Source organism: Myripristis murdjan, chromosome 22 (assembly GCF_902150065.1).
Source record: "Myripristis murdjan chromosome 22, fMyrMur1.1, whole genome shotgun sequence".
Classification (NCBI taxonomy): Eukaryota; Metazoa; Chordata; class Actinopteri; order Holocentriformes; family Holocentridae; genus Myripristis; species Myripristis murdjan.
Window position 1 is genome coordinate 11,635,534 of NC_044001.1, and position 144,179 is coordinate 11,779,712.

The window sequence follows — 144,179 nt, forward strand, 5'->3', positions numbered from 1 at the left end:
CATTTGCATAGAATAAAAAGAAGAAAAAAAAGTAAATGTGCTAAATTTGGCTATCTGGACGAATTTTCATCTGTCTTTCCTGAATAGGTTGATAGTGTTAAATAATATAAAATGTTAGATAGCACATGCAAGAAAAGCGAAAAGCCAACAGTGTCAAAAGATCAGAATAAAGATAAATTAAAAGACAATAATGGCAGATACAATACAAAAGGACTAAGCAACATTAAACACAAAACAGCACTTTTGCTTATTAGTAGTCATTGTTTTAATTGTTTTTTTAGATGTATTTTCATAGTTCATATTTTAGTTTCAGATTTTAGTTTGCGACTTAGTTTATTAAGTAGAGACAACCTCGCTAAGATGTTCAAGAAAGTTCAAAGTATGTCAACAAATTAGCAGTAGCTAATTGAGTAAGATTCAGGCAGGAGCAAAACAGTACAAACATCACCTCCGTCACTTGAGAGGCGTGTATAAAAAAGCATCATTCTCAATCTCAGAAGGTGACAGAAAAACAGCATCTGAAATTACTGTTCTGGTTGAAAGAAAATAACATCTGTAGACTGTCTGTGCAGCCAATTATACCACCACACACTCATGTTTGTGTCTCTGATACAAAAAAAAGGTCTTGTAACTGTTCAAACGTTTTTCAAGAGGACACACAATCTGGATCCAATTTCACATCCAAGTCAACATATGTTTCTGTTGCAGGCTCTCAGGTCAAATGTAAATAAAAAATTTTTTAAAAAAAATCTCGGAGCACTTAATGTTGCAAATTCTTCACACAAAAGCACAAAAAATGACTGAGTAACTGAATCCATTCCAAATGTATAACTTGAGTTTTTATGATTGATTGAGAGCAGTTTTGCCTCCAGATGTAGTCAAAAAACTCAATTTACTTGGGTATTCTACTTTTCCATGGACTTCATTTTTTTTATACTTTCAGTTTTATTGGTTGACATGGACTGTCATAGGTTGGAAAGGGGAGTTTCAGCTTACTGACTTCGGTGTAACTTGCCTTAAAATTGTCAGAATGGCACAGGGAAAAGACTGCTTAGTTAGAAACAGTGTTTTTATCCTCGGAAATGTTCAGAAATTCTGCATTTCAAATACAATAGAGCTTATGTTTAAACACACAAGGAATGGCATTCTGGCCATAAGAAACTTGCATCAACCTAAGAAGTCTTAGGTTGATGCATGTAAATGTCATAACTCAGAATAATCCAGTAATCTTCAAATTTCCATTTTGAGAAACCTGTTTATGATGTCTGGTTTATTCCAGTATTAAACAACATGCTGTCACATGTAAACATCTCATTCCATTCATTTTGGTTTGTGTTGTCTGAACAAACTCAGACTCTTTCAGCATTATGAATACATTTTTACCACTTTTGCACTACAGGGAACAGTCCCTGGAACCAGGAACCAGGAACCCATTCCCATGCTTCCACAGGATGTAATCAGTCCCTCTTTTTGCCCCGTGGGGTGAATCCCTGACTCCAAAAATGGCCTTTGGAACTGAAGTTATCCTCTTCAAGTTCCTGAGGGCTGTTGGAGTGGAGGTTTAGTGCTGGACGTCCATGATTGGTTCAACATACAATGCAAGCAACATGAAAGCAGCGCCCCCTCCACTAAAAAATAAACTAAAGGAGCAAGCATATAAATACATAAAAATAAAAAAATAAAAATTCTATGTTGAGACCAGGTACTAATGAGAGAAAAACATATAGTTCGTCTCCATGTCACAACAGACCTCTGTTACTCTCCTTGAAAGTATTTTCCTCTTTCTAACTCTTGCTACCTAATTGCATTTTCAATCCCAGTGCACCTCTTCTCCAAAACCAAATGCAACATCACCGTAGTAAATGATCGGGAACATAACAATGGCTTTGACAACTTCCACGTTCAACATTTTTCTGATTTCTGTTGCACACAGAGTGGCTAGACGCCTCCTACTTATTTGCTGTAAGTTTGCTGTTGTTGGGGTTCAGTGGAAACACAAACATACCAGAATTTAGGATGCTCGGTTTGGCAGGGGTGGGACCCTCTTCCACAAAGAGCAAGACCCATGAACTTCTGGAAAGACTTTTTTGTAGAAGGGCATTTGATGTCCATAAAAATATGGCAACAAGTAATATTTACTATCATTATTAGAGTAATTTCTTTCCCTCTATTCAAAGGGGTTATACGCATTAGCCGCACACTTTCTTACTTTTGTGCAGGCAGACGTTTCCATATGTGGATGGGACACAACAGGTGGACAGTAATGTTCTGCTAACCGGTTTATTCATAGCAACAGGGAGACTCAGTCACAGAGTATTAAAGATGCATGAAAACAGCTTCATCCATATAAGACTTTAAAGGAAAATGCTGGAGTTTTTCCAGTTAGTGCCAATGATCCTGGTTGCCCCTCTCTTTTGTATCATTCATTTTGGTGTGTGAAAATGAAAATAAAAGTTAATATTGTTGGAGATATCAGACACTGTTTCCCTACCTTCAATGGAAGCCATCTGCTGCCAGTCTTTTTTTTTTTTTTTGGTGGTACAGTATGACTAGAAAATGGGCAAGCTAATCCATCATGGTGAACATAAAGCATTAATTTTGCCTTGTCATGAATTTTCTTTCTGCTTGATTGTTAGTTCATTGTGTGAGTTGATTGAACAGTTCATCAGTGGGCTCATTCAGAGCTGTCTCATTGGACCAGTTAATATCTCAGACTCTTTGATTGGATAAGCAAGGCCAAGTTAGAGTGGAAACACAGAAACAAGATAAAACTTTTCAAAAGTCTCCAGAGAAACTGCTGAAAAGTTTTTACATCCTTTGTGATTACATTATATTCTGCTTACTGTCAGTCACCTGACACCGAAAGGAAGAAGTGGGAGTTTCCACCACAAAATAATCCCTCAAAACATGTTGCCTTATTGTCACATCCATGTCTTCTTATTTTGCCATGTCTTTGTTTGCCAAGACAGACATATGACACCACAACGATTGCATTTTAAAAATGTGAAAATGATTGGGGTAAATGTAAATTAGATGCAAAGTGTGTAATGAACAGGCTACAGTTCTAAATGACACTGGTGTTCTCCTTCAACTGGAGTATCATTAATAGCTGGATTATTCCATGCATGTAAACATAATCAGCAACAAAAATAACTACAAAATAAATAAATAACTGTAAAAAATAAACAAAAATAACCGTAAAGACGATAATAAGTGACCATGAGAACTGTGTCCAAGCAACTGTGACAATGGTTTCCACTTTGAGGATGAGGATATTTGAGGATGCAGTTTATATTTAATGTGTAGATATAGATTGACAGATATATTTATCTCAAAAGCTTTCATGTGTTTTCTGTTTCAAAAAGTTGGATGGCTATTTGAATAAGATTGGCCCTTGACTTAACAAGTTATAGTTCCAGCTACTTACAATTTACAGTTACATTACTCCGTCCTTTGTGTGTATGAATCCTTTGTGTGTGTGTGTGTGTGTGTGTGTGTGTGTGTGTGCGCGCGCTTGCGTGCATGTGCAGGCATGCGTGTGTCCCTAAAGCCATTTCGCTGTCAACCCTGGGAACTTGCATGTCCGACTGGAGGTCCACAGTCCTGGCCTGTCAGAAATAGGCCGGGTTAGGTCAGAAAATGTTTCATAAGCTTAGGCTGACCTCTTTCTCTCTCTCTCTCTCTCTCTCTCTCTCTCTCTCTCTCTCTCTGCTCTCTCTTGGAGTCTCTCTACTTCTCAGTCACACACAAACACACAACCAGTCAGACACACAAATAGTATCATATGCTTGTGTCACAAATAAAAAAAAAACTTCAGCTGCACACAGACATGTGTGTACTGTTCATACGCTGTGTAACGGTGTTCTCTCTGCTGCACCAGATCCAAGCTTATTCCACAATTCACTCTTTCTTCATTTTTAATATCTCAGAATACTCCCTTTTCTCATTAATATTTCCTGCATTCTGTTTTTTGATAGTTTTGTGTCCCAAGCACTATCTTGCGTACTAAACTTTGAGATTGAAGGAGGTGACTGAAATACTCAAGTTATGACATTACTGTGTTTGAATGGGCACATATAGATCACATATAGATCTGTAAGTCTGCATGTGTGTGTGTGTGTGTGTGGCAAAGACATGTGTTTCTACCTCTGTCTGTAAGTCTGTGTGTGGGTGCCTTTGCACAGATGTGTGTGTGTGTGTGTGTGTGTGTGTGTGTGTGTGTTTGAGGGTGGGTGTGTGGGTGTGGGTGCACGCATGTATGTGCATGTAATTGCATGCATGTGTCTCCGTGTTTGTCTCCGTCTACCATTTGACTGCCATCTGAATCTGTGGCACGTACAGCAGAGCTACAACACAGCAGACAGACAGACAGGAGGGAGGCAGGAGAAAAAAGGAAAAGTGTGTGTGCGGGGGAGCGGGAGGGGTGAAAAGGAGTGAAGAAGTAGAGAGGAGAACAAGTGAGGAGGAGGAGGAGGAGGTGGAGGAGGATAGACAGGCAGAGACGCAGACAGAGCAGAAGAACAGAGAAACAGAAAGGCAGCTGGTGAGAATGTGAGAGTAAGACAAATAGAGAGAGAGACAGAGAGAGAGAGAGAGAGAGACAGGCTCAGAGAGAGGGGGGGGGCATCAGCATACAGAGGCAGTCTGTGGTCTTCCAAGCAGCAGCAGCAGTAAAAATAGGGGAGAGGAAAAACAACGATGGCTTGAAAGATTAAATTCCTGTTGGAATAGGAAGTGCAGAGAGAGGGAGAGGCAGAGATTGAGTGAGGCGATGGAAGTGGTGGGTGCTGCCTGGGTAAAGGTGCTGGTTTTGGCTTTCAGTAACACATATGGCTTAAAGGAAAAATCCACTCAAACACTGTTAAAGCATTATAGTGTGATTTAGGCAAAGTACAAAGTGATGTGCTTTGCATTTTCCAATCTATTCCATTGTTTGGTCTGGTGTTTGTCCTATTCTGTTCTTAAGGGACCAATGAGCAAAAGTTGAAGACAGTAGGCTAAGTCAATGAGATATTTCAACAACTATGTAGCAACTATGGAGTTTGATAGCAGAATAACGTCCTCAGCTCTGCGGGTCCCATAAATGTCTTTGTCATTACAAATGTGTGCTGCTTGGCTGTGCTTTGCTCAAACTCCCAGAACTTTATTTTAAATTTTAGTGGAGATGCCAAGGTTTCCAAAAACACCAAATGTATCCTGCTGAACTACAGGGAAATGTGTATAAAATGATGCACAAAACTTCGATCTATTTTCTATTTGATGTGGTGCTGCAGCCGTAAAACATTGGCAGCTTGAGTTTTGACTATCTTACTCAATATAAGTAGCTTCAACAAAGTGTTGCAACCAGCAGATACAGAACATGTATGAGAGGTTGTTCAATATGGGAATTTTTTTTCCCCTAACTTTGGAGCTGCATAAGGGGAAATTTAAGGGAAAATTTGAGTTCAAGAGTTTAACTGTCTAAACCAACAATGGTAAACATCAGGGTTTGGTGTGAGCTCCTCAGAATCAAAGAGTAATGGCTTCTTTCCAGACTAGGCATGCTGCATCCATGTTAAACAAGCATAATGGGAGAAATCCATCGTAGAACAGTGTAGACAACCTGTTTTGTCTCAGTGGATTGTAATGCTGCAAAACATTTAGTGGTGTGGTTAAGGAGTCTTCTCTCTTTCTTTCTCTCTGTCACTCTCTCTTGCTTTACCCATACTAGTTACTGGCAACGTGCTGTTACTGTGCTATCATTAATGCTGATGCTATTTACTGTCTTCGTACTGTATACAAAAAGTTCAGGGACATTGTCTTGGGGTTGTTGTAAGGCATTCTGGGAAATGTAGGAAAACACTAACTGACGCAGAAACGGCAGACTGTAAGAAAGTGAGTACACTAACAAACTTAATTACAGCCCTTCATCACAAAGTAGCTCCTGGGACACACTGTACATCACAGAGTGGTTATATATGGTAACGTAAGAGAATCTGAGGGTGGAATTTTCTTTTAGGTAGCTTTCTAAGGAACATTCATACCTACATGACGAATGTGGGCTACTCACTTTTAATTTACTTTGAAGTGGGCTGGTAGATAATGATTCCACCAAATTTCAACCAAAAGGTTCTTATCACTAATTTTTTGGTAACAATCATTTAGAATTTTCAATCAGTTTGTATAACACAAAGGCAAGCCTTTTTTTGTTATGCATTTCCAAAGTGGGCTTTGCCTGTTGTACAAAAAAAGTAAAGAGGAGGAGAAGGAAGGAAGTGATTGCTAAGTGTTGGAATGGGTCCCACATCTCTCTAAGAACCCAATGAGTGCTGATAGAGAAATTCCAACAAACCGACTGATTGGCACCGCAAAGGATCCCATTCAATTAGAAATGAACATGTGAATGGAATGCTTCTGAGAGGGATCTGGAGTGATGAAAAATACAGGTTTGGCATGATTGAGCTCAAACCTGTTTGGGGACTGCACGTGTGTGTGTGTGTGTGTGTGTGTGTGTGTGTGTGTGTGTGTGTGTGTGTGTGTGCCCGTGCACTCTCCCGGATAGGATAGGGGCTTCGTTAGGGTAATTACAGCTTTGCTATGTAAATAAGCCTGTCATAGAGGAGAGAGGCACACCCACCTCTTTTTCAGACCCAATTAACCTAACTCCCCTGGAATTCACATACCTAACAATCTACAGCACGCACACACACATGCATGCACAAACACACACACACACACGTATACACAAACAAATTCCATTCGAACACTTCTGCATACACAAATGTACACACTTCCACATGCAAATATACTAGTACATGCATTCTTATACACACACAGATGCAGTTCTTTCTGTTGTGTCACTCACTCAAACACACACAACCAATCTTAGGTACCAGGCACCAGCATGTGTGCCTACTTGTGTGTGTGTATTCTATCCTGGTTGAGACGGTAGGCTACAGCTAGCCAGGTGATATCAGTATGCATGAGGCGTCACCCCAGGCTAACTGGCTGCTGGAGCTGTGGTGAGCAGCATCTATCATCTCAGCCCGCTGATGAATGTCTGTCCTGAGTGGCTCTGTGGCGTAGTGAGGGGAGCACAGAGAGTACGAAATGACTCATGGTAGAAGGAGAAGGGAGAAGGGTGGAGGTGGAGGTGGAGGACGGAGCGGGGAAGGGGGGGGGAGACAAGGAAAGGGAGAGGGAAAAGGACGAAGGAGGAAGGAGGGACGAGAAAAGAGAAGGCGGAAAGGGTGAGAGCGCGGAAGAGGGGAGAGGAGGGTGAGAAAGAAGGGAGGCAAGAGATGGAGACGTGGAGGAAGGCTGAGAGAAGAACGGGAGAAATGAGTAAAATAGAGAAACAGAGAATACTGAGGCATGAAGATGAAAGAATGGAGATGGAGAGGAAGATGCAGACAGAGGCAGAAGGGTTGAGGGAAGAGTGAGTGAGAGAAAGCGAGAAGGTGAAGAAGGAAATGGAGGTAATAGAGGAAGAGTAGGAGAGAGACAGAGGAAGGGGAAGGTGAGAAAGAGATGGAGAGCAAAGAAGGAAAACAGAGAAGAAAGGGATAAAAACAGAGAAATGAGAGGAATAGAAAAGGAGGGGAGAGAGAGAAAGAGCAGGAGAGGAACAAGAGTGGAGGAACATGAACAGAGGCAGGAGACAAGAGGAAGGAGAGCTAGAAACAGAAGAAGCATAAGGGAGGTAGAGAAAGAGAGGAGATGGTGAAGGATGGGGGTGCATGAGGAAGAACAGAGGAGATGGTGGAGAGAAGGCAAGAAAGTGGGTCAGAGGAGAGGATGATGTTGTTGAAGAGGAGGATGGAGAGAGAGATGGAACGAGAGACGCCAGTGGGAGCACAGAGAGAGGGATGGAGATGGGATGATGGAGGGAGGGACCAGGAAACAACAGCTGAAAATGTCAGAGAAGGAAAGCGAGGGGACACCAGAGAGGGACAGTTTGAGATGGAGAGAGATGAGAGAGGGACGATGACAGAAGGGTGGAGCATGGTGGGTAAGATGGAAGGATGGAGTGAGAGATGGACAGAAAGGAGGAGGGAAATATATTGTAGATGGATGAGAGGAGGGAGGGAGGGACGGAGGGAGTGGTAATCACATTGCCTCTAATCACTGCTTGCTCTATTGTTGCTCTTTTGTAACCTTTGGTCCGACTGGTCTAACAACCTTATCTGCATTTGATAAGATAGAGGAAACAGAACCAGAGTGAGGGAGAGAGAGTGAGAGGGAGAGAGAGGGACACACAGAGAGAGGGACAGAGAGAGAGAGAGAGAGAGAGAGAGAGAGAGAGAGAGCGAGAGAGAGAGAGAGTTCACTGTGTCGTTGCTCATGTGTTTATTCCGTGCAAAGGAGGAAGAGCCAGTTTTCCAGGGGATCATTGGGTTCTTGGATCAATACTGGTGCTATGATGAGACAGTGATAGAGTTTGTGGTCTAGGGCTTAATAGATACCCGTACTCCCTCTCTCTCTCTCACCCTCTCTCTCACTTTCGCTCTCTCTGAAACACACACATTGCAACTGATAAACAGCATGAGCAGACAAAAACACACTAGTATTAAGGTATTTTGTGTGTGTGCTTGCATATTTGTGTGTGTGTGTGTTTGTGTGTGTGTTTGAGTATGTGCATATGCATTAAAAGTAATTCTGCAAGCAATTCCACATACAGTATAGGTAAAACAACAAAACTGCAGAAGCAAATGGAGGAATAAGAGATCCCAGGGCTTTTCGTTTACTCTTGTTCTCCATTACATATGTACTGAGAACACAGAGTACATAGAATACGTGTGTGCGTTTAAGTAAATTAAATTTGTACATATTGTACCCATATACACTATGTCACATCACCTGTAAAATCATGTGCCTCTGTGTATATAGTTTTTTTTTCCAATATGTACTCTCCTCTTTGTTTGTTACCAAAATTCCTGTACCTATCGTTTATAAAAAAAAAATATATCTATTTTTCTTACCTGTTCCTCTCTCTTTGTCTTATTATATCTACTTATCATGATGTGTGTGTATTCACGTTAATATAACCCATAAGACTTAAGGATGCAAACCCTGCCACACATACACGCTCTCTCTCTCTCTCGCATTCTCTCTTTCACACACACACACACACACAAGAAAGTACACTCTCTTGTATCCATAGATATAAGCACAAGTGCACGAACACACTGTCTCACACACAGACACACGCAGACACACACACACACCCACGCACCCACACACAGTCAGCTGTGCCCTTCCCACAGTGAGTAGCATAAAAACAGAACACACTGCCTGTCCCTGCATTATACACACACACACACACACACACACACACACACACACACACACAAACGCACACACAAACTCTGCAACTGCCCTCTACACACTCTTAAAGGGATATGCCACAGACTTATTCATAGCTTCCAAGAGCAAAAAACATACCAGAGCAGTAAATACATGAACACAATAGCTGTAGTTTAGTATTATTACAGTATTACTTTGCTCTTAGGCTAAAGGATTTGTGACAGCTGAACACAACCTATTGGTGTAAAAATAACACCAACAAACAATTTTAAAGGTAAACCGCTGCAGAGTGTCATCTATAGAGATCCTGTACAAGTGTTGGACGCATGGAGATTCCAGTGTTTGCAGGCACCTGGATAATAAGACTTTAATGTGAACATCAGTGAATCAGTGTGCATGTGTATTCCATAAAACTCCTGAAAAATGCCTGTCTTCACTTTGTAATGCTATTAGTAGGCTTTTAACCACTTGCATGAATCTAGGCTCCGAGAAATTTTCTAGTGGTGGCATACAATTACCACATTATGTTTTCTCACGGTAACGTATGCTATTGCATCCTTCATTATAGCGTTCATTCATGTAATTGGTTAGTTTGCATGTTTGAAGTTTGGATAAAATGGGTAAAGCTGTACTCGATTTTGGGGTAGCACACACTAGACTATATACATTAGTGTGCTGGAGTACTTTAATGTTGTTTTAATCTAGTTGTGCTATAATATAATGGATGAAATGCTTAAATTTTAATTAGGTGGAAGGACCACCGCGACATTGAAACACAGCCCTAGGCTACTTCTTTGATGCATAAATCGTCTTTTTTTATTGAACAACCAGATCTTTGGAGCCACAAGGAAACTATATGGCGAAGGCACTGTAAAACTAACAGTATCTATATGCTACAGTATAGTACACATAGGCCTGATGAAAGGGAGGTAATGCCAGCCATAGAAAGAAAACAATATGACTAGAAAAATAGGAACAATTATTTGTCACCTACTGCAAGAGGTCGCAACCTTTTCTGTGTCAAGAACCCCTAAGAGGAGACGTTCTTGCCTACAGACCCTGTTTAGGTAAAGATTTTTCCCAGGTTGCCCCATTTGACAGTATGTCCTCATGCTTCCATCTGGAGAGAGAACAAAATAATAAAATTAAAGTATTTCTAATTCCACTGGGAAACCCTAAAACTCACTTAAGGACTCTCATTAGCCTGTGGACCCAGTTTGGAAACCACTGCCCCAGTGTACCATGGAAAAAACAGTAAATTCACTTCCATGCAGCTATTCCCAGTTATGTAATCTGATAATTTACTAACCTGGCTATCTCATCTAACCTTAATCAATATTAATCGTTCCTCTGCGGTAATTGGTAATGCGAGTCGACCCTGCATACGGTGCATAAACACAAATGTAACGTAAGGCCTAAACTTCAGGGCCTCCGGGAGAGAACTTGAACTTGAGTTTTCAGAGTGAAGTCAACAAAAACTGAGACACTGTGACTTTAAGAAGCCCCCACCGCTTCACAACAGGGGGGGCGTGAGCAGAATCCAGGAACAGCGATTGAAAAAAAAGCTCCACCAGTGGACTGTTTCAAGTTCCCCCCGGCTGAAACCCTGCCTGATTTGTGGGCAATGTTGGGGATGTAGAAAAAAAAGGAAACCGGAGCAAAGAGAGAGCAAGAGAGAGAGACAACACTAACTGGGTAGCTATGGAGATAGTAGGTTTTCCTGGTAGCTTTCTTTGACAGGTGTCGAGTGGGATAAAACAAAGTATCAAAACAGCCTCCAACATGTACGCCAAGGGTAAAGGAGCTGTGGTCCCCTCCGATAGCCAAGCAAGAGAAAAGTAAGTAAATTATTGCACTGTCACAACAGACATCCAGCTAAGTGTGTGTGCTAGGTAGCTAAACTTGCTAACTGATATAAGGCAGCTCAGTCACTCCAAAGCGGCACGCATGTTCAGGCAGCTCTTTTTGTGACCACACAAGCTACAAAAAGTGATGCCCTGATAGTTTAATTGCTGTATCTGCCACTTTGTGTATACTGGTTATCCTGCATCCTCCAAGTGCAGTTAGTTTATTTGCACGGCTGTTAGCACAAACAGCTAGCTACCTCACCAGTTTCACTCTTGTCTTTCTTGTTTCTTTCTAATGCTGAATAGAGAATGGGGGAGTTTCGAGCCAAATGAGTCAAGTTGCTTCACTTTTACAAGGGAGCGTTGCACGTGTCCTCAGAAATAATGCATAGCTAAATGTACACTCCAAGTGAATTGCCTATGAGGTGCATGGATGGGGATCCCACTCAGTTACATCTCTCCCTCGCCCAATGTGAGGAACAATGCATTTGGAGTGACGCTGTGCATTGTAGCTAGCTGGCTTTTGTGTCGCCCGCTAAAGCGACAGATATAAATAGAATACAGCTGTTTGGGGCTTTGCTACAAAATAGCAGTGGAACGTGTTCTAAAATCGTTCCAAGTTCCAGAACGACACTTTGTCCAAACGCGCTGGCTACATTGTATCCATGTGTGTTCGGTCAGGAGTGAGCCACTGCTATGCTCTCTATGCAAGGAGTAGCTGCGCCTGATAACTTTTGTGGCCCGTACAGATTTCCTAGTGATCCCGAGTTGTGTACGAGTGCGATTGATATTTCCGTCGTTAACTCCTGTCACCGCACATATGAACAGACCCTAAAACGGGCTTTTCGGCGCTTGTATCGTCACGAAACAACTTAGTAGTGTTAGCTTGGCTTGCTGTAGCCCACCAATCCCTTTGTCTGCATGCCACCTATGCCTGTTGTTCACATAGGAGATGCGAGCCGTGTGTTACCACTGTTGTCCAGCCTCTTGAGCACACTAAATGCGATGCTTTCCGTTTCATGTTTATCTGAAATATTGATTTCAGGGACTCAACCCTACATAATTTAAAATAAAGGCCAGTGTACACACACACACACAGAGCGGCTGGTAACTTACTGCTTCTGTTACCTGTGGTCACTGTTAACAAAGCCAACTAATACCTGTCTATGCCTTTTATTTTCTTTTGTTTTATTTTTTAAAAACTTTGTAAGATTAAAGGTTTTAGAGATCTCTGCTGCCTCTGGGGTAAATTGCATTTGCTGTTACACAACTGTTGAATAAAATAGAGGTGTGTACAAAGTATGAGATGAGAGAGCCTACATGATTGAATGCATATGGCTCTATTGCTGTCAGCGGGTGGGTGGAATACACCAACAAATGCTCATCCTCTGACCCGCCGTACCCGTCAGCAAGTCGGGGACTCATGTGGGACAAAGTTGGAAGATTTCTGTGAATGTTTGTGTGATTATCAGCAGACGCCTTATCCCCTGAAGTTCACACCTCCCGCCTGTCTGCTTCAAACCTGTATCCTTTATGCTTCCTTTATGCATCACTCTTCTAACATCCCTCACTTCCCATCCTTTGCTGCTCCTCAAAGTCCTCATCCCTCGCTTCAGTGCTGAATTATTGAGACAGACTGAAGCAGTTGCTCTCTGCTCTGCGTCAGAGAGAGAGAGAGAAAGAGAGAGAGATGGTGGGCAGACTCATCCATGTTTAAAGAGGGGGTTTTGTCGGGAGCCTCAGGCAGGATGTCAGGTGTGCTGGTGGTGTACATAAGGGAGATTTCTCACTCAGTGGGAGTCAGTGTGTGCTCCGTTGTCCCATCTTAGAACACAAGAGGGGAATGGGGACTGGGGGGTCATGGGGTCACCTCACAGGGTCTGGAGGGAGGGAGACAGACAATTAGGGAAGACAAGGATAAAGAAAGTGTAGAAGCTTGTGGAGTGTGATATAACCTTGACGTCAACAGGCCATCAAAACTTATTATCAACAGAAATAAATGTTGATGCCATTCAAATCCTTCATAATGTCTTTGCTCTTCCTGATATCTTGAATAGTTTCATGTTGTTGATGGCTGGCTCATTACTTTGCTGACTGAATGACCACTGCTGTCGTCTTTCCCTCCATCATGAGTTGACTGCACCTCTGATCCCCATCTACCACCTACCGTTTCTCCCTCCATAAAAAGGGCATGCCCACTCTTATGTTCCAGTCAAAACTCATTTTTCTCTCCTCCCTTTATTCCACTGCACTATTGTTGCTCCCTCTGCCAGTCTTTTTCTTCTCCTCCTCGAACTTCTCTTCCTTTTCTATGGGCTAGCTTGTGAGCCTTAATAATGCATTAGGCCAGGTGCACGCACACGCAGCCCCCTTCACAACACACACACACACACACATCCACACATAAAAATTTCATTGAAGGCCTCTTGGGGAGAGATCTACAGTGTGATCCTCCCATCCCTAGACATAAGACCTGCTCCTAAACTATTCCCTACAAGTCAAACTCCTGTATGAGGCTCTACATGCATTAAGCAAGCAAGTGAAACTGCAGTGTCGAGGCAGATACAAGCAGTATCAGTATATCTGGAGCACTAGGTAAACCCTCTTTGGGAACTTTTGGCAGGCATTTGAAGAGTCTCTATTAAAGTCAGTATAGACAAAGAGAATCTGTGCTAATTCAGGTGCACTCAGAGTGATCAGTACAAGAATGAATTACACTACAAGACACAAGGACAAAACACAGGCTGTGTGTACAAAGTGTAGGTGTGTGTGTGGCCCAATCCTAGACTGACCTGCAAGTGGCAGTGACTTACACTCTACACCAGCGGTCACACAGAGCTTTGTGACCTACAAATTGCTAGGAGCCTCAGAAAGTGGTCAAATTCCCCTGGCTAAAGTGGTCAAGTGTGTGTGTGTGCGCGCGACTGCTGCGTGAATCCCATCGCGGAGCTGCAATCTTTAGCCTCTTAAAACCATTGGTCATTATATGGCTACCAACCTGTCTTGCCGTCTGTGTTGAATTAAGCAAGTAAATGCAATCAGGGTGTATTCTCCCTGAGGGATATGTTGCAGTTGTGTGTAGTGTGAGAGATGTATTTTACAGTTACACTATTTCTCAGTAGTTTACAGTATTATTAGCTGATACAAATCCTCACAGGAAGTTTAGAATTTAAGGCCGCATCAAATTTGTTTGTTCATCGGTCTGCCTGTATGTCAGCGTGTCTGGGTGTCTGTATGTTTTGTTATCTCTGTGATAGACTGTGAAAAGGGAACACCCTCGGCTATTTATTACCCTTCCTGGTAGGACGGCCGGCTGTACATATACAGAGACACGCGTACACATTGCACCCTGAAACTATGCAGACAGCTGAAGAGGATGTACGGAGACTGCAGTATTTAGTCAGAGATTTCTACTTGAGTGTCCAGGTTTTGTGGGCTTTTATGTGAAAAGCTTTGAAAAATTGCAGATGGATGTAAAACAGGGTTGGTCTGTTGATAATAAAATAGGGGTAAATAGACAGTGCCAGGTTAATCGATATCTACATCAAGGTTGAACAATTAATCAAAATATAAAAATTACAATATTGTCCAGTATAATATCCAAATCACAGGAGCTACTTTCTTTCTTTCTTTTTTTTATTAAAGTAAAATGTGTTATAATAGTGTTATAAATAAAGTACTGTGGTGCAACAAAGATGCCCTGGCCTACAAATCTTAATCTCCAGGTCTAAGAAAACAAGTTTGTTTGTTACAGACTTCAGGAACAATCTCATTATCATTTTTTTCAGTGAAAATTAAAACAATGATTTAAAATATCTTTCTCACAAAAAATATGAAACATGGCAATTGCAATATGTCAAAATAATTGCAGTACAGTTTTTTTTTTTTTTTTTTTTTTTACAAAGTCTTCAGCCCTAACATAAATCATAGCACATTACAGCAGTAAAGCTGCCCTGCTGCTGTTGTGTCCACTTCAGTCTCATCTGTTGCCCCTCTTCATTTAGACTTCATCCATTTAAGAGGCATGCCTTAATAGCAACTAAATGTGAGTGCAAACTTTGCTTTGAGTTCTACATCAAAGAGTGCAATGCTTCACTGTCCCGTCCCACAAAGACACTTACATAGTGCACATCAGCTTTAAATGTGCAGTGCTGTCCAACAACAATACAAGAGAAGACAATGATAAAGCTAAATGGTCCAGCAGCAGTTAAAAACAAACCTACACAACGACCTGATTATCTCAAGACCGTGTTCCATTGATCAGTCCATTGACTAATGATGGGGACTATGACACCGAGCTACTGTCCCTCTCATTAGGACCCTATTGGTCTGTCAGAGGACTGTCTGCTCTGGGCACACAGGGCACTGTCATATCCGCGCTGTCGGTCGATTGATGGTCCATTAACAGCCTATTAAACACGGCTAAGTGAAGGAGTTAGGAGTACAATGTTGGGCCGATGGGGGTTTCCCACTCCACAGCATGGTTCTTGTGTCCGTTAATAGACCCTGGTGAATTGTCGTTTTCAAGTGTGTCTGGCCTATTATAATAGCAGTGATTAAAAAAAGTCTGGCAAGAGCTTTTAAAATATTGTCGGCATTAGTGAAAACGCATGTCGTAACCAGCTATTTCTGCCAGTTTCTGCTGTGTTGAGTCAGAAGTGAAGGCAATATCAGACAAGAATTTTCATCCTCCTCCTGTGTTTCCCACAGGTTCTGTAGTTATTTGCGGTGTTAGCAAGGTTTGGCTGGGTAAGATGCACATAGTTGGTGGTGGAAAAGACTGTGTATAGGCAGCATAAAAAGTGCTGTTGACATGTTATTGTGTCAGTTTGGGTAATCTGTTTGTGGTGGGCCGCCCCCAAATAAATCTGTGGATGTGAAACACTGGCTCTGCATTTCTTGAAGAGTTTGACAGTGCTGTTGCCTTGCTGACAAATGAGCAAACTGACTTGCATCATGAAACTGAAGTTGTTTTTTTTTTCTATGTTCTTCTCTGTTGCAGGTTAGCGTTATATGTTTACGAGTACCTGCTACATGTGGGAGCACAGAAGTCCGCACAGACCTTCCTATCCGAGGTAAGATGGCATCTGTGACACTAACTGACTCAGAGCTCATAAAGTACAGGACTGTGGGTCAGTTTGAGACCATTTAGTCCTCTGCACCATTTTCTGAAAATGGCATGACAGACTTTAGCGGAGGAAGCTCTTATCCTTTCCATTGTGAAGATGAGTAGGATGAGAAAACTTAAAACAGTCAGCCCACATCTTTTTCAGTCAGTCTTGATCCAACTAATGTGACCTGGAACAAGTGACTTGAGTACTTAAGAATGTTCAAGACTTGATAACATGTTGCTCAACCAGAACAAAAGTTTTGTCACTGCCTGACAGAACAATGGTCCTTTGACTTATCCATTCTCTTACATATATATAGGGTTTTTCCATTGGCACTTTTGGTCGTGCTGAGTCAAATCCATGCCGTGTTGATTTCCATTTCCATTCAGTTGCATTACTTTAAACATGTTGAGTTTTGTGTTAAGTTTTTCTCAATCGCGCCTGAGGTGGACCATCTCCAGAGTCAGGCCAAAGCATGCAAGACCTGCCACCAAGCGGGTTATGGTGACATCAAATTGCCTTTTTCTGATGGGCTTTGAATGATAGCTTACTCTTACAGATCCATTCATTATCATGTCTCTATTTTTCAAGTATTAAGCTGTAAATGCCAAGCAAAATTGTAACAACAGTCTACAAATCCATGGTGATAAGTGGCTGGTTACCGACAATCGTTGCACAGTGCAATAGTAAACAGGGCTGAAAAGGGCGCTGCCTTAGAACGTCATCGAAAAGAGGGTGCTGCTTTTAAACCTCACTGAGTCATAACAAGTGCATCATCAGTTAAAGACACACCTTCAAGCAGGTAGCTCTGTTTTAATGGAAATGCAAACTCAGCTGTGCTGGGCTGGCGCATCGAGTCAAACCAAGTCAAGTCAAGCCAGCACGTGTATGGAAAAGCCTACACACATCTAAGACTGCACTTGGTGTAACACTGGCATTCTCCATCCTTGACAGCTAAACAGAGGAACAAGACACACATTTTCACAAACAGAAAAAATGGTCAGAGTCAGAGAGATACCTATCGCCACCTCTGAGGCCATTGACAGTCTGAGACGGACTGATTATGTGTTCTTAACCCCCAGACCTGCAGACATAATCCTCTCTGCAGTGGCTACAAGTGACCTCTCCTCTTCTCTCCTCTTCTCTTCTCTTCTCTTTTCTTCTCTTCTCTTCAGATTCGATGGGAGAAGAATATTACATTAGGGGAGCCTCCTGGATTCCTTCATTCGTGGTGGTGGTGAGTAGCAAAGAGTCACCTTCGCTTATTTTTTTGTGAAAGAGCATCTGTTTTTCATTTTGTACTTACTTATTATGATAGGTCTATCTATTTTATTTTATATTTGCTTCTGCTTGGGTGTGTAAACAGTTTTCACAGTGTGATTCAAACAGTATTTGCAGTGCATCCCCTCAGCTCATTGACAGTGTCCAACCTGGCCCTAGGCACAACTCATATCTGTTAAATGAACAAACCCTCCAGTTGCAGTATGTTTCATGAGTTGCAACAGAATTGAAGATGTACATGGTCCCTTGTGGCCCCGAAGATGTTTGATGGCCCATTCAAACCCACTCAAATCCCACTGTCATACTTCAAAAAAATGTTTTATAATTAAACAGTAGTAGTTTGTTTTCATGATTAAATATGACTTCTTGGAGATGCTAGGTTAATATGTGACAGCAGAGCAGCAACTATATGACTCAGCCTTGGGGTTGACCACCCTCGCTCATTGAGGGCGTGACCCCTCCCTCACCGTCTTCTACCCTCTCCCCTCCTCCAGTTCTCCATCCTTCACCCCCTCTCCTGAAACAATAGATCCAGATGGTTAGGGAATGGCCTCCCCCCGTGCCCCCCTTCCCCTCCTCCCCCCCTCGTCACCCTTTGTGTGCCCCCCCTCTCCGCTTTTCTCCTTTGTTCACGTGAGAGAGGGATTCTTAGCAGATTAACCCATTGCATTCCAGGTTCCTTTGTTTCACCTCTCCCTCTCCTGTCTTCCTCCTCCCCCTCCTGTCATTTCTGCTCCTCAGTAGGAGTTGCCCTTTGGGGTCACCACCTCAAAGCAGTTTCACTTGTGTTTGGCTGTCCTTGTCACTTTGGGGTCCATATTGAGCATTACTAAGGAATAAAATGCAATGATACAAAATCCCTTAGCAAGAATAGATTGTTATGATGATCTGCTTGAGTGCAGTCTGTGCCTGTGTGAGACTGTGGAGGTTAAGAGGTTTGAACTGAGCCCTCCTTGATGTGCCTGAAATATTCCTTAAAGCTTTGCAAACCTGAGAATGAGCAAGGGCTGAGCCAGGTCAGGGGAAATTTGGTATGAGTAAAAAAGGTCATTGAAAAATCTTTATCCAATCAGAAGAATGGCTAACACAGTAAAATTTTACTTAAGTATTTGTCTTTAATAATATAGCAATTGTTTAACTGAAAGAAACAAGCAATTCACTGTAGAACTGAGCATTGATACATATTACATTTGAGTAAAAATAATTTTACTTTTCAGCCACCTTTCAAAATCTAAAGTGTAACATTTTTTCATCATATTACATGTTACACTCACACTGTGTAAAACTTACTGACTTAATAGTAATAGCCATACACTTCTATAGGATGTGTACTTGCAGGTGCATATGTTTAATAAAGAGTAATTTTTGCTCACTACGCCCTAATAATGTAGTAATAAACAGTTAAAAACCCAAGTTGACATAAAAGAGCAGACAGGTTTAAAAAATGGGGGAAAAAATCCCTTGATTATCTTTAAAAGTCTCCAGAAAGTACAATAACTAATATCTTTTCACCTTGGGGGTGGCTCTGCTGAGTCAGAAGAATGAACATCAGCTCCACAGAGCACCATCAGCAATATCAGACCAAGGACTTGTTGTAATAAAAATAAAATGAACGAATAGAATAATAATTTGAAAGCATACAAGCACTGGTAAATCTGAAGAATGATAGTTTGATTGCTTGCTGATTTAATTGCCTCAGCTAAAATGTAAATCCAGACAGACTGCATTTGCACATAAACTATGTAAATAAAATAATAAATGCTGGTTTTAAAAAATATGATGCCCTGTGTAAGTTTACACTCAAGATGTACAGCTTCACAGAAAATATTTAGCAAAAAAGAAGTCCCCCCCATTAAATCAATACGCACTTTGTTTTATATCAAAGCATGTCCCCTTTTGCTTTGAATTCTGGGCAGGCCCATTAAATTGAGTCAAGAGTATTATGGGCTTTCCTCCCTCTGCTTCCTTATTCGTTTTTTTTTTTTTTTGTAGTGGGAAGGGAGACTGTTTTGCAGAGTGCCTGTGACTGTAAGCATCACCTCTGCTGAGGTGTCCATGAGCAAAAATCTCTTCCAAGGCTGCTGCTGAGGGCAAAAAAATTTTACCAATAAAGTACCACAAACGCTCAACCTAAAAGGCTCAAATAGCCCACATGAAAAGCTGCAGCAGATTCAGTGATTCGATCAAATATAATGAGAGTGTACTGTAAAGTGCAAAAGTCTAGGGGAAAAAGTCCAGATCTTTGGGATTCAGCTTGTGTGCGTTGGTATTTGCTGGGGAATTTGAAGTGGCTCCCTGATAGGTGATTAGTCCTCTCTTTAGCTGTGTCGCTGTTCCACTGAGTTTATAGCACTTCCATGGAATCAATACACAAAGGCTGATTCAATTAGGACCTCTTAGACAGGTAGCAGCTCACACAGGCAATTAACATTCTGTTATGGTGTATGTGTATGTGTTTCCACTCACTTTGTTCAAATACGCTGAAAGAGAAATATGTAAACATGTTATCTCTCTGTGAGTGTGTATGCTCCCCTACCCCTGTGCTCTTGTGAGGACCAGATGATGAGGAAAGCCCTTCGTCATGAGGCCATCTTACCTGGCCTCACTTGTGCAGAATGGGTATTTGAGAGTTGGGGCTTTAGGGTTAGAATTACAGCCATGGTTAGGTTATTGTAAGGGTTAAAGTTGGAAATGAGGGAATACGTGTTGCAAATGAAAGGTCCTCATAAATATGGAAACGTGTGTGTGTGTGTGTGTGTGTGTGTGTGTTTTTGAGTGAGCGAGAGGTTGATTGAGGGGGCGACATTGGCATTGTGTCCCTCTTACAATGATGCTCAAGTGTGTAAGAGGCAGTTTAAGAGCGCTTGGGAGATAATGAGAGTGTGTGAATGGGTTATGAATAGCTGTTACACATTTGCTTGTATTGCTCTGTTTGGTAACCTTTGACCTCTTTTTTCCTGTTTCAGTGTATTCTGGGATTTGTATTGTGCAGCTCCAGACCGAAGGGAGACATGTGAGCACTCCAGTGAGGCCAAGGCCTTCCATGACTATGTAAGTTTTTTTTTTTTTTTTTTTTCTATCACCATGTTACACACTATTTGACTCTCATCATATACCCGAGGCACAAAAAAAAATAAATAAAAATTTTACTAGTGATGTGACGAGCACAAAGATGTGTGGAGTGGCATCCTGAGATCAAGTGGAGGTTCAGTGTCTTGCTAAAGAACACTTGTATGTATGTATGTATGTATGTACATATGTACGTATTGGCTGTAATGGGAATCAAACCTGTGACGTGTCCCTTTAACTAGCTAAGCATGCCAACCCGTCTCTCAGGTTAGATGCTTGACTGCTTCTTGCCAGAAGACGTTATATAGAGAGCGAGAGTGTGTGTATGTTAAATATTGAGCTCCTGAAGGAGAAATTCATATTTCTGCTTGTCCCGTTCTACAAGGAGGTAAGAGGTCACGGTCTGCTACAGAACAACAATCCTGGAACTAGTAGGGATTCAGTATCTTGCTCAAAGACACTTAAGCAGGGCAGGTTTTTGCTGTCATGGGGTCTTGAACCCTTGCCCTCCACCTGCAGGACTCTCCTTTATGATTACACCACCGTGCTGCCTAATAATATTACGTGTGTGTGAATAATCTATATATAATGTATATATTTGTGTGTGTGTGTGTGTGTGTGTGTGTGTGTGTGTGTGTGTGTGTGTGTGTGTGTGTGTGTGTGTGTGTGTGTGTGTGTGTGTGTGTGTGTGTGTGTGTGTGTGTGTGTGTGTGTGTGTGTGTATATGTATGTATGTGTACTTCCAGTGTATCAGAAAGTTTAACTGCATCCTCTGTGTGTAAATGTCATGTGTTTTGATTGACACTGTCCCCTCTCTGGCCAAGACAACGTGTGTGTGTGTGTGTGTGTGTGTGTGTGTATGTGTGTGTGTGTGTTGTATAGTGTGGGGAGATAATGGAATAGAGTTCTAATCCGGTAATCCCAGCACTGGGCCGGGGCTAAGCCAGGGATTTGGGGGGGATTGCGTGTGCGTGCGTGTGTGTGTCTGTGTGTCTGTGTGTATGTGTGTGTCTGTGTGTGTATTTTGGGATGGGGGCATTTTTGGCAACTGGCCAGGGTGGGGAGGGCAGGGGGTTCACACCCTCAGTGCCAGAGTGCTAGTTAACCCTCTGTGTGTGTGAGTGACTTCATACATGTAGATTTGTGTGCTCGATGGTTTCTCGCTGTCTGTCAGTGATAAAGTGAAGGAGACGGGACCAGTTTAATTTTGGCTCCAGCCCCCTCAGGCTAGTCTCTGAGCACAGGTCTTCTCTGCTGGTTTCAAAAGACCGAGCTGGTTAGAGACATGTGCATGGAAAAAAAAAATTCACCTTACCTCAAAGGAGTGTCTCAGTCTTCTGAGGATGATTTTCTGAAATGCAAGCCAGCAATTGAGATGCATTGTCAGTGCCTGATCAGCTCATGGCAGAGAAAAAGAGCGTAATGTTTACTATCAGGGCTGTTTTTCTATAGAAGCAAAGTCTTGACACTGGTTGTGAATGTAATATCTATCTGATTCATAACACTCTTCACATATCTTGTAACATATCTTTTTGTAAGATTCAGGCTGAGAGTTTCAAAAGTCTGAAAAAGTCTTAAATGTTAATGTAAGCCGTCAAAGCTGACAGTACTATCAGTTTTATTTTCTTATGTTTGCACATTGCAGTTCACGATTTGAGTTTGATCCACATGCAAGTTAGCTCTAAATCAGAGCAGGACATTATTAACTCAGTATGTCAAACTTCATGCAGTTGGACCTAACGTTCTCCATCAGTTCGTTTGCTAGTGTCCCTTTTCCTTTAACGCTCACTTATAGTTTCAGAACTTTCTGGCTATGTTTGGAAGTAGACTTTTTTTTTCTGTTGTCATACTTTTTAAATTTCTGTGTAAAACTGGTTTTAAATCCAGTTCCAGGTAGTATCACAAAGGTCTTAAAAGTCTTAAACATGGCTTTCTGAAACCGACAGATACCATGTTATGAATGTTTGTGGCTTTTATATCCTCTTGTTCCTCAAGCTCTCCTTTCCCTCTCTCATACCTGCTCTGTTGCTCTTACTCCTTCTCCACACATCTGCCTGTGGTTGTCACTTCTCTCACTCCTTCACCTCTCTCTCTCTCTCTCTCCCTCTCTCTCTCATATACATGTTGTGCAAGTCCAACCTATTCACATCATGTTTTCTCACAGCTTGTGGTTTCTCCGTGACACCCCCACAGCTGCATCTGTGGAGGTACGCACACACATCTCTCCCTGCCTCCCTCTCTCTCTTTCTCTCTCTCTCTCCCCATCCCCCCATCTCTTTTCCCTCCCGTCCTCCTTCACCATATCTTACTCTCTCCTTCACCCAGCACACCAGTCCGCCCCCTCTCTTCTCGCTCTCATCTCACTCGTCTTATCGCTCACTCCCTCTCTTCACCTCTCCTCCTCTTTTCCTCCCTACCCCTCTCTCTTTCCCTCCCTCTCTCTCTCTCTCTCTCCCTATCTCTTCCCTGACCCCCTCCTCCCTCACCGCCACCGCCACCACATACACCACCACCTCTATTCCCGAGAGAAGATTGATTGGCTAATCTAGCTGTTTACCCACAATGCCTAGTAGCGCTGAGGAGAAGAGGGCAGTGTGGACAACACAAAGACACAACCAACACTAGAGGTATCCAGAATGGAGTTAAATGGAAAATAGCAAATGGAGAGTGAGTGTAAATGAAAAATAGTTACCTTTTTTGTGTGAACTTTTATTGGCTTACTCTGTGAGATGTATTTTGCATCAAACCCATAAGAAGGCTGAGCCATTCAAGCTAGCTGTGTCCATTCTAGTTAGTGAAATCACAATGTGCTGGCTGGCCTCTAGAGAAAAAAATTCACACCAATACTACCTCTGATGTTTTTTTCTAAAATTATTCTTGTTCAACCAGCCACACCATTTTTTTTCTCAGTGCAAATAAGCAAAAAATAAATAATCAAACAATCAACACAGACCTGATGCCTTAAAAGATAACATTAATGTTAGTTTTTGTTTTTGTCATACATCTAGTGACGCTCATGAAAATCTCTAATCTAACACATGTAGCTATTTGCCAAAATTAGAAGCTGCTACTGTTTGTTTTACTTAAGGTTTGCGCTACCTCCCAGAAGTCATTAGCACCAATTAAAATCAGCTTGCAGAGACATATTGCTGCCTATACTAACACACAGGTTTCCCACAAGCCATGCAAATTCTGGAAAGTCATGCAAATTTTGAGAAGTCTGTTGCAGACAGGGAAAGTCAGAAACTTTAATAAATTCTTGGGACATGTCATGGGATATCCTGGAATTTTGTTACCCTCATTTTCAAAAGTCGGCAACTAGTTATTCACTAAATGTTTATTTCCCATTGAATTCACGTTATGTTCATTTCCCCTGCAGAATAAAACAGAATAATACTCTTAATACTCTCTCAATCTGAAGTGTGTTTTAAAATTTTGGCCAGGGAAAAAATGTCATGCTAAGTGTATGTAGGTCCTGGAAATTACAAATTTTAGTCATGGAAAGTCATGGAGAAGTTATGTTTGACATTGGCTGGGAACCCTGAACGTATTTCATTATTTTAAACATTAATACCTATTATACTTTTTCTAAAAAAGACTTCTGTTCTGCCAAAAATGACTCTGAAGAGATCACTGCATGAATTTCCCTGTGTCTCCAGTTTGATTTGCCTCTTCACTGCCACCAGAAGTAAATATAAGTTTGCAGTAATCAAAAAGTGACAATAGCCTCAAAATGCCATGATAAGCTGCATTTTAAAATAATGTTAGGAAAAACTGCAATAGACAAATTGCACAACATGATGTAGCATTAGTCACTGCAGCAGTATACCTCTGCGAGGTGTCTTTACTGTATTCTTTAAAACAATGAGAGTCTGAGAGTTTTTTGGAGGGGGTATCGCAAATCTGTAGTTGAAGCGACGCAACAGTAGGAGTTTCTGACTGTGGCAAGTACACTGCCAAGTTTGGAGTTTTTATGCACCGATAAGACGCGGGTATCTGTACAAATACTGGGGTTAAAATGGAGTATCAGTATTGGAGAGTTTACCGGAAAATTATATCAAGTACCAAAAGCCCTGAGTAACATGTCACTAATGGATGGATTTTGTCCATTTTTTGCACATAGATGCCTGTATTTCTCAACTGTTGGGAAAAAGGACTTTATATACATAGATAGATATAGATATATTTTGTCCAGTTACCTCAAACTAATAGTCCAACCCTGCATGGATCAAACCAGTACTCTTTATCGTTTGATACTTATTTTTGTGCTTGGTATGCGTACTGGCATTGAAAAAAGTGGTATCGGTACATCCCTACGTGTTATGTACATTAATAGTGTCAGGAAAAAAATACTGATACAAAAAAATAAAGATGATATTAATAGGTATTGTATATTACATGAATGGTAGAGTTGTATGATACACAACTCTAATGTTAATGCTCTTGATCTGATGTTGTCTGATATTTGTCTAAAACACGCCATCATTTGAAGGTTTGTTACGTGCCTCCCAGTGTAGAGGACACAGAAACTGATTCACACAGTCTCTTTTTCTCTACTAAAGCTTACATCGTGGATGAGGCACCCTAAAGCTCAGTGGGCTGAAGTGTATATACCATGTACTGTAGGCTTGAGTCTCTTGAGCTTTGTGGCATTTCACCCCCTCACTAATATATGTCATTCAAAGTGTATGTTACCTGATTTACAATAGGAGCAGTATGGTAACCCTAACCCAGACAGATAGACAATCTTTCAAACACAAGACTTGTGTTTAAGCCCTCAAGATGGCAAGCATTAACCCTTCTGAGGTGTCCCTGGGCAAAGACAATTTGGCCCTTTTCCACCAAAGTTGCTGGGTCTGGTTCTTGTTGTAGAGGGTTGTAGTTGCAAATCAAGTACCTTAAGCTCTTGTGTAATAGTATGGGATTCATTATGTCTTCACTTGTAAGTTCTTTGGTGTTTTCTTTTATCACATGTCTGTGATAAAAGAAAACACCAAAGAACTTAAGCTCTTGTGCATTTGCGTTTCCACTGAACCCCAAGAACAGTGAACAGTGAAGGTGTACCACTGAAATTTACCACTACACAAAGAAACTTTTTACTTACAGAAGTGATGTGAAGTGATGAGCAGTCTCAAACAGAAACACAATGAGTTTTTCTTTCAGTTACTATCTGACCATGATTTGTATATTTGTCCATTCCTATTTTAAAAAATGGTGGGCATGATACTTTCTTGGTCCTTGCGTTATTTGGTTAACCAATCACAAATTATGAGCACTCAAACTCCACTCTGACGGCCTCCACGAATTCTGGTAGTACTATTGCAGTTGCAGGAACTATTTTAGGGTCCAGGAACTCAACCCCCGGGACAAAAAGAGGGGCTAGTTACTCTCGTGGAAACGGGGGTAAAGGTTCCTGTGTTCCGGGTACAGTGCCTGTAGTGGAAAAGGGGGCAATCAACTCAACTACAGCTCCAGGGGGCACTTCTCTGACCCTGACCTCTTACCTCCAAGTGAACGGCAAGTAAAAGGAGAATTTTTCTGTGGTGACCAGTAAAGTATCACATAAATTCATTTCTGTATATATAAAAAACAGGAAAAAACAAAGTGTGATACAGTGTACATTACAGAGTTGTTGGAAGTTATATTTCGTTTTAAGAGTTCTTCTCCTCTTTGTTTTCTCGTCTTTTGGCTTCGCTGCCGTCTCTCTGGAGTGTTGGCTAAGTGGATGTTGTGTCTGCAGCATGTATTAGCGCTGTCATCCAGTGTGTGTGTGCGTGCGTGTGTGCGTGTGCGTGCGCATGTGTGTCCGCCTGTCTGGTTCAGTACTCCTACCTTGGCAGCAGCTTTTTTGGGAAGTGTGTGCGTGTCTGTTTGGTGTGTTTGTCGTGCCAGTTTTGAGTACCAGCTGGGCTTTCAGACACTGTGTGCGTGCACGCGCATTATTGTGTGTGTGTGTGTGTGTGTATGTGTGTGTTCATTCGTCTGTCAGACATGATGTTGAGAGTAGCAGCCGTATCCTGTTGCTCCAGAGCGAAACACACTGTTTTGACTGGGCTGATAAATTAGCTAGATCACCACAGTCAGCTATTTTTCCTCCCTCTCCACTCTCACTCCTTTCTCTTTCTCTTTCTCCCTCTCTTTCTCTCTCTCTCTCTCGCGTTGGTCCTCTGTGCTAAGGACAGCAGGTCAAGGAGACGGTGATGAGGTACATATCAGTGTGAACCAGAATGTAGATTAGTACCCTCTCCAGGCAGGGACACACACATAAATACAGACGCACATATACACACACAGATACAGTCTCTGTCTCCTCCTGCCTCTCCCCTCTCTCCATCCTCTGTTTATGTCTCTGTCTTTATCCCTGTGAAAGGTATCAGGCGGAGGTCAATAATGTGTTGAGCACTATTGATCCATCCAGTAGGTCCTATGGGTGAGAGAGAGGGTGTGCTTGGATGAGAGAGAGACAGAGAGAGATAAATGGAGGGGGAGGGATCAATGCTCTTCTGTATAGTCCATCTACATGCTGTACCATACCAGCCATCAGATCATTAGTCTTTTGTTCTCTGATAGATTATTCATCAATAGTGAGTTCTTACTTAGGATGGAAAGCAAGGAAAACATGCTGTCTTCATGGAGAGTGACGATCATGGGTTAAGACATCAGCAAGTTTGAAATATCTTGGCAACAAGACACTGCAAACATCCGCTCCTGTTCTTCTCATGTCAGCCCCCACCACACCCCACCCCTGCCATGCCATCCAGCAAGGTTTAAGCTGCCTCTGACACCTCGCCATCTTCGCTGTGCCTTCAAGGTAGAAAGAAGTAAGAGGTGGACACGGCTCATTCCCAGTAGTTTTGGTTGTCATGGTTTGAAATTAAATGAATGTTTACCATGGAAATCAAAGGTTGTAATCTTGGAGTTGCATGCGTGCAAATTCCCCGCCTGAAGCAAGATCTAAGCCTAGTTCCCACAGACCAATCCAAACAACCCCACCTTTGACCCAGAGGAACCTTTAGTAAAGTCACCTCAGTGTAACAGCTATGTCAAATATCAGCCAACTGAAACCTACCTCCATTTAGCAGATATGTCCGTGACACTACTATTTGCGGAGATGTGAGAAAGCTGCAAACATTTGGTAAAGTTTGATCAGCTGCAGCCATACTGAATGCCAGACTGCCTGAGCACACGACAGGATGCTGAATGTATGTGTGTAGAGCGATCTACTTGGGCATCAACTTATGACTACTTTGGAAAGTTGTGTTCTGACGACTTTTTTTTTTTTTTTTTTCAATTAACAGACTAATCGAACAATTATTTTCTGTGATAACAAAATGAGAAATGAATTAAGCAGCTTTGAATTTAAAGCTTCATTGAGTTCTCATGTCTTTGAGGAGACCGTGTGGTGGATATTGTCTGTCACGACTTGTGCTAACGGGGGAGTGTGCGTGTCTTTCTGGACGAGAAAGTCCTCCCCCCTGTGTATTAGGGAGGCTGGAAAAATAGTCTGTTTGATTACGTTTTTTTAAGTACCAAACTGTATGTAAAGATAGAATAATATGTTTTGTCTGTTGGTATGAAATGAATTATGGACTTTTATAAACTATATTCCATGTTTTTGGGATGCCTTGCCTGTAAATTCCATGGATTCTGTGTATACAAGCAAGGTGAGACAACATGTGAATTTACTAATTTAACTTTAGATTTCCTCATAAAAGCTGTTTTTTTTTTTTTAATCAAAATTATAAAGTAATCTTCACATTCATCTAATGAAAATCAGATGGACAATGATATTTGTGCGTATTTACAGTACAGTTTACATGTTTGTTAATTAAATTAATGTAGGAATCCAGTCCATGTAAATCCTGATGTTTCAGTTTATCAGAGGGACTAAAGACTTTATGTTTAACAGAATCACCAGAAACCTTTTTTGTGGTGATAATTGCTCTCATTTTTTTCTTAACATATACAGCAAGTCACAAATGATGCAGTGCATAGACAGAAGTATTGGGACACACCTCTTAATCATTGAATTCAGGTGTTTCATTCAGTCCCATTGCCACAGGTGTATAAAGTCAAGCACCTAGCCATGCAGTCTACCTTTACAAACATTTGTGAAAGAATGGCTTGTGCTAAAGAGCTCACTGAATTCCAGTGAGCTCTTGCTCTCATTGCAAGAAGTCAGTTTGTGAAAGTTCTTCCCTCCTTGATATTCCACGGTCAACTGTAAGTGGTATTACTGCAAAGTGGAAGCATTTAGGAACCACAGCAACTTAGCCACCAAGTGGCAGAAGAGTTACAGAGCGGGGTCGCCGAGCACTGAGGCACATAGTGCGTAAAAGTGGCCGACGCTCTGCTGACTCAATAACAGAGCTCCAAACCTCCTCTGGCATTAACATCAGCAGCTGCACACACGCCTTATATCACCACTCACAATGCCAAGTGTCAGATGGAGCGGTGTAAAGCACGCCACTGCTGGACTCTGGAGAGGTAGAAACATGTTCTGTGGAGTGACCAATCACACTTCTCTATCTGGCGGTCTTGTGGACGAGTCTGGGTTTGGCTAATGCCAGCAGAACGTTCCCTGCCTGACTGTGTTGTGCCAACTGTAAAATTTGGTGGAGGAGGGATAATGCTATGGGCTTGTTTTTCTGGAGCTGCCCTAGGCACCTTAGTTCTAGTGAAGGGAAATCTTAATGCTTCAGCTCACCAAGACAGTTCGGACAATTCTCTGTTTCCAACTTTGTGGGAACAGTTTGAGGAAGGCCCTTTGCTGTCCCAGCATGACTGTACCCCAATGCACAAAGCAAGCTCCATAAAGGCATGGTTGGGCGAGTTTGGTGTGGAAGAACTTGACTTGCCTTCACACAGCCCTGACCTCAACCCCATTCAACACCTTTGGGATGAATTACAACGGATATTGCGAGCCAGGCCCTCTCGTCCAACATCAGTGTCTGACCGACAGACACTGCAAAATCTTGTAGAAATCCTTCCCATAAGAGTGGAAGCTGTTATAGCTGCAAAGGGGGGACCAACTCCATATTAATGCCTATGGATTTAGAATGGAATGTCATAAAGCTCTTGTAGGTGTAATGTGTAGGTGGTCCAATACTTTTGGCCATATAGTGTACATAAAGTTAAAACCAACCACTGACGCAGAGGTGGTTTTTAGGAGGACTCCTTTGGCTCTTTGTCTTTAGGGCTTCAGTGCAAGGCCATTATAATATAGGTTATAGTTTAATTGCGGCAATACTTTCAGACTTAAAAAAAAAAAAAAAAAAAAGTGATTTTTTTTTTTTTTTTTTTTTTTTTTTTCTGGATTGATTATGAGTTTGCTGGAATTTTGAACCAGCTTCAGTGTATGCTCGGCAACAAGACATTTCAAGAAGTGCTGCCACTGAGCGCCTCCTTTGCTCCATTGAAAGACTTAATATTATTTGTGTAGCCTGAAAGTGTATCAATAATCAATTTTTTCCCTATGAAAATCAAACTAGGTTATGTCAACTAATTAGTGTACTCATGTCTACTGCTGACTGTACCACTGTGCACTTTTCTTTTTACACAGAGCGGTGAGATCATGCTGTCCCTACACCAGTATGTACTGACTAAATTAGTTATATACCTGCACCAGTACCAACAAGACAAATTCCTGTAGATTTACTGGACTTGGTAAATCAAGTAATTGTGATTCTGTAAGGCAGCCTTTTCACAAGAAGAGTTACTCACACAAAACACAAAATATAAATGCAAAATACATTGATCTGTGTCCACCAAAATTTCAGCAGCTACACTGCCTTCATTAGGGTAACCAATAACTGCCATCAGTCTACCACTGAGTGTAGAATTGAAATGGTTAAGTAAATGTACGCAATACTGTGAGTTTCAATACTTAAAATAAAAAGCGTTGTTGCTTCTTTCCGTTTTTCCCCAGGCCAGTTGGTTTTAGTAAAGACTGAGTGCATACTAAACCTTACACTTTGCTGATGGCAAGTGCACACTCTGTGTGCTTTCAATTTGCATACATTCAATCAGCAAACCAGTGAATGCACAAGCAGATAGTTGGCCATTAATAGCCTGGAAAAATATTGTGACCAAGTGATTTATTGTGAAAAGAGATCTCTCTCCCTGTGTCGTTTTCTCTGACTATCCTTTGCCCCCCACCAACCGTTTTTTCTGTCTGTGTTGTGTATCTCTCTCTCTCTCTCTCTCTCTCTCTCTCTCTCTCTCTCTCTCTCTCTCTCTCTCTCTCTCTCTCTCTCTCTCTCTCTCTCTCTCTCTCCCTCTCTCTCTCTCTCTCCTGGAGCGGGGGATGCCAGGGGGACAGAGTGCAGATAGGACCTGTCTCCATAGCAACAGCTTCTGCAAGCTGCTGACACCCTACTTGGTGGGGGGGAGGTGGGGAGTGCAGAGGAGAGGTGGTGGTGGGGAGGAATAGTACAGTGGTTGGGGCACAGGGAAAGGTGTGTGTTTGTGTGTGCGTATATATGTGTGTGCGGCAGTGCCGGGAAAATGAGAGAGGGGGTCATGGAGAGGAGAAGTGATGGAGAGAGGGAGGGAGAAGTGAGGGAGATGGATGAGAGGAGTTAAGGAGAGAGGGAGGGATGGAGAGGGAGAGGCAGCCGACCCTGCTGCTTCCCCAGGGACTCAGTGGCCTGCTCATGTTCGCTAGCAGAATTAGCATAAAGATGGGGGGAGGTGTATGTGTGTGTGTGTGTGTGTTTGTATGTGATTTTGAGTTTTTATGTGTGTGAGAAGGGCAGGGAGTTTAAAGTCAAGGAGGGAGCGTATTTGTGTGTATGCATATGTTCCTGTGTGTCGGTGTCCAAGCACAAGTGTCACATGGATGTAGTGTGTGCGTTAGGTGTTGGTGGAGTTATGGATGTGTGAGGGTGCAAGGAGGTCTGCGTGCCTGTGTGTGTGTATGTGTATGTGTGTGTTTGTGAGAACATTCCTCTCCCCTGGGTCTTAAACCCCCTCCCTGTTTTGGTCCTGTAGCCTGCGGTTCTCCCCCTTCTCTCTCTCTGTACTGGAGGGCTGCACTTTATGAGCCTGTGATGCAACTCTTTGTGTGTTTGTGTGTGTTTGTGTGCATGCATGTGCGCGTGTGTGTTTGTTCCGGCATGCTTATGTAAGCACTCTGAACATGCGTCTCCGTCTATGTGTGTTGACAAGAATACAGTTATATCACTTTTAACTTCCGGGCTGAATCATTCACTCCACCTCCTATTCCAGATTCCACTTGTATTCTCCATTAGCTATCTGACATAAAGGAGATTCAAAACAGTAGTCGTCTTGTTGCATGTGGTAGGGCTAATATAGTTGCAATAGTTTAGCATTTAAGTTAAGAAGCAGCAGATGTGAGCTGGCTTTCATCTGGATGACTGAAGTTTTTGACTGAAGTTGTTCCTTGCTTCCAGACCACCATTGCTGCTGGCCTTGTTAAAATGGCCTTTAATACTCCTGAATTTTATTGGATTTGCATATGTTGTCCTTAAGCATCGTCCAGTTGGTATGTTCGAGCATGAACAGAACTAGGGAAATGGAATTAAAATATAACATGCAGTATCCTGTTGATGCACAGCCTTGAGCTCCTGACTTCATGAATTCACAGTGTTCATCTGAGCTTTTATTTCCAACTGAGACGATAGTTGCATGTTGCAAAGCTGCAACTTCCAAACGTTGAAAACTTAGTCTGACCCACAGCCCTTGTCTTGTGTGCTGTCAGTCACCTTCAATTCATGTCCACAAAGCTTAAATAGATTGAATGTATAGGAATGAAAATATGCATGAACTGAAGGGGTAAAAATAACACGTTAAAGCTCAGGAGTTTATTCCCATCATGGTATTTCAGGGAAGCCTGAAAGGCGTAAGGAATAGGGCAGGACAGCAGAACATAACGTGAAGGATGGCACACAAATGAGCATACGTGAGGTTTATATTAGTGCAAACAATTGCTTAAAATGCATCAGTAATGAATACGCGAAGCAAAAACAGACAGAACTTTAAATGACTAATTAACTTTAGTACTGTTTGACTTTCTAGGCACAGCTACTGTCTTGCAGCCAGTTGTTATTGTTACATAAGGGAGTTTTGGTGTAGGGAGTGTGTTAGCGATGCAAACATACAATAAGAACACATGACAAACAGAGCAGATTCTCTACAGACCCACAGAATATTTGCGGTAAGGAAATTTATTGGACAGACATTATTAATTAGCAGTTTACTTGACTGTGATCTCAACTCTCTGACTCCCTAATTGATGGGCTGCTTTAATTTCCTCTGTGCAGAAAACGGTAATTGAAGCCTCCTTGCCTTGCTGCTTAATATTAACGAGGGTTATTATTGTAAACCTAAAGTAAGATGCAAACTAGGTGTTAAAAAACATAGTCGGACACTGAGGTGAAAGTAAAATGCCACCTGGTGAGGGAAAATAAAACAAAACAAAATAAAACTAAGTCAATGTAAAAACCAGTGCAGAAATGTTTTTACCCTTTTTTATTTTACAGGCTTAAAATGACAAAATTTCGGGAGAGCATATTTAACTATTCTTACTGAATGCAACTTTAAAAACTAGATATACATATATTTTTTTTAAATTATAACTTATTTAATTAAACAATATCTATTTCAAACATAATGCAGAGTTCCAGACTTACACCATTTTGCCATTCCAAAAAAAAACCTCTCCCAAAAATATCAAAACTAGAACTCATGTTTTAAAAAAAAAAAAAAAAACATCCTGAAAACAAACCAAAACTAAACAGACAGTGAAATAAAAATTGAAGAATACATCCAAATATAGTTTTAAAAAATTCAACTTCATAATAACCCTGACTTTCAACACTGAATTATTCTCAAACAGAAACATAACATATTTAACATAGTTTAAATATTACAGTAGCTATGTATGCATGCAAAGTGCCTGCAGTGTGTCTTGTGTTGTCTTATAATTGTCAAAAAGATTTGGTTATACATCGCTATACATCACTGTACCACAGCAGTCCATGCAAACTCTTAAGTGTTTTTGCATATGAGGAAAGGACTCAGTTATGGAACAATGGCAGTTAAGTGGCAAAGATATACAGATAAGGTTACATTTTCTTAATAAAACAGCGTTTGTTTTTCATAATGGGCTTGGTTTTTAGAAAATTATTTTAACTACACAAAGAAGTTTGATAGTGCCGGGTTTGAAATGAGTATCTTGTTACTATGATTGGCTCTGAAAGACCACAGCACCTTGACTACTGTGCCATAGCTCACCATGAAATAAAAATGGCTAGGCAATCATCATATCAATCATCATCTATACCATATGGACAAATATTGTTTGAAAAGACCAGCTTGGGGGGCAATAGCTCAACATAGTGCATAAAGAGTATGTCCTCTGTACAAAATCATCTGTGTGTAACAGATCATGTGGGCAGATGCAGTAACTTCTTTTTACAGCTACAGGAGAGACAGAACGTGCACTAATACAGACCTAACTCTCCCAGGATGCAGGAATAACATTTCAAAGCCGAAACACAGTGGTATTCCCTTTTTTAAACTGCAGGAGAGGATCAAAGGCTCCTTCCCCTTCTCCTCCTCTGCGCTCAGTGAAAGAGGCGAGGTGACTTGCTGCCCTGCTCTCCTCTCCTCTCTCTCCTCCAGCGGACATGAGGGAACAGTTTTATGATTGTTGTAGAGAGGACCCTTTTCCTGAATTAACCATTAAACTTTAAATGGGATAGTAGGTGGGGTGGTCCTCTGCGATTGCTGGTTCAGACACTGCCCCCTGTAGTACCGTGGCAGTCAGTGCATATCTTGATAAATAATAGGAGAAAAGTCACAGAAAAATGGACGCACGTGCAATGAGAACCACATTTAGTTGCTATGCCTGTGTGTGTTTCAGAGTGCAGCGGCAGCACCCAGCCCAGTGATGGGCAACATGCCCCCTAACGACGCCATGCCAGGTGGTCCCATGCCCCCAGGCTTTTTCCAGGTAAGACTTACCCCTCTGCCACTGTCCTGTTAAATCCTCCTTCATCCTTCCATCACCCCACTCTTCTTTCATTAACTTCTATCTTAAATTCAATTCAACAAATCTAACTGGCAAAATTGTTCTCAACTTTACTACCAAATCATCCTTTATTTCTCTACCTTCCCAAGATCCTTAACTCCTTTCAAACAAATGATCCCTCCTTTGTTTGCCCATCTAAAGTAGGAAATATTTATATTTTCTCTTGAAGACACAGACTTTTAGATGGGAGATGTTGTAGCTGTTCAGAGAGGGCTCATAGAAATTTACATACTGAACAAGAACCATGTAATCCTTCCAAGTGAGGTTAAAACCTAAGAAATGACCATATTAGAGTTACAAGGTTTTGACGTGACAACAGCGGTATGCACTTTTTTACTTCCTCAGCCCATCGTAACTCAAAATATGGGTCTGCTATTGCTTACAAATGTAAGCAACCTTTTACAACCTTAAAGTGCATGTCAGACCCGGGTTTGGCTGTCAAATCCTGTCAGACGTGCAGGAAAAGCTCAGACAAAGCATTTTAAAGTGGAATTAAAACCTTTAACTCTCCGATTCCTTTTTCCTATTTCCCCCCACATTCTTCCTATCCTCTTCACCTCTCTCCTTGCACTCTTGGTATTTACGCCTACTGGAGACTCTCTAGCTCACACAATTCATTCATTCATCTATCTATCACATGCTCCATTGATACGTGATTCATCCGTCCCATATTCAACCTCTTCACTCCTCCATCTCCATCTTTCTATCTCTGTCTCTGACCGGTCCCGGCTCTATGAAGGGAAAGGTTTTAGTGTGGGAGATGGCTGTTTGAAGAGTGAAGCAGAATGAGAGAGACACACAAGAATGCAGCCAGCACACACACACACACACACACACACACACACACACACACACACACACACACACACGCACACACTAATACAGACACGCATGTAAACACATACAGGCATACACACGTGCATGCTTACACACAGCCTCGCACATGGTTACGCACGCATACACAGACGCACAAACACACTTAAACAGTCACACGAACAAAAAACAGTTCTTCACAGATAAACACACACACAAACACACACACACACGCACGCACCCATACTCTGCCAGGCAGTGGTGTGATGGACAGTGCTGGCATTTGGCAGGAGGCACGATAAGGTGGTGGAGAAGAGTAGGAGAGAGAGCGAGTGACACGGTAGAGAGAGGGAGGAGGGGAGATGGAGGGAGAATGAAAGATCAGTGTGACCAGGATTGTGGCCCAGGCAGTGTTTATTTCTGTGGCTACCTACCACTCCATTGTTTGCTTGCTGAGAGCGAGGCGACGTGGGGAGGTGATGGTTGTGAGAGGACAACTGTGAATAAGCGAGTGAAAGAGAGCGAGGGTGAGGGGAGACACACGGAAATGCTATTTATAACTTTGGTGGGGGAGTGAGATGGGGTGAGGGTTGTGTGTGTGTGTGTGTGTGTGCATGCATGTTTGTGTGTGCTTTGTGTGTAAGGGACCTTGTTAGAAAAAGCTTGGCTGTTTGCTGCAAATATGGTAAATGGTCGTGGTGTATGGTCCGAGTTTGTCAATGTTTGTGACTCTGTGAATAGCAGAGCCTCTTTAGAATATTGTTTTACCAAGCGGCTGCTCAGTCTTATTGTGTTTCACTGTGGCTGGCTCTTTAGCTGTAGTGGCACAACACAAGGTTTTGTTTAATGAAACTCCGGAGGTGAATGGCTGATTCTCAGACTAAAGGGCTGGCCGATATATTGATATATTGATATATTGCTATACTGATCGTGAAATAAGGCTTGCATGGGATTTTGTGTGTTACGATATCATGATAGGGTATAATTGTTGTCTTTGGTTTCAAAGGCTGCATTACAGTAAAGGGATGCAATTTTCTGGTTCTAACTTTTGTATTATTTGCCTCTACCTGCCTGGTCATCATTCACAGTAATAATGGTTATTTATCAGAAATCTCTTGAGAGTGGGCACAGGCCCCCTTTGCTTTGGTTGGGACCCTCACACTGGCCTGCAGTAGACTCATAGAGCTTTGAAGTAATGCAAATGGTGTGTGTCTGTCTGTCTGTCTGTCTGTACACTATATGGACAAAAGTATTGGGCCACCTACACATTACACCTACAAGAGCTTTTATGACATTCCATTCTAAATCCATAGGCATTTATATGGAGGGGGGACCAACCTTTGCAGATGTAACAGCTTCCACTCTTCTGGGAAGGATTTCTACAAGATTTTGCAGTTTTGTGTCTGTGGGAATTTTTGCCCATTCATCCAGAAGAACATTTGTGAGGTCAGACACTGATGTTGGATGAGAGGGCCTGGTTTGCAGTCTCTGTTCTAGTTCATCCCAAAGGTGTTGGATGGGGTTGAGGTCAGGACTCTGTGTGGGCCAGTCAAGTTCTTCCACACCAAACTCGCCCAACCATGCCTTTATGGAGCTTGCTTTGTGCGCTGGGGTACAGTCACGCTGAAACAGAAAAGGTCCTTTCCTAAATTGTTCCCACAAAGTTGGAAACAGAGAATTATCCAAAATGTCTTGGTGAGCTGAAGCATTAAGATTTCCCTTCACTAGAACTAAGGGGCCAAAGCCAACCCCAGAAAAACAAGCCCATAGCGTTATCCCTCCTCCACCAAATTTTACAGTTGGCACAACACAGTCAGGCAGGGAACGTTCTCCTGGCATTAGCCAAACCCAGACTCGTCCACCAGACCGCCAGATAGAGAAGTGTGATTGGTCACTCCACAGAACACGTTTCCACCACTCCAGAGTCCATCAGCAGCGTGCTTTACACCGCTCCATCTGACACTTGGCATTGTGCTTGGTGATGTAAGGCTTGCATGCAGCTGCTCGGCTATGGAAACCCATGCCATAAAGCTCCTGGCACACAGATTTTGTGCTGATGTTAATGCCAGAGAAGGTTTGGAGCTCTGCAGTTACTGAGTCAGCAGAGCGTTGGCCACTTTTACGCACTATGTGCCTCAGCGCTCAACAACCCCACTCTGTAACTTTATGTGGTCTGCCACTTGGCGGCTGAGTTGATGTGGTTCCTTCCACTTTGCAGTAATACCGCTATCAGTTGACCGTGGAATATTAAGGATGGAAGAAATTTCACAAACTGACTTGTTGCAACAGTGGCATTCTATTATGTTACTATTACAGTACCATGCTGGAATTCAGTGAGCTCTTTAGCACAAGCCATTCTTTCGCAAATGTTTGTAAAGGCAGTTTGCATGACTAGGTGATTGATTTTATACACCTGTGGCAATGGGACTGAATCAAACATCTGAATCCAATGATTAAGAGCTGTGGCCTAATACTTTTGTCCACATATTGTAAATGTCCAGAGGCATTATGTGGAAAATTCCATTTACCCTTAAAATTTGTAACATTGTCTGCATTTGTATTTTTCAAACAGGTGAAGGGAAAACAAGGTAGAAATGAAGGAGCTGACAGTGATAGTGAGGAAGAGAGGCCATAGCGTGTTGCTTAATGAGTTATTTATGAGGGGTCGCTGACCTCTTGTCTTGTATCACCAATTGCACATCCAAATGCAACAATATTGGGGGAGTGATTTCTTTCTGTGTGCACAGCTGACACCATCACGTACTGAACTAAGCCTGTGATAATAGGAACGGTGAACATACAAACTCCAACTTCTTACTTGTTATTTCAAAATCCTCTTTGTGGTTCGAAGTCGCCACTCGTGCCTGTCCTGCTCAGTTTTGTTGGCATGAGCCTTTGGCAACACTGCCCCCATGTGGTTCAGAGGAAAACTACATCTAGTCCTCAGACTTGAGGGTCTCCAGCCTCCAGGACAGTCCTCCTCCAGCCACACAAACCAGGCCAATGACTGATAACATACTGACAAATGGATTCTCAGCAGTGTGTTAAACATATTGCATACATTAAAGTGCAAACTGCACTGTATTTTTTTTGTCCCCTTGTTTGGACTTTGGACTGTGTAGTCATGTGTTATGGTGTGAAACCTGTGTTTTCTCCATAAGGATTAGATTGTTGAACTGGGAATTTCAGCAAGGTTGCCCAGATTGGTCTAGTCCAATCTTTTCCATCTTCCTCCTCTTCTTCCTCTATCTTGAAGCTCCCTACTGGTTCCTTCCCTCTTGCCCTTCTCCTTCCTATGATTTTGATTGGCTGGTTCCACCAGGTGTAAAACCCCCACATTTTGGCCCCTCCCCTCTCTGATATCGCTCTTCTTTCTTAAAGGGACCACCCGGCTCTCAGCAGTCCCCCCACGCACAGCCCCCCCCTCACAACCCCAGCAACCCCATGATGGGACCCCATGGCCAGGTAAGACGCACGCGCCTTCTCTCAAACACCCCTATCTATGTTCTTTCCCCCACTCACCCACACACAGTCTCTCTTATCTCACTCTCTTTTTCTCTCTCTCTTCCATTCACAACTCACACAACACACTGTCCCTTAAACTCGAGTCCCCTTAGCTCTAGTTTTGTTCTGGCTAGCTCCCTGTAGACATCGCCCCCCACCAGTAGCTGGCTCCTTTATGAAAAGCTGTGCATCCAGAGGCAGCAAGACTTGCTCCTCTTCTAGGCCCAGACTTGGCTGTCCATGTGTGGGATGAATAATTCACTCCCTGCCCCTTCCCTGGAGCAGCTTGTGGGGGGTTGTGCGCTTATCTGCTACTCCACTCTTTTACACACACACACACACACACACACACACACACACAATCACCTCCCCTCCCTTCTGCTTACTGTTTTAGCACCTTATAAATAAAACAGGGGACAGGCACTATGGACACTCATGCCACATACAAATACAAACACTTAAATACACACATTATACACATACAGGACATTTATAGATTAATCTTACTCAGGCTACCAAATAGATTAGAGGGTATTGAGTGTATTCAAAGACAAACATTTTTGGTCAGTGTGTGTTTCCACACAAAGCCGGAACAGTAGCTACGGATGCCACTGTTGAGGTAAAGCCAACCCTTGCCCATTAGCTGCGGCAGCCCGGCTCTTCATTCTTGTGGTTTCTGGTTTCCGTCTCGTGTGCGAGAGAGTGTGGACACGCTTCCTCTAAGGTTTTTTGAACGGTGTTGTTGGCCTGAGGTGTCTCCGACTACGCCAGGCAGACCACAGGCCGAGTCAGCTTACACCACAGTGAGAGCACGGTGTACGGGTAACTGTGTGAGTGCTCTGTCTCTTCCACTCACTCACACATGCACACACACACACACACAGACGCAAACCCACACGCTCTTGCTTTTGAGTGGGTGTTGTGCGTATAGAAGCAGCCACTGTTAAACACACACAACACACAGACTCTTACTTGAGTGCATCAGTGGTGTTTTAGCGAACAGAAGCAGGTAGTGTCTGTGGTTTTTAAATGTGTTGATGAAGTTGCACCCTGTTTACTGTCATCGCTCATTCTCCAGCCACACTGTGTCCATCTGTGTGTCCTCAGTGCCGCCCCTGTTGAGTGCGCTTAGATGTATCAATAATGAAAATGTCTCTCTTTCTGTGTCCTCCTTTCCCCTTTACCTTACCTGACTCCCACCCCCGACCTCCCTCATTTTCTCCCCCCATTTCTCTCCTCAGCCTTTCATGTCACCACGGTATCCAGGCGGACCTCGCCCCTCACTCCGAATGCCAAATCAGGTACTGGATGCTTTTTTGTCCTCTTTGATTTTCCCTTGAGCTGTTTTTGTGTTAAACATAATATTATTGTTGGCTTTATATACTTCAGCTGTCAAACTTTTTTTTTTTTTTTTACTTGACCATTCCCATAGCTCATTAACAATGTTTTGAAGTTTCTTTTCTACATATTTAGCCTTTGAACACATTTTTTCTTTGTTTTCTATCCTTTTAGCTGTTAAACACATTCTTTATGTTTCCTTTTGTTAATTTTGTCAGCGCTTTAATCACTTTCTCTGTCTGTCTTTTTGCCAGCCTCCTGGTGGTATACCTGGATCTCAGCCTCTCCTGCCAAACAGTCTGGATCCAACAAGACCGCAAGGTGAGACTGGAACAATTACCACTTTTAGGGGGCACCTAGGTTTGGGATCATGAAATATGATCGCTGTGTACAGAGGATGGGTCACCTCACCTTGAGAATTTCAGTTGTTTGTAAGAACTGGTTGGTTCCATTAGAGCTTCCATTACTGCAAATAGAACAGTTATCCACATTAGGACTTTAGGATTTCATTTTTTAAACAAATTCATATTCAGTGCATTTTCTCTTTTTCAATGGATTGAATACTTGGTGGATGTGCCAGGTCAAGAAGGGATTCACAGTGGTTTATTTGGAGATTACTGCTTCATTGGGCAGGGGGCGACAACTAATGGGATTAGGTTAGAGCATTGTCTGTGGTACATCTTAATTCCTGACTTTAAGAGACAAGCCGTATGTGGATTTGCGTGGGCGTGTGTAAGTGTTTTTGGTCGCAGTGAGCATGCAACTATGGTTATGTGTTTTTTAGGGCATCCTAACATGGGTGGGCCAATGAGAATGAACCCACCCCGAGGAATGGCCATGGGACCACAGGTAAGACACACTTTGGCGCACACACACATCCTGTATTCTTAGGGTCAGTTAAAATATGGTGGGAGCACTATCCTCTGTCTCAGTCAAAAATACACTTTGATGTGGCTTTAGGTAAAGCGGAGTTCTGTGGTGCAGGCAAATACAGGTCTGTCACATCAAGAACATAGCCTACCTTCCTGACTGAATGACTCTGGAAAAAATAAGAACACATTTTGCATATTTATATTACACGTTTTACTCATCATACAGTAACTCAAAACACACAGAAAATTCTTTTGATGGCCATATTAAAGTTACAAGCCACAACTTTTTCATACTGCCTTTTGCTACTCCCAATAGTCAGTTGATACTTCATAATGATGCAATAATGAATTCGCCCTTACCTAGTTTCTGAAAGCTTTCACATTGCATTGCAATGTTAGCTGAGGTTGTTAGCATGAGCAGCAGCAGCCACTTTGGCTGCCATCTACAGAAAATTACAGATCACCAGCAGAAAATCAAAGGTAGAAGAAACAAATTATTTGCTCAGAGAAAGGCAAGTGTGCCAAGAAAGAAAATCATTTCTAAGCCACAACTAAAGTGAACATCAGGTTTGTCTTTCAGAGAGGAAGAGCACTCTATGTTGATGAGGAAATTGAGTTAGCCAGCTTCTGAAACACTGGCAACTGGCAATTTATTAGTGGTCACACATTGGATGAAAGTTTCTCAGCTAATTTGAATAATGGCAAACTTACCTGTTCAGTTCGATTTCATAAGTTTAGAGATGAAGTTGAACCAAGGGTGTCGCTAAAATCAAGAAAACAAAAATCTTGCAAATTTTGACTTAAGTGATTTATTGTCATGTGATGTTTTTTGTGCTTTGATTCTAATGTGAGTTGCTCTCATCCTGCAGAACTATGGGGGCATGAGGCCTCCTCCCAACTCCATGGGTGGTCCCATGCCAGGAATGAACATGTAAGTTAAAAACACCAGGTACACCTCGCATAACATCACAATTTCCAACTTTCACCATGTCGTCTTCCAAGGCGATTGTATTTCTGCTCACACACAGCACACCATTTTCACCTCATCTTCTTTCTGTCTCTGTATTCCTCTCAACTGCTCTCATTGTCCTCTTTCTCCCTCTCTCTATCTCTCCCTCGCTCTCTCTCAGGGGTCCTGGAGGAAGAGGGCCGTGGCCAGGACCAAACGCTAACTCTGTGAGTCAGACACCCTTGAGACATTCACATGACCACATAGATTCAGCCCTGTTCTCCTCTGTCCCAGAGATCTGATAGCCTGTCATTTCCTCTCTTTCCCCCTACAGATAGCCTACTCTTCCTCATCTCCAGGAAACTATGTGGTGAGTTACTAGCCATCACTACTATACCTTTGCAGTTCATTACATTCTATGGTATTTATTCTCGATGTGATGGGTGAAATCTTTAAGTTCTATGCCTGTCTGTCTCCCAGGGTCCGCCAGGCGGAGGAGGTCCACCTGGAACTCCGATCATGCCCAGCCCAGGTGGTGCGTCACCAAACTATGTCGCTCCTAGTAACTGTCAACCTGGTGTTTTAGATGTAGATGTGTTCCCCATATTCCCACACTGACAAAGCATGAATGTGTCCCCTCACCTGCCAAGCATGCCCCCTCTTGACGTATTTGAAAGTTCTCATTTTCCATGTCTACTTTGTAGTTACGTGGTGAATTGTTTACAATATATTAAGTGAGATGGATTTCTCCAATACAGTCAGTGCTGCCTGTTGCCAGTCATTCCCTGAGATTATTTCTAAACTAACATCACTGTTTTGCATTTTCTTTCTTAGACTCAACTAACTCCAGTGAAAACATCTATACAATGATGAACCCCATCGGACCAGGAGGCAACAGACCAAATGTGAGTCTTGAGCACTATTTGAATGGAGTACGTTTTACCATGAGAGTTCTTGTAATGGAATGTGAAGGGCTTTATGTAATTCCAGAGGACAGTCATACACGATGAGGCATCTCTGATTTCCCTCCAACTTATTGCTTGCAAAATGTAATGATCTACACTTCCACTTATCTGCTGGCCACCAAAACCATAAATGCATTCACATTGCAGAGATGTCAGTCTGAACTGCACTGCTATTATAATATGACGTGAGTTTGCTAACAAAAAAAGAGGTAACTTGCTCTGGAGTTGTTTTTTTTTTTGTTTTTTTTACTTTCATACTTTTAAAAAAATGATACTTGGTACTTGGTTAATACTATTGTATGCTGTTGGTTGTAATTATAGTTACAGGACCTCCCCTAGTGAAACTAATCCAGCTCAGATAGGGCTTATAGATACATTACTGGACACCACTACAATATCGCCAGCATTACGTACACATAATGCTACTAAACTGAGCTCATACGTATTAACCGGAAATGAACCCAGGAGAGTTTATTAAATAATCTGTACTTAACCATAAGCCACAGAGGTCACATCCCCACATATATCAGATCAATTTTACAGTCATTTATTTTGTTTTTCGCCTTATTTTCACTAGTTCCCGATGGGACCTGGGCCTGATGGGCCAATGGGGGCTATGGGGGCCATGGAGCCACACCACATGAACGGATCACTAGGTGGGTTAAAGCACAGCATAGCTCAACAGATTACTGACAGGGTTTAAATGATGGCCTTACAAATTGCAGCATGCTTTATTTTAGATGTAACTTGCCTTGAAAACCTATTTGACACTCTCTCCCTCTCACCCCTCGCCCAGGCTCTGGGGATATGGATGGGTTGCCAAAGGTGAGTTTCCATCATTTTCTGTTTATATGGGGGGGGGGAAATATCACAAAGTGCACTGACAGACAAACAAGAATTTTTTGCTTTCATATATAAAGTAAGTGTCTTTATGTTTTGTTTTGTTTTGTTTTGTTTTTTTTGTCTTTTTCCCCTTTACTACTCCAGAACTCCCCTAATAACATGGGGGGCATGAACAACCCTCCTGGCACGCCAAGAGACGATGGCGAAATGGGCGGGAACTTCTTGAACCCATTCCAAAGCGAAAGTGTAAGTAGAGCCAATGAATGACCTGTCACCCTTAACAGCTTACCCTTTACCTCTGACACACTAGTGGCAGAATGCAAGCAGAGGGTTGGTCTGATTCCATAATGATCTCAGACTATTAATAATGTATTGGATGGATGTATCTCATCCATCTTATTTTGTGAGCAGAGGCGCGGCAGTGTCACTTTGAAACTGAAGCTTCCTTTTGTATGCCATGCATCCTTCAGACACTACTTTTTTTTCCCTGCTAGTGCAGACAAACAGATGCTTGTGGGACGTGCAGATTGTGCCCACCGCCATTACTTTGCAACCTTTGAAAAGAAGTGCAGCACTCTTGCTAAGACATGAAGTCATTTTAAATTATAGGACTCAGCACTATGAGTTGCAAAAACACGCTGAGTTCTCAGCAGTGTCTGGAACATGCAACAACTCGTTCTTTGTAAACAAAGAGAGCTAGAAGCCAGGACTGTAAAGAGAATCCCAGTGGACACAGTTCTGTTCTGCTTGCATTGCAGCCACTTACTAATCACTTAATCAGTTCATTCTGTATCCCCTTTATCACTGATGTGACGATGAACACAGATGTGTCCAGTCTGTTTCTTCACTCGTACTATCCAGGGGTAAATGAGAATATATAAAATACCAGAGTAAACGCTAAAGTTACAGTGTTGGTCCTTAGCTGAGGCCAGGCCATGTCTTGTGTTGGGTGGAAGGGGGTACTGCTCCCTGCATTGTGTAAAGATGTGACGACCTTGTACCCTCGTCCTGCAGGGCCACGGGGTGTGCAGGCTGCAACTGCCGTCTAATACTCCTGATTCAACCAATCAGCAAAAGTATGATTGACCAATTGAGACATTGATTACTTGAGTCAGATGTATCAGAGCCTGGCTGTGCTATTAAAGTCTGTGCTTCCTCTAGCTTTGCAGGGCTGGGTTTGAGGGCCCTCTGGTGTTTAAATGTTGTCAAGTTACATATCCTCATCTGTGCCCTCCTCCCCCTTCCCTCTCTCTCTTTTCAGTATTCACCCAACATGACGATGAGTGTGTGATTTTATTTTTTCCTTTTTTTTGTATTTTATTTTTTTTGTTATTTTCCCCCCCTATTTTTGTACCCCCCTACACCTGATTTTTTCCCCCCTCCCATCAATCCCTACTTCACTTCGGATTGGACACTCTCCCCAACCACCTGCCCCCACTCCTCACACACACAACCTCTACTCCCACATGGAAATCCCCCCCTTTTCCCCTTCTCACTTGGAACTCTACGGCCGCACAGCCTTCTGGGACGGGTCTTGAGCATGCTGGGACACTAATTAAGACAGGCCCTCCTGGAGCATGCAAGATGGCCACCAGTATGAATAGGAAGCAGTCACAGAGCCACAGGAAGAACCTCCTCTCTGACTCCGGCCCCAGCCTCCCTGGCTTCCTGTCAGGGTCTGGACAATGAGCAAGGGAAGGAGAAAAATACAGAGAGAGAGAGAGGAGAGTGGATAACTCAGCTCTCCCCTGAGGACACAGTGTTGGGTCTCTTAGCAGCTGCCTGGAAGCTTCTCAACCACCATGTTGGACTTTAAGCGTTTTTATTTTTTGTCTCTCTTTTTTTTTTTTTTTTTGCTATTCCCAATGGATTCAGTGGCGGGACAGATAAGATGACCACCCCGCATTGTTCTCTCTGTGTGTACATTTTTAACAGAGGTGTTGTGATGATCAATGAAAATTTTCCTTTTTTGTGTATGTATTGTATCATTGCTATTTTTATTATTGTATTATTGTTATTAATGATATTGGTATGATCATGATTTAAGATTAGGTTCTAATTTCTTTTTGTTTCTCTAAGGGCACATTACTATGAAGAAGACAGAATAAGCGCACACATAGATGAGCAAACCGAGTGTTTAGCATGGTTTCTGTTAATTCTCCTAAGTTGCCATTCTCTTGGAATTTTTTTTTTTTTTTTTTGCTGTGCTACACATGGCTCTCCATGACTACAGTGCCCCCTACAGGCCCAGTCAAGGAGGTAAGATTTTATCCATCACGGTACTGTCGATTGGCCCTTTTTGTCTTCCTCAGAGGTTTTGTAACTTTCTCCACAGCTCCAAAATTTTAGCTACTTGTTGAACTGCCCAGATGGGAAAAAGAAACAGCTCCTGTTTTATTAGCTTCCATGCAGTGAAATGCACAGCTCTATTTATTTATGTACTTTTGTTTTGTCTCATGAAACATTGTTACTTTTTTTTTTTTTTTTTAAACTCTTAAACCTGTTTTTAACTCCAGAACCTGTAGCAACTGTGTAATTATGCAGATCCAGTCGCCGGTGTCTCTTCATCTCTGTCTCAGTACTGAAATTATTAGACCCCCTCTGTCCTAGCCTCAAGGTGCTGAAGTCATTGGAAACGTAGGCTGTTTTGACCCCACTAGTGCTGCTTCCACTAATGCTGCCCACTCAGGTGCTTGTTCACTCCAATATATAGGCTGCGTCATAGTCTCTCTGCTGACCTGTAGTGAACACTTGGATTATTTTTGTTTGCTTAACTTGCTGACGTGTCCTTAACACACTGTGATGTAACTGTCTGTGCTCTATGGGAATTACTTTACACACCAATCACCGGTTTAACTCGCCTAGAGGAGGGCATTTTGGCTTTTCTTCCTCCCATACGTTGCCCATGATGCAGTGCTCCCTCTTCAGGCTCGCTTCGGGTACAAGGACTTACGCCCCCGATTCTCTGTGGAGGGGGACACTGACTGGACCCTCGCATGCTTATGGCAGAGAGTAACAAATCAGGGAGTGGCAAGGCGTTGCTCTGGTGACTGTAATGAGTGGCCTCCCTCCCTTTGCTCATCTTGAAGAGAAGACCTTGTCCGTCCTTTTCCCTTGCCCCACCTTTCTGTTCGGCCAACACAGACACACAAATACACACCCTCACACGCCATCCCTTTCTCTGATTTAGTATACCTTCTCCATGTTTTCAGTTTTAATTTTTTTGTGTAAATACTGTAAAATGCATTTTGATATCATTGACATGTTTTGATATTTCAAATCACAACTAACAATCGATCAGAATTGTGCTGATTTGGGCAACTGTGTATTTGTTCAGAGATGGTCGTATCTTTACTCAGAAATAATATGAATGACGAGAAACAGAAACTGGAGCTGCTATAGACTTTATGCTATTTCACCTCATCACAGACAACCTGGGGCTTTACTGTGCATCAGAGCTGTAGTGTCTAGGGGTCCAGCAGGACCAGGGAGGGGAATATCTGATAGTTGAGTGTGTGTGAACGCTTTTTGGTAACTCAGTGTCACTCACATTCCTTGGAGAAAGAAAAAAAAAAAAACTTTAAATGGGTTTCTTGTCCAAAAGCCTCCCTCCTCTACCTCTGTTCTTGGAAACCGCTTGGATGAGGTGGCCAACAAGCTAGACCTCCAGTAAATGGGTGTATTTTTTTCATCACATTGACCGAGACTTTTCAAGGACAGGGGGAAGGGAGCAAGCTTTCATAATGGAACGTGTCCCTTCTGTGGCTTCCACTGACGCACTGCATTTCAGCTTCTATTCACTTGACTTTCATACCAACTGATCACTGAAAACAGAAGCAGGGCACACAGGACACTGGCTCTCAATGCAACACCAGGGACCAGAGTACAGACTTTACTATGAAGGATTTTTTTTTTAATCTATTTAAAATTGGGGTGGGAGAAACGTTTGGGAAAGGAGACAGAGAAAAAAGCCAGACAGATTTGTTCTTATCGAAGAGGAGGTAGAGAGAACGAGGAAACAGGAGTTTCCTCCCCTGTAATTTGAAATACTGTTGTATAAAATACAGTCTAACTTCTCTCTATCTTTCTGTCCTGTAAGTAAAGCCGTCACAACGTTGATCATTTCTGTATTTCTATTGTGCTGATGTATAATACTGTAACATTCAAGGGTTGGGAGGGATAAGAGAGGAATGGGGGGGGGAGTGGACGGGGGAAAGGAAAGATTCTTCTGTTCTGTTCCTCGTTTTCCTATTGATGACAAAGCAGTATTGAATATGAGGCAGTCTGTCCTTGGGGAGTTGCTTTGTATCTCATGTTAGGGTAGTTTCAGATCCTAAATGTCTTGTGTAGTAAAATAAGAGGTTCCTTCTTTGTATGTTTCTTTATATTGTAAAGTTTCTTTAGACAAAAAAATGTTGCTTATTGGAAAAAAGGTGGGAAAACTGCATCGATGATAAATGTAATTTTTTTTTTGTGTTTTATTTTTCATCAAGTTGTCAGTCGTTTTTGCCTGTGTCCCCCTTGTTGTAGATACATATTAAAAACAAATAAAATGACTTCACTCCTTTTGCCATGAACATGCTTTTCTTTCAGTGGATTTATTGACTTTAGATTTGGCTTTGTTCAGTTTTGCTGTTACATTCTTTTAGCATTGCTGATGTCATGAAAATAATGAAATGCAAGCATCGTGACTTCCAGACCAAATGAGGTTAATTTCTAAAATGTTACATATAGAGATCTTGCACAAAATTCCTGCAGTTCATTACTCAAGTCTAAACTGTAGAGGAAACATCATTTTAAATATTTTGTCAGCTATGGGATTAAAGTATAACCCCACTAACCTAAGTACAAAAAATTGTTTTTGTGCTATTATTAGGTAAGGGTAGGTGTAACTGTCAGATAGTGAAAAGCATTTAAAATCCTATAATATATAAACTACTTAACATTATACATACAGATATGAAAAGAACATTTTTAGTTTTCTTATGTGCAAAAACCACAATACAGAGGCTTGGCGGTGTTTCCACTCGGCAACATGAAGGATTGGAACAAAAAGTCAGTGCGGCTGTAGTTTGACTGCATGTGCTGTCATCAGTCTCACAGGCCTGAGAGGGTCGTCTCCTCTCCTCTGATCTGGTCCAGCTGTACCGAGTGGCGGCGGAGTGACTTCCTGCCCTTGTCGCTGCAGGGAGATGCAGGGGGAGCGACCAAGGGCAGCAAAGCTGGTCGTACAGAAGCTCTGGATGAGGGGGAAGATGGAGAGGGGCTGGGGGGATGAGGATGAAACTCCACATTTGTGCTTCTGCAAAGTGAAAGCTGGGCTGGGACCTGTAGGTGAGATTCAGATTGGCTGACAAGGGGAGGAAGGTGAAGAGGGGGTGGCACCACCGTCACAGAGGGTAGAGTGTTTCGACGAGAGAAGCAAGCGGGAAGCTTATCGACACAGCTCTTCGGGGTCATTCTGTCAGAGGTTGAACCTCCAGATGCCAAGTGCCTTTCAGGGGCCAGCCTGCTCTGGGCTGCCTGAGAGGAACACACTTCTGTGAGAGAAATGAGTGACTGAGAGACCCTTGGAAAGAAATCCTCATGGAAGTCATTGTAACTCAATCCTCCATATCTGTTATCCCTTCTCTGAGCCGTGCTTCCCCTCCTCCAGTCCATCCTGGACTGGTGAAAATTTGCTTTCTCATCCTCATCCTCTCTCTCCTCATCCTCATGTCTTCCTCCCTCCCTCCTTAAATCCTCTCTGTCTCCCTTGTCCTGTAGGCTCCTCTCCCTCATGCCCTCCTCATAAGCCCTGTTCAGACAGGCCAGGTTATGAATGGCCAGCCATGGTTCAGATAACATTCTCTGTCTGGGAGGAGGAGCACCGGACTGGTTCATTGGACTCAGGTCACATGGGGGATTTCTGCTGCTACTCCCTCTTTTGCCTGGTGAAAGTGAATGACACACCAATCAATGAAAAGCAGAAAAAGGAGATGTGAGAATCAAACCACACAAATGTGCCCTTTCACTTAATGCAAAGTTCTGTTGTCCCTAAGCCATGCATGCTTTGTTTGTCTTGCTGCATCACTGATTCAGTTCACATACAACACGATATCATACAATATACTGTAGTGTTCCTGGAGGGGAGTTTGTCTTGGACTCAAATGCTGCACACATGGTACATAACATATCCTCTTATCATATAGCTGCCTCCATAGTATAATAATAATAATAATAAAAAAAAAAAAAAAAAAAAAAAAAAACATATCAAAGCAACACATACTGTAGCACATCACAACCACACATTGCACATATTACACAACCAGTGATAAGAACAAGCAACATATTGCACAACCTCTCGCATCGTATCAAAAATCTATTACACAACCTCATGAATCTGTTAGAGAAGCAAGACATGTGATTCTCTCTGAAATTATGCATGACATCTCGCAGGAAGTTGCCCCTTCCTTTAGTCCACCCCCACACCTCACCTCTTTCATCTAACATCTACGCTGGGTTTCTATATAAGTGCTCTTGTAGCTTTAAACATCACAAAGTTACATCAGTTCCTGCGTAGTAGTAACTGTTGCCTCTTTCAGCAGAATGCAACAGCAGGGTGAGCCTCACTTTGCTCTGGCAACTCATTTTCTCCTTCTCTCTTTAGGTATGTCAGCTCGGCTAATGATATCAACCGCCAGGCATTTGCTCTCGTCTGTCTAGACTTGCCTCTTTTACACTCTGCAGTACACAGGAACGGCACTTTGTCTGCACAGGAGGATTTCCAGCCTTACTGTTGGCAGTAGTGATCTCAAAGGCAAAGGCAAGGCAAGTCAAAAACTGTTGCACAAAGCAATTACTAATACAAACAAATGCTATAAAAATGCATGACAATGACATCAGAAGATTGCCCACAGTTTCATTTGATTTCCTATTGCTGTAAATATGTTTTAAGTGCTGAAGATGGCTCTGCTGAATTCATTCACCAACTCCCTCCCTCCCTCCCTCCCTGTGGTATTCCTCAACCTCACTTCTTAATATTCAGGGATAAAAACAAATGGGTGTTACAGCAGTCACACCCTGTCTCTTACTAGTTCCTCTGAAGTTGAAGATGTTTTCTCCCTCAGGTGAGTTGGGTGAGCCTGTCTTGAGGACAATGTCAGACGGGGACATGCAGGACACCGGGGAGGTGTCAGGGGATGGAGGAACATTCAGGTAACGCCTGGTAACCGGGCCGCCATTCACATCCATCTCTGTGGCGATGATGATGATGTCACGACCCTTAGCACGGCAGGCATCCATTAACACCTAAAAAACAACAGGTATTGAGATTGTGGAGGTGGTTGTTGGATTTTAGTGACTTTTTGGCTCTTTCTTGTTAATGTTCCACTTTGTTTAACTGTAAAGCCAATTTCACTGCATTGCAGTGTGTTATATAAAGTTTTGTGTGGTTTGGTTATAGATTGGAAATTTTAGGGATGGATTGATATGGGTTTGCAATGCTACTGATAAATATGCTGATATTCAGCATTTAACTGTGACCATTTTAATAACAAGTGTATCCTCCAGATGTTTTGTTTTTCTGGGCAGGGTGGAGAGGCTTCTGAAACAGCATTAACACCATCATTATAACTCTAAAACTCTCCACTAAAACAAATACAAATTAAATTGATTTAGGTGGGCGGGCAGCACTGTAATACAAAGTGACTCATTCCATATACTCAATGATCTTCAAATGGAAACTCTGGGACACATTACTGCTTTTAATTGCAGACTCAATTGACATAAACATTATTGGACATGTAGCTGTGGTCAGAGCTCTGTTGTATTGACTGTGAGCAACACGGACTTACTGGTCAATAAGATTGAAAGGTCAGGTTCGGCCAGATGTATTGGTCAAGGAATGTAGGGCCTGTACTAAGCTCGCCACTACTGTAGATTTTGTGTTCCTTCCTTCACTTCTAATGATCATGAGCATCTATGTGTATAAACCTTGTACACTCAAAAAACACTGATTAAAAAGTGTTATAGAGGTGTTAATTTAGGCTTTCTGGCGCACTCCTGACTTTGGGAAAAGATGAGGTGCGCACATCCCAAAACCACTTTGGCCAGGTGCTGGAGTCAACATAATAGTCCATAGTAGAAGATAAAGATCCTGCACACTGTAGCTCCCATTCAAAAAAATGTTTATAAAGACAAGTGCAACAACGTGACGTTTCTAGCCAAAATGCTCTTCCTTAGACTCTGATGATACACAAAACCAACAGACATAAATAGGCTGTTCCCAGTCACATGACAATTAGACACATTGAGATCAGCTGTGTTCAAGTGAATAGGGAGAGGTGGTCACCTGACCTGATGAAACGGTCTAATACTGAATGAAGACTTCAGTATTAGACCATTTCTATAGGATGTTTGATGCAATGTTCCCCCACTACTGTGTTCTCTCATATTATATCTTTTTTGTGTACATGCTAACCTTGTCTAGGCTAATATTGTAGGGTCTATTTATTTATTTATCTATAGACATTTACATACTGCTATGGTGTACTGTTAAGGTTGTACTTTTTTATACACCGAACCAAAATAATGATTCATACCCATATCAATGATTCTTAATGGCCGGAGGCTTTTTGCTCCACTCTTAAATGATTAATATTTGATGTGTTGGATAATGATATGGATATGATCTGATTATGTGTACTATTCCTGGTTTTGTACTGTAAATATATTGTAAATAGTGATGGTGCACTCTATGTAGGTAGGGTGATGGTCAGGTGACATCCCCTGCGTTCCAATACCCATACTACCATACTATTTAGTAGGGAAAAAAAGAATTAGTATGTCCCAATACATACTAAACTACATACTTTGTAAGGGCAGCTGCAGTACATACTAAAAGTAAAAAGTATAAGTATGCGATTTGGAACGCAGGGAACCTCTCCCTATTCACTTGAACACAGCTGATCTCAATGTGTCTAATTGTCGTGTGACTGGGAACACCCTATTTATGTCTGTTGGTTTTGTGTATCATCAGAGTCTAAGGAAGAGTATTTTGGCTCGAAACGTTGTTGCACTTGTCTTTATAAACATTTTTTGAATGGGAGCTACAGTGTGCAGGATCTTTATCTTCTACTATGCACTCCTTACTTTCACATGCCTAGCTGACCTTTAGTGTCGGCTGGTGCTGTGCATTAATGGCGTAGACCAGGGCTGAGGCTCCAGAGTAGTCCTCCATGCTGGGGTCAGCTCCAGCAGCCAGCAGGGTGGATGCCACCTGGGCCCCTGCTCGCTCCATGCAGGCGTACATCAGAGGGGTACGGCCGGCCCGGTCCTGTGCATTGGGGTCTGCCTGGTAGGATGGATTCGTTGAGGACATCATTGTTAATAGATTAATTTAAAAAGATGAATGGTTCTCAACATGTTTGTGTCCAGATATGTCAGGGAAAAAACTAAAATGTGCATTTAGATATTGCTTGTTACGCAAAGCAATATCAGACCTAAATGCTACATTGATAAGCCAATGATCACATGTTCATATCACAAGTTAATGAAATTTGAGCCTGGTATATTTGCTCTTTCTGCCTCTCTTCTAAGATATGGTCACACTGGGCTTTTCATAACACATTTTTGAACAGTTAGTAATTTAAAGCACAATGTCCCACATAGCCAATAATTATCTTGCCTTGGAAAATAATGTACGTACTTTGTTCTAAAGTACCAAAAATTCAGAGTGGATGGATGGAGGACGTGAGCAGGGCTGGATCCATTAAAGCCCCATTTACTATGCATTAAAAAATCCCCCTTTCTTGCTGGAGGAACAGATTTATTATGCATTAAAAATACACCAAAGTCTAGATATTGTTGAACTTTATTTTGTAATAACTTGCATGCAGATCGCATTTGGGAGCATACAAACTGACTTTAAATGGGAAATACTACTCAGTGCAGACTGACCTTATTCTGCAGGAGGTATGTGAGGAGTTTCACTGTCTCAGGCCCTGTTGGCTCCCCTCTCAGGGCCTTACAGGCAGCCAGGATAGCGGTCTCTCCTCTGGGGTTACGCCCGTTTACCTGGGCCCCTCCTTCCAAGAGCAGACGGACCAGGCGGAGCTTACCCAAAGCTGCTGCACTGATGAGGGGGCTGCAGTCAGACAGGGGGTCCCCCATGATCTGGGGAGCAGCTAAGGAAAAGACACTCTGGTCATCCGTGTAAAAATATGCATCTCTTTGTGACTTATGGCAATATTCCTGTCAGTGCATTTCCTTTTTCTTGTACACATTCAAACAGTCAAACAACATCACTGCCTACCCCAGGTATCCAAGCACCAAAAGTAGTCTTAGGATCCTGTTTCTCACTGTTGTGTGGTCTATAGCATTAACAACCCAGATTTTTTATGGTAATAATTTTCACTTAGTAAATTTGAGTGAGCAATTTCACCTTTTAAATTATTACTAACAAAAGTGGGCAATTAAAAGTAAAACACTGCGATGATTATGGATGTCTGGATTAGTCACAAACAGTGTAAACTTAAAACTGAAAAATTCTGCCAACATAAACACATTACACCGTGTAAATTTCCATTATATTAATGATATGTGAGAGAATGAACCAAACTATTGAAAAAATCCATATACATAATTGAAGGGCTGATGTTATTATAAATACATAAAGACTCACCTTGACTCTCCGTTTGTGATGATTGTTTATTACTTATTCCTGTTCTACAGAAGTGGAAATGTTGAAGCAGTCATCTCAGATGGATTCAGACAAGGTGCAAAGGAAAATCAATGATTTTATTCTATCATTTCTTCATTTCCTTTAAATGGTTCACCTTGGTTTTGCACAGACCGTCCTCGTTCTTGGCCCATGGCAAATCACAGAATGGAAAGTGAGAAGATACTATCTTTCATCCCTCACTCTCTCTCGCTCCCCCCTCTGTAACTTCTCTATCCCTATCCGTCCACTCCATACCTGCTGGGCTGAGGGGGGGTGTGGGCAGACGTGAGCGTTCAAAGTTATGAATGGTTTTGAGCTGCAAATGTCACCTGTTGCAGGCACCGTGCTACAAAGGCCCAGAGGCCCTTTGATAGGAGTCAGCTTTGAACAGCGCTCATCTGCTTGTGGCCACCATCTGTGTTCAAACGCTGATAGAGAGAGACAGATGAAGAGATGGGGAGTGAGAGAAACACACACACACACACACACAGGTTCATATGCACAGACATGCACATAAACACCCAGTACAGCATATATCTGAAAATTTGTGATGGGTTTGTTCTCTTTGTATTTATCTGTATCTTTTGTTGCAACAAAAGCAAGCAGAGACAGAGAGAGAGAGAGAGAGAGAGAGAGAGAGAAGCCTGCCCCTGAGACCAGGAAAGCACTTCATTCGAAAACCAGGCATGCAATTAAGTCAAATGGCAATCGGTTGGTATTTTCATTTTGTTTTCAGTGATAAAAAATCAGTGATAAAAACATCATTCATATTGTGAATGGACATGAAATGAAAACATTTTCAGTATCCCTGAAATAGTAGGTAAGTGGTTTAAGTACTGGCAAGCCATAACATAAAAAATAAAACAGTGTGCTGCAAGTCTTCATTCAGAAAAACCCTATGAGGTTTTATATCAACAGAGGGAAATGAGAGGACACTGACCACTGGCCTTGAATATCTGAGTATGATGTCATCAGTTCATTAGTCAAACTTTGAATGGAGAGGGTGTTTTAATATCAATATCACATATGAGAGAGTGGGGGTTAATACTGAAACTGAATATGATTGTACCACTGAGTCTGATTTTTCTGTCATGCCCAAAACATGATGCATATAGCATGCCATAGGAGTGAGTGCACCACTGCTCATCCCTTAATAGGAGACATGTGTGAAGCCCTGGAAGAAACAAATGGACTTCAGGTCAAAAGTGGTGCTAAAGGTCAAAATCTGACCCTCCACAACAGATTCCTTCCCTAAATACTTTGTGTGTCACATGCCATATTTTTATTCAACGTATATTTATTCTCAGAATTATTTTGAGAAAAATAACTAATTACAGGTACATTGATCAGCATGTTAATCAATAAAATAGGCCAGTATTTTTCACCTGCTAAGTAGGCCTAATCAGGGTCCAGTAATATTTCTTTCTTGTGATGCTTTTCTCTGTTAAAGGTGTTAAAGGAAAGGCACCCTGAACATGAAAAGGTTTTCAAACTTTTTCATGCCCTATAGGGGCCCTGACAGATATCTTGGTTTGTGTAAATGTCATACTTGAACATTAACAATTTGACCAAAACTGGTTAAAACAAAACATAACGTGAAAATGATGCTCTTTAATTCCCGAAAAGTAAATCAAGGGGGAACTGAACTACTTCTCATTTTTCCGAGGACCCCCTCCCTTGGACCCCGGACTCCTGGGGTTACCCGGACCAGACTTTGGAAACCATTGTTTTAGACACGAGACTATAGATTATAGACTCTAAAGTCTAGTATCACTCTTGGTAGTATTTCCCTTGGAGCTTGTTGTGCTTGTATAAATTAATTAAAACGGTATTACAAGTGAACGCGTGCGTGTGTGTGTGTGTGTGTGTGTGTGTGAGAGAGAGAGAGAGAGAGAGAGAGAGAGAGAGAGAGAGAGAGAGAGAGAGAGAGAGAGCGAGAGAGTAGATGGGGTTGCGTAAGCCGTACGTAATCGTTTATTTATGTCTCTCGGCCAATAAAATCTTAGGTGAGTTCAACCGTGATGACGTAATGCAATCTACTCCAGAATAGCGCGCGGCGGCAGAGCCACGGACAGGCTTTACCTCCCTTTGACTCCAAATGTGTGTTTATGTCGGCTGTGTGGATTTCGCCGTGAGCTAGACAGCTGGAAGTTTTTGTGGGATGTCGGTGCTCAAGGAAAAACAGTGTTACGGACTGTCCAGTCGCAAACTGTGTCGCGGCAACATCTCTGTTTTTCATGTCAAACTCACTGACAGCGCGGCAAGAGCCATTGGCACCTTTCAAAACGACAAGGTAGGCTAATGTTTCAAACATTTTTTCCCCCGACACACAACACCTAACGTTAAATTTACCACCTTGTAACGAGCTCTAGTTCGTGAACAGGACTTCCACTAAAATGCAGTGGCGACGACGGAGGCGAGGAGGGTGATTCCTGATTTTCATTTGAGCTAACGTATAACTTAACCAGTATCTCCCTTAGTTGCTGTCTCCTGCCAGCTCTCTGCATGAAATGGAAATACATGTTGTATAATGCAATGCGGAAACGTGTCCCCGTGTGATGATGCTTGTAACAGGCTGCTGGCCAGGTCGTTAGAAGCCGTGGGCAAATACTGTGAATAATACCAGCCAGTGTGAAGAGTGGAAGAGAGAAGAAAGACTGGGGAATAGACCAGTGGGAGGGATTTGGAGGATCCTAGTGTTGATTGACTGAGGATGCATCAGAGCATGAGCTTGAGGAGTTACTGGTGTGGTTGCTTATTTTGCAAAACATGAACACAGTTGCAGCCAGGATCCAGTGTAGTGGCTGGGGATTGATAATAGTCACGCAACAGGAAAAGACTTGGGAGAGGCATAGCCATAGAAACAGATAGATACACAGAAACACAATTAAGCATTTGACCCAATTTAAGGGCATGATTCAGATTGCAGACACTGCAGGAAGTCGAGAACTGAGCTCAGCACACCGTCATTTACACTTCCTCTATTAAGCAATTCCTAGTAATATGGATAGAAAAAGTCCACACTGAAGAAATGCCGAAGCCTCCATTTCTGTTGAAGGCTGAAACCACATCCAGCTTGGTTCCTCTCAGGTCTCTGGGTTTATTTAAATGCTGTCAGTGTCATGATGAGACAGAAAGAGACAGGATGAAGGGAAAATACCTACCTCTGAGCTGAATCTAATGCACACCCACAAACAAATACTCTTGCTGTGCATGTATCCAATTTCTATACTTAGCTGTAAGTGGGGTTATTCATAGCCCACTGGGCTGGTCACGCAGACACGTACCAAAAACACCTCCACATGTAGTTGGGCCAAACTCTATTGGCAGGCAGTTCACTCAGCACTCTTCAACAGGTGAACTCACAAATGCTGTCCATGAAAAGGTCAATTAGACTTTAATCATCGCCTCCTTTCCATCCATGTCCTGAGATTGCTGTTTAAACTCTTATTGCTGCAGCTCAGTGTTCCACACCCCTGTTCTAGGAGATGATGTGTTTTATTATAGTGCCAAGACTCACTTGACAAGTCAAGTCAGGTCAAATGTACTGGTATAGCCCAATATCACGAATTACAAATTTGCCTCAAGGTTCTTTACAGCAATACAACTTCCTCTGTCCTTAGACTCTCACATCTGAGGAAGAAGAAAAACTTTAACAGGGTGAAAAATAGGAAGAAACCTCAGGGAGAGGGGGGATCCCTACCACACGTGTCACAGGATTTTGCTGATTCACAGCAGGTCATAATGACCTCAGAAAAGCTTCCAGTGGCCCTTGTTAGCTTAAACCAAATTAAGTTAATGTACACTTTACACAAAAATGTTACACTTTACACAGACTTCGAGAACAGTGGCCGTAGGAAAGAAATCCAAATTGGGTAAAGTAATAACAGCTATGACACAATAAGAGTGGTGTGACCCCTCCGTGGAGAGGATTGAGTGAAACTGAGAATTGCGGCTTTGGGTATCACATTAAGGTATCACAAAAGTCCCTGTGTCTATCTCTGTGTTTTTTTGTCTTTCTTATGATGTTATGTGTATATAGATGTTGTGTACCTTTGCATGAGTCAAATGATCTCTCCCTTTGTGTGTATTCCAGGGCCGGTTTTCCCATCCCACTATCTGTTTCAATGAAAACCAAGGCGTAAGAAGAACTGCTTTTTCACTTTCCATAGTTAATTTATTACTTTCATTTCATACAGACAGTTATAGATGTTAAATATATTCCCCTCTTTCGCTTCCTCCCTCTCCCTCTCTCTCCCGTCACAGAGAATCACAGTCCCCTGTTCAGAGAACAGAGGTGAAGTGAGGACATTCACCTTCAGCTTGACTAATGTTGCAAGCGACAATCCGCATGGAAGCTTCGACTGCGTCCAACAGCTCAGCACCGGGTAACACACCACAACGGAAAATATTCACATAAAACACTTGAATTACCTTCTGTTTATAATCAGCCATGAGTAAAGTTTGCAAAAATTACAGGGCCAGTTCACCAAAAAAAGGCATTATCCCACTTACCTCTATGGTAATTTGTCCATCCAGATTGTATCTGTTGGAACTGGTGAGGTTTTGAGTTTTTCACATGTAATATTTTTACGGTTTGAGCACCACAAACAAATTACTGTCCAGCCATATTGCTTTGGGGTGCTGCATCCCAAAACAGTGGGGGAGATTTCAGAAAACTCAGAACACTGCCAAGTTACACAGAAACCATATGGATAGACTGCACTAAAAGTAAATCTGAAAATATCTTTTTTTGTATTTTGGGTGAATTGTTGGATTTGGATGCAGCTGATTGACGACTTGCAGCAAAGCCTTACTTGGACGGATACTAAATTGACTTTGAAACTAAACAGTTTTGCAAACATGACATTTTATCTTACTTAATTTATGTTCATTCACATTGGGGATTACTTCACCTGAATTCAAACCCAATGGCACTTTATAAGCATGTTTTGCCCACAGTGGTGTGGGCAGAATACGTAAAGTTTATTCCATAATTTCATCTGTTTCTAATTAGGATACAGTATCCTAATAATTCCCTAGGTTTCTGAATGGGTTTCCGTATTCAAGAGTATCTCCAGTCCTCCACCATTGTGTGAAAGCCATCCTGTTGACTATTTTCCTACATGCATAGCTCTCTGTGAATGCCAGAGAAACCCCAGGGTCCCTCTGCAGTTCTGGAGAGCCTGGAAATGTGTGACAAACATATGACAGCATTTTTTTTTAGCTCTTGCCAGCTTGGTGTGCATACTGTGATGATTCTTATTGTGAAAAATAAAATAATCTTCAACTACAGAGTGATAAGCCCCAGTTGACAGTTAACAATGGATGCCCAGTATCAGCATATTCACTGTTTATGGAGCATAATGCAGAAAAAAATGCTTTGGGTAATTTAGAAATGAATATTTGATCATTTTTCCTTTTTCTTAATTCAAGTGTAATTAATATATTTAAATGTACAGTTTTATTTGTGTGTGTGTTTTTATATATATATATATATATATATATATATATATATATAGTTATTCATAATTGCTAAATTCTCAGGGATGTTTATTTGACTTCAGTGCACTGATGTCATTTTGGACAGTAAAGTTTATTCTTAAACTGTAAAATATCCTGTCTCCATTACATAGTATTTGATAGCCACTTACTGCAAAAAGTGTTCATTTATGTGTTGGTCTATATCTATATTGGAATTTTTTTTACTGCCTAATATCGGCATCAGCCCCAGAAATCCACTGTCAGTCGGTCTCTAATTGAGGTATTTGGCCAAAGATATTGTGATGTTTGGTTTTGTTCATATCGCCCAGCCCAATATGAAATTTGAACTGCAACACATAAACATATGTCAGGAGGCCTGAATACAGTCAAAGCAGTCACTGTTATTCACCGGCCTCCCTCCCTTCCTCACAGTGCTGGCCAGGACCTATCCTGTGTGGGGGTGATTCAGACAAAGATGACAGTCAACGCCACCGATGACTCGTACCATAAGGCCTTTAAGAGCATTGCCCAGGCTGAGGAGGAGACGCGCAGCCGAGGGGCCATTGTCATCAAGCACAGAGGGCGCTCCCAGGGTATGAAAAACAGAAAATACTCACATATGTCACACACAAAGGTCTGTGTCCAGGGTATTCATTAAAATTTAAGGAGGTCCGGTTATGCAAAATTCCTCCTAGCAAAAGTCCAAGTCATCAACTTTTCTTGAGATTTGTATTTGTATTGAGGGTCTATATGTGTATTGGTCACATTAGACGCAATATAAATAAATATTCACAAATTAAAGTATCAAAATGAATTGGTTGTTGCTTTCTCCATGACTGTGTACTTTTGGATCCAGTGCATCTCCTGTTAATTAATAGAGAGGGCCAAGCAAGAGAGCAGCTACACTTTACTTTATTGATACTGGAATAAAATCACACTGTGCTGGCACTATCTTCTAAAAACTCGGTGGCAAAACTGACTTTGAAGGACACAGAAAAGCGCATATGGCAGCAAACGTTGAGGAAACGCAGAATACCTACTTCCATATTAGCCATGTCGTCTGCATGCACGTAAGTTAAACGATAACCTGGAAACGTTCAGAGGTGTGTGCTGTCAGTGACTCAAAGCTTTATTATACAACAACCTAGCACCAAATACACATAGTAAAACCAATGATTCAGCCTTTTTGTGTCAGTGCTCTCTTTCTACTTCCAACCACCAAACCACTTCCTTTTATGCAGTCATATTTACCACCGTCCTTATCTCTTAATATGCATACACACACACACGGGTTACAATAATTTATCAGTCTGTGCTAAATCTTACAAGAAAATTTCCCCACTCATTACAGGTTTTGCAAGTGTGTGGTTACTTCCTAAATTACGTAGATGTAGTCTGCTTGGAGCTTGGTGCATTTGTGTCAGCCGGATGTAAGTCAAGGGGAGAAATGAAGCCTCTTCTGATTGACCCCACAATCTGGCTCACAGAGAAATGAAGTCCTCTCGCTCTGGTGTCTGATCGAAGCATGCTTTTAAATTTTTCAAGGAAGGTGTGTGTGTGTGTGTGTGTTTGTGTTTTTAAGAAACACCCTTCTTCACAGTCATACAGTTGCACAACTGGGAGGTGCTCTGTACAATCACTGTATCCTCACTGAGCAGCTGCGGATTAGGTGCTTGGCCTTGCTTTTCTTAGGGCAGCAGTTTGTTGCACTTTTTTGTGTGTATTTGTATTATGCTGTTTTTAAATGTTTTTACTCTTTATGCTTTATATTTTACTTGTACAAGCACCTTGTAACTTTGTTGAGAAAGGACGGGTGCTATATAAATAAAGTTTATCATCATCATTATTATTATTATTGTAAGACAGTAGTAGTAGAAGTAATTGCCCAAGGCCACTTCAACATCATCATGTCCCCACCCAGATTTTACCAGGTTGTTTGAGGATTTGAAGCCTTGCATAAGCTCAGTACAGCCTGTTGAGAAAAAAAAAATGTATGGTATTTGAAGATTGAGAACTAGAAGAACAAGAATGGTGCTGGTTGTCTGTGATGATGAAATCTCAGACTTGTGTCAGCTGTTATCAGATTGTTTTTGTCTTCTAATCTGATATATTTCACGGTTTCGCGCAGGTAAGAAGATAACAGTCCGGGCCCCGGCCCCCGCTCTGGCCAGCCTGACCAAGCCCAAACACTCGTCCCAGTCGCTACTCAGTAAACTTAGGAAGGGAGCCTGCACGTCCAAGCTGCAGAAGAGTGCGGGTGTGTCAAATAAGAAGAGTTTAACTGTTGTGGAGCAGAGGCCGCTCCGAGAGAGACTGATCCACCTGCTGGCTCTGAGGCCGTACAGGAGGCCAGAGCTGATCCTGAGACTGCAGAGGGATGGGCTGACAGCAGGAGACAAAAACATAGTGGACACCCTTTTGCTTGAGGTAATTATTTTTCCTCCTCAGCTTTAGTAACTTCTCTTTAAGGTGTAACCTAACCCTCGATCAGATACAGGCGTCATTGATGAGACGTTCAAAAGAAGCATGTGAGTTGAAAGAATTTTAGAGCTGGAAAAAAAGGAGCTGGTAGCGCATGTTCTTTTCAGTTACACATTTCTTCACTTGTGACACCAAACTGCCGTTAAACTGCACTTTACATTTTTGCTGTTGAGCTGTCATTCAGAGCATGTTACGGTGAGTGAGAAAGTAAGAGATGCTTGTTTTGCTCAAGGACACTTTGACAGGCCACTTTGCCGTTGCAGGGATCAAAACCCTTACAGTGGGTAGAAAAAAAAAGATAAACTGAGTTCGACTAGTGCTTCACTGACTTTCACATGAACAGTGAAGCTCCTTATTTTCCTGTCAGAATTAATGTCTGCTGGCTTTGTTCTTTAATCTGCATGTGTGTTGGTGTGTGTTCATGCACACAGGTGGGCCAGCTGAATAGCAGAGACAGCACATACGTTCTAAAAGACTGTCTCTATAAGGATCTGCAGAGGGACTGGCCAGGCTACACTACAGGGGATCAGCAACTTCTCAAGAGGATCCTTGTCAGGTAACACAGAGAGGCGTATACCTGCTGCTGCATTCATACCAGGAAAACGCCTACCATTAACGGTAGAGAGAAAGAATTAGTATTTCCAGTGTAAGTTGTCACTGTGTAATAGCAGGGGTGAAGGGTAATTTTGGGTTTTGGTTTCCTACCAGTTGCTGTTTTGGTTGTACCACAGCTCTAAGAATGATTTGTACATGAATAAAATCTTAGTGGTAAATGTTAGCTAGCTGATAAATTACCAGACTGAACTTTTTTTTTTTAAAATGAAGGTAAAATACAGACTTTAGAGAAGTACCAGGAGAAATTAATGCATCACCTCTTTACTTTACAGGAGACTGTTTCAGCCACAGCAGAACCTCCTGTCTGTCCCTGAGGCTCAGGTCAGCCCGCTGCGAGACACCCCCAACTCCTCACCAGCACACCCGCAGAAACATTTCCACACAGAGGAATACACTGACCCGCTGGCTAGTAAGAGGCCTAGAATATCCCACTTTTCCAGTAAAACGGCCAGTAAGAAGTCACGATCCAAGGCGTCTGAGCAGCAAGAGGCTCCCAGAGATGTTGCTGAAGCGACAGAGGACAACAGCTGCAGGAACTCGCTTGATCCGCGGAAGCTTTTTGACTCTTTGTCAGTGGTCTGTAAGCAGGAAACAGAGGTGGCCAAGAGGCTAGAGCCAGCTCCTTTTGCTGTGGAAGACGCGAAAGCTCCAGCCGCCCTCCATCATCCCGACTCTGATCACCCTCCTTCCCCGCTGAACGTCCCCCAACTGGATAAACACAGCAGGAAAAGGAGGAAGAGCAAGCACAAACACAGAGACCAAGTGAGAGCAGAGGGCTTGGAGAACTACTTTCTACTCGCCTTGTGTTTTTTTTTTTTTTTTTTTTGATTACATGTTTCTTTAAAGTGCTGTTTAAAGGGTTGTTATGGATTGATACATTGGTAATTGGGATTTAATTTTTTTTAAGGACAAGGTTAACAGCAGAGACAGGGAAGGAAGGAGAAAAGATCACGGTTCAAAGGAAACAAAGAACAAAGTTTCTGTGGACTGCACAGGTGAGTGATGCCGCCGTTGTCACTTATTTTTGCCCTGAAGTGTCAATGATTCATTATTTCTGAGCTGTTTGTATTTTTTCCCCTTCTCTCTCAGAGCCCAGTGGGATGTTGTATGACTCTAAGGTGCTTCAGTCAGCCAGTGACACAGCGGACTACTTGCTGTATGTATGCCTTTCAGTTGTGTTGGTACACTGACAGTAACAGACAAACACCAGACTGATGCACTCACATCTGCTATTTGTGAACACCAGTACCGAAAATTTTGTGCTTATTCATATGATCAAAATTATGCATATTTACATATCCCACCAAACAAATGAATGGACACCATGTGATCACTAAAACAAAAGTAGGATTAGCTGATTGATTTGTTTATCAATATACTGGGCCAGTATCTGCCTTTTTTAATATTGATATCGTTTTGATATTAAAGAGGTTAATCTATAGCTTTTTTTTTCATTCAGATGTGCATATCTTGTCCTCTGTCTTATTTTTGAGTTAGTACTGTTAGTAATGTTTGTTCAGTACAGAGGTTTTGCAGGTGACTCAGTCAGCTCATAAGTGGGTACCTAATCAGTCGTAGTGTGTCATTACTCTCCCTTCAGGAAGTACACAGCGATCTGCACTCAGGACCAGAGACTGAGCTACAAACAGGATTTTAACATGGAGTACAGCGAGTACCGAGATTTACACGCTCGCATCGACAGCGTCACGCAGCAGTTCATGGAGCTGGACGCACAGCTCAAACAGCTAGAAAGCGGATCACGTAAATACAAGGTAACACACAACAGGCAACTGCAATGCTTACAGATTAAACAGTAAGCACTGGGTCGTGATTATTTACAGAATACTTTAAACAAACAGGGTCAATTCAAATTAGGCTGATAAAGATACTTAAATGGAGTCTTTCATGGATGGCGTAGTAACTCTACCTCTTTCTCCCTTGCAGACAATTCATAATCGGATTCTCCAAGAGTATCAAAAAATTAAAAAGGTAATAACTTCCTTATAATTTGCCTTTTTTAGCCCAGCGTGTCTGCATATGACAAAAATGATTGCCATCTTATGTTGCTGAATAACCTCTTTGGTCCTTTTAGTCCAACCCCAACTACAACCAGGACAAGATGCGCTGTGAATATCTACACAACAAACTGTCCCACATCAAGAAGCTCATATCAAACTATGACCAACAACAGCTCAGTGTGGACTGTGACTGTCACAACTGAAGCAGCTGAGTCACAGACCCCAGCGTCAGCTATCTCTCACAGCAGACAATAAACCCCCTCAGGCAGGGGAGGCTCACACTGCTGAGCTGAAACACAGCAAGATGGATGCTATGGGCGTGGTTAAAAAATAGTCCTGCAACACCTGCTGGAATTGTCAGGGAGGTTATGAGTCACTCGTGAAGAGCAGCAATGCTACATTGTGAAAATGGACGCTATAATACGAGAGCTGTGCTCTGAGAAGGGCCTGACCAAGGGATCCGACCACTGCTGCCAAGGATACAGAGGGAAAACAGTGTTTTACAGAGGTTCTCAAAAAAAAAAAAAAAAAAAGGATACTTATTGAGGGGAGGTGCTTAACAAGAAAACTTTCAAGGGAGGTGTGCACTCAGCCCCAGCTTGGAGATTTCCACCTACACCACAACCTTGATTTCTTTTGTGAATGTAATCATCAGTTGGGATGTTTTCTTGTGTTTCATGTCAGCCATGTCAGTGTTTACATATTGAGCTGTCTTCACTGTCAGCAGAGGGTACAACGGACAGACATAGTTACTTTGTAATGCTAAATAAGCCTAAAGAGAGACTGGAAGCGTGAGATAGCTGCACCCTGTACATACCCAGGTAACTCACAAGTGTGGCGGGTTGCTCATTCCCCAGTTTCACAGAGCAGAGATGTCAGACGTGCACATGCAGAAATTACTTTGGTATTCTTTTGGCTCGATGGATGTACAACTTGTATCAGTGTTTTATCAGTGTTTTATTTTATTTTTTTTTTTAAATGTTTTTTTAAATTTCAAGCTTGATGTATTTGATTATGACTCGTGGGTATCGTCAACGCCTGTTTCATGGCTTCTCATTCTGAACTGGATTTTATGGTGTTTTCCATTTTTGTGGTTATTCTGGAAATCAGAAGACTGTTATATTGACACGTGAGTTAAAAGTTGTTTTCAGGGAATTTACAGTGTAAACCGCAGAAAGGCTTAAGGGATAAGTTTAATGTTTTTTGTTTGTTTTTTTTGTTTGTTTTTGTTTTTTTTTTTTGTCTCTAGAGTGCTGAGTACTTTCGGATCAGTGGGAAAAAAAAGTTTGTTGCATGTTGTGTGATGTATGGAATGCATGAGCAAGAAAGATTTTGTCGATGGGTTTTAAATAAATTAATTTATAATATTGCATTCGTATTTTTTCTTTATAGATTTTGCACGCCAGGTAAAAGGTGAGCTTCAAGAAGTAAATGATTAATTAAATAAATGTACAAAAGCGAGCCGTGATAGGCAGAATAAAAAGTGGACACAGGAGTGGATGACGTCAAGTGTCAGGTCTCTAGGCTCCCATTGGCTCAATCCGAAAGAAGGATTCTGATTGGTCCATTCAGTCCAGTTTGACTTTTCACCCTCTGGTTAAGCTAACGTGCTTGTTGTAAACATTGAACGCGATATCCTCTCAAGACAGCTGCCCTTGAACTTTAGGACACCTTTCTCGTTGCGACATGACAGGAATAAAAACACATGGACTTGAAGATGTGGCGTCTTCCTTGACGAGCTTGTGAAAGTTGACTGAAAGTAACCAAGGTATTTCCAGAATGCCAGCTAGCTTGATGCTAAGAGTTAGCTAACCTAGCTAGCTGAAATGACAGCTTGAGCAGCACGTAAATTATTGTTCTGCAAATTAGCCTTAAACTGTGGCGGTAAAGTGTAGAGTAAAAGCGTTAGTTAGAAAACTGACAGATGGTGGAAGTGCGCTATTTTTGAGTGAGACATTGAAAACTGGACAGAGTTGCAGTATAGACGCTCCACTTTGCCTTTAGTGCACTGAGAGCCGCATTAACAGCTTCTGTCTTTCTCCACCCTCTCTTGAAGGATGGCTGGGGTTTTCCACACCACACTGGCTCTGAGGACAGCTCTTAGGTATCTGAGCCCCAGCTGCACACTCACATCTGCAGCCACAGCTAGGCTTTTACCCCCGGGCTCCAGAAAACTGCTTCTCCCAGCCAGCTCAGTGCAGAGTGGAGTCTGCTCCCGGAGGCTGCATGCCGGGGCAGGTGGGCCCACACCGTCCCCTGCTGCAGCCCCGGACAGGTTACCTTTCTCCAAAGTAACCCAGGAGGATTTGGACTTTTTCAAGAAGGTACTACCAGGCAGAACCATCACCGACCCGGACCTGCTGGAGGCTAACAATGTGGACTGGCTTAAGTCAGTGAGAGGTGAAGTCTTGACCTAAAGTTGATTTAAGATTTATGTTATTACTAATTAGTTAATGTGCATGTCTCACTCTTTTGTCGTTGTTTCCTCTGCAGGTTACAGTGAAGTGTTGTTGAGACCACAGACAACAGAGGAGGTGTCTCAAATTCTCAGGTAAAGAGGAGATGGTGAATGGGTGGATAGATTCACACGTGAGGTAGTCAGGCACATGCACTTATATTGCTTTTTTTTTTTTTTTTTTTTTTTTCTCCAGGTACTGTAACAGTCGTAACTTAGCCGTAAACCCTCAAGGGGGCAACACTGGGCTGGTGGGAGGCAGCGTGCCAGTCTATGATGAGATCATCCTCTCCACCGCTCTTATGAACAACATCCTTACCTTTGATGGTGTCTCTGGTAGGTTTACAAAATAATTAACAACACAGTCATGACAAATTACATTACTTTTAAATCACAGTGTCAATATAGTGATTAGACTTTCATTTTCTGGATCCTTTGTATGTTAGAGATATGGAATTATGACCTTAAGGCAGTAATTTATTTCTCCCAGTGGATGTATTGCATTTTTTAAAAAGTCTCATTCAGAGATCTTTTTCTTTGTCAGGTATTCTGACATGCCAGGCAGGTTGCATCCTAGAGAACCTCTCCAACTACCTGGAGGAGAGAGACTACATCATGCCGCTGGACCTTGGGGCTAAAGGTAGTTGCCAAATTGGGGGTAACGTGGCAACTAATGCTGGTGGGCTCCGGCTGCTACGATACGGATCCTTACGAGGGACTGTGCTGGGTCTCGAAGTGGTGAGTGGAGCAAGTCAATAAAGGGGACTTCAGAGAGACTTTGGCTTTTGATATTCTTTCATGAAAAGTATCATGTCATTGCCACATAAAAAAGTACTCAAGTAGTAAAGCAAGGTCAGAGGGTATCATGATTTTAATGATAGTGGAGGTGGAAAAAATAATTTGTATATGTGGTCTGTGTTTCCAGGTGTTGGCAGATGGGCAGGTGCTGGACTGCTTGGCCACTCTGCGGAAGGATAACACAGGATATGACCTGAAGCAGCTCTTCATCGGGTCTGAGGGCACACTGGGAGTCATCACAGCGGTATCCATCCTTTGTCCACGGAAACCCAAATCTGTCAACGTGGTCTTCCTAGGTTGAATTTCCTCATGACCTCTCACATCTATGACCCACATATGGTTTAAAAATTTGACACCGCTATTGGCTGGTGTTGAAATGTATTTATTTTTAGCCGTGATCACCAAGGTTCTGTTTGGTTATATGGATTATCAGCTAGATTCTACCAATCAGCTGATTGTCACCCATGTTTCTGTTGGTAGGCTGTGAGACTTTTGAACAGCTGCTGCAGACATTTAAGCTCTGCAGAGGCATGCTGGGAGAAATCCTGTCCGCCTTCGAATTCCTGGACAGTGAATGTATGAGACTCCTGAATACACACCTCAAACTACCCAATCCAATCACAGGTACATGCACAGGTGCACACACACACATAAATACACACAGTCTCTGAAGCTGGCACAAACACTTGCACACTAACCAGTTGTGTCCATCCCGCAGATTGTCCATTCTACGTTGTCATAGAAACAGCTGGATCTAATCCAACCCATGATGAGGAGAAGCTGCACAACTTCCTGGAGGAGGCCATGACATCATCACTAGTTACTGATGGGACTGTGGCAACTGAGGACACCAAAATCAAGGTAACATGCACTTATTCTATGTCATGTTTTCAGAAAAGCAGCCCACATTTTGCATTAAAGGCTGTAAAATGTTTTCAGCTTGCAACCAAAATCTAGTTAATCATTTTCATGCAAGGCTTCATCTAATAATCATAGTTATGTCTGCAGTGCAGTTGATTAAATCAGTTTTCTCCCATTTTGGCCTCAACTATATGATAATGTAAGAAATGTGTAGATGGTGGTAATGATGATGATGCCAACTCTGTTTCCCTAAATGAGATTCTGAATGTATCAGTCAGCTTTTCATTGTCTGTGTGTGTAAAGGCTTTGTGGTCGATGCGTGAGCGCGTCACAGAGTCTCTGACTCATGACGGCTTCACCTACAAGTATGACATCTCCCTTCCTGTGGAGAGGATCTACCAGCTGGTGACAGACATGAGGGAGCACCTGGGGGACCGGGCCAAGAGTGTGGTGGGATATGGGCATGTAGGTAAGACAACAAGGGCAGGGGAGATCACAACACAGGACTGGAGATTGGATTGGAGACTTTAAATCATTCATAGATATGAATATGAATGTGAGTAATTGCTGTAGTTTTCTGGGACTCCTTCACCCCATGAAAATGTGTGAATGAATTTGCCCTACATGTTTGATTTGAATCTTTTTTTTCCCTTCATGTGAACAAAAATCCTTAAGATAAACTTGGTTTTGTTTTTCTTGCACTGCCTATCGGTGTTCCTTCATGTGTCTCCACCTCCTCCTGTCTTTCTGTAGGCGACGGGAACCTTCACCTGAACATCACCTCTCCTGCAAAAGACCCCGCGCTCCTGGCAGCCATTGAGCCCTTTGTTTACGAATGGACGGCCGGCTGCCAGGGCAGCATCAGCGCCGAGCATGGACTGGGCCTGAAGAAGAGGAACTACATCTACTACAGTAAACCCAGCCAGGCTGTGGCTCTAATGGGAAACATCAAGGCCATGTTGGACCCCAAGGGCATCCTCAACCCTTATAAAACCCTGCCAGATAATCTACGGTGACTGATTTCCTTAGTCATTCTTGTAGATATATCCACAGCTCATACAGGAAGTGTTGAGACTTGGATGTTTTTGGCCACAACTCCATTGACATGACACCCCAGTTTTGCAGAGTATATTCCCATTATACTCTTAACATGGAATTGCAGAGCTGCCAAATCACAGGCACATAAGTACACCATCTACCATTCAAGCTACAAACACTGAGTGCCTTTAGTTCATGCTGTCTTTCAGTGTTCAGGACATTCAAAAAAAAGCTGTTGTTTCATTGCCATGTCTGTACCACGCATTATTTTCAGAATGATCTCTTGACATTATAGCCACTTGAACAGGCTCTGGACTGTATGAATCTATGTGGAGCTGCTGCTGTATCCAGTGAACTACCTCTGCTACTCCTGCAACTTGCACCGACAGGGTAGCCTGGTCCACTCTTTAGTCCAGTCCATATTTAAACTGTTAGATCCTTATCCTGTATTGTGTAAATGTATACGATTTTATTCGTAGAAATCTTTTCTTAGATTAAAAAAAAAAACAGGAGACTGCCAATCATTAAGCAAGAGTGCAGTAAATGTTTTATTACATATAAAAAAGACATAGCAACATTTTTTCTCAAACAAAACCAGCATTTCTTGTGAACAAATTCTCCCAGAAACCTACACTTAGGCAATTCTGTCCATTTAAAATGAATCTTTAATAAAACAGGGTTTCCAACAACAACAAAGATGGAGTGTTTCTTTTTTTCATATATATATTTATATATATATGTATAAAGTCAGGCAACTTGTAGTGTGTAGCAATGATTGGAGACAACAGGAGCAGATGGAGGCTCGACTCTACAGAAAAATGGTGCAACCCCAACAGCTAATACAATACTGACTTTCATAAACAAGACTTTCCATGACCTCTTTTCCTTGTAAAAAGAGCATTCTGACAAGCCACAGAGACTCTAAAAATGCCAGGAAGAGGATGTGAGTCAACCTTCAATTAATTTCATTAATGTGTTCATACTCTTATAAGATACAATCAGTCTAATTCCTATTGGCAGGTGTGTCTATCCCAGGGACCAACCAGGTAAACAGAGATATAATCTGTGATATTTTCCTCCATTTAACATAAAACTTATTTCCATATAGTGTACAGGCTCAGCGGGAAAATGTTCCTATTTTTTCCACTACTTTTCAACAAAGCATTTCCTACTAGCTCCAGTTATGACAATATGGGTACAGAAAGTCCATGTACAGTAAATGCCTATATATGAATACAGTCAGTTTCACGCACCGTCATACATCAGTCTTACATATCCTCAGTAGTGTGGTACTTTAATACAGTGGAGATTTAATACATAAATATCATACTAAGGGTTTAAAAACAAATTTTGTTTGATTCTATTGGCTCTTTTCCTTTGTAACTGAACACATTTGTGTGTATGTGTGGGTCTATGTATGTGTGGCAATAGTTGGCTTGCTCTAATATAGCTAAATGAGTGAAATACATTTGATTGTCTCTGAGCAGAATACCACAGCCGCATGCCAAAAAAAAAAAACTGTCTGAAGGTCAACAAATAAGAAATGGGTAGGAGACACTCAGCATGTAGTGTTTTGTTTCTGCGCGCGTGTGTGTGTGTGTGTATGTATGTAAGAAGGCCTAATCCAGAGAAGTCCCATATGGGCATTAAAGCATTAGGATGGGTAATACAATGTGCCATACATGTTCTTCACACTCAGTAACAGTCCACAGTTCAGATCAGTGCGGACACAGTGGCAATTGGTTTATGTCCCATAGCAACAGCTGGCTTCTTCAGATAGGACAGTTCAAAACATCTGTACGGGGTTCAAGTCAGAAAGAGGGGGATGGCGGTGGAAGGCAACCGAAGAGAAAGGAGAAAAAAGCGAGAGTAGGAGAAGGACGAGGTTGGATGACACTTGGAACAACTCTTTCCTCTTGTCCTCTGTCCAGTCCCCCCTGTCAGCCCTTGTCATTCACATGACTTTGGGCTCTTCTCCAAGCCTATTCCTGACATCAGGTGGCCGCCTCAAAATCCTGTCTCCTTCTCATGACTCCTTGCCCTTCTCCAAAGAGCTGTGAATCTTGTCCAGGGTCTTCTTGATGCGTAGTGCTGTCAGCCTGGCAGAGGGGTTCTGGTACCAACACTCCTTCATCAGCTTCACCAGAGCAGATAAAGTCTGAGAAAAAGAGGGACAAACAGACGGTGAGATGGAGGAGAACTGCATGATCAATGTAACTGAAAGAGTGGCATTTGACCTAAACCCAGTGTATTACAGTTGACTTAGAAAGACTGAGTGGGTAAGTGGTTCAGGGTCTTGCTCAAGAACCTTTTGACATAACACACCGGCTACTGTGAAGATCAAACCTGTGACATCTCTTACAGAATGGTCTCTCTAAACACTGAGAACATGCTTACATGAACTGTTGATTAGCCAACAGGTTGGTGTAGTGAGGTTATCCCTCAACCAGAGGATGCTTTTGTTAGTATTAGGGATGCACCAATCCGATATTAGCATCGCACATTGGATAAAAGCAGCCGATTCGTAAGACCAATCCTTCCCCTTTAAATCTTTACGACATGGGCTACGTCATACGGCACGTGCGCCGCATGCCGTGAGAGTTGATTGAGTTGAGTTGCAAACACAACCAACATGGAGCAAACAAAAGGATCTGCGATATGGAGGTATTTCACCATTAGCACGCCAACTAGCTCGACGGCAGTTTGCAATGTATGTAAAATGAATGTTGCCAGGGGTGGTAGTAACACTGCCAGATATAGTACCACAAATTTAATCAAGCACCTCCAGAAACACCACACAAAGGAGCACGAGGAATTCCAGCAGCTGAACAGATCAAAGGGAGCCGCCGCTGCTGTTGAGGTGTGTGCACCTGTTAGCTTCTTAAATCAACAATATCAGATCGGTATCTGGTATCGACCGATGCGCAAGGCCCCAGCATCGGTATTGGCATCGGAACTGAAAAAGCTGGATCGGTGCATCCCTAGTTAGTATCCTCGCTTCCCCACAGGGATAAAGAAACACTTGATTATTCTAACTCACAGGATCAGAGAACCAGCGATTGGGAATGAAGGGCCTCTGCTGCTCCACACACACCACCTTCCTCATGTCTTCAAAGCTGGGGTCGTTTGGCACCTGATCGTAGAAGGGAGGCTTGTACTCCTCTACAATACCTGAAAATCCAAGTTGAGATGGCAGAAATTACATTAGGGCAAGAGGAGGCCTTGTGGTTAATACATCAACCCCAACCAGGTTGCTGCTCTCACTGAAAGAGCCTGCACTCCAACTAGAGGGATAAATTGAGTGGCAAAGATTGCATTGTTGCCTGGCAATGTTGTCCAATGTGTCCTAAAATTCACCAGTCATGTTCACTAATTTATAAACTAATTAACACTTCATACAGAATACAGAATGAAATGATCCTTGTTTGTTTAGTATGGGTGGGAATCACTGGGTACCTGGCAATACAATATTATCATATTTTACCCACAATAATGATGGTATGATACATGTGATTCTGCAAGATGTGATATACTTTAAGACACTCAACTATGATGTCATGATTTCTGTAAGAAGAAAAATACCCTGGAAAAGACAAAATAATTTCTCAATAAGCAGGAATTTATCTTTTTTTTTTCAGTGTTTTAATGTGCACGCTGACTGCAACATGCACATGAAAAAACAGCGCCAATTAAAATACCCAAAGGCAGGGAACAAATAGACCTCATAGTAACTTAAATGTGCTGTCTCTGCAAATTAAGTTGAAAACTCAAACATCCATACTTGGCACAGGTGTACTGGTAAAGTATTACAAAAGGAAGTATTGCTATATACTGCACTATGTAATAATTGTTCCACCCCTATTGTTTACCAGTCCAAATTAATGATTATGACAAACTAACTAGCTACTAGCATTTATCTGGAGATAAGTACCATTTCTCACCCTAATTCTAAAGCTAATGTATTAGTATATTTATATTACAATTTTAGAAATGTATCTCTATTATCCAGAGCAACATAGGATGAATCAGCAGTGAGGGGTTCAATGTTGTCTTTAGGAACACATGGTAGAAACACTGGCTGATATGAGTAAAATCTGATGGTCTTTGTAACAAGGCAGTCTTTATAACTGTGAGGACATGATGCCACCTTCCTGTCAAATGATGATAATGCACCACACTCACCATTGCTGTATGTGCGTCTTGCTATCTCCCACAGCACCAGCCCAAAAGCCCAGATATCCACTCTTTTATAGGCATCAAAGCAGTCTGTTTGAATGGTCTCGTCCAGCACTTCGGGCGCCATGTAGCGCTTGGTGCCCACCTTTGGATTGTTACCCACATCCAGCGTGTTGTTTGCCTGGGAGTGGGTTACAGCCAGCCCTGTGCGAAGCAAATACAATATTTGTTTCACCAAAACTGGATAGAAATACTGATACATTCAACATGAATATACTATCATGTATCCTCCCTCATAACCAAATGGTAACTAATATGTCACCTTGTTTTGACCTGCACCATTCCCCTATGACTGATCAGTGTAAATTTGAAAATGTCAGTGAGATGTATCACTCCCTCTAGCCTCCTAAAGATCTGATCAGTGGTGTCTGAAATGTGACTGACACAAGGACAAATGAGCAGATTATATAGTGTCCACTGTGTGCTCATCAGTTTATTTTTAAAATCCTGAAATTAAGTGGTGAGGACCCCCCCACACACAATTTCCTCTAAATTTAATCAGCAGAGTCTGAGATAATGCATGTTAAAAATGGATGGATGAATGGATAGATGGACAGAAACCAATCCATTGTCCATTCACAGTGGATTTATTATTACACAGATGCTAGCATGATATAATAGATATAATAGAATGTCAAAGGGTTTGTGTGAAAAATACACATAGAAAACAGATAGTGGCCTGGTCCGAGACCTATAAAATGCATGTTTCTGGCATGTTGTTTTATTTGATACTGACAGGAAAGGCAGAGGAGAGAGAGGGAGACGTGAAGAAAATGGTGCTCAGAAGCACACACAGGCTGCTGTAGTAAGGACACGGCCTTGATACATGGTACACACTCCACCGAGTGAGCCACAAGGGCATATTCTTTAAAAACATCTGGTGATTCTTACAAATAATGTGTAAAAAACAGAAAGGTCATTCAGTCTGAGTATCAGGCTAGAGATATGGTAGATGTTAATAGTAGTAATATTGTTCTGAACTTTAAAGCAAAAAGCATGCTGAATTAAGTCAAACTGAACTGAGATAAGATACTAACCCAGGTCTGCAATGCAGCAGCGCAGGTCTTTAGTCACCAGGATGTTCTTGCTCTTGAGGTCCCGGTGTGCGATGGCCGGTTTCCCCTCAGTGCCAAAGATCTCTGTGTGAAGGTGCACCAAACCGAACGCTATCGATGCTGCCATGGCCAGGCCCTCTGACGTCTCCACGGCAACCCGCTGCAGGTAGTCATACAGCGAACCGTTTTCATGGTAGTGGGTGATGAGCCACAGCTGGGTGCTGGAGTTTCGAGAAGTCATGTCAGACGCCATGAAGCCTGGGAGAGGAGTCAGGGAGGGTGACATGACAGCAATGAGGGGGATAAGGGAAGGATTGAGGGCCGCATGGAGAGAAGAAAAACAGAGGCAAAGAGCGTAAGAGATTATTATGCTGCACATAAGCCTTCCATGGCAAATAAGTTCCTCTTCCGCCATCAACACTCTGTGCATATAAATTGCCTACTTGTAAAATATTAAATTCATTAAGTGGGCGATCTCTGGTGAATGTCAGATGACCTAAGATTTTCTTTTGGTTTAAAAAACATCTAAAAATTCGAGGGCACAAAATGAAAAATTACATCGCTTACTCACCCAGTATGTTTTCATGTCTGAGCAGCACTGTGTTATAGATTTCTGTCTCTCGGAACCAGGACTTTTCATCTCTTGAAGAGAAGATTTTAACAGCCACGTTCTCACCCTGCCACTGACCCCGCCACACCTCTCCATACCTTCCCTTACCTGGGAACATGGGAGAACAAGAGGAGAGAAGAACAGAGAGTGGGATAGGAAGGAAGGAAAGAGACAGTGCAGATACATGTAATTGTGCTGTGTAACCTTTGAGAAGTGCTTTAAGAAGTTATCTCATTTTATTCTAATGTTATGTTAACAATGCAGTTGACAGTGAACATGATTCTGTTGTCTCTTGAATAGCAAAAAGCTGCGTGGAGTCACTTTTTATATTCCATACTGGAATACATGTCTTCCAAAATCAGATCCCCAGGCATGCAGACCAATTATATTTGAATTCTCTGATAAAATTTTGTCACTTCTGCCATAACAATACATTTTCTGTCATTCACTTGAGACAAGTAAGACAAACATTATGTCATAACAGCAGCTTCACAAAGCCAGAAATTGCATGGAGGGAAACAAGAATCTACCTAATCGGGAGTAATAAAGTTACAATCACTAAATCAATCAGCTGATAAATCAATCTGTCAATCAAGAAGCCCTGTGCATGACCTCCAGATGGCGATCTGAACCTTGTTTTGTACATATCCATGGTCTGATAATGGAAGTTAGACCTACCAACACACTCCACCAGACTGATCTGCCTGGCCACAGTTCTCTGGACAAGGAAAGGAAGACCAGAGCCACTGCCTGACGTACACGAGTGGTCCAACAGGTCCTGCAGACAGAGAACAATATCCTGTGACACCTCTGTGCAGGACAGTCTTTGACTGCACTGAAAAATCAAGGACATAATTTAGGCAAAAACACAAGGAAATAATAGTGAATATGGCAGGATCCAGCCTCCAAAAAACTGATACCAATCAAGAGAATGGCATCATATAGGGGGAAATACTTCACAATGCCAATTTAACTATGTTAAGGCTTGAGCAGATCACAGCATAAGAGAAGAAATATCTCTTTCACTCTGTTGTGAATCTATTGTTGTTGCTTCAAGACAAACAGGAGACTCTCTCTTTCCTTACCGCTAAAGTGCTGTCTCCCACGTTGGAGCTGATGAGACCGTCTATGGCTCCCTGCTCGGTGTCAAACTCCTGCAGCCTCTGCAGACGACCGTGGTGGAGCCTCCTGCAGGCCAGCACTGCTACTACAGACAGCAGAGCCAGGACCACCACTGGACCAAGCACAAAGAGTGCCAACGTCTCCACACGATACCGCACCGGCTCACCCTCTGGGACTGTGGGAGGGAGGGAAGTCAGGAACAGGGACACAGAATGGAGGGGCGTTGAAGATTTGGATTTGTGAGAATATCTATTAGACAGCTAAAGAATGTATGTTTCTTTTGCTTGAAAATGCACTGCCTTGTTGAAGCAGAGCACTTATTTTGATTGTGAGTTGGTATCCACCTGATGGAAGCAGAGACATTAGCGAGATCCTGCTGGTGTTGCTGTTACACATGTCCTCCGCACAGCAGAGAATGGCCTGGTGGAGGGAAGGAGCTGTGGAACAGTGCAGACGGATTTTCTCCGGCACCTCCAGGCAGCCCCGCTCGAACACCATCCCACCGCTGCCCGCTTTGACAGAGGAGAAGCAGCTGGCGCCGTTGCATGTGGCCTGGGGGCATTTAGGGCTGTCACACAGACACACCAACTGTCCATCTGTGGAGGAGGACAGATGAAATGAAGAATTCAGTCACGCTCTCTCACTACATGCAAGACAAACACCAGCAAACATATACACACTATTGATTCATGTAAGGAAGCTGGGCAGCAGAATACTTAAAGGAGCAGTTCACTCAAAACACAATAAAAAACAAAGACAGTTTCCCACTTATCCCTAGTGCAATCTAGGCAGCCAAATAGTTCCTGGGTGATTTGGATCGATCCACCTCTAATTCCTACTCATTGGTGATGGACAGATACAATTTGCCAATGTGCTTTGGCAGGAAACAGTTCCCAATTAAACTCTTTGCCCCCAGGAACTGGGGACTATACTGGGTATCCATGTCATTGTTTTAGGAAAGGGCTGTTGAGCTTTTCTCATGTAAATATTTGGTAGTTTGTGCTCTGCAAATGAATACCCATCCAAACCCAATGAGACAGGAAAGACTGCAGCAGACCGGAAACCTTGCCAAATCACACAGAAACTATCTGGAAGGACAGACTGCACCAGAGTCCAAGAGAAACATTTTTATTTTATCTTGGGTGAATTGTTTAACCTCCTTTTGTCTCGCTCACACCAGCAAGCTGCCCTGTTGTAAAACATAAGATAAGGAAACAGCATGGCTTTATCATGTAAATAGAAAAAGGGTAGCTCATCAGCACAGTACCTGTGCCCTCAGCCAAAGTCTGTAGGGCCTGCAGCAAGAGCAGCAGAAGGACTTGGACACTGCAGTGACCCATGTTTCAGTGCACTGAGAGTGGGAGGCAAGCACAGAGGCAAGATGGCACAGAGTTAAAGGAGCTCTTGTAAGGAGGATGTTCTCGGTATAATTTCATTTAGCCTGACTTCTATCTTTTCTAATGATCCTTTGGCTTCGGTCAGGAATAGAAAGGAACGACTCATTAAAGCGGCAGAGGCACAAAGAAGCCACTGTAAGTCTTTGTTACTGGTTCTTTTAACACGCAAAATACTATTAACACACCAACCGTGGCTACAATTGCAAGACAAATATTTGGTGCTTGTGTGAAAGGATATTTAGCCAAGAAAACAACAGTAAAATGTCTGCGTAACGCCTGGCACTCTGCAGACACCACCAGAGACGCGACGGTAATAGTGAATAGCGGTATTTCACTTGGCTCAGTAGCTTCATAAGGTTAGCTGTGTGTATATTAATTAATCTACAATGTTAGCTCATGTGAAAGCCACTGGATGTGTTCCTCTGCAGGCTAGGTAGCTAGCTAGCTCCCACTGACAACTACTTGGACTTGCGCGTTAACATCAACAAGTTCAATGTCACCGCTTGCTTCCATCGTTTTAACTCTTTCACCAGGCTAAGCTAATAGCTCCTCCAGGGGAGATAACACACACACACAAGCGTGGCGGTTTGCTGCGGACAACAGGCCACCAACAAGCAGGTTTATTACTCACGACCAGCCGCCTCCGAGGCGCCAGCCAGCCAGACGTCTGCCCGCTGAGACTAGCCCTGCAAGCTAGCAGGAGCCGCACTCAGTGCAGCTGGGCAGCCGGGCAGGGGACATTATATCGCAAAGTAAGCGGCGTAAACCTTCCCTTACCTGGCACAAACGTAGCACGGTGTCTAACTCATTCTCTGGCGTGTGTATATTCGCAGTTTCTCTCAAGTAGTTGATGTGATTTTTGGTTCACGCCGAGGGAGAGGACCACAGCCCAGCCCACCCACTGGCTGTTTTCCCTTCCAGCCACTCATGACGTCACCAAAACATTCTCACCGAGATGCATTGTGGGGCAGTGCGAGTCCTCCAACAGGTTATGAGCAATATTGCAAAACGGCCACGGGCATAATAATAATAATAATTATAACTATCAATTACTAATGACTGCTATGACCATGAAAGTGCTAATATCATGCTTACATGGTCATAAATAGGAATAACTCCACCTGCAGCTTGATTGGCTGTGTTCTCTATAAAGGTCTTTTAATTCCTACTTCATGCACTTAAAAAAAGAGAATTACATATTGCGTTATAGCTCGCAAACATGCAAATGTTGCTCCTAGACCATCACACTGGAAACTGGAAACCTAACATTTTTTTTTTTTTTTTTTTTGACTGATGATCTTTTCTTGTTAGGAGTTCAAATTTCATAAATAATCAAACGTCAAATTGTCTTAGGTTGAGGGGAGGTCCTCTGTTGCTTTGACAGGTGATCAATGAAGTTATGGTGGTTAAAGATTTGTTAAACATCTGAGTCATATGTTCTCTCACTGGATCAGAGAAGAGAGGCCCATAAATGAGCACAGTGTCTCAGGGAAGCACAGCTCTAGAAAACGCCGCAAGAACAAGCAGGAGTGCAGACAGCAAACGACAGGCTGAGGCTACAAGACAAAGAGCCCACTGAGAGAAGACTCAAGGAATGCTTCTTCTTTGATTCAGTTACAATACCACATTATTCTCCTATTAGCAAGTTTCTTCACAGAGCTATTTATAGCGCGCCATGCACTATGGCCTGTTTAAACAAATATATGTGTACGCTCCCTTATTGCACCTATTATAATGTATTATATTAACAATTACAAGACAAATCATAAAATAATGGTACATGCTTTTGGGTAAATCACCCTTTTAGAAATGAAGAAAGGCTGCTGAACACAAATAAAGGGCACTCCCGCACCACTCATTGGTGAACATATTAATCCACTCTGACCCACTGAGGACACAATTTATGGCAGTAATTTAATGCCAAAACCACAAAACAAAGGATGTTTTATTAAAAAAAATATATACATATACAATTTGCAGACACAAAATGTGATTAACAAACAAACATAACTTTTTTTTTTTTTTTTTTTTTTTTTTTTAGAAAGCAACACACAGAACAAATTTGCAATATATCATGCTTTACAAATACAAAAAAAAAGATTTTCTCACAAATGTGCTGAATGTTTTTCTCATTCCACCCCATTAATGTTAGATTTATTTTTCATACAGAGCCAGCGCAGACTTAGATGAAGAGCGGTGTGTAAGGACATCCTCTCCCACTACAAACAGTGGTTGTTCAAGAAACTCCAGCTCCTTGAATTCCTGCTGCCCTGCAAGGAAAATTCACAGTATATCCCTGAATTTCCTCCCTGGATAAACACAGTCTTGAAGCTGCTACTGGACTTTTATATATACTGCTGCACGGGTTACAGCTCCATGTAAAAGACACACAAGGTGACTGTGACATGTCCATGGATTTCCAGTGATACATGTGTATCTTCTGATTTGGAATTCATACCGTTATCTATAATAAAGTGATCTTGATGAAAAAAATAAAAATCAGGATTCAGTCTCACATTAATTTTTAACCGAGCAGCTCCAGGCTGTACAGTAGAAAGACATCACACTCTCAATAGTGTTGCTTCTCTGGTTGTTCATCTTCTCAAATATTGCCAGCTGCCTTGGGCCATAACAATATAAGCAGTGCATTTTTAAACAGAAAATAATAATTTGAGCCTGTTTGTTAAGCCCGTGTAATGATTATTGTTTAAACTGACGGTGCTTATTTTTGTCGGTTCTGCTTCATTTATTCATTGTGCTTTGTATATGACTTACCGTAAAAATTATTTAAAAAAAAATAAAAACTCTTCCATCCAGAGCAATTACAGGGGAAAATACACAGATGGAAAAAGGGGATTATACTTGCATGTTTCTGAATGAAATGCAGTATACATCTCAGTCAGAATGATTTGTTTTTGTCTGATCAAAAAAAAAAAAAAAAAAGCTGTTCTGTGACCCATTATTCTCTCACCCATGCATCAGGGTCTGAAGGCCTATTCACAGGGCAAGGATCAGATAACCCCCCACCCAATCCCACCCTCCTCCAAAAAAAGCAGCTCTAACTGAAGAGAGGATGAAAACCTATATAACCCTTAATCTTCTGACCAATCATGCAGATATACACTGCTACATCCAAGTGGATCAGGAGATGAATTCATTTTACTTATCTGATCAACAAAATCTCTGCTTGGATTTATTGAAATTTTGTAGAGATGCTGAGCCCGGTGGCTGTTTAGAAAAGTGTGTGTGTGTGTGTGTGTGAGCAAAGAGAGAGAGAGAGAGAAAGCGAGAGAAAAGGGAGAATTATATCAAGTAGCCGGTATTTTTTCCTCCACTGGGTCCCGCGGCCCTGAACAATAGCCAGTGCTGTTTTGTTCTTGCTTACCTGGGGCTTCGGTCTCCTGAGAGTCGGAGCAAGACCCGGCCGGTATCCATTCTCCAGGAACACAGCTCCAGCACAGAGACACATTGTCTCCAGCTTTTTAATTAAAGACCCCAGGTCGACTCTCTGTGCCAGGTGAGCAGAACTGCTCCAAGCCTACATGTGTCTACCACTCTGCTCTCCACTGGGGATAAGTCTCAGTGGATAATTGGAGGAGAAACGCTATACTGCTATCATGAGATGGAGGAAGGATTATCTGCTGAGCACTTTGACTCAAGAAGAGGGAATGGTAGAATAATGTAATGTTTTCTTCGTAGTACGCCCAGCCTACCTACCTCTTTCTCCCTCTTTAACCTCTCTCTCTCTCTCGCTCTCTCTCTCTCTCTCTGTGTATCAGGTTATAAGAGCAGGATGGGGTGAGTGAGTGATTCTTCCCCCTTCACTCAAATCCACCTGTTCCTCATCTCTGCTGAACAAACAGTCTGTCCTTTGCAGTTTTCCAACCAGTGTCAACATGAAGCGTCAAGAGAGGAGACTACCTGTAGCTCTGCTCCTTCTTTTTGTCCTCTGTGTCTCCCCTCAAAAGACAACAGGTACGTCTGTCTGGATGTCAGTCTGAGACAACATGTAGACCGCGAAGGTAATATTCAGTAGGCCAATGATAGGCTGTCATTTGCATGCTCAAAGGATTGTTTAAAGAGGTGAGTCATATCCCCGTCACATTTTGAGGTGTTTGTTTTTGTCTGGAATTGTCTGAAGTTGTGTGCTCTTTAATAATGCAGTTTTGCATTTGATTTCCTTATATAAACACTGAGTACAAAGGCTGTTGGTTTGTAACTCTCTGCGTTCCCTTTTGCTCAGTCTCCTGGTGTGTGGTGTCTGATGCCGAGGAGCAGAAGTGTTTGAACATGGCCGCCAACGCCACAGCTCGGAATATCAGGGGAACGCTGCTTTGCGTCCGCGGCCACAATCCCAGAGACTGCATGGTCAAAATCAAGGTGCATGAACGAGCAACTTTTGCTTTTTCCTGTTCTTTTCTTTTCCCAAGTGCAATCCATTACCAGTCCATTATCAATTACTCATTCACCTACTTTGAACTGCAACCAGTAACGTTATTTACAGGATTATTTATTCTCGGTCATAGAGTATGTTTACTTTTATTTTCTTTCCTTTTTTTATCCATCCATGTTAGAGATATGTATAATGATTTTATTATTCACCATTTCATAATAGACACATTTCGCCCATGGACATTTTTGAGTAACCCAAAAAGTAGCCACCTTTCTTTCTTTTTTGTATGTATCTATAAATTATTTACTGTAATTGTCATTTTTTGCAATGGATAGTAGTCATATCTTTGTAATATTGATACATATAATAGTCCTAATTATTTCTTTAGTTGAATACGGAAATGTAATGTCCTTCTGTTTTCTCAGAATGGGACAGCAGATGCAGCATCCATGTTTGCAGATGACATTTATGCTGCTGGGCTCTGCCATGGTCTGGACGTGGCTGCAGGAGAGTCTTACAACGGAGTGGGTAAGTCGCCGGTTTGAGCCCTGCAACAGGACTGTGCTGAAGGCTGAAAAGCTTACCCACTGTCAAAAACTATCAAAGGCATCAGCTAAATGCTTAAATACAGTGGTGGAAAAAAGTTTTCGGACACCCCATGCATTTGTGAAATATTGCATTAACAAATCAATCTTAGGTCTTCAAGTGCAATTTCTTTTAGTACAGTCACAGCCAAAATACTAAACAAATCCTAAAAAAGCCATTAAAAACTTAAAATTGATTGGTTCCATAAAAATACATCTCAATACACTTGAGTATTGGGCCATTTTGGTACCAGTGATAAAGGTCGTTCTTTTAATTAAAAGACACATTTTTTGTTGCCAAGCTTGGTGTCTATATAAAATCAGCACATTTGAAAGTTCAGACACAAAAATAGCTAAAACAAGGAACCTAACGCAGGAAGATAAAGATTAAACTGTCAAGAATTTAGTTTTGTTAGTTTTTCTTGTAAACAATAAACAAAAAAATATAATTTGTGTTTGTTTGTATCTGTCTAATGCAGCAACAGCTTTTGAAACACAAAAAAGATTTTTCCACAAATATTTCATGATAATATTTGAGATTGTGAGATTGTGTAAAATTTTAAGGGTGTCCGAAAACTTTTTTCCACCACTGTATATCTAAATGAACTGATCATGTTGCAGTGCACATGGAAGATATGGTGAGATTGCTCAAGCCATATACGTAGACACCTCATTGTCCTTCTCATTCTCTTCACTCTCCTGTTCTGGATAATAATCTCCACATTATGTGACTCTCTCTCTCTCTCTCTCTCTCTCTCTCTCTCTCTCCCCCTCTCGGTTTCCTCTCCCCCACTCAACTCAAACTCTTTCCTTAAGATGGTATCAGCTACTATGTGGTGGCGATGGCGCGTCGCTCCACCGCAGAACTGTCCCTGCTGGAGATGCACGAACGCAGCTCCTGTCACCCTGGAATACGCACCACGGTGGGATGGACTGTTCCGATTGGCTACTTGGTCAATACTTCCCAGATCAGTGTTGGAGAGCAGTGCAACTTCCCCAGAGGTGAGAAGAATCTAGAAAAAAATAAATAAATAAAAGAGAGAGGGGAAAAAAAGATGCGGGCATGTTTGTGAGCATATGGATGATGTGAGTGAAACAACTGACTGCAGGGGAGGTGAGAGAAAGCAAAGGTGTGTAAAGTTTTGGAAGAAATAGGAGGTAAGGGGAAAGTTCAGCTAGAAAAGTTTCCTAGAAATGTGATTTGAGAAAGGAGGGGAAAAGGAAACGAGGGACAACGTGGAAGATCAGTGAATTTTTTCCTGATGAGAAAGGGACAGAGGGAGGATGGATAAGATTAGGAAAGAGGGTTTAGGACATATTTTAAGAGACATCCATTAATATTATTTAACATTTTCACAGGCTGTTATAGAATTTGTTGCTTCCTATTTTATTTTTGTTTCCTTTATTGTTATGTTATTTTATCACTGGTCATCATAGTAGTGTCATTTTAGAAGAGGTTAGGGGTGACCAAGAGGAAGAAATTCCCTGTAATCATAAGAGGTGATCTCGCCTTCATCGTCCCTTACTGACTGTCTTTCTCTTTCACCAGTGGTCGGCGATTTCTTTGGTTACAGCTGTGTGCCAGGGGTCAAGGACCCTGAGCATGACCCCAGAGGCAACAATCCAAGGAACCTGTGTGAGGCCTGCATCGGAGATGACAACGACAGGCATATTTGTGCCAACAACCCCAGGGAGAGGCACTACGGAGAGGCAGGAGCACTGAGGTAACAGATACAGTAATGGCACTCAGAGGCAGAGGAGTCTGTTATTTGTCTCTCTCCTTTCTCCTGCTTCAAGAAAAACAAATGAAAAATGCAGAGACTACGGAGAAAAATCCACAAACACTGCATGCTTCCATTGATCTGCACATTACGGTGTGTCTCATTGTGGTGGCATTTTGGTATTTTAGTGTTTGGCTACTTTTGTAAACTTCTACAGTATAAAGAGACTGTACTTTGGTCTCCGAAGCCATGGCATATTCAAATTGATCAGTGTCTGTGGTATCTTTTATTGTGGTGCTATTCCCAATTCATACAATATACTCCCAAATGTATTAATATAGGTACATTTTTTAAGATGTACTTTGCTGATGTTTTGGTCTGTTTTTAGGTTTCATTTTTCCCTTTCTTTGACGTTTTCTTTCAGATGTGTGGCTGAGAACCTGGGCGACGTGGCCTTTGTCAAACACACAACAGTCTTTGAGAATATGGATGGTCAGTGCATACTGTGCAACATGCTTCGTTGTTGCAGTCCTATAATCCACTTTATAGATTATACCAATGATCACATAATTTTATATGCCATAATTTAAACTATTAGTGAGCCTGTGGCCAGTGGAGAGAGCTGTTAGTCCCCATCAGAACACAGGATGTCAGTGTTTCATAATGTTTCTCATAAGGGCACTTATGTGGGATCCAGACAACAATGAGCTGATTACCGTGGGATGACGATGATGATGACGATGACGATGATGAGTGTGTGTGAGAGAGAGAGAGAAAGAGAGAGAGAGGGGGAGAGAGTTAAAATGAAAGCGAAAAGAGGGAATGAAAACTAGAAAGAAAGCGAAGTTAGACAGAAAAAGAGAGGCAGAAAGAGAGAGAGAGATAAAGAGACGTAGACAAAGACGAGGAGAGGTGCAGACATCTTGGTCCACCAGAGGAATTGCCCTAATTCTCTGTTCACTGCATCTGCTCCTTTGCTTTGGGCAACATCCAAAATTAATGGTGATCATTATCGTGGTCACGCTACACAGACTCTGCTGCTACAGCAGAGAAGAAGCAGTTTGATGCCGGCTCTGCTAGCACTGTAGCTGTTAAGCCAAGCATCCATTCTCATATGGCCAGATATGTCCCGAGTCAGGCCAATTAACAGAGGTCAAGAAAACACAGAACAACCGTGCTTTTGTCCAGGGATTCAGAAAATAGCCCTTAAGTGCTCTATCTTTTTTTATCTAGTCACTTGTTTTGCTTCCCTTGGTTAAACAGGGTTTTCTTTGTCTTTCACATTAAAATGTCCACAAAAGATTCAATAGATTAAGTTTCTCTCCGAAGTGATAAAACCACTGTTTGAAAAATGTGTAACATACTTAAAATGCAGCAGTTCGTAAAAGAAAGGAAACTGGAACCCTTAACTGAAGAGATATGGCTTTCCTCTACATTTTACTTCATAACTACTGATGACTTTAAAGCAACAGTTCAACCAACGTACATAATTTTTTTTTACTCACCCCCAGTGCAGTCTATCCATCCAGATAGATTTTTTGTGTTGAGGTTTCCAGTCTGCTGCGATCCTCCTTGTCTCACCTGTCCTGCCACAAAATTGTACTACATGGAAGCAGATAGATACAGTTTGCTGGTGCTCTTCGGAAGGAAATAGTTCTCAACAAAACTGTTTGCCCCCGAGGACTCTAGACTATCTCTGCCATTGTGTAATTTTTTGACAAGTTGAGCTTCACAACACAACACTCACCTGGTCATATTGTATTGGCATGTGACAACAAGATCAAGGCAGACTGGAAACCTCACCAAATCACACAGAAGCTATCTAATTGGATAGATTGCATTAGGGGTTAGTGGAAAAATATTTTTATTTTATTTTATTTTATTATTTATTTATTTATTTATTTATTTATTTTATTTTATTTATTTATTTATTTATTTTTTTCGTATTTTAGGTAAATACTTAAGTACACAAAGAATTTTGGTCCAAAACTCTTTGTAATTTCCTTAAGTATTTTTTCATTCCTTAAACTCAGATTTTCCCTTAAAATTTCCCTTATTTTCTTAATTACCCCTTAAGTAGTTTTCTTTATTGTACAACAATCTGCAGGTTGCAAAGCATCTTTAAAGCTACATCACATATGAGTGAAATATTAAGTGAAATATTTAACTGGGGATGCCTTTTTTTTGGCTGCAGCATTACTTCATTAAAAAAAAAACAAAAAAAAAAACATCCAAATGTGCTTTTGTGCATCATGCATTTGTAATGACAAAGGTCAAGCACAGCTGAAGAGGTTAACATCTACCAATACCTCTTTGCTCATGGCCTCTCAATAGGTTTCAGTTTTAATCTGATGTTATGCCTCGACAGCTCTCCCTCACTCTTCCTCTCTTGCCCGTGTAGGTAAGAACCAGGAGTCGTGGGCTCTGGATCTGGAGCTGGAGGACCTGAAACTGTTGTGCCCCGATGGAACCGAGGCATTCCTGCACGAGCATGAACGATGCCACCTGGCAGCGGTCCCTGCTAATGCTGTGGTGGTACGCACAGAGGACAAATGCAGGGTCTGGAAATACCTGGAGCGCTTACAGGTGGGTTTGAACAGAAACGGTTTCTGTTTGCAGGTGTCCAAATGTGTGTGTGCGTGTGTGTGTGTGTGTGTGTTATCTATCGGTGCGTGTCAGAGAACGCAAGTATTTGCTAAACAGCCATCCTTCTTCCTTACCGACTGTGTGGGAAATGCCAGGGTGAATGATACGTCCTCTACCTGCACCTGCTGAGTGGGTGAACACTGATCCCTGGGCTGCACACACACACACACACACACACACACACACACACACACACACACACAGCTCACCAACACACACCCGCACGGACACCCACATGCAGTACATACCATCACTCTATGTCTTTCTCACCTTCTCTCTCTCTCTGCTGTAGAATGTGTTTGGCAATGCTACGGAGGGTTTCAACATGTTCAGCTCAGCGGGCTACGGCGAATCAAATCTGCTCTTCAGTGATTCCACCCGCCACCTGCACAGGATTCTGGGTAACTACATCTCATGGCTGGGCCCCACTTACACCACCATGCTGCAGGCCTTCGAGTGTGAGGGTAAGAGCAATGGCGAGTGTGTGTATGTGTGAGTTGTAGGATTAGTGCGTAAGTGGGAGAAGGGGCGTTTTGTGCACGTGTGGGTAGAGGAGTGTTGACTCGCATGTGTGTTTGTGTGTGCGCATGAGTGTGTGCACGTGTGTGTATCCACTGCAGCTGTTCTCATTATTGTGCTCTCCCTCCAACAGGCTTCTGCTGATGGAACAGGAGGAAGACATCCAGTGCATCAACTTCTCTCTCATCCCTCTGTCCTCCCATCCTCTCGTTCTGCCTTCCTTCCCAGCCATCTGTGCCCCTCTCTCATTTCATCTCCATCTCTCACATTCCCTTCCCTTGCTTCGCTTTTTTTTTTCGTGCTTCTTTCTCCCTGTCTCTCACCACCCCCCTCTCTATCATTTTGTCCTCTTTTTCAACCTCCTTTTTCTTATTCTTATATGCTGGCTGGCAGGGTAGGAAATTAATAAGAGTGGCTAACCGTTGACAAACAAAAAACGTCCCTGGAAGTTCGGAGAATGGAATTGCGAGTATGGGTGTAAAAATGCCACGAGTAAGAGAAGGGTAAGATATAGAGAAGAAGTACAGGTTACTGTGTGCCAGCCGAGTGTTGTAATTCTCACTTTATTGGCACACTTTGTCTCCTTTTAAACAAGGGTTTTGTTGGAATAGCCCAATAAATGGTGAAAATGTCCCCAAAAATAGTTCATATATACCGAAAAGTCCCCTATATATAACAAGGCAATTTCCTACCCTGTAGGTTGGTTAGGAAATCGTGTTCTGCTTAGCTTGCTGCAGCAGTCTGAGCTCTCCCCCTCTCCCTTCCACAGGGTTTGTCTGTGGCACTGAACAACTGGGTGCTATTTACTGTATGCTTAAAAATCTGACTCTGTATGCGTGTGTGTGTGTGTGTGTGTGTGTGTGTGAGTGAGTGAGTGTGTGTTCGTACAGTATACACTTTTCCCATAGCCATTATTGCCCTAATTGGCAGTCTGGCATATACTGTGTATGCCTGTGTTTATGCGTGAGGCAGAGAGATGGAAAGAGAGTGAGAGAAAGAGAGAGAGACAGAAAATGCAAGAAGGGGAAGAGGGAGAGTAGGAATGCATGCTTGTGTGTGCATGTGTGTGTGTGTTGTATGTTTATGTGTATGTGCCGACTTGCGTGTGTTGGTAGGATTGCTGCGTTCCCATGGCTTGTATAGTTTCCAGCTTTGGTTCACTGCTTTGTCATGCCTGGATTGGTGGCCTCCGTGCCGGCTCACAGTGTATCGTTACGCCTGTACAGTCAAGAGAAGGGGCACTGGGGCTCGGGTTGCCTCCGGTGACCCTGAGCGCCACCAGGGCTCTCAGAAGCTTCTATCATTTTTTAACATTTGAACATGTCACATTGTCCCCACAATCCCCCTCTTTCCATTGCCCCTGATCCCCTCATTACCCACCTAGCAACAAGGAAAATAGTGAGTGATGACTCCTGTCACATTAGAAAAGAGTTTTTACACCGTATTTGTCATTCACACATGAACATGGTTGCATTATCTATTAGTGAGAACTTGATAATGACAGGAAGAGGTACTAACAGGAGGGCATTCAGAACTGGTGTTACCGGGGAGAAAACACTGCAGTGTGTATTTTCAAAGAATTATAATGAAGAGTATTATTAAATGACTGAGCTACGAGGAAAAGGGATTTGTCGAAATGCAAAAGATCCTCATTTATTTCGCTGACATGTTTAAGGAGGTGTAACTGCAAAGAAGGGTAAAATGAATCACAGTTAAATGACCAGCTGGTTTAAAAGCCTTACTTGACATTACCGAATCATGTACTGTAAAATGTATCACAGACCATAATTGTGAGGGTTTTTGTTTTCTGTCTACCCTGTCATCTGCGCCTTTGTTTTGTCTCTCACATTCTGCAACACGTGGCAATAAACTGATAAAGTGGATGATGTTCTCCTCATCAAACAGCAGTTTTTGACCTCAGAATGCTGGAAATGATCCAAAGTTGGAATTAGTACAACAGACCGAAATATGTGAATGTGTTTAATTGGCTAAGATACTTGTTATGTAATTTTTTTTTTTTTTGGCATAACCCTGCTTTCATAAGAAAAGCTAATGTTTTCTTGTTAAGTTTTGAAATTAAATAGGGTCAGGTTTCCTCTCCCACAGCTCATCGTGCACATTAGATTTAGGTTTTGCCTCGACACATGCCAAAAGTTTGGACTGTCCCGATGTGAACCTGCAGCTCACACAGAACGACGAAAACCACCACATTTAGAATCAAGATGTTTTCCCAGGACAGCAGCAATATATAGCACCTCATTAGTGAAGGCTAAAGGCATAAAAGCTTTACAATTTGGGAATATCTGTTGTACTAATTCAGCTCTGGTTTGTACCATTGGTGCTCTTTTTTTATTTTCACTGTTGTCGGACTGTCTTCAAAGAGGCTTTATGTAAATATTCCTCACTGCCTGAATGTGTAGTGCTTCAAACCTTCCTTTTTTTCAACCAATTAAATGAATGATAAAAAATGTCAAAACCCTGATCTCCTTTCTCTCTGACTTCTAATTACCCTGCAACAGCTATATGATATCTGTGTGGAAATGAATTACGGCTGATATCATCTTCTCTCTCACTTTCTATTTAGTCCTCGACCAACACCACCCCCTCCTACACACACACACACACACACACACACACACACACACACACACATTTCCTTCTCACTTACACACATACACTCAGAAATAGGCTGCACCCTCCCGACAGTCCTTCTCCCCTGTGGATCCTGTTCCATTGTTGGGGTATAGAGGAAAAGAGGGGAGAAAAAGGGGGGGCGAGGGCAGCGAGAAGAAGGCGAGGTTAGGCACAAAGGCTGGCATACAGAGACGGTGCTTGGTCAGGTGGAGAGAAGCACCTCCCAGGTAGATGGGGGAATCAGGGACAGCAACATAGGTGGTCCCGCACAGAGCGGAGCCCACGCTCAGAATGGACAAAATGCCCCGCTGGCACCGGTTCACCTGAAACACTGCATTTAATCTCAGAAATAGTCCATACCCATGATGGAGAACTCCCATTTAGTAGATAGCAGACACTATAGATTGAACTGCATTGCACCAGAATACTGCACACTAGAAAAAAAATCTCAGTCTTTACAAGTCATTAACATATTAAGTGTTAAAATCTTGTTTTTCCTAAAGCAAGTGAACAAAATCTGCCAGTGGGATGACATAATCCCATTTGTTACCAATGCAGTTTCACTTGTTTCAGGATTTTTTTTCTGGGAACAAATATAAATATGTTGAGACAAGGCAGAATAAAGCAGATCGACCGATGGAGTATCAAGAAAATGACACTTGATCTGGAAACAAGTGGGATTATCTCATTCCACTCGCTGATATTTTCAACTGTTTGAAGATTTCAACAGCAAATACGAGACTAAAGGAGTTGTTAAAATGGATTTTTGAATTGCGGTGCTCTCACACTCTCGCTGGCTGTTTTGCAGTAATGAAAAAAAACAAAAAACAAATGCGGCTTCAACACAGTCTCTTTCTCAACTTTGGGCGGCGTGGGCGTGGGTGCGAGGGAGAGAGACCAAATGTGTGTATTTATGCACCTTGGCCTATACAAGGGCCCGAGAATGCGTGTGCGTATTGTGCTCGCATCTGTGCATCTGTGCGTGTCGGCTGGTGTGTTTTGCGGGTGTCTTTATCTACACTGGCACGGGTGACGGCAGGAATGGGAGACAATTTGACCGAAGGTTGCGTGGCGAGAGCGCGAGAGAAAGAGGAATGACAGTGATGGAAGAAGAGAAGGGGGAAGAGTGACAGGTAATCCATCAGAGGCTTTACTGTCATTATTCAATTACCACCCATCCTTAGCACTCCTGATAACCCCAATGCACACACACACACACACAGAGAGAGAGAGAGACACACACATATACGTGCACACACAGTGGGAAGTTGCATTGAAGTGGCAGATCCTCTTACACAAGGTGGGTTTGTGCCGTGTGGGTGGCGAGGTGAATCGGGACATGGGGCTTGGCACTGGTTCCCCATATGCTTTTAGTGCAACAGACCCTTAAATCTCCACTCCTTCCTTTCTCTCTCCCCACCCTTCATCCCTCCAATCCTCATTTTCCTCCTCTCTCGCTCGCCCTTCTCTTTCTCTCCGTTTCCTCCGCCCTCTTGCTCTCTGCCTCTTCTATTTCTCCCTCGCTCGTTCCCACCGTATCCCTCTCTCTTCCCTTTCCTCTCCCTCTCTCCCTCTCTCTTCTTCTCCACAGTTCATTCCGCCTCCTGAGCCCGGAGCCGATAAGGAACACGGAGTATGATTAGACGCCAGTGACACCAGGCTTATCGCTCTGCTCCCATAACGCTCCCCAGATCACTTACACAATAAAGCTCAACAGAAACACACACACACACACACAGACACACACACACACACACTCGCGTGCACGCTCGCGAGGCCGGCTATCAATTCCAAATATGTTTGTGTGACGGGGCATGCTGCTTCCATAACGACGCATGAGCTGTGAGGAAAAAATGACCCTGAGCAGCGGGAGTTTTTGAGTGTGAGGCGCCGAGTGGAGGAGGCAGTTTATGCATAGGATGTGCAAGTGAGAGGAAGTGTGGTATCAGGCTGCAGGTCTCGATGGCCTCTGCCAGACAAGCAATTGTGATTCCAGGCACTAGATGGCACTCATCAGCAGCGTGCGACCCATCCATCATGACTTTTCCAATATAATCATTAGCCACAGGGGGATTCAAATAGCACACTTACTGAAGCTCCTCTCATCTCATCAAACTCTCTCCTCTCCACTCCGCTCCTCTTCTCTCTTCTCTTCTCCTCTGTTGTCCCCTTTTTTTCCTCTCTTCTCTTCTCTCCTCTCCTCTCTTCTCTAGTCTCTTCTCTCCTCTCCTCTTCTCTTCTCTCCTCTTCTCTTCTCTCCTCTCCTCTCCTCTCCTCTCCTCTATGGGGCAGTGGCTCTGTAATGCTGTTAGGACATGCTCTCATTAATAACCTACACTCTGAGAGTCTTTGCTAGTGGAGCGTGAATCTCCCTTTCGTTTGGGGACGAATAGAGGGTGTTTTGCCTCGCCTGTGTGTGTGTGTGTGTGTGTGTGTGTGAGAGAGAGAAAGAGAGAGAGAGAGAGAGAGCAAGAGACAGAGAGAGAGACAGAGATGAGGGCGTGGTCTACAGAAAGCATGTTGTTTCCTCATATTGTTTAATAGCATTCAATCAGCTTGTGGTCGAGTGGTCCAGCTTGTCTGATGTGTACTGTAGGTGGGCGAGTGGAGCCGTGCCAGACGTCCTTGAGTTTGACCCTGTTAAGGAACCTTGCCTTTGGGCATCCCATGGCCCGGTGCTCATTACTGCTGTAGGCACACACACACATGCACACACACACACACACATATGCACACAGTTATGCACCCCTACTCACACACTCACTCTTCTCACTTCAAAGCGATCGTCTCAAACACCAACACTTACCTCGAGTCAGGGCTTGATGATGGTTTCCAGTTCTCAGCGAAGGTGTGTGTGTGTGTGTGTGTGTGTGTGTGTGTGTGTGTTATCTGTGTTCACTATCGTATACAGTCTCAATATAGCGGTAATTTGTGAGCCCTGTTCTCCAGACCCCATTAGGAAAACAGTTATTTTAAGTGTAGAGGTTAAAAGTTTAAGGTTAAGGTAATGGCTGCAGTGCAGGCAATTAGTGGCGAGGGTGACGTTTAGGGAAGTTAGAAAATGAATGCAAGTCAACAGAAGTATAACAAGAATGTGTGCGTGAGTGTGTGTGCATGTGTGTATTAGATTTATGCTCCCTGCACCACCTCTATCTGTTCCTGTGCTCCATAACGAGTCGACAGGTGTACAAGCCAGCAGGTTGGACACTGATTAATGCAGTGCTAATGTACATACACTCTCTTCCACACACACACACACACACACACGCACAGACATAAATGTACACTCGCAATGGTAATGTATTGTACAATAAGTGTTGTCTAGCCTCAGCAGTACGCTCAGCATTGGCAGACAAGCAGAAACAGAGAGGAGGAGGCGGAGGAGAGGGTGATTAAATAGTCTAGTTAGTCCACAGAGTTGTTGAGAGCATTAAGAGCTGGGCCATTCATCAGTGTAGCACACACACACACACACACACACACATACACTGCAGTTACACGAACACTCTCGTATTGATTGCACAAGTTAAAAATGTCTCTGCTTAGTGAGCTTCGCTCAGTGAATTCTCATAGGATAACAACACACAAACAGCACACACAGGCACACACACACACACACACACACACACACACACATTCATATGGACACATGCAAATATACACACACACTTACACACACACGCACACACACACAGATGCACACAAAAGCACACGCATGGACACACACATTTTTTGCACCTTTGTACATTTCCATCTGAACACGTGCACACATCCTAATACACAAACATGTGCACATATACACATATACACACATATACACACACCTCCATACACCTCACATACACACACACGCACACACACACACACACACACACACACACACAATGCACGCACATGCGCTCTCTCTCTCTCTCTCTCTCGCTCTCTCTCAAATGGATTAATTTTCCATCACTTGCCCATCCTTTCATAAGTGTGAGCACTGGCTCATTAAAACTCTTCAAACTCCCTCCCACCCACCCCACCCACCCACCCTTTGCACCTCCCCACCCATCTCTCTCCCACAGATGGACAGGGCTCCTTGCAGCTCTGGAGGAGGGAACAGATGAGGAAATGAAGGAAGACAGGGAGGGTAGAGAGGAAAGGGAGGTGGGTTGACAAACAAGGTAAGACGAGTACAAGGAATCATACAAAAACAGGTGGAATGTTGTCGAATAAGGAGGCAAAATGAAGAGGGAACAGACAGGATCATGAAACGGGATGTCTGCAAATAGCGTGAAGAATATGGAGACGAGGAAAAGGATAAGGAGGATAAGCAGCTGGGATTCTGAATAGTGGGAGACATGGAAATGGAACAAAAGAAAGGAAAGGAAAGGAAAGGAAAAGGGAGAATTTGGAGAGAAGATATGAGATAAAATAAATGGAGACGATAAAAAACTATGAGGCAAAGGGTGCTGGATCTTGATAAAGGCAAAGCAAAAAAAAAAAAAAAAAGGAGGAACACAGTCAGGAGGGAAATGCACAGAAGAGGAGAAGATAGTGGGAGAAAAGATAGGAAAAGAAGACAACACATTTAAGAATAAGAAGATGATGTAAGTGAGGAAGAGAGGGGGAAATGAAGAGTGGGGAGACAAGGTGGGATGAAGGAGGCAGGATGTTGAATGGGAGGAAATAAGGGGATATGTGAACATGAAAAAGAGGTGAGGAAAAAAAGGTGGCAAGGACAAGATCAGAGAGAGGAAAGAGGGTGGCGGGGGGAGGAAGAGTGCTGGTTTCTTCTTATGCTCTCAGTAATACCGAAATATGGAGCCCCTTATTACCAGTATTTAGTTTTAATCTTCAGTCTAACAGTCTTTTTCATTATCGGGATAATGCTGGTGATTACCTCTTCATTGCCAGGGATATTATGATGGATGTGTTCCAATCAGCCTCTACATTAATACGATCAGCACGGACATTAGCACAATCAGTCAGCACGCCGTTGATAATAACTCATGATTGTTGTGATTTAGTCCCAACGCCACGACAGCTGGGGCTGCGTTTAAGGACCATTAGTTACAGAGAGATGGAGGGAAGGAGCAAAATAACAGGGAAGGAAAGAAAGAGCAAAGAAAAGAGGGAGAGAGGGAAGGGGAGTGCCGGCGAAGTGGTTAAGGGTGTAATAGAGGAAATTATGGGAAATGTACACACACACATACACATATATGTATGTATGTATCTACAGAGAATAAAGGACAGAAAAAAAAACATCACTTTACGTTGCGTCCTGTGAGTCTTTTCATCTTTTCATCTTTATTTTGTTGTGTTTGCGGGGATGAAAACATCGCCAAGGTTGACAGCTCAAGTGGCATTCAGTAACCTCACCAAAAAGCTGCGAGTCTCATTCATTTTTTTTTTTTTTTTATTGAACTGTTTTGCATTTTCATCGGACTGAAAGCTGAAAACACAATTGCGGCAAACCTTGATTTAATTGGAATTAGGCAAATTTTGTGCAGAGCATGGCGTGTGGCTTGAAAGGAAGGTATAGTGGAGGAAGGAAAATAAAAGAAACCGTATGTTTGATCGAACCTTTAGCAAAAACTATTGTGAAAAGTCTGAATTAGGATGGAACAGTTGATTGAAATATTATCAAATTCACAATATGGCCATTATCAAATTGACAGGAGCTGCATCTTTTTGAAAGAAGTAAAATGTGCTAAAATGGCATAAAAGATGAGGTGATGTGATGCTACAGAGATGGCCTGGCCAACTAATGATATTTTCAAGATGTCAGAAAACATGTTTATTTGGGACATACTCCAGCAAAGCTCAGATCATTTTTCTTTTTTTCAGTGAAAATGAAATTTCTGATGCAAAAGTTATCATTCTCACTAAAACCATGAGTCACATCAGAATCGCAGTATCTGTCAAAATAACTGCAAGACGATTTTTTTTAGCATATCATTTTGCTGACGACTTTTTTTGCTTGCCACGTCAATCCTACATCTCGGCTGTATAAGGTTGTATGTGTGTGTGTGCATGTCTAAGAGATCATCTCTGCAGGAACCAAGCCTAAAAGTGCACCCGAAAACTTGAGCTCTTCCCTATTGCATGGCAGCCTGCACCCTGCTGCGGCATGTGCTGCGCCCTGCTTGCTAAACAAGCTCACACAGAACATCTCTGTAACGCATGTGAGAAATGGGGCAGAACGAATAACAGGGAAGGAGCTATCTCACACAACTAGCATTAATATTATATTACACCACATTACCAAAGGCCCCAGATCGGTGTTGCTCACACTCACCGAAATCTATTGCACAGTAAAGTGGAGCAGTCCTTATGAATATTACACACCTCTCTGTGTCTCAGTGTTAAAAGCTTTCTATCTGCATGACATCTCTGGCAAGTTGCTGCACAGCTGTCAAAACGGTGTTGTGAGAGGCAAAGAGGGGCGTGGGGGGTGGGGTATAGGTTGTATTTATGTGTAGTGTGCATGTGTGTGTGCGTGTGTGTGTGTGTGTGTGTGTAAAATGTTGGTGCTGAGGGTGGTTGGGGGATTTCTGCATGTCTTGTCGTCATCGCACAGCTGTGAGGGACCAGTGGAACTACAGAGAGCTTCAGAGGAGCGGCATCTTTCTGTTGTATACAAAGGAAAAGTGTGTGTGTGTGTGTGTGTGTGTGTGTGTGTGTGTGTGTGTGTGTGTGTGTGTGTGTATGTGTGTGAGAAAGAGAGAGAGAAAGACAGAGAGAGAGGGAGAGAGAGAGATACAAGCAGGGAACCATCTTAGCATGGTCATTAGAGAGCATCTCACATGATTCCCATTTAAAAAACACGTGATTATTAAGTCATTGGTGTTCCTGATACATGATGTTCCCATGTGTGAGAGGTTTGCAGATGTCTGTAAACAGTGTGTTGGCTGTTTGCTGGGTAAAAATAGCAAAAGAAGGAACACTGACAAATGCACATGTGCACACACATACACACACAAATGCACAATATCCATCTGTAACCCCAACTGCTCACCCTTTTCCCCTCAAAATAACCTTTTTCCTAATGAGGCCTCGAAAACGGTCTTCACATGTGACTACTCTTAAAGCTTTTCTATTCTGCTGGGCTCCGAATGTCCCCGCACGATTTGAAAAACATTGAACCCTCTCTTGTTCATGCACACACACACACACACACACACACACTTTGTTCCTCACCTCTCCTTGGCACCTCTCCTCTGAGGCCTCTGAAGGCAGCTGGCTGTGAGAGTAGGTCTCCGCTCTATTAAAACCAGACCTCATCTCATCTGCCATCTCCTCCACTGTAAATACACTCTGTATGTTCGCACTGTGCTCTGCTCTCCTTGAGCGCTTCAACCCGCCATCCTCTCCACACTACCAGTGAGGCATATATTAGGTTCTTGAGGGCTGAGTATCCTTAACCTGTTATAAAGTACTTTTTTATTGCTTTCCATGCTTATATGCAGCAGTTCTCTCTACACTAGATGTATATGTAGGCGTACAGGACGGGTGGCTGTTCACTGCAAAAAAAAAAGTGCAATACAGTATAAAAACATCTCTCTCTTCACAAGTAATTTAATATTGTTCTTTGTCCTACAAGACAGATGATAGCTGCTTTGAATTTAGTAGGTGTTTTAAAGGAGGTTTAGGAGATGTCATCCTCCAATGACCAATGATCAAATGGCCAAAATGCATCCCTCTTGTTAACCTGCCATGCCCCCCTCTCCATCTCCTAGTAGTAGAGAGAGCGCGGGGGCAGAGGCGTTGCTTAGTTGAATATGTTATTCTAGTCTGCCTGATTCATTGACCTTTTATCTGTCTGAGGTCAGTGTAAGTTAGAATCTATGGCCCCAACCACGGCTCTGAAATATCAACAGCCTCACCGTGCTGTGTATTGATAAATCCATGGTGCTGTCCGTGGTGCTGAATTAGCAGAGGGATTTGTAATTGCACTGACTCTCATTCCCTCTGTCTGTTTCATCTTGGATCTATAATATTCTCTGAACTATAGAAGTGCTCAATTCTATACAATATTGTAGCCTACATACACCGCAGAGTAGTGTGACCTTCTTGATCAAAGTGGCAAGTAGCAACGTGTAGTCGCGGAGGGTCATAGAGACACACTGCTGCCTGTGGTATTCCTGTAATATTCTTTTAATATTTCTATGATCATTCGGTAGTGTCTGTGCTGTTGAAAATTCAGCCCAGACCAAACCACCACTGAAAAATATAGATGACAGATGATCTATCCATCTACTTGATTGGCCTCTCTTATACCCTTGGAGTTTTTTTTAGAACAACTCGACTTTTAATGATATTGCAGGTCAGAGGATGCCTGAGCAACTATACATTATTGTATTTGTATTTTCCCATATATTTACTGAATAGGATGTATACCCTTAAATAGTGCACCCAAAACATGAAAAAGAGATATTTTCCCACTTACCTCTAGTGCAGTTTCTGTGTGATTTGGTGAAGTTTCCAGTCTGCTGTGGACTCCCCTGTCTCCCTTTACCATAAAACAATTCAACTGGGTGTTTATTCCCACATTTGTGGGGTTCAAACCGTCAAAAAGTTACATGTGAAAATCTCAACAGCGAGAGCGCTTCCCAAAAACAACGGCACAGATACCCGGCATAATCCACAGCCATCTGTAACAAAGGGATTTGTTGAGAGGTATTTCCTGCTATGGAGCGCAGTAAAGTGTATCTGTCAGCCCCAAATTCACAGTCATTCGGGGCGGACTGACACAGTTTGCCATAAATAAAAACAGTGTACTATTCCCTTAGAAAAAGATGTATCGTTTTCAGTGCGGGATTGTGGAATGAATCCATAGTAAGTCATATAAAGGGAATTTAATATCGGTCCAAATACACAATAGTAAAAGCAAGGGACATTTCAACACAGCTAAACATCTGGTTTGGAAGAAAAGATCCTCTCAGCACAATGTGTTAAACATGAACTCTTGGAAACACATGCTCATGCGACATGTGTAGATATTGTGTAGGTATTAACACTTGTTGAAACGCGATGTGTTGCTCCCGACACTCCTCACAGATGTCTTGACCTTGGCGTCACAAAAACTAATTTAACACTGCGGGAGAGAATAAATAAATAAATGGGCTAGAGGAACTTTTCCTCACAGCGCTAGCTTCTTGTTCTTGTTTTGAATGGAAAGGATCAGTGGTTCAAGATCCTTTCCATTCATAGAAAGATAGATAAAAGTAGAAAGAGAATGACAGAGAGAGAGAGAGAGAGAGAGAGAGAGAGAGCTCAGAGCACAGAGACACAGCAATTCAGTTTTCAATAGCTGCACAACCACAAGCGCCTCAACCAGCACGTTCTACAAACATCTGTTAAATGCTACTGGCTTAAAAAGGAGTTTTCAAGTGGAATGAGGGACTTATTTATCTAATTTAGCTCGACAAACAGTTTTTTTTCTACATGGGAGTGAAGGGTTAGATATTTATTGAAGCAGGTTACACTAGCTTTACAATATGAAATGGGAACCCAATATTTCCCACCCAATATTTCAAAACTGCTCTGAACAGAGCAATTTCTGGCTCTTTCATAGTCAGAGTCAGAACAGAATTTCAAGCACACAGTGTGTTGAAAAATGGTACACACTTTTCAAAAGTATACACTCAGTGAAAAAAAAAAAAAAAAAAAAAAAAATCTGGCATCTTGTGGGCTACAGCAGAGCATCCTTCAACTGCTAAAAAATACTTCCTATCATTTACAGTCATATTAAAGAGTCCACATTATGAAGAAACATACATTCTGTCCATTACGGGATAATCAATATCAATTATCACTTAAATAGCAACATCGTAGATTAATTTCTCTTTAATCTTCTCTATCATTTGAACAAATTACAACATCATACTGAATCAAGAGAGTGGTACAGAGAGGTTGAGGCTCATCTTATTTTACTAGGGGACATAAATCCTGAAGGTCCCTGGCCCTTCCTGGACTCGTTCCCTCCAGTTTTAAAGGTTAAGAGCCCCCTATAAATAAGCAGGACACCGCATTAAGTTTCTGATCAAGATGAGGATACACGAGACCCTTGAGCGCTGTTAAAATGTGTCATGTTACATTAATTCCCTGACTTAATTGACAGCGATTACTCCCTAATTAGTCTGCAGAGACAAAAGAGGCGTGATGAGGGCGAACCATTTCTGTCAGTTTTAACACAGCCGCGCTGTCATGATGCTCGGAGGTGCAACCTATTTGTGTCAAAGAATAAATCCTTTGTTTATTTATTTATTTATTTATTTGTTTTGAATGAAGCCAAACAACGCAAAAGAGGTGACGGTTACACTTCTTTAATTCGTTGAGATTTGAAAATAAGCGTTGGGGCCTAATCGAGTATGAATCTGTGCTTGTTAAAATGATTCTGCGAGTTCACACAGCCAGACTCGTGTAGAAGAAGAAAGCAACCAAACACACAAACTCACTCTCTCTCTCGTTCTCTCTCTCTATCTCACACACACAGACACACACACACACACATAACCACCCACACACACCTCCACTCCCCTCCCCTATATCTCTCTGGTGGCGCTATCAGAAGAGTGAATCTGGGATGTATCTGTTCCCTGCAGCGCCACATGAGAAGCATCTCCTTGGCTGCATTGACTGACCTATAGAACATACAACACACTGAAGCCTTTACCACCGACACTCACTCCGTTACAGAGACAGTTACCCCCGGACAGACAGAAAATCTATAGGACAGTGTGAGGGAGAGGGGAGAAAACGCTGTTAAACGCACTGTAGGCCATTTGCTAGCGCTGTCTCCAACTGACAACAAAAATATACGCACACACACACACACACACTCAGAGGGATGATGATTATTATTACCCCTCTCCTTGTGGTGGTTTAGGCTGACCTTCCCTGTCCGTCCCCCGGTGTGCTGCTGCTGGGGTGAACTAGCCAGCGGGCACTCTGCTTCGCACAGGCCCGCTGAGGCCCCATGATGGATGGACCACGCTTATTTATGGACGAAAAACCTCGGCTGCGTGGTGTGTTTGGGTGTGTATGTGTGCATGTCTGTGTTTGCGGGAGACAAAGAGAAACAGAAACGACTGAGAGAGGAAGAGGTGAAGGTGGAGGAAGTCAGAAGAGAGAGGCAGGTGAATTTGAAGTCAGACGGTGCCCTAACCTTGACCTAAGGTCAATGTCTGGTGGGACGGGGAGGGGGGGTCAGGGCTGGGGGGGTTGCTTGACAGGGCTTTAAAGGCCGGAGGATAGTCTAACCTTGGCAGAGAGTAGGTTGGACTCATGCCAGCCTCATCTTCACCTTAATCCCCGAGCCTGATATATCCTTCACCAGACCCAGAGAGGAAGGCATATTTCACTTTATGACCTAATCATATTTCTGATAAATTTTCACCATTATACCCCAAAAGAGCTCGCTGAGTATCATCCCAATGAATGTGAAGAAGCACTGCCATTGTCCACCTGCTGATGGCACTATTGAGCTTCTGTATCCTGCATTGCTATCTGGAGTCATCAACAGTCAGATAAAGGCAGTAACAACCACAAAACCACCGTGAAGCCCCTCATGCCAGGTTCCTGTATCCCCCTGGACCACTGATGGATATGCTTGCCTGGAAAACTACTTATGAAACACTTAACAATAATAATGTTGTTATTTCTCATTCACTATTCAACAGAGATCCAATTTAATCTGTCCAACTGCAGCAGAGGGTAAATGAAAAAAGAACTCTCTTGTCACAAAATGTCATATAAATAATACAAATGGTGAATGAACATGTAAAAAATGACAACATCTATATTCTAATCAGAGCTTGGGGGTGACAGTGATGTAATGTAAATACTGGCCCTGCTGAATAATTACATATAGCGGGTAAAAATGAGGAATGGTTGAAAAGAAAAGGCAGAACTGGTGAAAAAGAGCAGCTGAGAGCTGAATGGCAAAATTCAGAACATGATGCATTTGTCAGGTTTGTCATGAGAAATTATGCCAGCACTTTGTCTTTTGGTAGCCTGGCCCAGCCGAATGAGCTATCAGTGCACCAAATCCATACATCTGCTTTGTATTTCTGTTAGCCTCTCCGACGTCAGCTATGGCCACTTTTGCGTATTTGACTGTCTTCAACGTCATCAGGATGTAAAACAGCAAGAATTAATAACTTATGATTTCAAAACTTAATAGAGAGAGAAATGATAGCATCACTAATGAGTTAGCTGTACTTCACAAGTAACCAGATGGCTCGTGTGTATCTACTCACATCTCACTCATTTGTGTTTTTTTTTTTTTTTTTTTTTTTATCTCGCCTATACCAAATGAGCTCCTCTTATTATTCAAAATTATGCTGCATAGTGAATATCAGAAGAATGTTTTGCCAGTTGCAATTATATAGATACGCCCTGGCTGCGTGTGTTTATGCATTATTAATATCCCCATATTAGAGTGTTCTGTTGGGGTAACCACCAAAGTTTCACTGCAGACAAGAAATCAAATCTGACAAATATCTTGTTTGTCGTTGTGGCAAGCTCTCAAGATCGACTAATAAAAGATGGAAGAAGAGAGAGAGAGACACTGAGGGGAGGAGAGTGAGCGAGAGAGAGAGAGAGAGAGAGCGAGTGAGAAAAGAGGAGAGAGCAAGCCATGCTTTCTTTCCAAACAGGCAATTTTCCTCTTGCCTTAACCCTTACCCTGACCCTACCTCTAACCTCCACCCTGTCCAATACCACGGACAAAGAGCACATATTTCACATGTTCAATCATTGTCGCTGACGTTATGGCCATTGGCTGTGCTGTCAGGCGTGGCTATATAGTGGCTAACCCCCAGGTCCCCGCAAACACAAGCACAGCAGCTCCTCAGCCTCCCACAGTGACGGCTGCCTGGGAAATAGAAGTACAGCCGCCCTGCGATCATTCCAGAAGCCATCCTGCCTAACAGCTATGGGCTTTATGGCTCCACCGCTTCTGATGATTCACACTCCATCGTATACTGCAAGCACAGCTACACGGACAGACAGATTCATGGGTGTACACACACCTATACACCGCACACACACACACACATATATATATATATATACACAGCTATGGGAGCATTCACACAGCGAAGATATGCACAGTTGCATCTACTAACAAGGCACATTCCTATACACACACCTGTGCACTCTGCACATATGCAAACACAGCAGGGTTGAACAATTAGTTGGAATATTATTGAAACTGCAATATGGCCATGTGCAATATCCAAATCACAGAAGCTGTTGTTTTTTTGTTAATGTAAAATGTGTCAAAAAATATTACAAAATTAAATGTTATATTATAAATGAAGCATTGTGGTGCTACAGAGATGCCCTGGAATACAAATTTCATTCTCCATAAGAAAGAAAGAAAGGAAGAAAGAAAGAAAGAAAGAAAGAAAGAAAGAAAGAAAGAAAGAAAGAAAGAAAGAAAGAAAGAGTTTTATCAGTGAAGATGAAAATTGTGATGCAAAAATCTCACTAAACAACAATTCCCATCATAATAGCAATATTTGTCAAAACATAAGATTTTTTTTTTTTTACCTTATCAGCCCTAATTCACTTCAGCTTGATCTACAAGGACAAAAGGGACACACACACACACACACACACACACACATACACACCTGTGCACACACATGCACAGTCAGGGGCATCTACAAACCAAAAAACACATACAAACACACACACACACGCATACATAAACCTGTGCGCACACACGAACACGCGCGCACACACTTTTCATCGTCAAAGCCAGATAATTCTCCCATCCCTTCCTTAGCACAGAGATAACTGTGTCCCACCACCAGCCCAACAGCGTATTTTAGTTGCCTAGGTAACCTCACGGCGATTCTAAGACCCCATTAAAATCTGACAGGATGGAATAAAAAAAATACAGATCAAACAAAATCCCTCTTAACCTTTAGCAATCTTCCCCTCTCCCTCTCTCTTTCTCTCTCTCGCTCTGTCCCCCTAGACTGCTATTCAAATCCACCTGTACCACTCACTATCCCTCTTCACCTTCATCAACCAGTCCATTTTTCTCTCTATTTCCTCTATTCTGACAGACCATTATAACTTCTCCCCTCGTTTCTTTTTCTCCCTAATCCCCTATCCCTCTCCACTTCTGTTACTCCCTTACTCCCTCCACTCAAAGTCTCTCTCTCTCTCTCCCCCTCTCTCTCGTACAGTCCCTTCCACCTTGCAGCTATCCTTTCGCTCCCTTTTCATCCCCTCCCTTCTCCTTCATCTCTATCCCCTCATATATTCTCAGAGATGGTGTGGATGGAGCTTCCCCCGTCTATCAGCCCCAGCTATGACATCCTATCCTTTTCATCCTCTTCTCCATCCCTCCATATCACCATCCCTCACTCTCTCTCTCTCTATGCACCCCCCCCTCCCCCCTTGGCCATTTCTTTCAAATGCAGAAAGCAGCCATTACATAAATAGCAGGCTGTACATTTCACTGAAGCTCGGCTGATTGAAGTCCAGCCATAACGTTCAGGGCATCACTTATCCCCCCCTATCCTTGCCTCATCCTTGCTCCCAAATGAACAGCATCCGTCACCGCAGAATCGCACTGTATACAACCCCGGCATGGATGAATGATGCATTGTGATCTGTAACGTCAAAGCCGAGTTGTTTTATTCATACATCTGCATTATCTGGCCGCCCTTGGCGTGTGTCAGTAGAGAGTACAGTTTAGTGTGTGAGAGCAGGCCGAATCTGTCCTGCCCCGGCCACTGTCATGCTGATGTATGGCTGCAAATTACAGCGATAAAAGCCTGACGCTACTAGTGTTACCAACCACTTGAAAGCACTTAATGCAGAGTGGGAGGGCGAGAGGAAGGGAGAGAGAGAGAGAGAGAGAGAGAGAGAGACATTGTATACCCACTCGTGTTTGTTATGTTGAGTTACGGACTGCTCAGTTGTCTCTGTCCCTACGGGAGGCCACTACAAGGTAAATTGGATGTATCTACAACTGTCAAAGTGTGTGTGCACACACGTGTGAGTGTGTGTGTGGCTCGTGTGATCATAAGATGGCTGCTTCAGTGAACTTTCTCTATCACTCCACGCGCTCCTATTGACAATGTCAGTGAACAGCATTGTGTCAGATGTAACCGCTTTGAGCGATGTGTAACTCTCACCGCAGCAACAACAACGGAGACAAAGTCGACTTTGAAGAGATGGAGAAGAGGGAGGGGGGGGCGAACGGAAGGGGAAGATTAGGTTATACAGAGAGGGGGAGAAAAAAGTCGAGTGCATGTAAGGGAGGATGGGAAAACAGAAGACTTGAAAGAGAGGGAGAGAGGGAGAGAGATTCACAGAGCAAGAGGCAGAGAGTGAAGAAGACGAGAGGAAGCGAGGGAGGCGAGGGAGAGGAAGAGGGAGGCGTGAGGAGGCAGGAAAAAGAAATTTTCAGAGGCACAGAGAGAGACGCAAGCAGAGAGACAGAGAGAGAGAGAGAGAGAGAGAGAGAGATAAGGAAAGAACAGTGGGAGAACATATTGATGTGTGTGTTGAGTGAGATGAAGCTTACACGGAGAAGGTGACCAGTGCTTTCACCTTGGTGGTTTCCCCTGGAGGGGCCTCAGCTTGATTGTGCTCAACACAAACGCCATTTCAGGGAACTATTATTGCGGGTGTATGGCTAAAATAGCCATTTTATGATCTGAAAACCTTTGTAATCATTGCAGAATCATCGTTTTTGAAAGCCACCTTGGGCAGAGAATTGGTAGTTCTGGTCCACCCATCACCTCTATTAGTGTGTTTTTTTTTCTCTCTTTTCACTGAGCAATTCCTGACCAAATGCAGGTATTTTCCAAGGATGCCTGCCTGTAATTGCTTGGGGAGGATACATAGGGGGGTGTAAGGGTGTGTGTGTGTGTGTGTGTATACCTGAGCACTGAGCATATGAGAGTGTATGTGCATGCATCATACGGTTGTGCATGTCGGTGTGTGTGTGTGTGTGTGTGTGTGTGTGTGTGTGTGTGTGTGTGTGTGTGTGTGCGTGTACTGCCTACCACAGCCTCAACCGTGCAATCGATTTTCCCTGGCAGTCTGTAGGGATCTCATTTTAGTTCCCAAATCATTGTAAATTCACTGAAATTACAGCCAAATCCCCAAGACAAAAGCCACAGAGAAAAACCTTCAGTCCAAACTGTGGCATTTCTCCAAAACACAACCTGACACTAGAGTCCATTTTCCTGGTAACCCTTTAGGTCCACACATTTACTTCACAGCCTCCTTAATGACTTCTTCCACCACTAATTGGCTTACTGTATGTGGTGGAGGGTCATCCCTGGAATGATAAAGATGGGTGTATGTGACTTTGCTCTACAGCAGCACAGCCACTGCTTCTTAATGGTGCTTTTTTTTTTTTTTTTTTTGCCCTGCTGGATCTATGATGGGTCTGTGTGGCAGACACACAGGTACAGAATACCAATGGGGAGAGAAGCTCCCATAGGAATGGAGTTATTAGTCCGGCATGCTGCAAGCTCACAAATCAACCTCTCTCTTGCTCTCTCTCTCACTGTTGAACACCTGTGCTGCACACTGACATACAGCACTGACACACACACACACACACACGCACACTAAAGAGTACATGGTGTATAGCTGCTCTCAAAGTGCATTGTAGTTTTGCTGGTCAGGTGTGTGACAGCTCACAGAGAGAGATGCAGTGCCTGCTGGGAACAGACGAAACCCCCGACATGGAGACTTTATTAAAGACTCGACAGGTGAGAGAGGTCTGAGAGAGATGGGCTACATCGGCACAGGCAGGCACAAGCGCACACACACACACACACACACACACACACACACACACACACAAATACGCTCAAGTGCACATGCTCACATGCACACACTCCGTCTATTCCTTTCCCTCTTCAACGACTCTCACACCCATTGATTGCTTTCATCCCATAATAACCCCTCAGTCGCACACTTCCATCCTATCATTGCAATAGCCATTGTCTCTCAGTTCGGTCTCGTATTCTCCCTTGACTTTCTTTTTTCCCTCTTCTATCGTTCACATCTCCACCCAGCCAGCTCTGTCTATTCCTCACTGCTTTACTTCACCCTGCTCTTCCTCGCCCTGCTCCCCTCTCTCTCTCCTTCCTCCTCCTTATCATTCTCATCCTCTCCTTACCAGTTCTACCTTGAAACCCTCTAACCCTCCCTCCTCCCGTTCTCTTCTCCCTGGCCTTTTCTACTATTCTCTCTCTCTCTGTCTTTCTATCCCATCCCTCTCTCTCCCTCCCTGTCTCTCTGTTCTCAATGTTGCTGTAAAGGTCAGGTTAGCTCCATGAATAAGCTGTAGATTTATGATGCTGCCATCTCCCAGGAATCACTGTGACCAGGGCCAAACAAAAACAACACCGCAATAGACCGCAATAGACCGCTGGAGCTCCATTCAGCAAGCACGGGGGTTATTAATGAGGCTGTGGGCTAGTGCAAAAGAGGTTGAGAGAGTGAATAAAGGCACAGGCATGCACTCATGAAACACACACACACATACACACACATGCATGCACTTACGCACACACTCCCACAGAAAGACATGCACTGTAGTTTGTATTTTGTGGACACGTACCACATGTGCAACATATTACATGCATGCACACACTAATTGCAAAAGACAGGGACATGAAAAACAAATGCACACACATATACACACATATGAACTTACTGTTGTATTTAATGTTTCATATGATATCCTTTCTGAATCCCAAATTTGGTAGTGAAAACCAGTATCGTCTATGCATTTGCCAAATATCAAATATTTTGTGATTGATATTTTCTGGTGGAAAAAAAGGCTTATTGAAATGAATACAAATAGCAATATCTGTTTTTGCAAATTAACTCTTCAGGGGAAGGACATACAAGTTCAAGCATCAACAGTTACTTAATGAGCATCGCATAAAAGGGAAATACAGACTAAACACAGTATTTACATAAGTTATTCTTATCATTATGCGCAGCTCAATCAGGATCTCTGAATATGAACATCTATTTCCCAGAGCCAGACACTGTGACAGAATGATTTCCTGGGGATATGGTCAAATTTTCTGGTTACTATATGCACAATAGGATAAAGCTTATTTTTTTCTGCATAAAAGCTTTTTTTCCCCATAATAACATCACAGATTAAAGTCTTAGCCCCCATTTTTTTCTTTTTGGAAGAGAATCATTCATGTTCCTACTGAAGTGCTCAGGATCATATGGCAGAAAAAATAAAAGTGGGATTTTCTTACAGGCTGGAGTGCAGCAGACCAGCATCTCATCTGTTTTGACTGACAGCAGACCACACACTCCTTCACATGGTATGTTATAAGGATATATTGGTGGGGGGCAGAGGAATCGCTGAGACTGGTAGAACATACTGTCTATTCCCTGTACTCATTTAAAAAAAAAGTGTGATGGATTTTTTTTTTTTTTTTTTTTTTTTTTTAGTCCAGTAAAAAATCCTCCGGCGCTCTCTCAGATTTTCTCAGCTTCTTAAGTAGTTACGAGGCGCTCAGACACTTACACACTCAGACAGATGAAATTACCCGTCTACACCTCGGGCCTTATTACTCCCATCTTCCTCCCGATTTCCTCACCCTGCCTCTGCCCCCAACTACCACCCACACCTTCCCTCAGCAGATATTTTCACTCCCGAACGTGTTGGGTCACTATAGGGTCAACCTCGAGTCAAACAGTCTGGATTAAAATTTCACGAGAGATCCGATGCATATTTCAGTGTTCTACGCCCTCTATCCATCACGCAATATTCTCCCTTCCCCTTACCTTGCCTTGCCTTTTTCTCTCAGGCGGCGATCTGTTCTCCATATTTGTCCATCTCCAGAGTCCAGGCCTCACCTTGGCTAATTGCACATACAGCACAGCCCTGTGTGACATGAAGGATAATGGGAGAGATGGAGCAGCGGCGGTTAATGCCAGACTACCCTGTCCGCCCTCTGCCTTTGTACTGTCTGAGTCAAGAAAAAAAATATATGTACACACTACAGGGAATGGATTGCCCATTTTCCCTTTCAAAAAATAAGATGAAGAGGTGAGGTTTGTTCTGACATTAGCACTGTGAGAGAAGAGATGGAGGCAGGATGGCCTCTCTCCAAGGCAAAAAGGCACAGTGGTGGCTGGTGTCTGTCTTCAGTGGCTCCCAGGGGTTCCCATGGTGAAGAAAGACTAATGTCACGCTGGCAAAGTACAAGATTTTACTTTGTTTTCACTCTCCTAAAGGGAGGTATTATCTTTTTCTTTCATTTCAAATGGATTAGATTTCCCATGGATTTAATTGCAATCCCCTACTCGCCCCTCCTTTCTCTTTCTGTTTCTCTGTTGGGGAATTTCATCTCAATGGTCTTGCCTGTTTAAGCCACAGTTTTCTATCTACCTGAGCTGTTCTGTCTGCTGCTTTCTAGCCTCTGTACCACTGAACTCTAGCTGACCTGACAGGAGACTGGTTTAACCCAGCTGTGACCCCACATCCACTTGTCTCGTCACCCACAGCTCAGGAGAAGCTCATGCACACAAACGTGCACACACACACACACACAAACAGAGTTCATTCATTCAAGTGTCGGTGCCACGGTTGACTGGCAGAGTGAATTGCCTCACACTAAATAGAGTCCTCATCCATTTTTAATCAGGGACGGAAGCGCCGAAAAAAAGAGGCAGGATATAGACTATGCACACTTCAAACACAGTACACACACACACAAACAAACATAAAAGTGTACATATGCAGCCTCAAAGTGATGTGAAGCTGGGTGGCATGGATCCAGCCAGCAACACGCAGTGTCTGCTCTAGTGGGGGCTCGTGGCAAATGGAGCATATGGGTCTTTAGAAACCCTGCTGCTAATGACTGTGTGTAGTTCAGCGTGTAGTTGTTTATGCTTGTGCGTTGGTGCTTGCGTCCGCGATGAGTGGTAACCACGGCGAGCGGTTACCACGGCATTGTCAGGCTGATAAGAAATGTGTTTTCACAGATCTGATTCTCGCCTCCGTAATGAACACGTCCAATTATGGCCGGCACGTCAAAACATCTAAACACTTCATGCATCCGCCAATCATGGCGCGTGAGGTCATCCCTCGGTTAAACGTCTCATGCTGATTATTTTCTGTGCTGGAGGAAGATTGTGCTCGAGATTAAAAAAAAAAAAAGAAAAAGAAAAAAGAAAAAAGATGACAGTCGCCCAGATTAATCAGTCAGTCAGTCAATCAATCAGTCGTATCACTAATTTATCTTAATTCATGAGTTGCTGGTGCTTTCTATGTGGTTTGCCTGTGTTTACATGGGTTTCCCCCGGTTACCTCAAACAATATGAAGACATGCAGGACAGTTGAATTGGAGAAGTATAAAAGTCACATATGAGTGTGAATGTTGAAGTATTGCACCACATTTACCTCCAGTTTCACATTTTGATTGTTTGAGAGGCATTGTGAGGTTGTGATACACTTGACTACAACACACCAGTGTCAATGCTGACTATTATTTTGAGGGAATACGTCTTATTGTTCAAAGAATACTCTTTTGTGGACATGCTCTGTTTTTAATACAACAGGTTCTTTGTTAATAGTAGTTTTTCAGTGTAACACTCCCTTTGACTGATGGGACGCTCCTTTTATTAATGGGATATGCTGCCTTTGTTGATTGTATTTTATTAATGGCATGCTCATTTTGTTGAAGGAAAACAGCCTCTTTTGGAGCACTGCCTTGAGTTAAGGTCAAGTTTATTAATTTATGCAGCACATTTAATGGATACACGTTTCAAAGAACTGAATCAAATCGTTCACTCAAATTGTGGTTTACAAACTGAATTGTGCCAAAAAAGAAAAATCACCCTTCGTCAAAGTGTCAGCTAATGAATTGTCTAATCAAATTGAATCTCTGTTAAGCCAAAGATTCACACCCCTAATGATACGGCATGTAAAGCCATCTGACACATGCTTGTGATAAAGGGCAATCTAAATAAAGCTGATATGAAATGACATGGCATTCCATGACATTCTTCCACTGTACTGTAGGCTGTGATCTGTTCAAGATGTAGTTTGTGTCATCTTCTGCCCACTAAATCATATCTCCCTCCACTTACTTTAATGTGTCATTAAAAAAGAGAGAGAGAGAGAGAGAGAGAGAGAGAGAGAGAGAGAGAGAGAGAGAAATCTCTTTCTTGCACTTTCTCTCACAGACTTGTTGTCAGGGTACAATGGCTACACCATTCATTGCCTTTAATGACAGTGATCTGGGCGCTGAAGCTTTGGCTACCGTTGTGCTGTCTCTCCAGATAAGAACGGTGGCAAAATAATAAAGATTTATATATAAAAACATTACGCACCTCAAACAGTATAAAAGACTGTATAATAACAGAAGCACGCATTGAAATAAACATCAAGAATGGTGCGTATGTACAAATATTAATGCCACATATGGCAAAAAAAAAAAATCCTCTGGGGTTATTCAACTATTAATTGCACCTCCACTTTGACAGATAAAAGGCCATCAGTTGTCATTATAACCAGAGCAGGATGAATGATTACTGCGCTGTAATGGGACGCAAATAATACGTTGTGTACAGACTGTTGTGAATGTGTGTGTGTGTGTGTGTGTGTGAGTGAGTGTGTGTGTGTGTGTGTGTATTTGTTGTGTAAAGTGGCATAGCGGTAGAATAACTGAGAGCATTACATGGCTGAGCGCTCCGTTGATTCCCAGCAGGGCTTTCAGACAACTCACAGTGTCCGTCCTTTCATCTCCTCACCCTCACACACACACACTCACACACACACCAACACATTACCATTCTCACTAAATGGGATGGGTCATAGGGAGGTTGCCACTGCGTGTATGAATAGTTGTGTGCTAACGAGTGTAAATGTGTGCGTGTATATAGCGTGCTGCTGTCTTCATGAGTGACAGTTTGCCCTTTACTGCAAAGTCCTGGTGCAGACTGGTCAATGCAAATCGAGTCAGAAAGCGGACATGTAAAGCGTGCACAGCCCCTGTCTCTCCAAACTACAACCACCTCAGCTCGAGAATAGATCCGCCTCAGAAAAAGACTCCTGCTGTGATCAGAAACATGAGGTGGTTGAAGTCATTTAAATATCTAAGCTTCACTAGCTTCACTGGCAAATGTGAAGTGACACCCACTATTACGGATGTGTTTGCGCAAAATTAGAACAAATTATAGGACTGATTGTTACTTTAAAAATGATAGCAAGTAACACAAGTGCTCAATTTGCCAAACCGAATCCATCATATTTTACTGACTGAATGAATAACATCAGGATATTTTTTTAAACAAATAGAGTTTTCTCAATGTGGCTCCTCATGTGTAGTGCATTCATGCATAGTACCATTGTGATTGCTGTTATTCTTCTGTACAATTTAAAGACACTTCCATGCTGATCCAGTGCGATTCCTGTCTGACAGCTACAATGGATGGTTTTGCACTTTGAGTATTGTTTAAAGTTTGTACATTTAGTTTTACTTGAGTAGATTGTTGTACATTTGGAGTACTTCTTTGTGGTTCTCTATAAGCTGAAACTCGTCCAAAACAAATTGAGAAACTGTGCAGACTTTCACATTGAACGGCCAGTGAGCAGAGGAATCTGGCTTCATTTTGTTTTCGCACACTATTTTGTAATTTCCAAATTTACAGTTCAAAGAATCTAGTTTCAACTTTGTACTTTTGAAGTTTTCAAACTGCATGCAGTAAATTAAAACAGCTATTTTGAGGGCGGAAACAAAAACCTGTGCAACTTTTAAACTAAGTACCTTTTACATCAGCTACTTTTGGATTTCACCATTTCTATTTAAATAAAACATGAGCAAAGAAACAATATTTGCTACTATGAGTAGCAATTGCTTGTACTCTTTCCACCACCGTTAATGATGCACTAACAATCAGTTCCATAGGCAAAAACACTCACACACCACCGAAGCTCACAAATAACCAAAACTGTAATCCCAACATGCAGTGTGTCATGAAATGTTGGCATTTTATATTTCTGCAAGCCAAGAATACACTGAAACGTCATGTGTCAAGTTTTGTGACGTTAAACAATATAATGAGTGCATATATGATTTATACAACACCTAACATTTGCAGGATTAATTGCATGCGCTTTGCATTTACCCCTGCAGGCCTTACCAAAATGCTACTTGATGATATGCATGAGGATGGTTCCACTATAATAAAGAGGAAAGGATGGCATTTCATCAGTGATCGATGATGATATTAATCAGGTCAAGAATTACCAAAAAACATTGTGAGGTACTATTTTCGAAAGTATTGCCAAACTTATTTGTGTCAATAAGGGCACTAAAATCAATACTGGTTGTTGGAAAGCTTTCTATAATTAATAACTCAATCTTATGTTTGATCAAAAAATGATATCAGTGCACCTCAGGCACATACAGTATGGTCCTGTTTTTTTCTTAACTTGTAAACAACATGCAACCAACAGAGGATTGAATTTCAAGAAGCTCGGTTGTAGAACTTCACATCTCCTGTGTTTGGTTGTCTACTCTCTCCCACTGGAGGCCACATATCAAACTGACAGGGTCAAAAAAGTCAGTTTCTTGAATGAGATAGCCGCCCTAGCTTGTAAGGCATCTTTTCAGGGCAACCGTGATTGATATTTTATTCATTTTGCTCTTTGCTCCAATGCTTGTCAATGCAACCTGATGCACAAAAGATGCCTGAAGATGCACTCAAGAGTTACAAGATGAAAACTGACCAAAACCTCTAAGAATGACTGAATGAACACCATGACTGTGCTATCTGTTGGAGTTTTATTTGTGATGTAGATATACTTATAGGCGGATTTCAGGGGAGCGTCAGTCATAAACTTTCCCATCGTACATCCCCTAGTCTTTGTGTATATCCCATTGTTAATTGATCTGAGATGGAACAGATACTCTGTCAGCCAAAACAGCCGCTCTGCTGTGTCAAATACATGATTAAATACATTCCCCGCCCCAAAAAGCATCAACCAGCGCCGGATAAAATGGAATATGCAAGCATTGCCACTGCCACACGACGCAAGCAGCCCCCAATGGGAAAAACACCAATTACTGATGACTGGCTGAGATGGCAACAAAGACAGACATCAACCCTGGGAGATTCCCCCGTGCTCTGAGAGATGGCACAGAATTGAGCGCTGGTCCTAAGAATGGTCCTTATTAAAATGCTGAAGCTAGATTAGAATGAATAGAAAATGCTCGCCCTTTGAATGCTGATTAAAATGAATATGGAAGTGCTTCTCCGTTGAACGTCGAGCGCTATGGAGCGGAATGGCCCCGACTCCAGCGTACAGTGGAACTCCTCAGACCGTAGCTGTTAATATTTAAAGGGCACTGTGTGAATCCGGAGCCAAGGTTGGCTGAGGAAATGGAGAGAACGGTGAGGGTTGAGGCGGGGAGGGAGGGGCGGAGTAAAGAGAGGAGTGGGTTGCGGGACAGTGTGGGCCGGGCAGTGGGGGACGGGGGGATGGAGGGGGGACAAATGAAAGAAAATGCTTGAAGATGCTGGGAAGAGGAAAGAAAGCAAAAGAGAGTGTGTGTGAAAGGTGTGTGTGTGTGCAGGGGTGGGGGCAGCGAAGAAGGCGAGGGAGAGGAGAAAGAGAGAGGCGAGCAATACGTCCAGCCAGTGTTATCTGTTTTCATTTGAACCCCTGAACCCTGAATGACTTCCCACGGGTAGAAACAGCTCGTCAGCTCTAGTGTGTGCTGTAGTGTGTGTGTGCGCGCGCATCTGGGCGTGCGTGTGTGTCCACGCTTACATCAGCAGTTCAAACCCCTCATTTCACCGCCTCAGCACCCCTCAGTATTGCACCCTGTTCTCTTTACGCCCCATCTCTTTCCTTCTATTTCGCCTCCACCCAGCCACCACCCTACTGTGTCACCAGGACAGCTATTTACTCTTCCTGTGTGATCCTCACACTTATTTCTCTCTGTCCGCCTGTGACTGTTAGTCTGTCTGCTTGTCGGACTTTTGCTGGCCATCAGTCACTCGGTCAGTCAACCGGGCTCAGCCTGACTGCTTGTCAATCAGTTTCTCAGTCACTCCCGGTCTCGGCCTCACTCTCTCCGTCACTCAGTCAGTCTGTATCTGCTTGTCTGACCAGCCGTTCTGTCAGTCTATTAGTCAGTCTGCCTCTTCTTGCCTGTACCGTTTAGCTTCCTGTGCATTTGCCTGTCAGTTTGTTGCCTGGTCTGGACAACTATCCAATATGCCAGCAGCAGAGAGCGCTCTTAGCATGAATTAGTTAACTAATCCCATTTAAACAGCCCCGTTTGAGAGCCATTAATTACACTATACAGCGTGAGTCATGGAATGCCTGGCGCCCATACATCTTTATCCGGCTCCTAATAGCGTTCTATCTGTCCGCATGTGTTTGTGTGTGTTTGCCTGTGCACGCAGCTCTGTGGTGTGAATCCATGTGTGTGCGTGTCTGCATGCATGATTGAGCACCTCACCAAAGTGTTTGCAAGGCCATTTGCGTGGGTTTGTGCATCTTGCTGCGTGTCTGAGCAAACCGGCACACACGCCTTTGTACCTAATACATCTTTATTTTACTCTCATAATTAACAATCCAGCTTCATAGATGCTCATCCTCTGTGACAAATGAGGTCCGTGTTGGCCATGACCTAACCAAGGTCCGTTGTCTGTTTTAATGCTCTGGGGGGGAGAAGTAGAAAAATAGCTGTGAAATAGGTCGGGAGAGAGAGAAGGAAAAGAGGAGAAGGTGAGAGAGTGTGCGCTTGTGCTGACCTGTGTGGGTTATTGGAACCAAGATTCATGTTATTGTAAACCCCATAGAGAAAAGCCTTGGCTTTGATTCAGAGGACACGCACTAGGAATAAGGAGATTCTGATGCTGGTGGTCACTTTACCTCCCTGCTTAATCTTTTCTTGATGTTATAGGTGTACTGTAAGCAATATGAAGGGGAAAAAAATCCCGCTTTCAAAATGGATGTTTTCAACTCAAGTGAGATTTCATTTAATCATGTCTTTTCATCTCTCTCAGTTTTCCACTGCACACAGCAAGCGGTGGTTCGCAAACAGATCCAGAGCTGTGATTTTTTTTTTTTTTTTTTTTTTTTTGAGGTTTTGCCAAGATTTCAGTTTTCTATACACCCCAATTCCCACTCACTTCTAATGAAGAGTCAAACGCTCGTGCTTTTCCTTCCTTTATTTACTGCTAAATGCGTTGCCTTGATCACAGTCCTGAGGTGTCTGTGTGTGTATGATTGACTCTACAATGCACTACCTCGAACTAAGAGAGGTTACGGTGCTGTACCAGCCGAGCGTCGGTGTGCTCTGTGAGTCATTGCCCTGACACTAATGAAAATCAGAAGATGGAACTCATGAAAAGGAAATGTAAAACTGACAGATGTTGAGATATGGAGATGTGGAGATAACAGGAAACATTTCTCCCCCCCTACTGTGAAACATGTCAGAGCCCGTAATGAGTCTTCCTGTCTTATAAGGCATGAAAGCTTACCATTATCATGACTCTATCATTCTCACATTATAAGTGAAATTACAGGGTAGACCAAAATGAGAGCGCGAGAAGAAAGACAGAAAACGGAGAGTGATGGTAAGGGCACAGGATCATCATAAGAACATGTCCCGGTTTTTATGAATATTATTTCCTTTACATATTCCATTCCTTGGTTCCTGTAGTCCATAGGTGGAAAGTGGGGAAGAAAGGTTATGACAAATTGTATTTCCATTTATTTCAAAGCCAGAGTCATTGCAAGACAAGCGCACAGCAATTTGTATTTCCCATGTGATCACAGCACCAATGAAAAATCCATTATTAGAAGCTAAACACTGTATATTGGCTGTCGCCAGCAAAATCCAGGAAGAGGCTGAAACATTGCCACATGTAATTACCAGAATATTCTAAGTTGGCTTTGCTAAAAATAGACCCGATAACTGTAATGGATGTGGTTTTAATTTTTTTGACAGGGCAAAATATAAGGGGAGAAAATACGCAGAACCATTTGTTGAGTTGGATATTGTTTAGCTCTTACCCTTAGCTGACTCTCCACGGTCACTACATCATGGATGTCAATATGAATTATATTAAAGTGCTGTCAGGCTTGCTGCCTTTGATCTCAGCCCCACTTTATTTAGCTTAGGGATGATGAACCTACATGAAACTCATCAGCGGGACCAGAATGAGCGACTATAATTGTCTTTACAAGGTCAGAGTGTGATCATTTTTAATTTGATCGCATTCTTCATTTCTTTCAACTAATATCGTTGGACAAAGGAGGAAGATGGGCTCGCCCTCAGGGGGAGCAGTCCCTTTCATGGTCTTAAATCCAAGAAAAGGACACTATGGGAAAGAAAAGAGATGAGGTGAGGACTGTGACACCATATACTGTAGGAAACTAGGATGAAGGCAATAATCGAGGCTGTGCGCAATGAATACTCACTCGTAAATGAGACTACATTCATGAATAATAGGACCTCCATCCACATTTTCTGGCTATGTAAAAGGTAGGAAATAGAAAGGGCCAAGGAGCGATGTCAAGATAGGGAAAAGGTTCAAACCCCTGCCTCTAGAACCTGCTAACCTGAGACGATGTAGGACCTTCTCTCTGTGAGTTTCCCCTAAATCAGTGGTTCTCAACCTATTTGATGTCAGTGTCTCCAAATTGATATACATCAGCCCACAGAACTGCATTTGATAAGGTACAGTATCAGGAATCTCCATCAGATTAGATTTAGTTATTTCATACTGTAGGTTGTGAGATTAACAGTGAAAAGTGTGAACCCTATGAGCAGTTTAGTTATTCATGTTCATTCTCTCATTAGGCTGACTACTTGTCATTGGAATAATGGTGAAATTAAAATATTCATCATTTTTCTAGGGACCCCCTCGCTGTCTCACTCTATATCGTCCTGTTGCCTCAATAAAAATATTAAAGTGAGCAGAGAAAGGAAGGGATTATGTTGGCCCAATGCGTTTGGGACATTTGGGACATAGCCAGCACCGGCTGCTGAGTTCACTCTCAAGCAATTAGCCCAACTCCTGAGCACTGCATGGCAAGCTATCAATCCACACACTATTAATCAAAGTCTAGAGTGTGCGTGTGTGTGTGTGTTTGTGTGAGCGTGCACAACACTCCATCTCATCGACTGGTTATGTATCAATCAAAGACTTCTGTGACGCAACAGGGACACAGGTTTAAAAGAACATGCTCTGAGCCACTTATCAAGTTGACATTTCCCTTGACATTGTGTGTATGTGTGTGTGTTTGTGTGTGTGTGTGAGTGTGTTTGTGTGTGTGTGTGTGTGTGTGCCTGGGTGTGCATTACATAGTGCATGTACGTGCATTGCATCTGCACAAATGTGGTGCAATAAACCGCATTATTGCTTGTAAGCGAGTTTGCGTATGCATAAAGCTGTAGGTATCGAAATCAGCTTCACTCTCTAGCAGCTTTCAGCAAAGTGAAATGGAAGATGAAAAGGCCTGCGGCTGAGGGCTCCAGTCAGAGTGTTAGTGGTGTTTAATCTGGACCTTGGTTCTACTTCCCCTGCTGTGATGAGCCTGGGCTTTAATTCTGTTGCTCCCTTCTGCTCTGGCATTCCACTGTTGCTATGGCAAAACTGCTCTTATTCTCATTCCAGTGGCATTCTGCTGATTCTATGGCCAGCAAACACCCAAAGACATTCACACATGCACACTGAGACATGCACAGCAAACACACACACACACACACGTATTCTTGAACGCCGCCATGGAACACTTGAGCCCCAAATAATGAACACACACATGGATGTACTGAGATGCGCAAAACACACACACACACACAGAGACACACACACACACACACACACACACACACACACACATAGACACACACACACACACAGAAGCTAAAACACACACATCCATTGTTTATCATGTGCAAGCATGGTGGAAAGCCTAAAGCCTCAAGCTTTTGCTGACTTGAATGCAGATTCACAGTTCAACCATCTGTCAGCTAACAGCACTCCATGTTGGCTGCATATGCAATTTCCTTGGACCCTGGCAGGCCAATATGGCATCCAGTCAAATCATATATCTCAAATGGGGTCTGCCAAACTGTATATCTCAGGCTAAGTAGCCTCATCCAGGGAGAGGGCCTCAGGCATCTGCCCTTGGCTTCTGGTGGACTGTCTGACACCGGCAGGGATGGGTGCAGGGAAGGAGGAGGGCAGAGGGGACGCTGGCAGAAGAGAGGGAACGAGGGAGGGAGGTTGCAAATGAAACAGGAGAGGTGGAGATTAGGGCATCTGTATCGACCTTATGGCTCAATGTGCTGCATGACACCTGAATCAGAGGTCAGGAGGGATGCAACAAGGGAGGGAGGACACAAACAGATGATGCGGAGGGAGGGATGGAGGAAGGTGAAGGAGAGGAGATGAAGTTATGAGGAATGGAGTAGTCTCCTGGCAGGTCAAGAGAGAGTGCTGAAGCAAAGAAGAAAGATGAAAAAATATGAATTTGGGATGGATGGGTGAGAGTGAGCAAGATTTTGGTCACAAATATTGTTTTCGCAGATTCAAGAAGTGGCTGCACAGTAGTCAGTCAGTGATAAATAGAAATTAATGACATAAAACACAGTAAATAAACAGCGCCACTGGGTAGTTTGTGAACCTTATTCTGATTTGCATCAAGGACCAAAACGGACTTTTACAGATTATTCTGCAAGGAAACTTTGAAGCCTTGCCCTCTTTAAACTGATAAATTCTAGGTCATGATTGTGTTCAGATATGCTTGTCTTCCCAATGAGCAGATTGGAAGCCAACTGCTAATGTTTGCATTCAGATTATTTACCAACCAGTTAGTCACAGTGCTGAAGCCTTTTTTTTTTCTAACATTCCCATAAATATGTTGTTTTTGGACAAGTTGTTTTTATTCGAAATATTTTATCAACATGCACAGTTGGTCCTACAAGATAAGCAGTGATATATCCCGTGTCATAGCGCTGCACTGTGATGTCTTGCACTGTCCTGCTGGACTGTATGTAAGGTGCTGTGTGTGTGCCAGCATGCACTGTGTCACTTTGTAAGTCGCTGCTATATGTCTGTACCAATGCAGCAAATCAATGTAGGCGAAAAGTGAGTATGATTCTTTTTCATAAAAATAATCAAAAATTATAATGCACTATCCTTACACATAAAGCAAATGAATCCCTGTAAAACAATTGCTTGGACTTGGACCAGTGTGAGATTTTTTCCATTAGATACTTCATGGTGAAGTTATGAGCAAGCAAAGCAGCCCATAACTGTCACCTTACTGCTATTGTATTTCACATTGATGATGGGTGATTCATCAGTGCTAATTTGATTAGTTTATCTGCCTATTAAGTTCAGAGAGAAAATTAGCTGTGGAAATTAGCATTGATGGATGACTTATCGTTGCTAAAAAGAATGATAGTGGCAATCAGGTGATAATCCTTTATCTATATTTTGTGATTTAAGTCATAATAAAAATCCAAATTGGCCAAAAAAAAAAAAAAAACAGCAGCTTAGCAAGGCACTCTGCAAAAACTCTGCAATGCCATTGTTGCAGATTGCAAGGGAAAGGGTTTAAGAAGTGAATGGGAGAGAATGAAAAGAAAGGAATGAAATTAAATTAAGTATGGAGTCACTGAAAAGAGAGGGGACCCCAAAATTAAAAAGAAAGAGGATACAACGACATAAATGAGGAAAATGAGTCACGGACAGAAGCGAGGAAGAGAGGAATGTGAAGGGGAATACACAGAATGAGAGAGCTGGATGAAACCAAGGTTCGTGGCATGAATAACGTTATTGTTCACTCGATTCTCGAAATTCATCTCCAGATCTGTTTAATGAATCCCAACCCATTTTCTATGCTCTCCTTATTGAATATTGTACCACAGTGGGATAGTATGATGTAACTGTCTAGGGTACATTATCTTAGGAATTAGTTATTCATCAAATCAATAAGGTATATCAAAAAACATCACTCTGGGCAAAAAAGGCAAAGACTTTCATCTTATGAGATACTGTATCTATCAGCCTAATTTTTTATGCACAGTTATGATGAAGAACCTATACATATACCTATACTATACAGCAGCCCCTCACCTCATTCACTGGTTTTTAAAAGTAAACCTATTTATTGTGTGTGTGTGTGTGTGTGTGTGTGTGGGTTTGAGAGAAAGACAAAAAGAGATAGAGAGAAAGAGAGACCTTTAGAAGTAGTTTTGAATGTAACTATTTTAATTCATGCTCTTTAGAAAGCTTCCAGCAAAGAACCAGAAATGGCTTGTGAGCCATAGGTTCCACACCACTGGTATAATTCATTTGTGCAATAAACTGAAACAGATACAGAGAGAGCAACAAAAGGCTAAACTCATGAGGCTTTGGGAGTTTTTCTCACTATAGTGTATTGCGTTTGAATCATACAGTAATTTAATTTGCAATTTTAAATGTGTTACAATACAGTTGGCTGCTGAGTCTCTCCCAAGTTTTGCTCAGTACATAGCCTATAGTCAGGAACAGGGGAGAAATGCCTGGCAGAGATCTGCACTCTATTGCGTGCACTCTTCCAGTTAAAATCTGTAACTATGACACATTTCCGCACAATTCCTCTGGCACAAACAAACACACACACACACGCACACACACAGACTACAAGCATTTTGATTCTGTGTCTAGTGTAAATCCATAGCGTGATGTACAGCTCTCCATAAGTGTAGGCCGTTTGTGTCCGGCGGGCATAGCTCTGCACATGTGTGGTTATAAATAGCTAATGTATACACACGCTCTATTTGCCTGCTGAAATGGATATTCTTTAAACAAACAAATAAGCCTGACCCAGACTTTTGATGGATGCATGAGCGCCACAGGGTGCAGTTAGCAGGGAATAGGACTCTCTGTAAATGACGGTCTCTCAAAGGGTACAGCAGCTTAACAACACTTAACAAATAGAGGCTTGCACAACAGCTACATAACATGAATAATTCTCATGACCTCTGGACATTGACACTTTGTGTGTGTGTGTGTGTGTGTGTGTGTGTGTGTGCCTGACACCAACACGCATGTTTTCTCATTATAGATTGGTCAATACATTGATTAGCTAAAAAAAAAAAAAAAAAAAAAAAGCCCACACGCAATCTGTACTTGTAACTGCCAGCAACACAATCAGTGAGCTGGCGTTTGGCTGTTGCAGGTTTGCCAGCTCATGAATACAATGATAATTTGTACCACTCGAGGCCTGGACTATTGAGCGGAGACTCATTTACCTCACTGCTGTGACAGGGTAGGCCTTGAATCTGCTTGGATGCATGTGTGCGTGCGTGTGTGTGTGTGTGTGTGCTTGTGTGCGCTTGTGTTATTGTCTATGCATATAATCATGCATCTGTGGGCAATGGGGACTCACTCATTTCTGCCAAGGTCAGAGAAGTCAGCAGTATTCATTAGCTGAAGCCACTGATTGAGCATTCAGAGGGAATTTAGATTATGTGAATACAATAAAGACATTACAATGGGCAAAATGCTGTGGATAAAACATAATTTCCCCACATATCAGTGAGGCCCAAAGGTGTATTTTCATACTTTTTAATGTATATCATAATTGACTTCTTTTTCTGAATCAAACACAAAAGAAGCCACACTGGGACTGTCTTTGTTTTTTTTGTTTTTTTCTTTACTCAGTTTCAAAGGAAACTAAATGGAACCCCTGACCTGACTGTTAAGGTGTGTGCCAATATGGCATTGTGCGACTTTTCTCTATACAGCACAGATGTTCACTTATCTTGTCAGAAAGAAATTGTCCAATCTAGAAAATAGTGATGCAACAGCTACTTTTGTAGAACAGACTGTACAGAAATGCTATAGAGAAAGAATGAGCTATTATGGTCCACATAAAGGCCCATTGTGGGCTGCAGAACACAGTGAGAGGGCGATGCTGCTGCTTTATCTCTTGGGATGGACACACACACACACATATCAACCAATATGCGTGCACACATATAGACACACACACATGCCAAGAACTTGACCTGAACTGAGCTGAATTGGGGAATGCTGGCTTCAGTAGATTAGAGATGAGATGAGAATCAGGGCAGCCTGATAAAGAATGTGTTGTTCTTTTCATCCATTTTCCTCAGAGCTGATTGGGACTGGGGCAGACGGATGGAGAGATGGAGGTGAGGGAGGGAAAGCAGACAGAAGGAGGCAGGGAGGAACTAGACGGGGAGAACAGGAGGATGGGAAGGAAGCTGGGGCAGACAGATGGAGAGGTGGATGCAGGGAGGGAGGAAAAGATGGATAGATGGGGGGAGAAATGGAGGAAGTGAAGAAGAGGGAGGAGGGCGGGTGGGATGTAGGAAAGGAGGGAGGCATGATGGGGTGGTGCTGCTGACTGCTTGATCTAAACTCCCTGAGATGAGAAGGAGGTTGGACACAGTCAAGGCAACTCAAGGTCAAACCGCCAAACTACAAGCCACATTCGCCAGCAAAGAGAAAGCCAGGCAGTGAATAAATCCAAAGTCTTCCAATTCAAAATAATCCCATCAAGACTAGATTTTTAATTAAACCCCTTTTATACTTTTATGCCTTGTTTCTCAGCATCACAGACATTTTTCCCATCACATATCTTTGTTCCCATGGCACAACTCTTTCCCACACTTATACGAATGTTAAAAAAAAAAAAAAAAAAAAAAACTTCTCTTTCAACCACAGTCAATGGCTTGTTTCACTCTTATCAGCCTCCTGCGTCTCTGTGGTTTCTCCGCTCTGAAAGCTCTGCGCTGTTCAGCTCTGACGAGGGAGGTGGTGGTGGAAGGAGGGGAGGGAGGGGGGATCCCAGGTCCGCTGCGCCTGCTTTCCTTCACCGCCCTGGGGGTAAACACCAGCCACTTGACCCCTGGACCCATGAGCGCTGCCACCCAGGCCTCAAAACAACGCCTGCAAACATTCAGGGCTAGAAAGGACCTTTATATGGGACCGCTTTGGCCCTCCATCAAAGAAAAACTGTATCAATAAATCTATTTTCGAGTGGAGGACTGCGGAGTGTTTTTCTGTTTTTAGCCTGTCTGAGGGAGCGATCTTCAGAGAGCTAAAATGAGAGTGGTATGCCCTCAAATGATAAGGGTGGGGGCAGAAGAGTGTTTGGTGGTGGTGGTGTGTGTGTGTGTGTGTGTGGGGAGGGGGTTGAAACAGATTGGCTGATTATGTGATGAGGGCTTCTTCTGAGCTGTCTTTAATTTGCTCGACCAGAAAGGCAAAGTAATTAATCTCAAACTTCCCAGATCTCTTGGGGCCTCGAAAGCAAACCAGGAGCGGCAAACAACAAAAACAGCATGCCTGAATATATTGTGAAAATTCATTTATTAGCTAAATTGGTTAATTTTCTGAGAGGCTTAAATCTTAGATATTTCAAGTGGAACACTCTTTGGTTTTTTTTTTTTCCCCTCCTTCAGAAGTTAGTGCTAGCTTCCGCCGCTCTGCCGGAGACTGAGCTCAGGCTGTAATTTCACAAAAATGCATCTGACATTTCCACAGAGGTTGATAAAACTTGTCCACATAAAATAAGTCTTTGGGTTTTTGAAAGTGAAAAAAGGGCAGTGCGGCATAGCACAAGATGAAGTCAAAAAGATAAAGTGTCAGGTATCTTTCATGCTTCTGCCCATCCTGTCGTGTTTCCCTGCCGGTTACAGAGCAGTCACTGTCTCTGGTAGAATATAGAGCTGCGTGGAAAAGTGACAAGAAAGAAAAAAAAAAAAGAAGAAGAAGGAGAGGGGAAAGATGGGTGAGGAGAAAGACGGGTGAGAGAAAAGACGATGTGAAAAAAAAAGATGTGACTAACCAGACGTGAGAGAAAAAAAAAACAAGTGAGAAAGGCAAGGAGATGAGGTTGATCGAAGGTTACGAGTGGGGCGACGAGGAAAACCAGGGCGGGAAAGTGGAAGGCAAGTAGAGAAAAAGAGAAAGAGATAAGGAGCGAGACGAGGCAAGAGGATGAGGGAAAAAAAAAAGTTACGAGAGAGGACAGAGCACGAGGGCAAAAATGATGAGAAAGAGAGATTTGACCAGTAAAGGTCTCGTTACACTCTGAGCGATAACAGCAGCTGGAGATAGTCTTTGAAATCTAGACCGCTCTGCTCTCCCTCCACTTCCCGTTGTTGTTTACCGCTGTATCGCTTTACCCTAACAGTAACCTACCTCTTCAAATTACACCCAGAGCACACAAGTACAGTGGCAGACACACCATGCAAATCACAGCTGATAAGGAAACAGTACACACACGTAGACACTGAAACGCACAGACGAATACACACCTATGCACATGTATACAGCGCATAGAAAAACAGTGTGTGCTCAGTGCCGAAGCCAGGTGTCTTTCAAGCTTTTACTCCGTGCAGACGGGCTCTTTGGCTGCGGGTTACAGCTACAGAGGCTGAGCTCAGTATAGCTTCTGCTTTCACGGTCTAACCAGCATCACCTCTGGGCTCATTCACAACAATGATCTCTGCTTTAGGCTTCAATAGGCACTCATTTCTTCCTCATTCACCAGAGACAGGCACACACACACACACAAACACACACACACATACACCTGACTGGTAAGGGATGTGCTTATGTCGGGGGTCGTCTATAAGCATGTGGGATCTGCATGTGTATGTGTGCATGCACGTTTGCGTGGATGTATGTGTTGTGCATGTGTGTATAGTTGCATACCTGCATGCATGCACGAGTGTGTGTATGTTTGCAGGTGTTTGTAGGTGTACACATGTGTGTTTGCGCTTTGGTTTGCAAGTCTGCCTGTGTATGTGTTTGCACACACATATGTATGTCAGAGAGAGAAAGAGAGAGGGAGAATGTGTGTGTGTGTGTGTGTGTGTGTGTGTGTGTGTGTGTGAAGCTGCCTGAGCCTGGCTTGACTGCCTTTCCACACACCAGATAAGCATCAGAGAGGCTTTCTGATAGTAGGAATTAGGAGCAGGGATCCCATTGATCTCTAATGGACCGCTACAAGCATCCAGAGAGCCCATCAGTGAATCCAGGGGAAACACAATCACATCGTGTCTCATACACACACACGCACACACACAAAACTAACAGACAGACACACACACACACACTTGTGTTATAAATGCAAGAAATGTTACTGCGGGTATTAGGTTACATGGGCAAAAGCATCCCCGGAATCAATGATGAAGGCTTAATTACGAGAGAGAGACAAGACAATATTGGTGTGTGTGTGTGTGTGTGTGTGTGTGTGTGTGTGTGTGTGTGTGTGTGTGCGCGTGTGTGCATACAAGAGCTTCCTGTTTGTGTGAATGAGAGTGTGTGTGCATGTGTGTGTTTAAGTGTATGTGTGTCCACATACCAATACTTTAGATAGGAAGACAGATAAGAGAGTGAGTGAGAGAGAGGAAGAGAGAGAGAGAGAGAGAGAGAGAGAGAGAGAGAGAGAGAGAGAGATAGTGTTTCAAGGCTGAAAGCTTAAGTGAAACTGGAAGGTCAGTGGACAAGATTGCCTGGCCGTCCCCAACCCTAGCAACAAGAGCGGGGATGTAAAATCAAATTACCCTTTCTTCTTTCCCATACACACACACACACACACACACACACATGAGCCCCGAGTAAAGAGACGGTGAAAGATGTTCTCCCAAACATCTTGATATTGTCTCTCTTGTCTCTCGTCGCAGATGAAATGAATGTATCCCCGCTGCCTCTGCTCCTCTCTCCCTCTTGTTTTCTGGCCTACTGGGCACATCTATTACCCTCTGATGAATGACACCAAGAATCGTATCAGTGCTTACTACTCACACTGTACACAGTCAGCAATTCATCCTGCATCTGAGCCGCAGGGTCGCATGATCCTTTTCAATAGGACTCTGTTCACCTCTGCAGGACCAATTAAAACAGCATTATTGAAACTTTGCACTGGAATGCTGCATTCATGATCAACTTCATTTTTTCAGGGGGGTGCTGTTGGGCTTCACTGGCCTGAGTGTGCACGATTGAGAATGACATTCACTCTCACAAGACTTTTAGTGATATGAAATATGGAACCAAGTGAAAACCTTGTGAGCACTTTGTTCTCGAGAGTGATGGAGGATTTATTTTCATTCCGTTTTGGATTTTAATTTCCATTCCATTTTTGCGCTTATCCCTCATTTAATCACGTAATTATGTAATTCACTGAGATTTAGATGTCTTCAAGATTGAGACCTGGGAACAAAAACATTCATGCAGTTGATAACGACAGTGCAAAACATAATTCAGCCGCGAGTTCCCGCAGTCAAAAACCCAACAGTATAGATTGCGAAACATCTACAACACTCACAGATATCATCAAGTTTAATTAAAAATAATTATGCAGAGCTCTGACATCACAGGAATCAGTGTTTGAAGAGTTTGTCTAACTTTCACAAAAGTAATTTACCAGCCGACAAATCAACTCGCTGCGTTTTCACTGCAAATTATAGCGTCTATGTGTATTGCATCAGAGCTCCATAATGGCTATTGAAACCTCTGTGGGGGCTAACAGCTCCAGAATGATCCAAGTGGATTCCCAGCTGAGCCTGTAAGTGCCGCTTTTCCATTCTAACTCTGCTCTCTTCCACTTCTCCTCCATTTCCTCTAAAATTACATTGACATGACATTGTGATAACCTGATACTACAACAGAAAAGGCTAATTATGAGTGTTTAAGCTCCTTTTGTAATTAGCTAACTTAGAGTTTCTTACATTTCATCCTCAGAAGTTTCTTTCTTACTCCCCTGACACAAGTGGCAGCAGCTGAACCGAGATGAACTTAAGATGATCTTAATAGGCTACTTCTTCACTCCTTTTCACACTCGGATCTCGCTGCTGCTCGCCTACACAGACGCAGAAATGGTGGGTTGAGGGGTAAAATGGCAAGTTGGAGGAGTTGTAGAGTGCATCTGGTGGCGAATGGTCATCGTCTTCACACACTTTTGGTTTAATTTGGGTGGCTTTTGGGTCGGGAGCTGAGGCGAACCCAGAGCTTCCAAGTTTTTTGTCCTAGAGATAAGAAAACTCCATTCAAAATCCCACCGACACTCAGACCTACACAGATCAAAAACAAATCCGCACTAAAACTTAATTGTGCTGTTGTGCAGCTCACTCTGTTTAGACAGAAATGTTCATCCATGAAAAATCAAAGAGATGTTGGTTATTGAAATTTAACACGCTGTCAGTCTTAGCTAGTTAACAGAACACATCTAAATCTGTGTTGCTTCTTTAGTTAAAAAAAAAAAAAAAAGCAATTTTCTGACTGTCAGAACAATAGTTGCAGTGTTTTTGGCCACAAGGGAAAGGAAAGAGAAGGGAGTTCCAAGCCAGAGAATGTCTTTGATGTATTATTTGATTGCCATAAAAAATGTTGCACCTTGAAACTCACAAGATCTTCAGATTTTAATCACAAAGACAATAGAGACAATAGACACCCATTGAGCATTGAATATGAGTAGAATAGCCCAGTATCATCTCTGTTTTCTCACTGGTGCCAGATGTTGGTGCCACGAATATTGAAATCAGTGGGACTTCATGGGACAAATCCTACTGTTATAAGGTGCCCATATTTTCACAATGGGGGACAATTACACCAGGACTTAGCACATCTACTGAGAAAAACCATGGACAGCACCTCAACAGACAAAAAACTGTTTTGTCTCTGAAAATCCACCAAAGCCTAGTTTATCTGAAAACTGTATAATAACACTATTAAATTAAAAAAAAAAACCACAAGGACTGCGTTGGCATAATATAGCTAACATACACGATATGGACAAAAGCATTAGGCCACCTACACATTACACCTACAGGAGCTTTTATGACATCCCATTCTAAATCCACAGTCGTTAATATGGATTTGGCATTTTGGTACATAATATGTGTATGTTCGGTTTAAACTGTGGGTGTGAATAGCAAACAATCAGGACCATTTGGTAGCAAAAAAAAAAAAAAAACATTTTAGTGTTTTACAGATATTTGTCGGGACTCGGGACACCCAGCTTGAAATCAGGACAATCCCAGAGGAACCGGGACATCTGGTCAGCATAAACTATAAAACACTGTACCTCTACCGTTTGAACTCTGACAGGACAGAAGTTTGATGATCCTGTACAAAACTGGGACTCAGATGCAGAGAAAAACACAAAACAGTTTGTAAGACAGAAATCTTTACTTCACAGTTCAGAGGTCAGACACGGGAAAGGCAATCAGCGAAGGCAGCAGAATTCATACAGAGAAATCTAACAAAAACCAAAGTCCATAAAACCAGGCAAAGTCGAAAACAAGGCAAGCGAGCACAAGGAGAGAAATAAAAAATGCAGGCGAGCATGTACACACTGGGGAGATAATGACAATCTGGCAGCTGAACAAGGGAAACACTGGGCTTTAAACACACAGGGAGTGATTGCAAACAAGTCACAGGTGAGGCAGGAGGCATTCAACTACACAGGAAGCAGAAGTTACAAAAACACATGGAGAAGACATTACAAAATAAAACAGGAACTGGACACAAAGCAAATGGAAACCTGAACTCGAAAGAACATCACAACAACAAAACACACTTTACATGATGTAGACCGGTGTTTGTGCATTATTTGGCAGGACCTACTTAGATGTGTATGTTTTTTTTACTCTAATGAGTGGACGCTGATATATAGTCCACACCCTTGAGCCTTTGTAGTTCTGCCAGTAACTTGGGCCAATGCCTGTACTTCCTGATATTAAATATAGTCATTACACTCTGAATCATCCAAGATCATAATTATAATTAAGCTTTCATATCCTCGGTATGTCAGTCAACATCGAGATGCCTATTGCAGCCGCCCATAGCCAACTCTCTTTGATTATATTGGAGTTTGATCATCATCATTTCATTGCAGCTACTCCTTGATCCACCTTTCTCCCTGCCTCCCTCTCGCTTTCTTTCCTAAGCTTTTGCCACCACTTTTTCACCGCTACTGCTGGTTTAATTGAACGCGGCAGTTGTCTCCTTTTAATTTCAGAGCTTGCTAATGTCATTAATAATGTATGGATATTCTAATTAGAATCTGCCCCAGTCGCTTTACAGTGTAAACACTATTGATCATCTGCTAATTAAGTTTTAAATATCATTGACGGGATGCAGAATCGGAGGCAAATATGAAAATTCTCATCAAGTCTTTCCCATGCAACCGTTCAATGCTCAAAATGTTACACTAATTAAAAAATACTGCTGATCCAATCTCTCGGTTCATTTCAATTTTCAAGTGGTGCTCTCATGGCATGACGGGAGAACCAAAGCCCAAATGCACACACACAAACACACTGAAACACACATGCTGCCACAGACAGCACAGTGCCTGTCACACTTAACACAGTGCATTGAAAAATAGCCATAGTAAGTCAACTATGCATGCATGCCGCCATATACTGCCATGTGTAAACACACAAATATGCCTGCATAGACTCAAGGCTACCTAACTGTCATGCATAACAGTTGGTCTCACTACACTGAAGGATTAGTTCCTGATGCCACAAAGAAATCGGCGTCATACTCTACCATCCGTACAACATTCACACACACGCAGGCCCATGTGCACACTCAAACACACACAACTAAATGCACGTCAATGCATATGCACACAAAAGCAAACAACCACACACACGACAGAAAAAAACAAAAAGTCAAACATGTACAAACAAAAACACGAGTACACACAGACGCACGCACGCACACACACACACATACTTATGGCAGGCAGTGTAAGAGTCACAAACCGCTAAGAGAGAATAGGCTCGGCTGGGATTGGGGGCAGAGCCCAATGCATACCAAGCAGGCAGATACAGATGGCAACCTCGGGGCTAAACACAGCCCAAGGGTGTGTGTTTGTGTGTCTTATGTGTGTGTTGCGAAAGCGAAGAAAGGAGCAGCATGTGGAAAAAAACACTGAAAAGGTCAAGTGCTCGTCCAACTGCTAACAGCCACTCCCTGCTCCCTCTCCCCCTCTCTGTCTTCATTCTCCCCTTCATCCTTCCCTTACATCTCATTCCCTCTTTTTCTCCCTGTGAACAGTTCGCATGCGGCAGTGAAATTCTCCGGCAGACAGAACATGCATCTAGATTGTGTTTCAGCAGGGCTCCGAGCTAAACTGGAACAAAAGTATGCATCAAAAAAAGGACTCAAATATAAATACCTCCATAAGCGATCCAGTTAATGTCAAGTTTCCTGTTGTTTCATTGCAATTGTGTACCCTTAAACAACATATAGATAGAAAGAGAGCATTTTAAGGACTCAGCAGATGGCATTCCAAACATCTTCACCAATGCCTGATACACAGCAGGCTACAGCACTTACCTTTTTTTTTTTTTTTTTTAGCTTTTATTATGGCATCAACCATAGAATAAGTTCACTGTTTGACAAGATGACTCAGTCTGAAAGTGAGAAAAGACAAGAGAAACATGAAGAGAAGAGAGGGGGAGATTGGTGAACATGAGAGTATGAGAGAATAACATCTGAAAGGCTTCTGAGAAAGAAATAAGCAAGTCATGATTTGTTTCTATTTTGAGGTTTAGGGGATCATTTGAGCACATCATGCTGAATTATTTTTACATGACATTTTCCCATTTGGTACTGTAAAAGTGCGCATGTATATAACTCCTTCAATTGCTACCTTTTTTTTTCTTTTGATGAGAAAGTAAACACAGCGGTATGGGGTTTGGGCGATGCCAGCTTCAGCGTTTTCAAACTAGATTTAGCCTGGCATATTTAAAACCAACACATGAAACAAAATTCTATTTGCGGTTCTTTAATTTGAACCACTCTTGGCTTCTGAGAGCAGTTTTAATAAATCGGGAGATGCTTGGAATAGTAGGATTTAAATGATCAACATCTGGTCTCACTGACTGAACACATACGCTACCACAAATAATATAAAACAAAGCCCTTTCAGTAGATAGAGAGAGAAATTAACTAAAATTCAAAAGGAGTGCTTTAGAAGAGCAGCAGTAGAATCTCATTCTAACACTCACTGGTCTTTCAGCATTTTTGGAAAATAAAATAAAACATTTTTTGATGGCATTCTGTGGACTCTATCCATTTTAATGAGTCAAAATACTCTTTTCAGACTTCAAATGTGCTACCAGTAGTGGGCCATCAAAAAGAACAGACTGAATTAACCATGAATTCTCTTGAGCAGAGGAGCTGTAGTGCCACTTGCAGTCTGTTCACTAACTGTTTGACTTGAGGGTAACCTCATAACTAGGCTTTTTTTTTCCCCCTTACGTTGTAAAAACCCTCATAGAAACCACCAGTTATTGTGGAAAATGGGAAGAAACAGAAACAGAAACCCAAATATTCTCCTTATCCGGTAATAACAGAAGTCCAAGGATATAGGTGAGCATCGTCAAGGCAGGACTTTAGGGTGACTGGATGGCTTGCATTCCTGAACGCACCGCCTGGGACAGCAGATAGGCGCTGAAGAGGCCCAGCTGTTTCATGAGCCTCATATGATACTCAGTGATGTGAGAGGTGGTGTCGTGCTCTTATAAAACCATAGCAATCTCAAGATTTTCCGGTCCCCTTCCTGCAAATGGAAACAATGGAGCATCTGTTGGACATTTGCTGTTACAGTAAACGTCCAAGCGGAAGAGGATAAGCATTTCTGAGGAGTGTTGCTCAGGTCTGGCCTAGTTATCGGGACATTGTTGCGTGACACACTGTTGTGTTTGGCACTGGAAGACACCGCCGCCCGACGAGACACCACTGCTGGCCCTACCAATATTTTTTCAACCGATCTTCCCATTTCAACTCCACATAGGGTTAAAAACGTGTGGTATTAAGTCTATGCATACTTGCAGAGTTGCCAGGTTTGCGTCTTTTGTTGAAAAAGGTGCAATATTTTTTTTTAAAGAGAGATGGAGAGGGAAAATGCAAGATATGGGGAATACCTGCAAGCCAAGCCCAAATATATACAAACAAGCAAATATGTTCTGAATAAAGCAAACGTTTTGCAGAATCAAACTCTTTAAGTGTGAATGTGCACGCGTGTCTTTATGACAGAGAAAGTGAGAGAGAGAGAGCAAATACATGCACACACACACACACACACACACACATACACACAACTGTGCATACTGATGCAAATGTCCCTTCCAATGTTAAAGCCAAACTGATGCCCCTCATGACCAATCTCAACTTAAAGAAAGTGTCATTTCTGGTGTCCTCACAAGGCTACATCTGAGGGAAGACGGTCATAACCTAGTTGTACTGAAATGCCATACATAAAAGTAAAGGTGCTTTAACAGAATTTAATATTTTAAAATGCATTTGTACTAAAGTATCAAAAGTACATAAAGTAAAAGCGCATACTTATTCAAAACCTGTATCCGTGAGAAAAGCTGGGTTCGCTGGATCATTATAAATCTGCTCGTGTGCCAGAGGCTCCCCTGCTGATCTGTGACACAGAGGTTTGTGTTGGTTGGATGTCATTTATGTCCCTGTCCTTTTCCTAATTGTCTATGTTTTCCTATTGATCGTAAAGTTGCATTGGCATGAGCGATGCCTTGTCAGACTCGGCACAGAGTTTCCTATTAATTTTATATACCCATTGATCCCATGTCACTTTGACAGTGTCCTATTGACTGGTGATATGATTTAAGCCTCTTCCAATTTCACCGGCTATATGTCTGTTGCTTATTTTGATTTATTCCAAAATTACACTGTGACAGCTCAATGAACTTGGGAGAGAATTTCCTGTGCAGTGGTTATTTCTTATAAGCCCTCCTCCTTTCGTGAGTGGCTGTTTTTGATTGTCTGTAGTAATTGATTCTGAAACTGCACTGAGATGTGTCACAGCTCACTGGATTTGAGAGACTCCTTTGATTGGTTATGTTACTGAGGCATCTCGCCTTTTTTTTTTTTTTTTTTTTTTTTTTGGTTGACTACCTATACCTATTTATCCCAAAGTCACATGAATGTTGATAAAGACATGTCCAACTCAGGATTTTTCCAGCTATTAGTGATATCATTAATGACCCTATCTCTTTTCTGAATGGCTTTTTCTAATTATCTATGTGTATCTATTATCTATTATCATGAACCCAGTGTGCAGGACTTGGAAATGTATCCTTGCACTGAATGAAAAATATTAGGAATGAACAACTATGACATGGGAGCAGGAAGCATTGTTTTAAGTGACCAGTAAGCTATATTTTGTGTTTTCAATTAATGCTGCCTAATTAAAACATTTAAACATTGCAATATTAGATAGATAGATAGATAGATAGATAGATAGATAGATAGATAGATAGATAGATAGATACTTTATTCATCCCGCAGGAAATTCGCAATATTATATTATATTATATATTGTAAGAAGCAATACCTGATGAGAAAAAATACATGATTTGCATGTTCTAAAGTGATGCACAAGCGCATTACATATACAGTAGATACAACTGGGTTAGGGTTGGATACTAACCCCCTTTGGACTAAACAGAGAAGCCCATCAGTCAGTCCACTTGTCGTGTTAGAAACTCACCAAACTGCTTTTTGGTCTGTGAACAAATCGCGCACCAACCTAGTGTGATAGTGTTTCTTTTTACCATACTGTCTGTTATACACCACCTCACAAGACAGATGAGTCTCACAGGTTAATGACACCACAAGGAGGTTAAGAATAAGTCAGGTCCATCCACAAAGCAGTTTCGAATGTACGTCACATGACTCATTTAAATAACGAAGGTTGGCAAATGACACCAAATGAAATCATGCTCCGTATGAGGGAGACAAAGCCTCTCTCACTTTCCCACAGTGTGATCGTGAGACTCGTGTGACATATGAGGCTACACCATACCAGCACACACTCTACTTCCCTTCTTCAGGGCTTTTAAGGTTGATTTATAGTTCTGCGTTGCAGTGTCGCCATAGCTACACAGTCGTTGTTTACGGCAGGGCAGGCATTTTATTGTGCTGCTACTGGTGAGTATAGACCACCAAAATGCTAAATGGCAATGGCAAGTTTTTATTGCTTCCAAGCTAACTAAGCACAGATAAAAACTGAACAAGTGCTGTTTACATTCTGTGAAATAGAGTATCAACTTTCAGATTAATTTGTTGGTGTCCAAACCAATGTTTTGGGATATGTCTCAAGATTAATTTAGAGACATTTGAAAGTCTTCATCATTTGGGATAAATGATCATATTTGCAAACCTCCTCAGGTCATGTCTCTACCACCGATGTCTTCACTATTATTGGAAATAAACCAGTCACATATTTTAAAGCAGAGCCGTAAATTGACATTTTGGACTATGTGAAGCCTAAAAAGCGCATGTTGTCATTCTGCTGAGCTCTATGCATTGAAAAAGTGTTATGTACGCATGAACAAACAAACAAACCGGTACATACAGCCCAGCTCTTGTGGAGGGGCTCCGAAACATCTAATAACACAACACTGCATCCATCCATCCATCCATTTTCTACACTCGATTCTGCCCATGTGGGGTCGCGGGGGCCTGGAGCCTATCCCAGCTTGCATTAGGCAGAAGGCAGGGAAACACTGCGGACAGGTCACCGCTCCATCACCAGCCAAACACACAAACACATCCTCACCTATGGGCAATTTAGAGTCTCCAGCCCACCTCATGTGCATGCTTTTGCACTGAGGGAGGAAATCCATACAAACACGGGGCGGGTGTGTGAACCTCACACACAATGGAACAGAGCTGACATTCAAACCCCTGATCTTCTTGCTGTGAGGCGACAGCGCTAACAACTGAGCTGCCGCGCCGCCACACAACACTCCATCTCTTCATTTTCCCCAACTAACAGGCACTCCAGTTTGACAGGTCACAGATTAAGCTGCATAATGTACAGTATTAGTAGTGCAATTTACATATCCCTGAGCATATAATTACAAGGGTAATTGGTGGTTGAATCAACAAATTGTTCCTTAATCAGGACTCATTCATGAACATTGGTGGCTGGTTTGTTATTAAGTGAGGAGATCTTTTCACCGAAGCAGGTGAGCACTGTGTGGGACAAAGATGAGAGTTTTCTTTAATAGCCCCAGGTGACTTAGTGAAGCATGCATTTCATTCCTGCTTGGATACTGTATCGCTTTTTACAAACCACAGAATAATTCACCATTTTCCCTGCCCTGCACTGCCTGAATATAACACTGCAATACGTGTTCATACTTTTCTTTTGGTGATTTAGCCATTTAGTGTCCTAACTCTGCTTCAACAAGTCCATCACCTGCTGGGACTACAGGAGAGCCTGCAATATTGTTACCCATCAGTAGGAGGGGCTGTTGTTGTGGTAATAATGATTTGCATTTTTTGCTGTCCAAGTTGTTCCCATTCATATTCTGCTGTTCTGTATTGCAAAATTTGGATGCAACTTTGTCAGGAATTCACACATTTTAATCCCCCGCATTTATTTTTATTTTATTTATTTATTTTTTTTTTTTTGAGCTACCTGCCCAGTAAATCTCCATTTCTTTGTTCTTCATTCATTCCCACTGTGGTAACCGTTCACAGCTCCTCAGTCTGTTACACAGAAGCATCTAATGTCTGTGTAGAATGTGTGTTGATTTGGAAAATTTGCTTGTGTTGCAGGTTCTAGTGTGTGTGTGTGTGTGTGTGTGTGTGTGTGTGTCCCTGTGTTTGTGTCTGTGTCTCTGTGCGAGCCTCTCGGTGAGTGTTATTCTTTGTGTGAACAGGGTCACTGGTGTGGCTAGGACAGGGCAGGTTGACATTGTGCTGAGCTGCATGGGAAAGAGAGTGGCGTGCTGTGTTTGCGGACTCAGACAAGTGTAGGGCAAACCGGGTGTGACAGGAGACATCATAGACAGAAAAACAACAAGATTAGGAAGCACCACTCCCACTCACCCGCTCTCATTCTCCCTCGCCCCTCAGCAGCTGACCCTGCCTAACCTCGCCTGTGCTTCACCTCATCATTCCCCTTCACTTCCTCTCTTCAGCCCCTTATTCTCACTCTCACTCATCCCTCTCCTCACCTTTCTTTAGCCTGTCTCCCTCATGCACCTTCCTTCTCTTACTTTCCACCGCCAGCCAGTCTCCTTTCTTCCTTACAGGCCAATTATCCTACTAAGGCAAGCCCGCTGTCTGCTCTATTCTCACACACATTCCTTACTTCAACAATTTTTCATCATCATGTCTGCTCGTATTTGGTGGGAAATTGCTCAGACAGAAGGTTTACCAGTTACGCAACATATTTATCTACGTGGTCGTGAAAGAGTCAGAGAATTGCATTCCTCAGTTTAGGTTTGATTTGCACATTCCCCCTCTCAAAGGAATCACACTGATCCTCTTTGTAGAGGAGGCAACGTAAAATTTTTATCAGGTGCAAGCAGTCTGCAGAATCTGGCGGTTTTGTCACTGCAGCGGTCCATGAGCATTTCTTTCATTTCATTTTGGTGCAGATTTTGCCTGAGGGATAATACAGAGAAAATTTGTGATATTATCAGCGCCCAACTGTCCATGAATACTGACAGCAGGTCGCTGGTTGAATGCAAATTACCCAAATAGTCACCTATACACACAATTTTCCTCCCTAAACTAGGCTGAACTAAAAGTACTTTATGAAAGAAGCGTTACACCCATCCTAGAAAGTGCTGTTGCTCACAAAGCGTTTAAAAATAGTTAATCTAAAAAAGCCCTTGCCCTCAGTAATGAATCTTCTGTTAGTGTCAGGCAACAAGTAGGAGCATGGTTGAAAGAATCAGAGATAGCTCTTGGTAGCCCATAAATTTCTCACTCACCCTAAAAAGTGCTGCTGCTTGCACATCCTCAGTTTCTCCAGAGAGTAAGAATACTGATCTTCAGTCTCAGCATACCAAACAAATGCATCTAATGTACTTTGATACACCACAACATTAAATCTGCGGCAAACAATTGGCCGCTTTACAATGATCGTTTCATTCGCAGAGGATCAAATACAAAGATTATCTCGAGACAGACCCAGATTAGAGTATGCAGATCCATGCTGGGCGTCTCTTGTAGCGTTATGTCTGACATTGTCACAATTTGTTTTCAGAAATTTGATAATAATCCCAGCTTTCCCAGCCTTAAATTAAACCTCTATCTGGAAACTAGTGCCAAACCATAACCATTTAAATGGAAAAATACGATGTCAAGCCACTTTAGCCTAAAATCCCACCAACTTTTAGAGTCAGTTTTCAAATTTTACTAGTTAAAACTCCATTTTTACATCTCAAGTTATATGTCTTAGAAGATGTTTATCCAAGTGGCTTCATCAGTTCATGCTGTTCACTAGACTAGGCTGGTTAGTCTAACCTGGACAAATGAGAATATGCACACCTGTTTTTACATCTCTACCTGCATAAACTCTAATTCCAACTACTAAGATGGAATTAGACTGCTGTCTTCATTCATTCACTGATTCATTCATTTGATCGATTCTTTCATTTGATTGATTCATTAATTCAAATTTTCATTAGACAAAAAAAAGTCTACATCCATACAGCAATTTCGACAAGTTATATGTTACCACTGACTTACCTTGCATGTCATTCCCTGTTATGTACAATTCACCAGTGGATAGTCCAAATAAAGATATATACATTTTTAGAAGCTGTAATGCTAGTAAAAATGCTAGTTTGTGACATCTCTAATTTCATTATGTCAACTTGTAAATTCATTTCCAGCTATCGATATATAGAATTCAGCTGTGATTAGACAGAATGCATTGAATGAATGAATTATTGATATGTAGAATCATAGTCAGAGCATGGAAAGTGATATCTGCTACTGCAATTTCTACTAGGTAGCATGCAATTGCACAGTAGGCCTATCTTTACTTGGACTTTTTACTTGTAAAAGCTGAACTGTAAATAAGAGAGAATGAGATTCCGTATAAATCGGTGGTAACATAATGACTAAACAAAATTAAACTATCGATCTGTCATCCTGGCATTATGACTCATAAAACTGCTGTACAGATATATAACAACCTAGTATTATGACTAGCAAACAATTGTACTGAAGATATCTTTCAGTGGAATTTCAACTAGTAAAAATGTCATTACAGATATCCTCAAACTGAGTTTTTACTGGTAAAAAAAATTAATCATAACTGTTTATGTTCATGCCATTTTAGGCTGACAAATAAGTGGGCTATAGAGAAACTGCTACTGTCAACTTTGCGGGATATAATTATTTTGATTTCAGTTTACTATTGTCCTAACTACTTCCTCTGTGTCATCAGATATTAATTAATCATAAATGAAGACATTCTGGAATTAAATGCTGTTGTATCATTTTAAATCAGAGCAATAAGTGGTTTCATAGATACATATGAACCTTTTAACGCAGTCTGTGTGGTCAGCCCATGATTACCTTGAGGTCTCCTTCTTCCCGTCCTGTCCTCTACCCCTCACCAGCCAGTGACCTTTCACTCTGACAGACAGACAGATGACTCCATTTTACCCCCCGTGCGTGGGTGTCAAGGGGATGATAAAGGAGAAGAAAGAGGGATGAGGCAGAGAGATGAAGAGATGAGAAGCTTAGCGGGATTTGACAGAACACTGTGTGAGAGGAGTGAAGCAGACAGGATGGATAGATCAGCGAAAAGTAGACAGAAAGGATGGCAGTATTTGTTTGTCACTCTGAACAGGCTTCAATAGCCACTTTCACACACACAGGAAAAAAAACAACCTTGCCAGATTAACTTCTCATACAACCCATACAATAACTGCTACTCATACAGACTGGCAGAGTTAAAAAAAAAAAAAAAAAAAAATAGGGCCAGCTTAATCTATCATTTTGACATGGTGGTCATTTGTATTGGACAAAAACATTCTAAGGTAAGGGTTTTCAGTTTGATTATCTGTGATTTTTGCCTATTCATCCTCAATGCACTATTTTTCCCACCATAAGCATATCTTTCAACATCCCTTAGTTGTCAACATTTTTGCATCTGCTTGAATGCAAAATAAATTTCATTCATGAAGCATGAGTCTGATTTGAACATATGTTGTACCGACTTACAAAACTGCTAAAGCTGTAGTTGCACACGCTTGATCTGCGAAGGGCTCTGTTCTGACATTTGTAACTACAAGGAAGTTTCACATAAAATGCTGACAAGCATTCTCACAGCCATCAGTCTGTTTCTCAGTTTCGGTGGCTGACATGACACTCAGACAGATAAGCGCCGCAACATTTACAGCAAAAGGTTGCATGTGTAAAACGGGTTATTGTGCATCTGTCACGTTAACGTAAACTGAGAGTGATTCCCAATTTTGAATCAAACATGTCAACAATCTCTTTTTTTTTCAGCCTCCCCGTTCCGTAGACACCGTGACCCTGATGGAGACTTGGCCAACTTAATCAGCAGTTTAAGAAAAAACATTTTTGCACCTTTGACTGACAATGAAGGACAATGAAGACAGCAGTTGTAGCTCTGGCTGTGTTACTGTAGCCCAATATGAGCTTGTATTTACATTTCAGTCAATAGAGCATTCACTCATCTGTTTGAACGACCTTGTAAAGTCAGTAATCCCTGCTTCACAATGAATAAATACATAAACAATGAGATTTCATCTGTTGGCAGTCTACAATTGCAAGACAGAGAGACAGAACAGAGAAAGAGAAAGAGAGAGTGGTGCGTCACTGTGGAATTTCACAGTAATTGACTGATTGAAACAAAATTACTCTCTACAAAGAATAAAAGCACTGTTTGTGGTTTGTTACAATACAGGGTAGTGACTGTGGCTATAGGCTAATCAATACTCCACTGCTACTGCAGCAAACACCAAAGCAATCAGTGTGTCCTCAACTTGGATGACCAGTTGTTTCATATTGTGTATAATGCCACACCAGAACCTGTTCTTGAATGTGACGTGCGCATTCACTGTTCTTGTGTATGTGCGCGGGATTTCCAGTGCCCTATTTTTGCAGTGGTATCAGCTACAGCCCAGCAGAATACAGTGAAAAGCATACAGCAATTTTCAAAATAAATAAATAAATAAAATAACATAAAATAAATAAAAAATAAAATAAATAAATAAAATGAAATAAAATAAAACAGCCTAAGAGATAAAACCATTTTCAGTGTACTCTGTCTGCCACCTGATGTTTTATTCAGAAATCAGTTCAGTTCACTTCACTCTGCTATAGTGATTTATATAGGGCCGGCTTGAACAAATGAGGGATTTTTCTCCCCAACGCAAAGACAAAGACAGAAGGGGGAGAAAGCTATTTGCAATTTGGAGCATCAATAAAAATGCAAATAGTGGGAAACCATTTCTCAACTGTGACAATGGAGGCGTTGTCGTTGCAGCACCCAGAGACAGCGAGACGGATGGACCCACCCAGCTCCACAGCCCAGAACTCTTTATCTTTAAACTGAAAAACTTAGACTGAGAGGGGAATTTATTTCTTCGTGCAAATGCTGCTTTTTGTAGAGATGATCTGTATATCGCTGCACTCTGCTGTGACAGCGGCCAGGGCTTGTAAAGGCTCCCCGCTCCACAGTCGCAGCTCTTTAACTAACCCTTCGCTTGGAACGCTCAGCGCTAACGTCAAGGGCAGGCCAAGGTCTGTCAATCAATCAGATGATCAATCAACCAGTCATTGAGCTCTTGCTCTTGCAAGCCTGCTATTCAAGCCCTTTGTTTTGCTTTCTGAGAGGACAGCACAAGTCCAGAAATGAGCAGTGAAAAGGAGCAGCACCCTGTGGTATTTACATCGAAAACAAATCCATTACTTCAGTGAATGGTAATACAGTCTCTATATAAGCCTGTGATATGCCGGGGTAAGTCAGCAGCTGGCTGAGAATAGCAGGACCTTGAAGCAGAGGCATTAAGAGGCATGTGAAGTCAATGAGAGTTTTTCTTTTCCCTGACTTGGTATTTCCCTGCCCACTGCTTCTCCCCCTGAGTGGAGTAAGTGCACAGGTAAGCTTCAAGCTTATTGGTCCAGACTGAGATGGAAGAAATTCTTGATTGGTTCTGACGTGCAGCCCAATGATATTGTGACTGTGCAAACGGCACACACAGATGCTTGTGCACACACATACACACACACACATACCCACACACAAGCACACACACACACACATACACACACATGCAGGTGTTAGGGATGGAATTCACCTTTTGAGATCAAAAGGTAAATTCCATCCTTGGGGTGCAAAAGTTCTCCACTTATCCTGTTACTCTGAACCGCCTGCCTCCGAAGTTTGGAATATTTCTGTGAATATTATATCGCTAAGCAGCTTATCAGACATTAACAACGACAAAGTCCTGACTGCTACATCACCTGGGAACTATCGTGACGTTCTGTATAGTGAAACCTTTGTAAAATAAAGCCATGCCAGAGCACAGCCTTGACCCCCAAGGGAGTGTGGGATTAAACATAATCTTTTTTCATTCCCAGCACCTTCCTATCTCCCTCTTGCTCTGTGTTCCTTGTAATTTTCTTTCTCCAATCTTTACCTTCTGCTTTCTGGTCTGTGTGTGGGTATGTGTTTGTTTATATGCATTTATGCATACACTGTACGCGTGTGTGTGTGTGTGTGTGTGTGCTCACACAGCTTCCCACTGTGCACAGAGCACATACCTACAGTGTGTGTTGATTGCTCATATCCTTTCTTTGTTTTCACAACAGTATGTGCGTGCATGCATCTGTGTGTAAATGTGTGCATGTGAACGTGCTTGTGTGTGTGCGTGTGTGTGTGTGTGTGCGTGCGTGTTCGCAGTAGCTGGCAGGAATGCGGTAGAGTTTAGGCAGAGTGAATGATCACTCTGTTTATAGGGATTTGATTGCAACCCAGAAAGCAGGCCACATTCTCCGTCTGTCAGCTGCCAGCAAGCAGCCTGGCGTCA

General features: G+C 42.4%; 6 protein-coding genes across 7 annotated transcripts; 4 read left to right on the forward strand and 2 right to left on the reverse strand.

Moving 5' to 3' along the window:
* Positions 1-10,891: 10,891 nt before the first annotated feature.
* LOC115354272 (single-stranded DNA-binding protein 3) lies at positions 10,892-48,510 on the forward strand. 2 transcript variants are annotated; one of them, XM_030044579.1, is made up of 18 exons: positions 10,892-11,123; positions 16,135-16,207; positions 17,419-17,480; positions 20,491-20,575; positions 34,482-34,571; positions 38,844-38,927; positions 40,208-40,267; positions 40,559-40,625; positions 41,089-41,153; positions 42,046-42,107; positions 42,307-42,352; positions 42,460-42,495; positions 42,606-42,660; positions 42,960-43,030; positions 43,668-43,746; positions 43,887-43,915; positions 44,078-44,179; positions 45,195-48,510. In XM_030044579.1, exons 1-18 carry the CDS (start codon positions 11,068-11,070, stop codon positions 45,222-45,224), a joined length of 1,152 nt encoding a protein of 383 aa, XP_029900439.1. In that variant the 5' UTR covers positions 10,892-11,067; the 3' UTR covers positions 45,225-48,510. The 2 variants fall into 2 exon arrangements, with proteins under 2 accessions (XP_029900439.1, XP_029900440.1); XM_030044580.1 differs by having other exon boundaries at positions 42,606-42,657.
* Positions 48,511-48,615: 105 nt separating this feature from the next.
* Positions 48,616-54,085, reverse strand: LOC115354496 (ankyrin repeat domain-containing protein 34B). The gene is made up of 4 exons (XM_030044883.1): positions 53,873-54,085; positions 53,085-53,267; positions 51,007-51,223; positions 48,616-49,863 (listed from the first exon to the last, which is right to left on the reverse strand). Exons 1-4 carry the CDS (start codon positions 54,083-54,085, stop codon positions 49,031-49,033), a joined length of 1,446 nt encoding a protein of 481 aa, XP_029900743.1. The 3' UTR covers positions 48,616-49,030.
* A 2,606-nt stretch (positions 54,086-56,691) lies between these two features.
* Positions 56,692-65,818, forward strand: LOC115354780 (RNA polymerase II elongation factor ELL-like). Its single transcript, XM_030045297.1, has 12 exons — positions 56,692-56,928; positions 58,732-58,776; positions 58,902-59,023; positions 60,552-60,712; positions 62,248-62,546; positions 63,032-63,156; positions 63,488-63,977; positions 64,123-64,210; positions 64,305-64,371; positions 64,816-64,987; positions 65,160-65,204; positions 65,308-65,818. The coding sequence occupies exons 1-12, from the start codon at positions 56,797-56,799 to the stop codon at positions 65,434-65,436; spliced, it is 1,875 nt and encodes a 624-aa protein (XP_029901157.1). The 5' UTR covers positions 56,692-56,796; the 3' UTR covers positions 65,437-65,818.
* A 975-nt stretch (positions 65,819-66,793) lies between these two features.
* Positions 66,794-70,929, forward strand: d2hgdh (D-2-hydroxyglutarate dehydrogenase). The gene is made up of 10 exons (XM_030044252.1): positions 66,794-67,001; positions 67,290-67,633; positions 67,727-67,784; positions 67,885-68,024; positions 68,233-68,426; positions 68,614-68,782; positions 68,967-69,110; positions 69,205-69,347; positions 69,651-69,816; positions 70,101-70,929. The coding sequence occupies exons 2-10, from the start codon at positions 67,291-67,293 to the stop codon at positions 70,361-70,363; spliced, it is 1,620 nt and encodes a 539-aa protein (XP_029900112.1). The 5' UTR covers positions 66,794-67,001; position 67,290; the 3' UTR covers positions 70,364-70,929.
* On the reverse strand, positions 70,915-79,732 carry acvr1l (activin A receptor, type 1 like). Its single transcript, XM_030044253.1, has 10 exons — positions 79,583-79,732; positions 78,676-78,759; positions 77,753-78,004; positions 77,372-77,583; positions 76,965-77,064; positions 76,248-76,394; positions 75,659-75,934; positions 74,568-74,765; positions 73,426-73,556; positions 70,915-72,543 (listed from the first exon to the last, which is right to left on the reverse strand). The coding sequence occupies exons 2-10, from the start codon at positions 78,746-78,748 to the stop codon at positions 72,412-72,414; spliced, it is 1,521 nt and encodes a 506-aa protein (XP_029900113.1). The 5' UTR covers positions 78,749-78,759; positions 79,583-79,732; the 3' UTR covers positions 70,915-72,411.
* A 2,969-nt stretch (positions 79,733-82,701) lies between these two features.
* On the forward strand, positions 82,702-88,812 carry otomp (otolith matrix protein). Its single transcript, XM_030044884.1, has 9 exons — positions 82,702-82,780; positions 83,049-83,185; positions 83,624-83,726; positions 84,599-84,784; positions 85,332-85,506; positions 85,928-85,995; positions 87,905-88,089; positions 88,442-88,613; positions 88,802-88,812. Exons 1-9 carry the CDS (start codon positions 82,702-82,704, stop codon positions 88,810-88,812), a joined length of 1,116 nt encoding a protein of 371 aa, XP_029900744.1.
* Positions 88,813-144,179: the final 55,367 nt, after the last annotated feature.

Coding starts and splice junctions, on each gene's coding strand:
- acvr1l (XM_030044253.1), bottom strand. CDS start 78,748: ATGGGTCACTGCAGTGTCCAAGTCCTTCTGCTGCTCTTGCTGCAGGCC. Junction 77,584..77,752: donor AATGTCTCTGCTTCCATCAG/GTGGATACCAAC, acceptor TCCCTCCCACAG/TCCCAGAGGGTGAGCCGGTG. Junction 73,557..74,567: donor AAGACGCACATACAGCAATG/GTGAGTGTGGTG, acceptor TTGGATTTTCAG/GTATTGTAGAGGAGTACAAG.
- otomp (XM_030044884.1), top strand. CDS start 82,702: ATGAAGCGTCAAGAGAGGAGACTACCTGTAGCTCTGCTCCTTCTTTTT. Junction 83,186..83,623: donor ACTGCATGGTCAAAATCAAG/GTGCATGAACGA, acceptor CTGTTTTCTCAG/AATGGGACAGCAGATGCAGC. Junction 85,996..87,904: donor AGTCTTTGAGAATATGGATG/GTCAGTGCATAC, acceptor TTGCCCGTGTAG/GTAAGAACCAGGAGTCGTGG.
- LOC115354272 (XM_030044579.1), top strand. CDS start 11,068: ATGTACGCCAAGGGTAAAGGAGCTGTGGTCCCCTCCGATAGCCAAGCA. Junction 42,353..42,459: donor CAGGACCAAACGCTAACTCT/GTGAGTCAGACA, acceptor TTCCCCCTACAG/ATAGCCTACTCTTCCTCATC. Junction 44,180..45,194: donor ACCCATTCCAAAGCGAAAGT/GTAAGTAGAGCC, acceptor CTCTCTTTTCAG/TATTCACCCAACATGACGAT.
- LOC115354780 (XM_030045297.1), top strand. CDS start 56,797: ATGTCGGTGCTCAAGGAAAAACAGTGTTACGGACTGTCCAGTCGCAAA. Junction 62,547..63,031: donor TGGACACCCTTTTGCTTGAG/GTAATTATTTTT, acceptor TCATGCACACAG/GTGGGCCAGCTGAATAGCAG. Junction 63,978..64,122: donor AGCACAAACACAGAGACCAA/GTGAGAGCAGAG, acceptor ATTTTTTTTAAG/GACAAGGTTAACAGCAGAGA.
- LOC115354496 (XM_030044883.1), bottom strand. CDS start 54,085: ATGGGGGACCCCCTGTCTGACTGCAGCCCCCTCATCAGTGCAGCAGCT. Junction 53,268..53,872: donor CATACCTCCTGCAGAATAAG/GTCAGTCTGCAC, acceptor CCATCCTACCAG/GCAGACCCCAATGCACAGGA. Junction 51,224..53,084: donor AGCACCAGCCGACACTAAAG/GTCAGCTAGGCA, acceptor GTTGTTTTTTAG/GTGTTAATGGATGCCTGCCG.
- d2hgdh (XM_030044252.1), top strand. CDS start 67,291: ATGGCTGGGGTTTTCCACACCACACTGGCTCTGAGGACAGCTCTTAGG. Junction 68,025..68,232: donor TACCTTTGATGGTGTCTCTG/GTAGGTTTACAA, acceptor TTTCTTTGTCAG/GTATTCTGACATGCCAGGCA. Junction 68,783..68,966: donor TGTCAACGTGGTCTTCCTAG/GTTGAATTTCCT, acceptor TTCTGTTGGTAG/GCTGTGAGACTTTTGAACAG.